Source organism: Zeugodacus cucurbitae, chromosome 6 (genome assembly GCF_028554725.1).
Source record: "Zeugodacus cucurbitae isolate PBARC_wt_2022May chromosome 6, idZeuCucr1.2, whole genome shotgun sequence".
Taxonomy (NCBI): domain Eukaryota; kingdom Metazoa; phylum Arthropoda; class Insecta; order Diptera; family Tephritidae; genus Zeugodacus; species Zeugodacus cucurbitae.
The window spans coordinates 13,157,558-13,301,736 of NC_071671.1; the positions used below are offsets into that span (position 1 = coordinate 13,157,558).

At 36.3% G+C, this 144,179-nt stretch overlaps 1 protein-coding gene across 1 annotated transcript; it reads right to left on the reverse strand.

The window, feature by feature from the left end:
- Nucleotides 1-3,713: 3,713 nt before the first annotated feature.
- On the reverse strand, nt 3,714-67,391 carry LOC105215132 (AF4/FMR2 family member lilli). The gene is made up of 7 exons (XM_054234313.1): nt 66,506-67,391; nt 62,366-62,623; nt 52,826-53,310; nt 32,586-32,688; nt 30,453-31,454; nt 21,935-22,346; nt 3,714-6,257 (listed from the first exon to the last, which is right to left on the reverse strand). Exons 1-7 carry the CDS (start codon nt 67,053-67,055, stop codon nt 5,444-5,446), a joined length of 3,624 nt encoding a protein of 1,207 aa, XP_054090288.1. The 5' UTR covers nt 67,056-67,391; the 3' UTR covers nt 3,714-5,443.
- Between the last annotated feature and the right edge of the window lie 76,788 nt (nt 67,392-144,179).

The following is a 144,179-nucleotide window of genomic DNA, read 5'->3' on the forward strand; positions in this document are numbered from 1 at the left end:
ACCACATAAAAACACCCCCCAATGAACAAGAAGAAACAGCCTCGGATGAGAGACCCCAATTTTGATGACGACCACTGCAAACGTTTAAAGGACTACGAATTAAGGGCATACACCTGGAATGTCCGAACCCTTAATTGGGATGGTGCCTCTGCCCAGCTGGTTGATGTCCTCGTAAGAGTAAAGGTTGACATCACCGCAATCCAAAAAATGCGATGGACGGGACAAGGACGGGAGAAGGTGGGTCCTTGTGACATCTACTACAGCGGTCATATAAAGGAGCGCAAATTCGGTGTGGGATTCGTGGTGGGAGAGAGACTCCGTCGCCGAGTCCTGGCATTCACCCGGGTGGATGAACGTCTAGCCACAATCCACATCAAGGTGAGGTTCTTCAACATATCGCTGATTTGCGCCCACGCCCCGACGGAAGAGAAGGACGAAGTGATCAAAGATACCTTCTATGAGCGCTGCCCCCGCCACGATGTCAAAATCGTGCTTGGCGATTTTAACGCTAGGGTGGGTAAAGAAGGTGTCTTTGGCACAACAGTCGGAAAATTCAGCATCCATGACGAAACATCACCAAACGGTCTGAGGCTGATCGACTTCGCCGGGGCCCGAAATATGGTCGTCTGTAGTACTAGATTCCAGCATAAGAAAATCCATCAAGCTACTTGGCTGTCCCCGGATCGAATCACTCGCAACCAGATCGATCATGTTGTGATAGATGGACGACATGTCTCCAGTGTTTTTGATGTGCGTACGCTTCGTGGTCCCAACATCGACTCGGACCACTATCTTGTAGCAGCTAAGATACTAACCCGCCTCTGTGTAGAAAAGCGCACACGTCAACAAACACAAGGAAGGTTCGATATCGAGAAGCTGCAATCACAACCGACAGCCGAACGATTTTCTACTCTACTTGCACTCCTGCTCTCTGAGAGCACTCATCAGCATCTCGGTATAAGGGAGCTGTGGGACGGCATATCAAACTCATTTCGTACAGCTGCAACCGAAACCATTGGTTTTGGAAAAGTCAGAAAAACAGCTGGTAGATGCACGAGACGAGACGCATTTGCAGACAAAAAAAGAAAGAGGCCGAAATGCGTAAGTATGAAGAGCTTGACAAGCTGGCCGACAGGGGTAATGCTCGAAAATTTTACGAAAAGATCCGGCGACTAACTGAAGGTTTCAAGACCGGAGCATCCTCATGTAGAGACCAAGGTAGTAATCTGGTAACCGATGTCCAGGGCATACTGGGATTATGGAGGGAACACTTCGCCGACCTGCTGAATGGCAGTGAAAGTACAACACCAGGAGTTGGCGAACCCGATTCCCCAATCGACGACGCTGGAGCAGATGCTCCATTGCCCGACCGTGAAGAAATTCGAATAGCAATTACCCGCTTGAAGAACAATAAGGCGGCGGGGCCGATGGATTACCGGCCGAGCTATTCAAATACGGCGGCGAAGAGCTGATAAGGTGCATGGATCAACTTCTTTGCAGAATATGGTCGGAAGAAAGCATGCCCGACTTTTGGAATCTCAGTGTACTCTGCCAATACACAAAAAGGGAGACCCCACAATTTGCGCCAATTACCGTGGGATAAGCCTCCTCAACATCGCGTTAAGGTTCTGTCGAGCGTATTGTGTGAAAGACTAAAGCCCACCGTCAACAGACTGATTGGACCTTATCAGTGTAGCTTTAGACCTGCAAAATAAACAACAGACCAAATATTCACCATCTCTTTGTCGACTTTAAAGCTGCTTTCGACAGCACGAAAAGGAGCTGCCTTTATGCCGCGATGTCTGAATTTGGTATCCCCGCAAAACTAATACGGCTGTGTAAGCTGACGTTGAGCAACACCAAAAGCTCCGTCAGGATCGGGAAGGACCTCTCCGAGCCGTTCGATACCAGACGAGGTTTCAGACAAGGTGACTCACTCTGGTGTGATTTCTTTAACCTGATGCTGGAGAAAATAATACGAGCTGCAGAGCTAAATAGAGAAGGTACAATCTTCTATAAGAGTGTACAGCTACTGGCGTACGCCGATGATATCGATATCATTGGAAACAACACCCGCGCCGTTAGTTCTGCTTTCCCCAGACTGGATAAGGAAGCGAAGCGTATGGATCTGGTGGTGAACGAGGACAAGACGAAATATCTCCTGTCGTCAAACAAACAGTCAGCGCATTCGCGTCTTGGTTCCCACGTCACTGTTGACAGTCATAACTTTGAAGTTGTAAATAATTTCGTCTAACTGGGAACCAGCATTAACAGCAATAACAATGTCAGCCTGCAAATCCAACGCAGAATCACTCTTGCCAACAGGTGTTACTATGGACTAAGTAGGCAATTGAAAAGTAAAGTCCTCTCTCGACGAACAAAAACCAAACTCTACAAGTCCCTCATCATTCCCGTACTACTTTACGGTGCAGAAGCGTGGACGATGTCAACACCCGATGAGACGTCACTAGGAGTTTTCGAGAGAAAGGTTTTGCGGAAGATTTATGGTCCCATAAACATTGGCAACCGCGAATACCGCAGACGATGGACCGATGAGCTGTATGTGTTATTCGACGACATAGACATAGTCCAGAGAATAAAAAAACAGCGGCTACGCTGGCTAGGTCATGTTGTTCGAATGGATGAAAGTGCTCCAGCTCCGAAAGTATTCGATGCAGTACCCGCTGGTGGAAGCCGAGGAAGAGGGAGACCCCCACTCCTATGGAAGGACCAGGTGGAGTGGGACCTGGCTTCGCTTGGTATAACCAATTGGCGCCAAACTGCCAGAAGGAGGGATACGTGGCGCGCTGTTTTGGACTCGGCTATAACCGCGTAAGCGGTGTCTACGCCAGTCAAGAAGAAGAAGAGTTTGATCACCTGGAAAGAATAATTTTGTCTATTTTATATAAGGTTCAGATACTTTACGACTTCTGGCTAAGATAAGATGATACAGAGATATTGTTATTGAGTTCTATGCAATCACACCATCTCTTTTGGGAAAAGCAAGTACTATTGAACAATATCACATAGTCTTGCCCTTATCACATTGTCAATGACCCTCTCCATTCTCTCCGGAAGATTTGGGAAAAATGTATAATCCTCCTTGCATAAGATTTTTGAGACTGTTGCTTCTGGAATTATAGGCTAGAATTTGGTTGCCTCAGAACATATTAATAAGAATTTCGGACTTATGACCACTACGACTGCGTTCTATGAAGATCAATCAGCCGTTCAATTTTTGATATTTGATTCCGTCGGGAATAATTCAATGTGTTAGTGAATCTACTATATTTGAAAGTTGAATAAAAGACCGAAATATTCATAACTCAAAATTGTGTTAATTGATTGTCTATAACAGCAGTAGAGTTCTGCTATAGGCTTATATATATAAGTTCGAAATTTGTTCCAAAATAGTCTCTATATATGTAAGGTCAACCAATTTGTTTTTGGTAACTCTTTCTAGAGCAATGATATACGACTACTGGACTACTGTAGAATGATGTATTTTTCTCGAGTTAAATCACGAACCGGTGAGCCCCCATTCTGAAGATCATACGTAGAAGCATACGAATTCGTTGTTGTTGAGAAAAATCACTTGTTTAATCAAGCTTCTAGGAAACGGTTGCTTTCAAACGACTTCACAACTGCAATAATTAAACCAAAAATTTGTTTTTTAAAAATTAATAATTTTATTTCATTATTTTTTACGCTTCGTATTTTTGGGTGGTATTACTATACAACGAAATTGTTTTTGTTTTATATATCAATACTATTATTATTGTTATTATATTAGTAATATTATTAACTTTACTTCTTAATTTATGCTATGTACTTTTCACTTGCGGCATTGTCATAATTATTGTATTTATTTAAATTTTTTTTATTAATAGACAATTGTTTCGTATTTGCTCTACAACTTTCTTTTACTTATACATATCTTATTGTGATATTTTATTCAATATTGCGCTTCTCTTAATAATACTTAGCTACATACACATTTATATATCTACATTTTTTTATTTATTAAATTTTTATTATTATGTACATATTAGATTTGGATTAAGTTTACGATTTGATTTAATACATATTTGTCTATATTTTTTGCATATTTTCTAAATGCTAACATCCACATATTTATTCATAGATTTAGCGCATTTGATAAATAATATATTTTATAAAATGAGGAAATTAAAGAAATTATAAATAAAATATAAATTGTAATCAACATTGTATAGTTACTGAGAAATAGATATGGTTCTTTATATACCATATAAAACCTGAAAAGCTGAAGCTGCAACCTCCTTACGTTAACCCCGACTCTCGTTTGAACGGCCAAGATAAGAGTAATTTTCATCTGCTATAAGACTGAGGAAAGTAGGCCTTCACAATCACATTCCAAATTCCAAGGAATGAAAGATTCATGAGAGGTCTGTCAAAATCAGTGCGAAAGTTTATTTAAAACGATCTTTGTAGAAATTGGAAACTTTTGAACAGTACGGAAAATAACTTTTAGAGCTTTATGTTAAATAAGTCTGGTAATTAAGTCTTAAGACAACCGTAAACTCTTGTCAAGGGATGATCGATTTGTCTTACCATATTTTCCATGCTAAAAATATACTCAGTTTCAGTATAGACCGTCGAGATTTATATTTAAGATTCTTCATTAACCGGTTAAAAGTAAATCTCGGATCACCTTTGTCAATGGGTGTTATCGCAGAAGCTGCTTATGAAACAGATTTTCCAATATTCGATATCTCGGTTACATTACATAGAGTTAGCGGAGTTTCACCATCGACGTTAACAGTATGACTGGAAGTCAAGATAATTCGACGAGGTTGGAACATAGGGAAATAGGCTAAATTTGATCAAAAATAAAGCTATTCTGCCTAATTCAGCAGTTTCAAAAATTGTTTTGTTTCGGATATAAAGCTTTAAATTAGTTACCAAAATGGTCCCCTGGAGCTGTGGACTGCCTTAAATAAATTTATTTTTCTAAATATTATAACCTCCATGGAGCTTAGTCAGCTTTCAATAACTACGAGGAAGCTTAGTTTTGTACAAAATTCCATATACTACACTTTTAGCAGAAAACTAAGAGACTTATGTCATATTCAGCTTTCTTTGCTAAGCTAACGGTATACCAGCATACATAGGTAAGACGCTTAACTAAAGCTTTATTTACACTTCATATTCGTATGCTTTCTTACAACAAAAATATTTACAGCGCTCAACTAAACACTAATTAACCGCTACTTAGCCTAAGTCTTTGTGAGAGTGACTAGATTATAATTTATACGCTTTCCCTGTTAATTTACCTACTACTTCGCATACTTGCTATCTTACTTTTATGTCTTTTTTTTGTTTTTCTTCCTCCGCTTACATTCTACAAAAACTGCGCCACCGCACTGGCGCTACTGCGACGAGCCAACAAGCGCCGCCACTATCAATCATTGGCCAACTTCAGTCGCACCGCAATCCGTTTGCACTTCCACATGAGCTGCGTCTCGAGTATGCTGAACGACATGGCAACCAAGACCAGGCCTAGCAGCAGATACGCGCAACAAGCGAAAAGCTGCACGTGCGGTCCGTGGAAAGTGCGCTCTGGCATGAAGTCGCCATAGCCGATGGTGGTCAGTGTGACAAAGCAGAAGTAGGCGCCATCCACAATAGACCAATTCTCCCAGAAGGCGAAAATCACAGTGCCCAAGCAAATGTAGCAGATGAGTATGAGCAGCACAATGCTGATGGGCACCTGTGCGCCGGCCTCCTCCACCTCAGCGTCGGCATTCGAGCCGGTCTCATCGTCCTCAGCCTCATCGGCGGTTGCGTCGGTATCACAGTAGGCGGAATGCTCCTCTGGCTTGGTGTTTTTGGTGCCTTTGTTGAGCTTTGTCAGTCGAAATTGTTCGCCAGCTGTCGCCTCACGTTGCATGTACGCCGCCTCCTTGTCCTCGTCGTCGGAAGTCTCGGTGGCTGTGTCGCCGTAACAGCTGTTCGACTTCCCACTTCGGTGGCTCGCTGCATGCATGTTGCAGCCGGCGCGTCGTGTTGCGGCATATGTGGTTGATTTACGTGCCGCTGCATTGCGTTGGAAGGTGTTTAGCGTGTGCCGGTGGAAGGAGGCTGCAGTGGCATTGAAGAGACTACGCGCGCCCCGCTGTTCTTCGTCTGTATTGCCAATGGTGCTGTGTGCATTGGTAGCGCCGCTGCTGCCAGAGATGAGTGGTACACGTGATGGCGTGCCGTGTGGGCAGTTGCTGCAAGATAGCAAGAGTGGGAGAACGGTTTATTAGTTTAGAGTTTTACAGTTAAACTTTTTTTTTTTAAATAAATCTGTGAGTTAATGTCTGCTTTCAGAACTTTCCTTAAGTATATAATGGATTTGAGGATACATAATAAATATAACGATTATTACATACATACATTTGAGGAAACTTTTTACCAACCCACTATATTAGACTCAGTCTTGTTTATTTATATGGGAACAAAGCAATGTTGTAAGCCGCTTAAGCCAATCCTCGGCTGTAATAGTGTTTTACAATCAACTATGCTTTAGCAAACTGTTTATTTTCGTAATCAGGCATATAACTGCATTAAATTTTTGCGGCGTATGTTCCGTTATTTTTAGTATGTTTTGATTTATTTTCACATAGCATTTAGAATATTCTGGAACTTTTATATATATATATATATATATTTGGCGTAGGAACTGCTTTAAGCGATTATAGCCGAACTGGAACTTTTAATAAATGTATATATTTATCAGAATTCACGAAAAATGGGAAATAAAGAGTTTAAAAGGGTTGCCACCTGTCTAAAAAATTATATTTCTTGAGCGTATACTACAAAAAAGAAGCGCGAACTGAAATAAGTTCAATAAATATACACTTCGAAATATTTTTTCATATAGAGTTGCCACCTGTTTTAAATTTTTTACACAAAACATAGTATAAGATGTGCAAATTACTGCAACAAAAGCATCGAACTGAAGAATTTCAATAAAATAACACCGCACAATATTTTTGGGAGGGTTGCCAGCTTTTTTAAAAATGTTTATTGTTGTTTTTTAAGTCGGGCGAATGATTTCTATATAAAGACATGTGTATGATATGAAAATTGTTCCTAAAACAAAAGCTTCAAATTAAATAACTTCAAGAAAATGATACTTCAAAATACTTTAGCGGAGGGTTGCCAGCTGTTGGTTTTTTTTACATAAGATAAGCGAATTGTTTTTGTATACATACATACAAGTGTAGGAATCAAATGAAATTATTTCAAGCAAATTATACTAGTAAATTTAACAGAAAAAATGTTGCCACCTGTTTTAAGATAAAATATCGTAATTAATGCTATATTCATATGTAGATATGATATTAAAGAAATTCAAAAAAGTTTACACTTGAAACAATTAAAAACAAAGTTGCCACCTGTTTAAAATCTTTATTCTATAAAATGAAAAAAATAAAATTCAGTTAAATATTTCAAAATGCATATGAAAACAAAAAATGAGAACAAGAAAGGTTGAAGATATATTTAGGTTAGTTATATATTTGAGTAGGGTTGCCAGATGATTCAAAAGAATACAACTAATTTTATAGGATGAAAGCATTAGTACTAAATGGAAAGTAAAACTAAAAAGGTTTATACAATAGCTTTATTATTTCATAAAGAGTAATAGAAAGTGAATCAGACAAGCCTTCCATAAGTGATACTACATTTTTAATGTCAGAAATCGAAACGAAATTGTTCGTCCATTTAAAATCTTCAACCTTTCATTGCCTCTTTGAGTCTATCTACAATTACTACAATTTATTTTCGTTATCTCCCCTACAAACATTCTCACACCGCCTTTTCTCTACCCAAACTAAAACCTTTCTGCTCGAATCCAACCATTTTCGACATTTTTCTTCTACAATAATACTCTGTCTCCTCTCCCTATCATTTAAACCCTTTCCCACTTACTATATTTGCATCTATTTTGTACGCCTTTTTTGCTTAAGCTGCCAACACTAATCACTTCATCCCTTTTTTACATATGTACACCCAATTGCTTTTTCATTTGTTTTATTGAGCATTCAATTCATCTTGTTTTTCATGCTCCTGCCACACGCTATGATCGAATCGTTGTGCTCAATTTAATATCTAAACAATCGCAAAACGAAATAGTCACTTACAGTCTGTCTCAAACCCTTTTGATGGTTTGCATTCGCAGTTGGTTGCCATGCCGACCACACATGGCGTATACGTGACATTTTGCTTAACCACACAAATGCCGTCTTACACCCTTCCATACGCACACACATACATATATACATACATACATACATGACAGCTTGCCATGGCCTTTGTTTAGTCTCACATTTTGCTTAGCACAGCAATTTGCATAGTTTTCGACTTTTGAGCTTGCTATACTGCCTTGTTGTTTGTGTGTTGGTGTGGTGGTGTTGAGTGCTATATTGACTTTTGAAATTGCTGCTTGTCATCGTCGCAGTTTTCGCTTATTTTCGGTATGATTTATGATGTTGAAAATCAAAATGTTATTATGATTGTTATTGTGACTGGCGTTTTGTGGTTGATAGCTTTATTTTGAAAGAAATTACAAGCGAAATAATAATGCAAGTTCGGCAGTTTTGGTCGGAGATTATGGATTTATTTGATAATAGAAATATTTAAAGAAGTATAGTTAGAAGAAAAATAAATATTTTTTTTTTTTAGAAAAATATACATTCAAGATTCATCTGCAGATCTAATGCTCAGTGAGGCTGGATCGATGAAGCATATTCAGTAAAATATTATCGGTAATTGCTTTTACAGGAAATCGGGAGTGCAAAGATGTGTTGAATACCCTCAACTTTGAAGTTCTGAAGAAAACTAAAAATTAGTGCGACCCACATTCTAAGCCTCAAAAAAATTTTCTAATCCCCAGCTTGATTCCTCCCGAGTCTCCTATTCGCTGATATCTATGATAATATCTTTCTTGTCTGTCTTTAAACCGGCGACTAACAGAAGGTTTCAAGACCGGAGCATTATCATGTAGGGACCGAGAAGGTAATCTGGTAACGGATGTCCAGAGCATACTGGGATTATGGAGGGAACACTTATCCGACATGCTGAATGGCAGTAAAAGTACAATACCAGGAGATGGAGAACCCGATTCCCCAATCGACGGCGATGGAGCAGATATTCCATTGCCCGACCATGAACAAATTCGAATAGCAATTACTGGCTTGGAGAACAACAAAGCGGCGGGGGCCGATAGATTACCGGCAGAACTATTCAAATACGGCGGCGAAGAACTGATAAGGTGCATGCATCAGCTTCTTTGCAGAATATGGTCGGAAGAAAGCATGCCTGACGATTGGAATCTCAGTGTGCTCTGCACAATACATAAAAAGGGAGATCCCACAATCTGTGCCAATTACCGTGGGATAAGCCTCCTCAACATTGCCTGCAAGGTGCTGTCGAGCGTATTGTGTAAAAACACTTTGTGACTAAAGCCCACCGTCAACGAATTGATTGGGCCTTATCAGTGTGGCTTTAGACCTGGAAAATCCACCATGGACCAGATATTCACCATGCGCCTAATCTTGGAAAAGACCCGAGAGAGAAGAATGGACACTCACCATCTTTTCATCGATTTTAAAGCTGATTTCGACAGCACGAAAAGGAGCTGCCTATACGCCGATGTCTGAATTTGGACATTGACATTGGACATCGAGCAACACCAAAAGCTCCGTCAGGATCGGGAAGGACCTCTCCAAGCCGTTCGATACCAAGCGAGTTTTCAGACAGGGTGACTCACTATTGTGCGACTTTTTCAATTTATTGCTTAAAAAAATAATGCGAGCTGCAGAGCTAAATAGAAAAAGTACAATCTTCTATAAGAGTTTATAGCTGCTGGCGTACGCCGATGATATTGATGTCATCGGAAGCAACAACCGCGCCGTTTGTTCTGCATTTTCCAGACTGGATAAGGAGGCGAAGTGAATGGGTCTGGAGGTGAATGAGGACAAGACGAAATATCTAATGTCATCAAACAAACAGTCGGCGCATTCGCGTCTTGGCTCACACGTCACTGTTGACAGTCATAATTTTTAAGTAGTAGATAGTTTCGTCTACTTGGGAACCAGCATCAACAACACGAACAATGTCAGCCTCGTAATCCAGCGCAGAATCAGTCTTGCCAACAGGTGCTACTTTGGACTGAGTAGGCAATTGAAAAGTAAAGTCCTCTCTCGACGAATCAAAATCAAACTCGACAAATCGCTCATTATTCCCGTCCTGATGTATGTCAAAGAAGCGTAGACGTTGTCATCGTCCGATGAAACGACTCTTGGTGTTTTCGGGAAAAAGGTTCTGCGCAAAATTTATGGTCGTCTTAACATTGGCAACGGCGAATACCGCAGACGATGGAACGATGAGTTGTACGATTTATACGACGACATTGGCATAGTTCAGTCAATAAAGAGACAACGGCTACGCTGGCTAGGTTATGTTGTACGAATGGATGAAAACACTCCAGCTCTGAAAGTGTTCGTTTCAGTACCCGCTGGTGGAAGCCGCGGAAGAGGACGAACTCCACTCCGATGGAAGGATCAAGTGGAAAGTTGGCGCCAAAAAACAAAAGAGAAATGAGAAATGAGTGACGCACTCTGGTGGATTAGGCTATAATCGCTTAAAGCGTTCCTACGCCAAATATATAAATATAATCCCAAAAAATCATGAAAACGTGAGCGTGGAATATTTGTTTCGTCTTGGCTTGAATTTCATTACCTCGGCAATTAAACTGGCTCTAGACATTAAAAATCACCCACTATTACACCAGTTGCTTTAGTCTATTTGTTAAATTCTATATTCGATCTGACTTGATAACCACTTTCCCCACCAGCACACAACGCTTTTGCCCCAATACCCAATTCTATTATTTCACAATTATTTTATCCAATTCCCAGTAAGAAACTTCATTACTTAAATGTATATAACTATGCAACACATGAACTAGAACGAAATAAATGAAAGAGCAAAGCAATTTTGTACACGAATTGCATTGCAAACAAATTCCATGAATAAAATCACTTTCCAAAGGGCAAACGATGATGCAAACAGCTGCCAAGAAAATATGTTTCATGTAGAAGCCATATAAAACAAGGCGAGCACACTTATAATGCTCCATGGGCAGACAAACAACGCTCATGTGCTTGTATATTTATGAGTTTATGCGGGAGAGCAGACGAGCAAATAAAGCAAAAATATGAGTGGCAAAGGAACATCAATAAATAAATCTTGAAAATGCTTGTATTTATTAAATTTTATTTCTTAGCAAACTTAGTTCAAATATATATTGTTGTGAGTGTTTGTTTGAATAGTTTGAAGCATGTTACTTATACACCATGTACTCTCTGTGCAGTTGTTGCCTACAACAGTTGTACATATAAAACAGGCGTATAAATATTGCTTGACCTTACAGTAGCTGAACTCTGACGTTGATTTGGCATGTACTAGTTGCCAGTGCGGGAGCGATTGAAGCATAAATATATAAACGGACGGAGCAAAACGTGACTGTGAAAGGAGTTCAGGAAATAGTTATATATGGATATGTGTATGGTATTATATATGGAAAGTGTATATATTTATTGTATTATGTAAAAAATTGACCACAAATACAGAACTATGTGTACGATTTATCAGAAAAAAATCTGTTCGAATCTCACTCGTTTCATTGGGAATTTAAAGAAGTCCTTCAACATACATTTAAGGTAGAAGACATAAATAAATATATATTTAAGGTCTTCAAATGCGGCACAATATGCTTTCAATTTTGAAGTAATCAAATATTTTCGTAATATTAGGTTGGCAAATATCTCCCTTCCGTTTTTTCTGTTAATTCAATGCTTTATAAAAAGTGTTACAGTGATCGGATTTAGTTCAAATATGCGCGGTTTTGTTCGATAATATGTTTCCATCTAGACGGCAACTACATAATACCCCCTCGTACAAGCCTTTCTCCTTATTTGCGAAGAACTCGGACATCCACTTTGCACAAGCCTCTTTTGAGAACATCATCATCAACGAAGTGTGTGCTTCAGACCTTTATTTTTTTCTATTTCTTTTTAGTTTATATGCTTTCGAAGTCTAAGCGAATTTCATTCATATCGTTTTTTAAATTTTTTACTTATTGTTATTATGTTGATAACTAATATGAAGAGGGTTTTATTTGGTAGAATAGAAATCATAACCACTATATGATTTTATTTTTTATTTGTTTTTATCAGCCTTTTCTTTTTATCCCAAAGATATATTATATATCAGAAAAAGACTGTAATACCATTCGGTACCTAAATTCTTTAAGTAAGTTAGATATGACTAAGATTTAACTCACTTGCTTATAAAAGTGTATAGTGAAACATAGCGTATATGTATGCATGCTTTCAAGTAACTGTTAACAAGAATTGTGGTAACCAAACCGCAGACGTGTCGATTTAAGTCATGCATTTTAAGCATAAAATGTCGTTTAGTGACAGCATCACTGTTACAAAAAAATATAAATTCGAAAGAACGACTACAGCTGAGCACGTGAAATATGTATTGGCTGCTACTTTTGTGCAGTGATTTCCCAAATTAACTTTATTTCACAAATTTCGTGGACTATATTCCAAAGATTTAGATTTAGAATTTTTTATTAGTGGTTGAGATGATAACAATTGCATACACAGACCCTTAAGTCACGATGTTGGCAGTCGTGCAAGTAGTTTTGACTGAAGAATATGAAATGATAAGACTACAATAGTAATACATTTACTTCTTTAGATGACTGATTTCCCTTCGCGAGAAGCAATTTATATTTATATTTATGTTGAAATCACAGTATCTCAGTGTTACTACCAGGTCAGTTCAGTTTGGTGTATTGTTCTAATGGAGAAAAAACTACGAATAAGATATGACGAGTTTGGAAATTAAGGCAGTCGTGGTTAGCTTATATTGGCTTAGGTTATTAATTGCTGGTCCGCAAACCAGAGCGCAGCTATTTAATTGGATGACTAAATTGGTGCTTCAACTTCTGTAAAAGCAGGACAGTATAGAAGGTGATGGTGAATTGATTCGGTACTAGAAATAATGATAAAAATCCGACAGCAATAAATAAATCTCGTTTAGGAAAAAATAACGAAGCCTACATATCCATATATACAGTGGTGTGAGGCTGCTTTTCTGCTAACGTATGTGGACTATTTTATAAAGTTAACGGAATTATGAATGAGTACGACTTCAAATGTATTTTGGAGGAAGTAAATTTTCCCCTATTCTGAGTGGGAAATGACATGGTGTTGCATCTTCGAACATTATAATGACCCAAATCACAAGGGTGAATATATATGGTAAATATGGTTTCAAGCAAACATTGTCAATGTTATGGACCCAATGCTATGGGTCCCAAATCTAAACTTTATAAAGAACTTGGTAGCTGGTTAACAAGCGCAAAGATATGACTAACATGCAATACTTTTTAATAGACTTTAAGAAGGCTGTCAATCAATTCCGATGAAAATCTTTTATAACTCAATTGTATCAATGCCGAGAAGGTGTGGTGAAGTGGTATAAAATCAATGGATTTGAAACAAAATATTAGTAAAACATATTTTTCACCTTTGATTCCAAAAAGTTGTATATGTTTTGTCCACATAATTTAAGAGTTGAAATCAAAATGGTAATTTTTTTTAGGAATGCCAATTTTATTGTTTGTAAATGTTAAATAATAGTAAAAATACCAAATTACAATAATTTCACGTTTAATCAACAGTGAGTAAAGTTGAATGGTGCGATATATATACTTTTTCTAAAATTGTGCTTTAGTTGCATATACAAAATATTAGATCTACAACTTTGCTTCCGCCGTTTTAAATAGATGTCTCTAGGGCCAAGCACTGGTCGATTAAATCGTTTTATATCGATCTTGGACGTTTACGTTCAACAATAACCCAACAAAATATTTGTAGAGATCTGTTTGCATCCCAAATTTATTCTCAACTGAAAATGTCACTTTTTGAGCCGAATTCACGACATTTGCGGGAAATTTTGCTTTTCTTTTTTAATTCCAAGAAAAGTGCGGCTGAGGCTCATCGAATGCTTTCGGATACGTACGGTGAGGCTATCCTAAGTGAAAGAACATGTCGCGAATGGTTTCAACGTTTTAAGAACTCGAAGACCGGCATGGTGGTGGAAGGGAAAGATTTTCGAAGGTGCTGAATTGGTTTGCTAAAGCCAAGTGAAACCATTACAGGAGATCGATACCTAACGCAATTGATGGGTTTGAGCCGAGCACTAAAATAAAAACGGCCACATACGAGGAAAGACACGATAAAGTCATTCTCCAGCATGACAATGCTCGGCCTCACGTCGCAAAGGTGGGCAAAAAATATTTGGTGACGCTGAAATGTGAGACCTTACCCCACCCACCGTATTCTCCAGACGTTGCTCCATCTGATTACCACTTGTTCCGATCGATGGCACACGGTCTAGCTAACGAGCACTTCAGTTCTTCAGAAGAAGTCAAAAATTGGATTGATACTTGGATCGACTCGAAAGATGAGGAGTTATTTCGTAACGGAATACGCATGCTGCCAGAAAGATGGTCAAAAGTAGTAGCTAGCGACGGCCAATATTTTGAATGACATTTTTGTAACCGTTTTTATACAATAAAGCCTTAAATTTACAAAAAAAAAACGGCGGAAGGAAAGTTGTAGACCTAATAATACCAAATAACAATACCAAATTTGTCTCCAAAATTTTTTATAGCCAATAATTCTTGTATCCGGATTCGCATTTTTTTATATAAAAAAATATATAACACATATGAAATAACAAAATTCGAATTCAATCACAACCCTCAAATGAATATTAATAATTCTTCGTCAATATTAAGATACAATACGAATATCAGCAAAATAAAAACAAAAATATTTATTTTGGCTTCAGTAATGCTTTAATTATTTGAGCTGTTGAATTTGAAGTGACCATTTTCTATTTATAAACACATCCATCACTGGCGAATTCCATTAAATAATACATGTAGCTGCTTTGCGCAGATGTCTCGTCATGATTTCTGCATTAACCACACTAATACCGATTATGTTAGTAGTTTATTCTATCATACCATATGTACTTGAGTACATATATTATGTATATGTATATATCTAACATAAACAATGAATCAACGTAGGCGCATTACATATGTGCGTAAATGAATACAATATGTACCAGCGTTAGTAAGCTGCTTTAATTAGAAACACTAAAAGTTACTCATACGCCATGGTAAAACTGGCGAATTGAACACCATAGAAATGATTTAAGTGGCATTAATTGAGAAATGCTGCGAATTTGAGCTAGTAAAAGCAAAAAACAAAATTGACAAAGAAAGAAACGTGGGAATAAGTAAATGAATGCAGAATAATAGAAAAGGCGAGTGTGTGTATGTATGTATACATAAAATAAATAATAATAACATATGTTGTAGGTATTTCAGCACGAGTGCGCGTCACTTACTCACATTCGTTGGCAAAAAATGCCTCCAATTTATTTGTCACTATATGTTAGCAACGATATGTAGCTTGTCACTTATGTTACTTACGATACTAGTGGAGTAACAATAACTCAGTCTTGTACGAAATACCACGTATGTAGCATTTCGCTACTTATGCCATTGTATTCTTCTTGTACTCACAATGAAATAACGGCAATAATACATGTGTTCGTTCAAATCGCTTTCATTGATACTTCATGCCTTTTGCTTTTCGGCTGTTGCTTTCCTAATTACTTATAGATTATTTTTGCTTTCGTACGAGTTCGCTTCAGTCACTTAGTCTTGGTTGGTTGGCAATGTCAGTAATTAATTGTAGCTTAAGTTCAAAGCAGGTCTATTAATTGTTGATTGTGTTCTTTTTCGTTATTATTTTGATGGAAATTGTGGTGAGCTTATATATAAAAAGAATTTGTTGTATTCGCTTAAAGCTGTTGAGAATTATTTTGGAAATAAATTAGTTTCATTAGCAAAAAAATGATAAGTGGCTTTAACTTAAAGAAAACTTTCTTGAAATAGAGAAAGAAGAAAAAAGAAAGCTTCACAAGTGGTGAGAGTGTGTGAGAAGTGAGTTTTTGAATTCTGTATGGTCTGTGAGCCTTTCTTCTGCCTTATAAATACATTTAAGTGATACCATACTGTTATTACAGAAATGAGGGTCGCAATGGAGCTGAGAAGGTTTCTCATTGATTTTTTTAAATTCTCGTAACAAAATTGTTAAAGAGAGTATTTACTCAACGAGTTAGATAAACGGTATGAATCGTTTACTTTACAATATATAAAGTAAACACTAGTGAAGATATCTGAACAGAACTTTGCAAAAATACTACATTTAAAAAGTGGCATCGCCCTTCTAAAAATCGTCGAAATCGGTCCATAAGTTTTCAAAACCCTATATATCGAATATGAGGACCTCAGTGCTTCTAACAAATTTTTTACGGAAATTATATTTAAGTCTCTCAGATATTTTGAAGAAATTCAAATTCTTATTTTATTGCCTCCGTGCCAAAAATGAGTGAAATCGGGTCATAACTTCCCCTAGCTCCCATGTATCAAATCTTAGGGTTTTCAAACATTCAATGGACTTTGCATCATATATATGCCGCATATGTGAGTCAAATTGTTTGTTATATTAATATAATTAAATAAATAAAATGTACGGGAACACCCGAACTTAGCCCTCCCTTACTTGTTTTAAACTTCGAAAAGTCGAAATACTATCTTAGTATGCTCTACTCATTTTCAATCCTGAGATAATGGAGAGCAATTTGATCTATACTTTGAGAGATACTACTGCGTTCAACAACAACAACAATCCTCTAACGATTATTCGTCGTGAAAAAACCTATGAAGATTTCGAGGTGTTTAAATATCTTCAAAATTAGTCAAATTATGTGACCCTCTATTTTCTACTATATAAAGGGTCTGGTAGCACCGTAGACAATATTTTATTGTATAAGTTTGAAATTAGATCTTAAACCAGATTCTTAGTCAAAGCAAAAGAAAAACTCTTTACGTTTAAGGTTTGTGTATTATATCTTTAAAGTATTTTACCCATAACTTTGACCCATCTGAATAGCTAAACCCTTTCCCTATACAAATCTAGCGCTAATAAAAAAATCTCATAAGCAAAATCTTTATTTACAATCTTTCCAATCAGTTTTATTATCCTTTTTAATAGACACACAGCAATTACTCAATTCCCCTCCCCTTCTGTCAATTAACCTCACTCCACTTGAGCAGCGTTACTTTATTGCCTTTTAATTAACTTCAACGCGCCGTCGAGTTGACACCTGTTAAACAAAAACAAAGAAACCCCATTTGATGTATCTCCAAATAAATATTATTGTGTGTTCCCTTTCGTCTACACCTCAGAACGCAGCGTAATTAAGGTCAACGCCATTAAAAGTGAGTGAGCAGTGGCGTCTCACTGGTTAATCACTTAATTCTACATTGTCTGCGCACTTCTTTGTACACCTGTCTTTTGCGCTTTAATGCCGTTCGTGCTTATTTCGTGTTGAAAATGTCTAGCACGAAAGGTTCAATAGTCCCCAAAAGCAGTCATTTGCTGGCATTTTACTCCTTCAGAGCAAAGCATGTTATTGTACTCCTTTGGGTACAGCTGTTTCATTGTTTCTTATTTTGTTTGCGATTCCAATGGCAAACCCATTTCAAATGTCGCGTCTGCCAGCAATCAGCAATTTGTACCAATCATGTCGAACATTAATCGACTAGACGGTTAGTTATTTCTACGTTCTTTTTCATGACTCACATGAAATTCTCTAGATTGAATTACTTTGCTTTGCTTTGTGAGAGTGCCGTTGAACATTGACAAATTGCTGGCAAAGGTTCGTTTGGCAGTGAGTAAGTGAGTATCAGGTGGAGTGGAAAGGTTAATTTCGTAAATTGTTGTTGTTATTTGAAGAAATCTGAGTACATTTACTCAGATGGTGATTTTATTATTTATACATTTTGTATCCAGATTATTTTTTGCTTCGCAGAAATCTTAACCCAATTTGAGAGCGAAATAATATAGGTTCAATAACATAGGTCCAAAAAAAAAATTGATAAAAGGTTCCTTTGACCAAATTTGGTGTATTATAGATATTTGGGGCCGCTGAAACCGAATCTGAGTCCGTTTTGCTCCATCACGTCAGGATTTTTTCCTAACCTTAAAATACATGTCGGATTTTACCTGACAGAAACAAATTTAAAAATATTAACTGATTTAGCTTAATTTTGGGATAGCGGGGTTTTTAGCGTCGCTGATCACATATTTAAAGTCAGATTTTCAAAATCAGATTCGGTTTCAGCGGCCACAAATACAAAAGGTCAAAGGAGCCTTTGATCGATTTTTTGTTTTGTGGACCTGTGTAATCTATGCTTGATAAATTTACTTTTAACTTTTTGTTAATGGCAGTTTGAATGTTTTAAATTTTTTTATCGAATTCAGCGCGATTCAGCTGCTTATACTTCAATTCAGCGCAATTCAGCTACTTATAGATCAATTCAGCGCACATTAAGCGCACCATTTACTACTTCTATGAACTTGTACTCAAATTTTATATGAAAATATTGTAGCTATGCTACTGTTTATTAAAACTAGGCTAAATCTAACTTTATTCACTTTCAAAATTTGGTTTATAAATCTCCTTTCAGTTGCTGAATATAGATATTGGATTCGATATTGTTTAGTAAGAGTTCACGAATCATTTTACGGATTGATTAAACATAATTTGGTTATTTTTCAGTAGCAACAATCCATGTATATTCATAATGTCAAATTCAGCGTCTTCGTAAACATATAGTCGAAATAAAAAGTCTTTCCGAAAAAGAAGTAAAAAGTAAAATATTTTCAAATGTTGAATGAAAGGATTAGAAGCTTTCTTCAACAAATTTATGCCTCGAAGGCATTTCCTTAGTAATGAAGTTATATATATATATATATATATATATATATATATATATATATATATATGGCGTAGGAACCGCTTTAAGCGATTATAGCCGAATCCACCAGAGCGCGCCACTCATTCCTCCTTTTTGCTTTTTGGCGCCAACTGGAAACACCAAGTGAAGCCAGGTCACTTTGCACTTGGTCTTTCCACCGGAGTGGAGGTCGTCCCCTTCCGCGGCTTCCTCCAGCGGGTACTGCATCGAATACTTTCAGAGCTGGAGTGTTTTCTTCCATCCGTACAACATGACCTAGCCAGCGTAGCCGCTGTCTTTTTATTCGCTGAACTATGTCAATGTCGTCGTATAAATCGTACAGCTCATCGTTCCATCGTCTGCGGTATTCGCCGTTGCCAATGTTTAGAGGACCATAAATCTTGCGCAAAACCTTTCTCTCGAAAACCCCAATAGTCGTCTCATCGGATGTTGTCATCGTCCACGCTTCAGCGCCATACATCAGGACGGGAATAATGAGCGACTTATAGAGTTTGATTTTGGTTCGTCGAGAGAGGACTTTACTTTTCAATTGCCTACTCAGTCCAAAGTAGCACCTGTTGGCAAGAGTGATTCTGCGTTGGATTTCAAGGCTGACATTGTTGGTGTTGTTAATGCTGGTTCCCAGATAAACGAAATTATCTACAACTTCAAAGTTATGACTGTCAACAGTGACGTGGGAGCCAAGACGCGAGTGCGCTGACTGTTTGTTTGATGACAGGAGATATTTCGTCTTGTCCTCATTCACCACCAGACCCATACGCTTCGCCTCTTTATCTAGTCTGGAAAACGCAGAACAAACGGCGCGGTTGTTGCTTCCGAAGTTATTCAGCATAATTTCCGCTACGTTCAGCAAACTAGTTTTTTAATAAATTGTACATTGATGATTTTTGTAAGTTATTCAATGCGGATTTTCTTTTATTCAGCTCTTAAAATTCCGCCAAAACCCTATTTGTATCACCCCTATTTATACACATTTATTTTTATAACATATTTCTTGAGAAACTACTATTGTTTTGTTTTTAAATAATGATTCAGCAGATATTCAGCACATTTAACAGCAGTTTTAAATATGTAATTAGTGTTCTATTTTATATAAAAATTTAATCTGCATACATTTTCGCTATTCAGCTAATTTTAATGTAGATTCTAAGTATTACTATTAACCTTTAAATTGAATTCAGCGTGGGGTTCTGTTTATTCAGCACTTTTCAATGAACCTGAATTGATTCTAAATAATAATAAGAAGCTCTCAAATAAATTCAGCTCGAGGTTATGTAAATTCAGCACAATTATATGGACCTGAATCGATTCTAAATATTTCTAAGAAGCTCTAAAATGAATTCAGCATGGATTTATGTTTATTCAGCACTTTTCTAATTTGCTCACATGTAATTCCTTTATTCAATTTTAGCTGTTGATGAAAAGTCTTCACTAGCAAAGAAAACATTCCTATAAAGACAGTAGAAAGCATTAAACAACCCACAGTTGGAATGCCACTTTATAAATCAAGTTGTCTGCTGAACAACGGACACGTACAACGTGGTAGCCGGAAGAGATTGTAAAAGGTAGCGAAATGCCGAAAATTCCAAGCAAAGCGCGCGGAATAACAGACCACAAAAAAAAAAAAAACAAAGTGCGGCAGTGAAAAGTGCAAAAAACTGCCGGAAAAAAGGAGCGCCGTTGACAAACACCACGCGGCCGGGTAAACATTCCACTACTGTCATTAAGACAAATAGGAAGAGCACATAGCTTACCAAACGGCATATCGAAGAAATATTTGCGCACTTACATACATACTTACATACACATAAGTACATATAATTTGTGGGATTAAATTTTACTTGGTTGCCGCTTCCACCTCTTTCGCTGTCCCTGTTGCTTTAGTTGCCAGACCAGCTGGAAAAAGGACAAGCATTTCAATTTGCATGGGCATTGAGCTCTGTGTATAGCCTGTATTCATATATTTATATATACATGAACTGCTGAATATTTCTGTTTGAGTATTGATGTGTTGTCATTTCATGTCGTTTACCCTGTGCGCTGTGTGATTTTGCTTGAGAATTCTCTCTCTTTTTGTTGGTGGTTAAAGGGCAGGACAATTTGCCGAAACAATTTGTTTACTTATTTAGCAGTTCCGTGAAACCTTTTTTTTAAGCTTTCAAGCATTCTTTCATGCTGGTGAATACTCGTATTGTGGTGTTGTGTTTTTTTTTTATTATATTCACAGCTATTTGTGGGCGTTACGTCACGTTAGTAGCTCCATTAAGAGTCATTGGCTTTGCGAAGGGTTCAATTAAATGAATATATATGAAAAGTCAAATGTAATTTACAGCTAAGCAGTGAAAGATGATAAGAAGAGAGATTCTAAAAAATACTTTAATTTAAAAATATGTCTAAAAACCCATGCTTTAATTCTTTAAAGTAATATATTATCCGTATAGTTTTCATTTTAGCGTAATTCAGCGCCTTACAATGTTATTCAGCGCAATTCAGCACTTTTCAATGTCATTCAGCTTTATTTAGCACATTGTCTTTAACTATTATTTATGACGTGTAAACAAAATCCAGACGAAATTTGCAGATGCAGTGGGTTGGCATGGATAGAACCATAGCACCGTTCCAAAAAATATTTTTTTATCAAAAATTGTGCCCTAAAAGAAACTAAACCAATATTTTAGCACTTTAAAGCAACATATTGACTGAGTTCACTGCACTTCTGCTCGATTCAGTGCAATTCAGCGCTTTTCAATGTCATTCAGCATCATTCAGCAAACTGTATTTTTTTTTCAAAATAAAATAAAGACAACACAAAATACGCAATGAAAAACGAAACACGCATTTTGAAATACATAACACATCGAATAAAATCGAATAAAAATAACAACAAATATAGCAATCAGATTTCCAGCTTACCCCAATCGTTGCTGTTCGTGCTCTTCCTCATCCTCCATTATATCGACAGTGGCATTCGAACCGACCATGGACGATGTGCCGGACATTAATGTGCCCATTTGTGTGTTGTTGGCTGTTGTTGCTGCTGCTGCAGTTGCTGTTGTTGTTGGTGGATTACCGCTACATGCCGCCGCTGTTGCTGTCAATCCAGCTGTCAACATTGCAATCGTTGTTGCATTCGATGTTGCTGTTGTTGTTGTGCCGGCATATATAGACGATTGTGTTGGTGTTGTTGTTGCATTGTTGCTACCACTACTCGAACCGCTTTGTTGTAATAATAAATCATGCCGGCAGGTTAAATCGCGCTCACCGGCTACTAATGTGCTGATCTCCGGTGGCAGCGGTTTTGTGAGGAATTTCGCTCGACGTATGCCTGGAATGAGACGAATCAAAATGGGAAATTGAAAGGTTTAGCGGCGCTGTTGTTGAAATTTACTTTCGTACAAAGGGCAAAAAAGAAAAATAATTACCATAAAAGAGATAAATTTGAAAATAGTTGTTGGTATGCCGTATTTTACAGCCCGAAATATTCAGCGGAATTGGTTTTGAAATAGTGCTTACGTATTCAGTGATTTTAAACAAATAAATGTTATTCAGCGCTATTCAGCACTATTCAGCAGTAATAAGCCCTTCGAATAGAGCTCTACGTGATTAGGAAAGTGTTCTAACACAGCTGAATTTTTTTGGACTATGAAAATATTTATTGTAACCTTATAAATTTTGGCCCAATCTGTGAGATCTATATATATATTATATATATGTAAATGTCTAATGTGGGATGGGGTCATATGTAGAAGTTCACGCGAGTGATGAAAGTTTCTGATTGCCATTTAATTGGGAGTGGCCAGGAACGATTCTTTTGCATATGACTCAAGCAGCTCACGACTTCCGGTTTTAGACCAAGTATCCCCTGGGTAGCTAACAGACATCCGTTTGGAGGCGAGCTAAAGTGAGAAGGCGAAGCCCGCTTCTGCGGTTGTGCGTAGGGCTTGAGACCCACCACATAAAAAAATCTCCCCAATGAAAACAAACACAGAGCCTCGGATGAGACACCGCCCTTTTGATGACGACCCCTGCAAACGTCCGGCTATAATCGCTTAAAGCGGTTTCTACGCCAAATATATAAATGTCTAAGTGATTTAGGATCTTTAGAATTGTGAAGTTATCGCTCTGATATTGTTTGCAACAGTTTTGAAAATAATTCACTGCCTTAGAAGCCAATTCAGCGCTATTCAGCAAAGTTTTCTTGTTATTTGGAATGATTTTGTAATTTTGAAATTGAAATAAATTCATTTATTGTATAATTAATATTTAGCCGAATTGCAAAACCAATTCTGTTTTATTTAAATATCGTCAAAATACAAGAGTAGTGTATTCTCAAGATATATGCAAGTTTAAAGGTGATTCAGCATAATTCAGCGCTAGTTTTATGCTTGAAACGATTTTCTAATGAACAATTCTAAACACTTTAGCACATTTGATAGTTATTCAGCGCATTTCAGTGCAATTCAGCGCCACTTGTATGCTTTAATGAGACAATATACGTATATATTAAATGATACTACTTATTTATAAATACTTCCAAACGTATTCTATTAAGAAAAATCTTCTTTAAATTATGAAAGTACTCCAAAATCAAAAATGTATAAATTTGCAGTGATTCAGCACAATTCAGCGATATGTTTATACTTGAAACGCTTTTTAACGAATAAGTCTAAACACTTGAGTACATTTGATGGTTATTCAGCGCAGTTCAGTTCCATTCAGCGCCATTTTTATGCTTTTATGAATGTTATTACTTATTCAGAAACACATTTAAGCATGTTATTTAAAAAAAAAAAATCTTCTTTAAATTATAAAAGTACTCCAAAATCAAAAATATATAAATTCCATGTGATTAAGCATAATTCAGCGCACATTTCCAAACTAGCTCTTAACAGTTCTACGACTTGCCGATTATATGTGTGCTTATGCACTGAATATATTATTCAGCACACGACTTTAATTGAAATAAATTCAATACTTAAGTACAAACATGCGCCTAAATTCTGCCTAGCCACGCATGCGACGCTGTACTCTACATTATACGCCCTTGAAACTCAATCGCGTTGACACTGTGTTGCTGCTCCACCCATCCACAAAGCAAATTAAGGAGGAAAACAATAAAGCATAGCGCCACGAGGCTCATTCATCTCGCACACGGACGTGCCACAACGCGTCATTGTCATCATCAATAAACCAAATGTGGCACACGTCTGGAGGGGCTATAATATTTGAGGCACATATGATATCCTAGAAGAGGCAGTAGAGTGTGTGTGTGTTTAACTTTTTATTGAATGTCAGCATTTTTTATTGCTTTCGATGTTATTTTTATTTTTTTTTCAGCCAAAGTCAAAGTGTTTATCACTTTAGTCATCTCGCTCTTACACATTTGCATCTGTTACTAAATGCTTTGGAAATACTTAAATTGCTTAATTCAACGCGATGTAGGTCTACACAGACACTCGGAAATTTAGGCACTGGTACAAGTCCAACCACTTATTTTCGTCAATCAGCTTTTCTGCTTCCCCAGCCTCCCGTCTCAGCTGTCACAATTTAAGCCCAAAATTAAATGAAGTGATTGATTACCGTATTTTAACGGCAAAGCCTGTTGTACAGCGGTTTACAACTGACTAAAGACTTGTACACTTCTAAGTGTTTGTTTACAGCTTGTTCTTTACAGTATCGTATTTCACCTGGCTGTGTTGGCTGTTGCTCTTTGCCTGTCTCTGTCAAGCTGTGTTTGAGTTTAGCAATTTACTCAAGTTGTGTGTTAAAGGGCGCCAATTTACGCTGTCACAGTGACATCGATTGTTAATTAAATCGATACAGTGCGTTTGAGGTTGATCGTACGCTGTAAATTTTTCAAAATGTCTGTTTTGTGTGTTCAATGAGCTGAATGCGACTGGAAGTCTATGTGCAGTACTTGCCTTTACTACAAGAACTCCAAGTTGTGCATTTAAACTTTATTCAGCGCGCTTTAAATGAATTCAGCACGCATAACAACTTATTCAGCAAGCATAGCGGACATTTTGTATCTTAAAGGGGTTTTATATAAAGTAGTATGAATAAGTTAAATGTAATTTTACTTTATTCAGCACAATTCAGCTCACAATTTATATTGTAAAGTATACCAATTTTATAAAATAACTTACTCTAATCAAATAAAATGCGCTGAATATAATTTAATTAGATTGTAAAGCACTGAATCTATAAAAGTAAAGCAAGTTAAAAATGAATTCAGCGCATTCGGCACATTATTTAAACCGATTAAATTCAGCTGAATATTTCAAAATCAAGTGGAAGTGGAGTTTTCAACAGATATATATTTCACACATTGTAAAAATCATCCACAAATCAATCGCTTAACTTCGTGAAGCCAAGCGCTATGAAATTACAAGCAGCTGACAGCGTGACAAGAAAACAGTTGCCGAAATTTACAACGAAAGGGAGGCAGCAAAAGCGCAGTGCAGGCTCAAGGCAGCTGAGTCAGCAACAGCTGGAAATAATGCTGTGAATTATGTCGCTTGGCTGAGCCGAATGCACAACATTAGCTATGCTGTCAACGCCTCTGCAACTAACAGCATTGCAATTCACCGCAAAGCGTAGTTGCCATATTGCAAGCTAACGATAACGGTGTACGTTGAATGCAATTAAAACGTTGCAACATCACGTAAGTGGCTCACAGCTGAATTGATGCTAATATGCGAACGCAAGTAAATGCCGTTATTAATTTGACGTGCTGAATAACAGCTTATAAACGTGTTTCGGAGCAATTAAATGAGTTACAAGTGTGGAAGCATATTACTAGTAAATTTCGCAAACTTTTCAGAACCTTTAATCTATAACTGTGGTTACTTTAGAGGAGATCTTTTCTAAAATTTTGTCGTAAATCTACAAGACTAGCGCTGAATAAAGTGTAGGTCTACAGTTCGAAGATCTATGCTTTTAATAAAAAAATTCCCTGTCACTAAAGACATATCAAAATGTTAACCCAGTGTCATGAATTCATCTCAGCTTGAACCTTCAGAGCAGTAAAGCCACTCTCATTATCGTAATTAGTATACTGAAAATCGATTTCTGGAAATGTTGGGTTTGTCGCAGAATCACTTCTGTCAACTTACTTTGGACTGATTAGGCAATTGAAAAGTACAGTCCTCTTTCGACGAACCGAAACCAAACTCTATAAGTCCCTCATTATTCCGGCCCTCATTTATGGTGCAGAAGCGTGGACGATCTCAACATCCGATGAGACGGCATTGGGAGTTTTTGAGAGCAAGATTGTACAAAGATGTTTGGTCCTTTAAACATTGTCAACGGCGAATACCGCAGACGATGAACTGTATGAACTCTGACGACAATAACATAGGTCATGTTGATCGAATGGACGAAAGCACTCCAGCTTTGGAAGTGTTCGATGCAGTACCCGCCGGTAAAAGCAGAGGAAGAAGAAGAACTCCACTCCGTTGAAAGGACCAGGTGGAAAGCGATTTGATTTCACTTGGCATTTCCAATTGGCGCTAAACAGCAAGAAAGAGAGATGAATCGTACGCTCTTATATATTCATAAGCGGTGCCTGCGCCAAATTTTTGTATTTGTCCAGTATAAAATAATATGAAGACAGAGGAACTCTGACATGATCGGCTGAAGTGAAAGTGGGATATGGAAGTATTTAATAATCATACCGTTCTGGGCCAGAATTGCTCTTAAGCTCTCGAAATGCCGAGCTCTCTCCTTTACTCTGAGCTTCGATCAGAACCTCGTTTTAGTTTGGATGGAGTTATTTTGAAGACTCTGGATTCAAAACCTATATAGTTTGGAGACGAAAACATGTTTAGGGTATTATGATAAACTGTTGTCTCAATGTGGAGTTATGAATACCATTCTCGTGTGAGAACCAAAAGTTTCTAAGTCGAACACCTGGTCTCAATAAACAGTTTATAATTCGATTTTTATTTTGGTTTAAGATGAGTTGGTGATTAGCCGTCTGCATCCGAGCCTGGACCGGGGCTGCCGGCTCCTCGCCGGTGCTAAGGTTATACCGCTTTTACACGGTCGTCAGAGCCTCGTTTGTATAGAAAAATCGAAGAATCGATCGAAAGGGAGGTTCACATTTGGGAGGGATATGATGTGTGGCGCATCACCAGCCCCATTAAACCCCCGATATATCTTCATACCTACTTTTAAAAAACTATTTTTTTATAGCCTCGCCTCGCCTCGCCTGCTGCCACCGAAACAAGCCAGTGTGAATATTTGGTGTGTGAATATTTTGCACAGTGACAACTTGGTAAATAGCTGCATCAGTGTTGTGGCCTAACTTTCACACAGCCAGTGGCCGGCAGATTTCAAACAAACAAATAACAATAACAACAACAACAATGTGTTTTTTCTGGTGTTTGCATAGCTGTCACCAAAGGAAGGTCGAGCTTAAATTTCAATTGCCACACAAGTGTGGCATGCAAAGTTTTTTTCACCATTCAGGAGAGTGAAGTGTCAAAATACAGTGTTGCAACGCCACCTATGAGTCTGGCCGCTTGCCAATGGCCCGCATTTGCACCCACTGCCACAAACCACTAATGAAAGTCAACTTGGAAAAGTTTGCTGTGCTCGCCACACCGCCAAGACCACCAGCCAATGGTGAGATGATGTTGCAGCAATGCATCAAGTTTGCGCTGTGGTTGCTGTTGTTATTATTATTGTTGTTGCTCTTAGGTTTTGCGTTGTGCAACTTTAAGTTGAAAGTAAAATGCAATTAAAGTGCAGCAATGTGGCAAGCTCCTGTTGCACACTCACATACACACATACACTCTATCTCACTCTCTCACACTCTCTCTCAAAAGAGGCTGCTTAAATGAGTTATTCAAGTGAACGGTTTAACTTTATGAGGCCGAGGCGTGTTTGCAATTTGGGAGCAAAATAATTTCACCATTTGCTTGTTGCTCTTGCATAGTTACCGTTAGCATACGAAATGTCTTCGGTTTTGTTTTTGTTTTTTTTTCTTTGTTGCGACTTTCTCTCGTTTGTTGTTGTTGCTTTATTTGCTTGTTCGGTTAGTTGGGTTGTCCTGCTTGGCTGCGTTTGGCACGTCAAAGTTTGTACTTGATTTAAAATGAGTGAAAGTTTCCTCAAGCAACGAAAGTGGATTTCCAGATTTAATGGTTGCGTCAAGTGGAGTAGATAGTAGCTGGCAAGTTGTTTCGGAAATTTAAGAAAGTTTATTAAAAGCACTACGAACTTGTGGGTGAAAGTTGTATAGAATTCGTGGTGGAGAGTTTCCGAACTTCAGCGCAGCTACCAAAGTCAATAAGAAAATAATTTGAAAAGTATTTGTTTGAATAAGAAGAAGAAAGGCTTTGCATCACATCGCGCAGAGTGTGTTTTCTTGAAGAAATGTCGTGCAGATACTACTCGGGCCTACTGAGCTTGCATACTGAAGAGCGTAATCTCATAGGAAAGTGTAGAATTATATGGAGAAAGCATGATGTTATTCCAGATATTATTATTCAAAGACGCTCTTTCGTCAAAGGGTATATTCTCGGGTAAAATATTAAAAGTCTGTCTGTTTCAGAAGTGTACATACATACTTATCTATATCTTGGCTCAGGTCATATATAATATTATCACCAAGATTTTAATAACAAACCAACACTTTTTGATATAGTGTTTAGTGATCTGTTCCTGCTTTTTTCCGTATCATTGCATTGACAATTCCTTTAAGATGCTTGTAGGCATATAGTTTTACACAAGGAATCATTGAAAAGAATCAAGGTTTGATACCAAAAACGAGAAGGAGAACAGACAATAACGCGAGAGAAATTGAACAAATATATATCTATAAACTATATCCCTCAATTATGGACTTTATTAGTGGCTCTCAGGTGAGGACACCCTCTAGACGTACCTGGAAAAGAGATTTAGTAAAAGAGGAGGATACTATCTCAATCTAGACCAACGGGTCCAAAATGGACTGCGGAGTAGGTACGGGTATATTCCAAGGATCTCGACATCTCTCCATCTCTGTCCGAGTAGGAAACTCAGCCATAATCTAGCAGAAGTACTAGGCATAGAGATGGGCAGTGGAGCTCTATGGGACAACTATGGGAGGATACCGAAATTAAATATATATACAAATACTCAGGCGGCATTGCTGGCTTTGACGTCGCTGGAGATTAATTCCAGCGTAGTCAACAACTGTAGAAAGGCTTTGAGCTCACTGGCAGAAAAGCTTCACCTAATAATTTGGGTCCCCGGACTGTAACATTTTCGCAAACGAAAACGCAGACAAGTTGGCAATATCAGGACCTCTCCAGACGAATCCGAGGCGAAGCAAATACCATGCTCAGCAGGAACTACCAAGAGAGAGCTATACACACATTTTGGACAAATTGCAGAACACAGATGGAAATCTATAACCAAATATAAAATACCAAAGCAGATATGAGCTCGGTATGAAAGAATAAAAAATACTGAGGACTTATTAAATAGATCAAGGAAAAGCATATACAGATTTACAGCCACCATTTGGAGAATATGCGTTGAAAATGGGTCTTTCTTGTAACGATATATGTCGTTCCTGCAAACTAGAAGGGTCCGCCTATATCACAAACTAGACACAGGATACTTGGAATTCATCAGTTATCGAACCTGGAATGGTTGTCCACGAAAAGCATAACGGATATAAGTAGTTTCACTGAGAGCAACAAATAGTTCGAGCGTAGAGATGAAAGAAACGTTATACCAGGATCATAAAGATCTTACAAGAGTGTAACAAAATGGCGCATCTAGCGCTATTTGTGCACAGGAAGGCTGCTCTCCTGCCCAACTACCGTTTAATCCCTTCTTTGAATGTGCCTCCTCTATTTCACTTGTAGCTAGAAAGAGGGATTAATTCTCAGTCTAACGGTAGCTGAGGCAGTGTACAGGTCTTTATAATATGTATACCAAAATAAATTTACTTTCGATATAGTTTTGAAAAACGTTTCCACTTATGTAAAAAAATTGAAGAAATTTAAATGATAATATTAAAAAAATTAAAATATTTTAGCGATAATTTTGATATGGGTTATCAACTGTTTAACTATAAAAAATTAATAAGGTGAAATAGTTACTTAAACTTGGGTATCAAACTAAGGTCGTTTGAGATTCCTTGAGTTTGAAAAGGTCTTGAGAAACGTTGCCACTTATCTAGAAACGTGTATTAAACCAGAAATAAAAGAAATCGAACTCAAATAATCACACACATGTCATATAATTTAAAAAAAAAATTTTAATCGAAGTAAGGAATAAAATCAATTTTTCAATTTAATTGAAATTCAAGGTTATGTTGAATTTCATTTTAGCTCCCAATCATGAGTTTCATTCATAAAAATAAAAAAATTAAATTTTTCCATTTTATACTCAAGCAAATTGCTTTTAAATCCTCAGCATTTCGCTTACTCACCGTGCACCGTTGCCGTTTGGTATGCCGGCGGTGGCGGCAGTGGCAGCACATCAGCCGCGCTGCCCATCAAGGTTGTTTGCTGTTGCGGTTGTTGGTGCTGCTGTTGTTGTTGTTGTTGCTTTCGCGTGGCATGCGTTAGCTGTATGGTGTGATATTTCACAATCGGCTGATTGCAAAGCAATTGCGTTGTGGCTGCCGAGCTGGTGCCCGATCCCAAGCCGGAGCCACTCATTGCTGTTGCATCATTGCTTGTTGTTGTTGCTGCAGATGCAACGGACGTATAGCCGGACTGTTGCTGTTGTTGTTGTTGTGGATGCGCTGCTGTGGCAATTGGAAAGTAAATTGTGGCCGTCGCCGTGCCTCCGGGCACGGACACATTCGCCGATTGATAACAATTGCCCGACATGCCGGTGGCGATGAGTGTGGCACCAACACCGATGCCAACATTGCCATTGCCGTCGGTTGTGCAATTATTGCTATTGCCATTCAGCGCTGAGGCGACGCCTGATGTGGCCGGTGTTGTTGTTGTTGTTTGAAAGCGCACCAATGCGCCGCTGGGCACGGCAACATATTGTTGTTGTTGTTGCTGCTGTGGTTTATGTTGGTGCGGTTGCAGTGTTGCGTATTGACGCAATGTTGGCAGTTGTTGTTGTTGTTGGCCTTGTTGTGTGGGCGATGTGCCGGCCGATACGATGTGGAATGTTTGCAAGGTATGTTGCTGCTGTTGTGGTTGTTGTTGTTGCTGCTGCTGATGTTGAAAATGTTGCGGTGATGGTGTGGCCGAGCGGCTATAAAGTTGCTGATATTGTTGTTGTATTGATTTTGACGCTGCCGTTGCTGTTGTTGCCATTAGCATAACATCCGGACGTTGTTGTTGGTGTTGTTGTTGTAGCTGTGGTTGCTGTTGCTGCTGTTGAAAGTAGTGCGCATTGATTTTCGCTCCCGTCAACATTTGATTTTGATTTAATTTCGCCGGTGAATTGTGCAGCAGCCGACAGGAGTCTAAAAGGATTGCGTAGAAGAGCAAATGCATATCTTTAGTGGAGTCACTTGATAGTGAGTGCGTAATAAGTGGGTGACAATGTGGAAAGAAAATATGGAGAAATTGATTTCAAATAATAAATAGAACAGTTTGGAAGAATATGGGGCATTTTAAGTGAGAATCGGAGTATGCCGAACACTCGGATATTTCCTTATTTTGTTACTTTAAATTTAATATTAAAAATAAATATTTATTAGTTTGTTTATTCTGTGCTGTCATATCGTGTATTCCCTTATAATGCAACTAATTAAAACACATTTACCAATAGATGGCGCTGAAGTCGAAATATTACCAAAAAAGTACTTATAGTCCGATTTCACTAAATTTGAGCTAAGCTTCTTACTAAGTAGCGCTAGTGTCAGCTTATCATAAAAATCGTTTCTATATTCCGATTCTTGTCATATCCGAGTTATAGAAAAAATGGGACTACACTTGATAGGATAGATAAGGTTGTGTGGCTGTTCCTCAGACTGTGTGGGGTCTTGATTTCAAAAAGGCGAAACAAAACAGACTGATATGATTACACTTTGTCTTCTTTAAGACAACTTCTACAGCTAGCATCCATTAACATTTAATTTAATTTAACAGCATGGAACACGATGGGGTAATGCCAGTTAAAACCCCTAAAACTAAGCGGAGATGAACTTCGATGAACTAGTGACTGACCAGCGCTTGTCCAGCTCAGCTGAGTCCAAACCGTCTAATAGTAAATCACAATTGGATAACGGTGCCCCTACTTGTTCCAATGCTATTTTGAATGAGACTGACGTGTCTTGCAGGTAAGATTTTACCAATTTCTAAACTCCACTGTGGCCAAGCAGCTCGACGCTTAAGTAGGGTGATGAATTTCCCATTTTTTATATTATCCTAATCCACTTCAATTCCTATTTTATAACGAGTTGCATGCACCGGATAGATTTTCCAAAATTTAATTTGTCCACTAATTTCTTAAATTTTCTATTTAATTCTTGTTCGTTCCAGTTTAATACATTCTGCCTCTGACTTCTTATATCGTACTTTTTACGAGATGGTAAGTGATTTGTGAGTGTATTTATGAGTTTATTATATGTAGTTTAAAAATAAGTACTTACCATCTCCAGAATCGCCCATAGTACCGCTATTGCTGTAGTCGTAACCACTGCTCAGATTTCTTTCCGTAATTAAAGCGTCGTATTTACAGTTTTTGCAGTCCAACTAAAATGAAGAAGAAGAAGAAGAAAAATTAACAAGTGGAATTTAAAACTTAACAGAAATTCAAATATAGAGTATATTGAGATATATTGAGATCTGGCAAATCTTTTAACACATTACCCATATCTTTCCGGAAGTGAAATTGAAAAAGGGTAAGATTCGAAGCTTGAAAAAATTAATCCAAATTAGAGTAGAATGGTTCAAGACACCTAAAATTATTGCAGCGAAATTAAAAACTCTATCCATGTGTAAAATTCCAAAAACCTAACAGATTGCGATGAGAATTCAAAAGCAACCCAGGTGATGGAGAAAACTTCGGAGACCAAACGAAGGAAATATGTATGTACACATGTGGAGCAGGAGTAATTATCCAAAATATGAACATTACTTTTCGCGCATATAATTTCCGGCAGTAATTACTACATTGTTCGTAATATGGTTTGTCTTAGTAAATATTTTTGAATTAAAATAAAAGACATTGCGATCGAAATTTCAAATAAAATCTTTAATATCCGATTCAGTTGTTATTGATACCCAAATTATGTAAAAAAAAATTATTTGAATACATCCGATAGATGGTGCTATGTAGCATCGTAAAAAACCTCTATACGTCTATTTTCACATGTATTAAGAATATTTATCATACTTTAATTATTAGGGTGTGCTATTACATTCTAATGTAGGATTTACATTATGTCAAATTAAATGCATTACATTGACAGAAATTTCTAACTTCGATAGTTTGTGTTTTCACTTATTGCCCTCCTTTTCCAATTTGACTGAAAACATAGTCAATTTCCGCAGTGGTAACATTTCATATACACTTGAGCGAAAGGCAAACAATTGAATTTTTCCATTGGATTACTAATTTAGTTCGAACCATATTATAGCCTTTTCGCACAGCAGTTAATTGATCAATTAACCAGTCTTTGCTGGATTAAAGCGTTGATTTAGATCGATTTACCATACACATTTTTCTACATTAATGTTTAATCGAATTAAAATCGAGTTGAAAATACAATGCATTAATTATATATGCGTTCTTGGTCTGAGAGTTGTTCGCGTTAGTCGACCGTAGATGTCGCTGCCGGTAATAAATAACCAGCTGATGAAACTTACCAACTTCTTATGAAAACCAAAAACAACAAGTAAGGAAGGGCTAAGTTCGGGTGTAACCGAACATTTTATACTCTCGCAATTTATTGATGTAATTTTATTTATATTAATAATACACAATTTGACCCACATATTCGTCATATATAGTGCATAAAGTCAATTGAAAGTTGGAAACCATAATATTAGGTTAGAAGCACCGACGCCCTCGTGTTCGATATATGAGGCCTTAAAAACCTATGGTCCGATTTCGGCGATTTTTAGAATGCCACACTATAAACATAGTATTTGTGCAAAATTCTGCACCGATATCTTCACTAGTACTTACTTTATATATTGTAAAGTAAGCGATTCAGATAGTCTTCAAAGTTCTGGTATATAGGAAGTAGGCGCGGTTGTAAAGCGATTTGGCCTATTTTCACAACATATCATTGGGATGTAAGGAAACTATTACAAACCAAGTTTCATTGAAATCGTTCGAGTAGTTCCTGAGATATGGTTTTGGACCCATACGTGGGCGACGCCATGCCCATTTCCATTTTGTAAAAAAATCTGAGTGTAGCTTCCATCTGCCATTCCTTATGTGAAATTTAGTGTTTCTGACGTTTTTCTTTAGTAAGTTAACCCACTTTTAATAATTTTCAACCTAACCTTTGTATGGAATGGGGGCGTGGTTATTATCCGATCTCTGTCATTTTTGAACTGTATAAGGAAATGACTAAAAAAAAACGACTGCAGAAAGTTTGGTTTATATAGCTCTATTGGTTTACGAGATATGTACAAAAAACCTATTTGGGGGCGGAGCCACGCCCACCTCCCCAAAAAAATTACATCCAAATATGCCCCCTCATAGTGCGATCCTTCATACCAAATTTTATTTCCATAGCTTTATTTATGGCTTAGTTATGGCACTTTATGTGTTTTCGGTTTTCGCCATTTTGTGGGCGTGGCAGTGGTCCGATTTTGCAAAGCAACCTTCCTAAGGTGCCAAGAAATAAGAGTGCCAAGTTTCATTAAGATATCTAATTCATTAAGATAATATAATAATTTTTACTCAAGTTACAGCTTGCACAGACGGACGGACGGACGGACAGACAGACCTTCGGATTTGAACTCCACTCTTCACCCTGATCACTTTGGTATATATAACCCTATATCTAACTCGTTTAGTTTAGGGTGTTACAAACAACCGTTATGTGAACAAAACTATAATACTCTCTTTAGCAACTTTTGTTGCGAGAGTATAAAAATATATAACAGCTGATCGGTTATCGAGTAGCCGACAGTGAGAAGAGAAAAAACTGGTTTCTCAATTAAAAATTTAATTGATCTATTAATTTGGCTGTGCGAAAAGGCTATTACATAAATTATCATACACATTATTTGACAATCAGTGTCATTATTTTCAATGCAATTGTCATTAAATTTGACAACAACCGCACACTATATAGAAGTTGCAGAACGAAGAATAGGGAAAATCCACTTAAATAAAAATATGAGTGCATTTCTATACATGCTGAAAAGCTGAAATAATTGAAATATTGTAACGTCAAATTTGAATGGCATAATGTTAAAATTATGGCACCATTTTTTTCTCTGTACAATTTTGATCAGCCTCTTAACACTGGAAACTAATATATCTACAGAATAGTTAATTAAACGAATGAAAGCTATTTTTTGTTGTAACTGTAATCATGAGTTAATTTGTCAATTTATACTTAATTATTCCATTTGTATGAATAGCGTGCATTAATTAACCCAAAACTATCAAAAGTTTCTAACACTTCATTAAAATTAAAAATTATTTCACTTATAACACTAATACTCCCAAAAAAGCGCTCAATTACATACATTTGTCTATCTAAAGTTTAACTAATATTATTCCTTAACTTCAAAGCACATTTCGGAGTTTAAATATATTCAATATTTCATTTAATTAAAACAAATTCCATTAAACCCTTGCTGTTTCCCCGAACACTTACTTGCATTCAGCAGTGGCATATTCACTTGCCAAATACAAATTCAAATATATGCAGCGCTGCCATTCACTTATCTCACATTCTCTACTATTCTCTATGCGCTGAGGCGAGTGTACGAGTATTTGTTGCCCCAACTAATCTCATTCACAAAATCCTTCACTAAATTTACTATCAAAGCATATTAAACGAGCGGAAGAGCAACGCGTGATAAAGTCGCACTAATCCTTTGAACAAAACCTCAGTGGCCACATGCAACACCTCACACACATTCGTACAAGCGCACTCTTGTGCTGACAAATTTATATACAAATGAACAGTTACAGTTGTCAGTTAAGCAATCAGTTTGCTTTCGCATTGAAAGGACTGTGGGGATTTTATTGGTGGCATTTGTTTCGATGTGTGGGTGCCTGTGTATGCGTGTGTGAAAATTGCTATCTAAATGACTTGGTGGTCCTGCTGTGTGGTGATAGGTGTATTGGACGGTTGGCGAATCCGAGCATATCTATGTATTCGGTATAAATAACGGGCTATTTATATCTCAAACTATAGAGTGTGGTTGTTGGAATCCTTTTGCTATTCGATTATCCAAGCTCCATATATAGTCATACATAGAAATCGATTTACATTCATATCTCCCATTTTTAGCTCTCCCATACACACACAAATATTTCTATGCATATCCTTTTTCGTATTTTTTCATCAACACTGCCCCACACAGTGTATTTCTCTTTTTTCCTTATTTTCAACGATTTGCGACTTTATTTTAACAGTCAATTAGTTGCTTGCAGCTTTTTGTGGCATGACACCCTTGCTTCATTGTCTATATGGCGAGTTGAAATTCGATTGGCTGACATTGAAGCTTAAAACTCCGCTGTGGAGAAAAGAACGAAGGCGTGAATGAAATTGTTGATGCCAAAGGATTTGAATTGTATGCTGTTTGGTGTACAAAAATTTGAAAATTGGTTTTGGTAACATGTATGCAGCTAATTACCGAAAAGATTAAACATGAAAACACAGAAGAAGAACAAAAGGGAAACAAGCGGTTTTCTGGATCAGTTCTTTTGTGTACTGTGGTATGTATGTATGTGATTGGCGTTGCAACCGTTTAGCCGGTTATAGCCGAATCGACGATAGTGCGCCACCTCTCTCTCTCCTTCGCAGTTCGGCGCCAGTTGGAGATCCCAAGTGTAACCAGGTCGCTCTCCACCTGGTCCCTCCAATGGAGTGGAGGCCTTCCCCTTCCTCGGCTTCCTCCGGCGGGTACTGCATCGAACACTTTCAGGGCTGGAGTGTTTTCGTCCATTCGGACAACATGACCTAGCCAGCGTAGCCGCTGTCTTTTTATTCGCTGAACTATGTCAATGTCGTCGAATAACACCTACAGTGTAATCGTTCCATCGTCTGCGGTATTCGCCGTTGCCAATGTTCTGAGGACCATAATTCTTGCGCAAAATTTTCCTCTCGAAAACTCCTAGTGTCGTCTCATCTGATGTTGACATCGTCCAAGGACATGCACCGTAAAGCAGGACGGGAATGATAAGCGACTTGTAGAGCTTGATTTTGGTTCGTCGAGAGAGGACTTTACTGTTCAATTGCCTACTCAGTCCAAAGTAGCACCTGTTGGCAAGAGTTATGTTTCGTCTTGTCCGCCTTCACTACCAAGACGACCTCCACTTCGTTGGAAAGATCAGGTGGAAAAGGACCCGGATTGTGCGCTGTTGTTAACTCGGCTATAAACTCGTAAGCGGTGCCTTCGCCAAATATTAGATAGAGAAATATCACCCTTCCGCCTTTTGGTCTTTGGAATTTCTCGGCTATGTATAAAGCGAAAAGGAAAAGGTTTCGACGAATCTGAGTGGGTGAAAACGACACCATGGATAAGACAGCCGGGGAAAGACCTGTAGCGACGAATACCGATCAAATCAGTTATCAGAGTTAGACCCGTATGTCACATCTCGTGACAACGTGTAGGAGCTGTGAGTTAGTCACCAAACCATTTCAAACCATCTGCAGAATGCTATGCCTATGGGTACCGCACGGAACGAACTCGACCCATTTTTGAACCGGATGGTGACTGGCGATGAAAATATCAAGCGAAAACGGTCGTATTCGAAGGTCGGTGAATCGTCCCAAACAGTAGCTAAGCCGGGATTGACGGCCAGGAAGATTTTGCATATATATTTGAATTTATTCAAAAGGACAAGATTTGGGTGAAATTTATGTATATTTTAATTCAACAATAATAACTGTTCTTTAAAAAATCATACTTGGCCTTCACAAACAGACATACATACAGAGGCTTTGCATTCTCTTGATTTTAATTCGATTAAGAAGAGATGCTGAGAAACGTTACAGCTAATATAATGTCGAGGAGATTATGGACCGGGCGAACCAACCTGTGCCTGGTAGTTACCACCCAACCGCTTAAAGGGAAGTCAAATTATTAGTTAAATCTTCCCCTTAAATTCAGTTAAATAATATAGAGTTATCACATTCATAAAAGTAATATTATTATATATTAAAAAAAATATATATCTATATCAGACAAACAAGTTTATAAATAAAGAAAATCAAATTGTCACTTACAAGCTCACCAGCACCTCTCCCCCAAAACAAGGTGTATGCATTGAAGCTTAACTGTAACAATATTTACAAATTCCAACAAACAACAAATCTTCAATAATGGCATGACAACAACCACACTTATGACGCCAACACCAACACACACACAGGTATTTGTCACACTAATTAACACCTTCAATATGTAGTAAAATTTGTGAAAACTTTTAATGCGTGCAAATTTGCAACGCTTAAAATTGACACAGAATTTACAAGGCGAAAGACAAGCAATTGACAAGAACTTACAGCAGTGATTGAGGGGATTGCGGGGGAGTGTGGGTGTAATTAAATTACTATGACAGCAGGCGTTGAAATAACCGGAAGTAAGCAGCTTAAGCAAGCAAGCTAAACTGTGCACAAGCTGCTAGTAAGACAACAAATCGCCTGTAGGCAACAACGTAGTAGTTTAGTGAGGTTGCGTATACGCCATGGCAGGTATACCTGAGTTGCCTGTGGAATTTGTTGGTTAGGAAAGTGTCACACTGCGGTTTGTGGCGCTGTGAAGCGGCAAATTATGCACGCAAATAAATGTGTTAAACAAATAGTTGTGATAATTTTGAAAAACTCGTTTGGATTATAAGAGAATTTGGTGGTTTTAGCACGAGACTTGTGCATAGCGGAAGGAGAGGAGGAAGCTGGAAGCGAAAGATGTTAAGCAGTGCAAATATATAACAAATTATAGAAATTCTTCTTAACTACTGATGTTAGTTTCTGGAAATATGTGACATAAGTAATGCCAGAGATTGTGTTAACCACACTGTTAACAAGCTTTTGCGGTTGCCTCACACATGAGATGAACACATGTCGCTTTTGTGTTTTATTTAACTTATTAGATTTTTGGTAGTAAGCTTGTTTGCGGTTATGTAAGCAGGGTTACTTAGTGAGCCAAGAAATAACTTTAATTAGAATTTTGTGTTAATTGTGTGTCGTTGTGATACTCACAGGAGCAATTGTCAAATGTTAAGGGGTGCTGACTGTACTCACTTGTATATACAGTGGTAGACATTCGTTTAAGCGCAGCATTATTTTTCATTTTACTTCATTCTCTCTCTTTTATCAATGACTTGCTTAAAACAAATTCTATGTTATATTGATTGCTAGGCTAACGGGAGATTGTTTGTAGTGCAAAAACCAAGGTTTGTTGTTGCTGTTATTTTTAATGCAATTTTTTTTAATAATATGATAAAAAAGAGGTAGACATTCGTTTAAGCGCACCTTGGCAAAGAAGGCGAACAAATTTTTTTGATTGGAAAAAACAACTGGATTGCTTCGTAAATTAAATAATTGGTATATTTAGGTTAATTAAACAGTAAAATTGTTTTATCATTATTTACATATTTAAGATTATATCACGAATCCAGGGGAATAATACCTCGGTGACACAAAACAGCTCAAATCAATATTTACCATAAGGAAGGTTATTGAAACCTGGAGATCGGGCACAAAATTGAAAGATCAGATGAGTCGTGAGCAATTTAAAAAAAAATTTCAAATTTTGGCGTGTAAAGTCCAACGAAGGGCAATGTAAAACTTAATATTCGCCAGATAAATCAAATTATAAATCAAACCACTAAACATTTTTTGAACTCCACATAAAATAAAAGATAATTTGGGTTTTCCAGTGACAACCAGGCTTATTTCTCACATTTTACATAACAGAAATTAGTTAAAATGGAAAAAATCGGTGTGTCTGGTTTAAGCTTCATCACAAACAAGTGCACTTAGACTTCACCCGGAAACCCATGCAGTGGACAACTGAGATGAATGATGTTGTGTTTTCCGATGAAAAGATATTAAATTTAGATGGTCCACACTTTTATAGTTGTTACTAACACAATTTTTCAAAAATTAAGTTTGGTGGTGACAGCGTTATGGTTTGGGAGGCATTTTAATCGAGAGGTAAAGAATAATTAAGCTTTATGTCGCTGAAAATGGACTCAAAACATAAACCGAAATGTTGGACCATGCTCACATTTAATTTTTGGATAAAAAAATGGATGCAGATACCATTTTTCAACAGGATAACGCTGCCATTCACGTTTTTAAGGAGTCTTTAAAATGGTTTGAGGAGCGCAATATTGCACTTATAAATTGCCCAGAGTGCAGTCCTGATTGGAATTCAGTGGAGAGCATTTGGAGGAACATATCGCACAATATTTCAATAACCTTCCTTATGGTAAATATTGATTTGAGCTGTTTTGTGTCACCGAGGTATTATTCCCCTGGATTCGTGATATAATATTAAATATGTAAATAATGATAAAACAATTTTACTGTTTAATTAACCTAAATATACCAATTATTTAATTTACGAAGCAATCCAGTTGTTTTTTCCAATCAAAAAAATTTTTTCTCCTTCTTTGCCAAGGTGCGCTTAAACGAATGTCAACCTCTTTTTTTATCATATTATTAAAAAAATTGCATTAAAAATAACAGCAACAACAAACCTTGGTTTTTGCACTACAAACAATCTCCCGTTAGCCTAGCAGTCAATATAACATAGAATTTGTTTTAAGCAAGTCATTGATAAAAGAGAGAGAATGAAGTAAAATGAAAAATAATGCTGCGCTTAAACGAATATCTACCACTGTATATTAAATAGGAAATGCTTTATATGAAAGGAAGTGATTTGGTGACTCTAAATACACTGTGGTAATAAAATTATTTAAACAAAATTTTGTGCTTTGGAAAACATTTTTTTGAAGTTATACTTCTTATACGAGTTCGGAAAAGTTGCGATAATTGTTGCGCAACAGCAACATTATGCATAAACATACATTTGTACGTACATGTTTATATGTCATTGAACAAACACACAAACTTACATTTGTATATGCGTGCAGGTAAGTTTGTCAATCACCAAATTTACATTATCCCAGTAAACAAACAGAAAAAAAATTATTATGGCATTGGAAGCAATGACAGGTCATGTCGCGCTTTGCGAGATGAAATGATAAAATTACGTCGAAATCCAATCACCGTTGTCAACTGCAGGTTCGCAAGCTTTTGCAGATATTATCGGAGAACCAGTAGAGTATAGCGAACAACCGGTACTCCTTGCGGGAGATTTCAATGTAAATTTCTCATTGCCAGAAGCTGAACCATTACTGGCATTCCTCAGAGAGAAATTTTCATTAGAAATGATCAATGGGAGAAATGATCCTACGACAAAAGGAGGTACGACTACTGATGCGGTATGCGCGAGAAATATAGATAAAATATTTGTAAGACATTTCATATCGTATTTTAGTTATCATAGTCCAATTGTAAATATTATAGATATCAATCCGTCAGAACCCAGAAATGATAATTGATTTGGACTTTGGTTTATAAAATGTGCATAATAAATTTATAAAATGTGAATTTAAGATAGTGTCCCTCGCTAGTTTTCTTTCATACAAAATGATATGCATTTCTTGGAATATCACTAAGAAGTATAACTTCATCCGCGGGTAGGGACTCCACGCACTCTTTTTATTTTTTTCAAAAACAAATTTTTTCGAAAATTTTACAGAATATTTTTTATACTTTTGTATTATTAAAACAAGTAAGGAAGGACTAAGTGCGGTTGTGACCGAACATTTAATTTTATTAATATAATACACAATTTGACCCACATATTCGTCATTTATTTTTGAAACCCTAATATTAGGTTTATGCGAGTTAGATAAGGTTATGAACCGATTTCACTCATTTTTGGCACTGAACATATTATTAGAAGACATATTATTAGGAGACATATTATTAGAAGAAATATATTCCCTCTGAATTTTTTCAAAATATCTGAAAGAAGCATTGAGGTCCTCCTTTGTTGCGAGAGTATAATAAAATTTTGTTTCGGAATCAAATTTCTTCAACTTTTGTCATAGGAAATTTAAAACAAAATTTTTATCATTTTTATTTTGTTTTGTATTACTTAAAAAAATATTTCTCTTAAATTCCAACAAAAATGCAACTCACCTTGCTGAGCACAGCATTTTATGTTTATTTTGTAATTCCAATTTTTTATACCATGCACTTGTGTAGTCTCGCGCACAAAAGTATGCTTCGCAGACAACTTGAGTGCTTGAAAAAGTCAAGTAAATATGCGCTAAATTGTTTTTTATTGTTTGCGCCACAAAATACTATTTTTTTCGAGGCATTTTGTTGCTGGAAATTTTCAAAATTTTTTATACGCACTTTTTGCTCGTGCTCCCTCATCATATTTCATTTTCCGGACGCACGCTTGCGCCACCACTTTTATAGCCTAAAGCGCTCAATATCCCGCAAGGCCTGACTACTTTAAATGCTCGCCTACAAACACACGCACACACTAATATATCACCAGTACATATTTGCAAGTGCAATATTTGCCATTGCCCGTTGGCGGTGGAAAGTTTTTCACGAGCAACAAGGCACAAAAAAATAAAAAAACAAAAATGCTTTAAAATTGAAAAAAAGCCGGAAAACTTTCGAAATTGCACTAAAATTGTTTAAAAATTGAAAATGAGTTCAAGTGGCGCTTTTAACGAGCTTCTAAGTGGGCGTGTTAGCATATGTTGCTCGCTTTACACCGTGGCATCTCCAAGTGGCGTAGGGCAACCAGGCACCCAGGCGCTCAAGTGCTAATAGTGGTAGGCCACTGCAGTGAAGTGCGACGAGTAGCAGCAGCAGCTACTGTATAATTTATATGCCAACACAACGGTGTGCCCTGTAAGTGTGTGTGTGTGTACGTTTGGCGTAAGTGCTTAAGTGAGTGAGGTGGCAAATTTTTGTGCGACTATTCTATTCGACAAAAGCCCTTAGTTAAATTCTTTAAATGTCGCAGCGTAGCTTAAGTTAATTCAGGCGTTTAAAATTTCGAAATTTCTCTTGTGCGCTTAATAGAGAACGAGTGTATGTAACTAGGGCCTTTTATACAGTGAATGAGTAAAATTGTTGCATACTTTTAGGTGTTTTAAGTGATAATTTTTTAGGTAAAATTATGAAGATTACATTTAATAGGCAGGAAAAGCACTACACGTAGCAATTGGGGTAGCACTGACATTAACTCCAGCCGACTACCCAAATATTACTCACCAAACAATCTTTCTAGAGAAAACCAAAATCAAGAAGAACAATCTCTCCATGCCTATCCTTAGCACTTTTTCGTTATGAAGAGCATTGAAATGCTTGAAGCCAATGCCATCCATCAGTGTTTTTAAGTAATAAAATATCCACGATCTTCATACAAAGTTCCAAATTTTTACTTTCTCGGAATCTTCATTCAAGAAAATATTTTTCCTCAAATAATGAAGTTCTATACCAATAATTATCATTATAATAATCAGAACAGCCTCACACGTGGAAACTTTCGTTCTTATATCCTGCTCAATTGCCCAAAAAACAGAACTTGAACTAATGACTTCCAAAGTGTTAAAAGTCCAAACAAAAGTCGATCAGGAACGCAAGAATCTTACAGTTGTAGAGAGTGGTATTATTTAAATAATTTTATATGCACTATTAGGAAGAAAATAAGCTTTATGATATATGCTTGAATCAACAATAGTTCTTCCTCTCCTTTTACTAAAAAATTGCTATAATTTTATCGGTAGAAATCATTGATTCGAAAGAGGTCTTAAATCAAACCGCTTAATACCTTGATATGCTGAAAAACTTTGAAATTGTGAAGAATTCGTAGCCTAAGAGAGATCCATACTAGATCCGAAAGTTCTGAAAAGGTTTGATCATGAATAATATGCCCTCCAAATAGTTCTAGAGGATCTTGAGTTGTTAATCGACTTAATCAGTATCAAAATCCGTTTTTCCTGACGCGGCACGAGGACACGATCTAAAAATGTTATTTCCAATGATCCTTATTATCACTCTTACAGTGGCTTATTAGGAAAATGTAGAAAGTGAAATCACGTCTAAATATTCTTCACGAATGACTGTATGAAGTAATATTGGTTTTTACTTTAAATTGAATTTTGGAGATATTGAAAATACTGTAGTAGTTCTGCACCGCTCGAGCGTGATATACATATAATTTATATCTTATATCTCTAACATCAGAAATCACAAACAGAAGCTTATTCCAACATTTTCTAACCTCTTCAGTCAGTAGTTCAAGCTCTGTAAAGCATTGTTAAGATGTTAGGATATACGGAGTTATTTGCAAATAAATCCATTGGGATTTGACAAATAAAATTACATTTTACATCAAAATAAAGGTTAGATATAAGAAAGATGTCTTCAGCATATCTGAACCAAAAGAACTATCCTTATAAGAACTTACAGTAAAAAATTTTAATTATAAAGAGATAATAGACTCTGAGAGGCATTCAACAAATCGCTATATAAAGCGGAAGAAAGTGATTGCAAATTTAGAGCAATCTGGACTTCGAGGAATATTCTTGATTTCTTGAAGGTGAGATAGGTCACTCACCTAGTAGTTAGTTTAGGTTAATCGGCTGATCTAATGGATCCTTTGTTATGCTCCGAACTCATAAATACGGATAGCACAGATCTTCAGGCGTCGATAAAGTGTGAAAGCGACATAGATCACCTATTAGTTTCAACTGCTCTTTATTTATCCATGAAATTTTTGGTATTTTGTTAATTCGAAAGCTACTACAAAAAAAGTACATTTTTTTTAATAATAACTTTATATATACTCTCTCACCAGCCAATTTTTCCTTCCCTCACCCAATTCTCCTTGCCGAACTCGAAGTATTCTCGCACCAAAGTAATTTTCCAACTTTTGACCACTACACATTTCTCTTCATTATTCGATTACTTAAAAGTTGGCTGAGTAGAATTTCTTGCACAATGCCGAACACCACATCCTTTTATATAATTTAAAGTGAAAATAGCCAACCATTCTATCAACTATAAATTGAAAACTAAAGGGCAGCAGCCGGCATTGAATCGAATTTGCGATAAAAGCGGCAAACAACAAAAGCAGGAAACAACGTTTAACTATAGAAATAATCGAATAGAAATTCTGCCAACTTGTGTGTGGTGTACATTTCCAAAGCAGGTCAACATATGTACAAGAGCAAGTGCAACATGTCCTTGCTGACAAGAAAATGTGTTATGAAGAAGTTTTCTAGAGCAAATGCACAAAAACATAGCACAGCGTGGCATAACATTGGCATCCACAAGCAAATTAAAGAAAAACTAATAGCAGAAAATTGTTGCCTGAAGGAAAGGCATGAGAGAGAGAGACGGAGAGAAAGAGCGGCAAATGCCAAAAGCAGCTAAGTCAGGCAAGAAGTTGTTGGGTTATGCTGTTGGTTACTGCCTGTTTATTGTTGTTTGTTGCGAACTTTTGTTTTTCTTGTGTTTTTTTGTTGCTCTTATAGAATTAATGTTGCCCTGCTTGTTTTTGCCGAAATATGTACGTAGAACTTTTCGTCTTACTTTCGACAGTTTCTTAACAAACATTTATTCGGTATTTTGTTTCGGAAGCGTTAGCTGTAAAAAATACCTGAGGGTTTTTGGTCACAACTCTTTCAAGTTGTATAAATTTTCTGTAATTTAGAAAGCATATTTTTTTTTGCTATTTGCTGGTTTTATTTCTCATCTCATTTTTAATTTGGAAGTTTAAAATAATTAATGTGTGTTTTTTCGGAAGTTTATTAGCTTGGGAAACTATGAAAACTAATGTTATTAATTATGGAATATGAAATTATAATTAGGAAGGAATTTTTAAAATCTCAAATGTTATTTTCTGGCCATAAAATATAAAAACAATAAGTCAAAGTATTAATAGGGGTGGTTATATTGTGGTCATAAGAATATTTCCATATTATTTATTGCAAATTTTTATCAAGTACAGTAAAACCTGCAAAATAGTACACTCTTATAATTTGGACACTCGCGTAACTTGGACAAAAAGTTCTGTACCAACATAATAGAGTAACATAGTAAATTCTGAACCGCAGGTGTCCAGCTTAGACAGGCTTTACTGTATAAAGATTTTGTGAGTCATAATATGTAAAGGTCATATCATTCCAACTCACTTAAATTCTTAAGGTCTTCAGGGTCACTGCATTTGCTTAATTCAAGTCTTCCTCAAATTTGTTGAAAAATAAGTAAACACATTATATCTTAGAGCTCTCACAGCATAAATTCTGGTTATCATTGTTAAACAATTCAGTTTAAGTTCCGAAGAAAATAAAACAACCCGTTTTGACGACACAACATTTTAAAGCTCTTTAATGAGTGCGTAAAGCTCACTATCTCGCACTTTAATTGAAAACTTTGGGTCGGTAAAAACGTTGTACCCTAATGAAAATCCATTGTTTCTATAACGCTCTGAGGAACTGTGGGTATTTTTTTGTATAGAACTATGTACTAGCCTCTAAGATCTACCCTACTCAAAAAAAATAGAGAAAGGAAAAACATTTAAATTATTGTGAGTTACGAATATTTATGAACATAAGTATTTGATCAGTCCATCATACAAGATTATAAAATATAATAATATACGGAAAACATTCTTCATTCATCCTTGAAAGACAGGAGTTTAATTAGAAAAGTTTAATTAGAAATATGATAGTCAGGACTAAAATTGTGCCTATTTAAATTAGGTATATTGTGCGATTGCTGTCCTCCTGCTAAGCTATTTTTAATTGTAAGTCTACAATTTTTATCAACTACCATATTTCTCTCTGTTGCATATCTCCATGTATGAATATCTTTATACCGAAATCCAAGAAATGCTGACCACTGACCCTCACCTTAAAGGGATTTACTAACCACTATATATATGTATATTAGTTCTTGTTACCCCCGCTAGGAGCATAGGTTCACTTTTGTGTCCTCGATTGACAGAGCCTCATTAGCGGTAACAGGGATCCCCAAGTCTTTACGGACAGTGGGTGAGGGAGTCGATTGCTTTTGAGTATTATTTAGTCGTCAAAATAGTGCCCCATTGGACCATAAAGCAATATCCCAACAAATGCAGAAACGTCCCAAAATTACTTCTGTTGAATGAAAATAGGAACCTTACGTTAAAGTAAACAAAACAGACCTGGATTTTAATTCTACTAAGCTCGGTTAACTCGGCTGTATTATTCAAAATTATTTGGGGAATTTTTTTTTCTGTCGCGACCACAACAACAGAATATAAAACAATGTTAGTGTTTGAAGCAGTTTCAAGTTTAGTAGACAACCTGACCTGAGTGGAATAAGAGCCGTACATGCCGCTTATTGAAATTTAAGAGGAATGACACAAAAACTCTTGTAGGGGTGTTAACGGGACCCTGTCTGAATGGTAAACACGCTAGCAGACTGGGGTTACCTTTTAATGATTACTGCAGGAGCTGCCAAGAAGATGAAGAGGAAGAAATTTGCTCATATCAAATTGTAATAACTTTTTCACTTTATTAAGGCCACAGGGTGGTTCAAAGGTAAATCTATAGTGTATACAATGGGCCTCCCAAAGGCATAGATGGGTCGTTTGACAACCACTTAACCTACCCTAGTGTTTCAAGCTCTCCCAATGGATCACCTCCATATCTTAGTAAATATTGGCATATTCGGTAATTGAATCTTTGAAATTAGTTAGCAATGCTACTCAAATAAACAAGAACTATTTACAACACAACTTGCCAAAACTTTTATATGGGTCTTCAATTCTAATATAGGATAGCCAAGACAGTCCGCCAAATAGGACCATAGTTCTGTTCCAAAGTCAATACTTTTCCCTAAAACTTTCTATAACTATAAAAGTACTCTTTTATGTATATATCCCAAGGTTTCTTATATTTCAAAGAAACATTTTACTCATAAGAGCACATAACAATAATTAATTTTAGTATATATCATTGAAACCACCAGTTAGTAGACTCCGTCAAAAAAAACATTTTAATTGCTGGACGTTAAGTAACAATTATATGCCATTAAGCTTTCAACAATTGGCTGTAAACAGCAGCAAGTCGAAATCGCCCAGCAATTATACAGGTATATAATTCAATTACAGTTAATTATAACTTGAGAAGAGTAGAGCTTGACAAGCTAACTCCGAGACAGAAGGAGAGAGATGGAGGGAGTGCAGTATGAAGACGGCGCTGACGGTTGAAATTTTGAGTTGAAGTTTTACGAGTTGCGAAATATTAGCACGCCATAAAACGCGAAGAAAGCCAACGGTATGGAGAGAAAGTCGCAAAACAGGTAAATGTTCGACACTAGAACAATGCCAAAGGAGTGTTAGTATGAGTAAATGTGTGTGTTTAGCGCTTGAGAAACGGCTGTCCACAAAAAATCACTGAAAATAACTCCATCAACCAGTGCCGTAAGGAGCTATAGCCATAGGTAGTCATAAGTAATAATTTGTGGCATGCCACATTTTTGCCGCATGCCAAGCATACACAAAAGGAAAAGTATCCCGTTTATATGGCGTATTGTTGCACTTGTTGCGGCCAGCACAGCCAACTGCCATAAGTAGTTGCGCAATTTGCGAACGCCACACGGTGCGCGCGTCAAGGTAATAAAATTACAATAAGAAATTGCAACTTGCCACACGGCGATGAAGGTAATAAGAGCACGCATGTGTGCCTGTGTGGTGTAAATATGGTGCAGCTCAACCGCTTAAGTGAGTGCAATATGTTAAGTGGCATAAACGGCATGAAATGCATATGGCTGTGTATGTGACAGGAATGCTGAACTTTCGCCTCTCAATTGAAGTTTAAGCTGCATATGCTTCCATACATACACATGTATCAAATTTCAGGTTCTACTTCAGAGTGTGGCATGGGTCTGTATGTGCGTGCCTGGCTTGCGTGGAATGTCCTATGTTTTGTGGCGAATGTAAATAGGCAATTAAAGTGGAACACATATTTTAAATTGTAGTGTCTACGCCCAGTGTAAAAATGTCATAATTATGCAGATGAAATGGTTAAACAAATAAAGGGCGTTTCAATGGCAGTTTCCTGTGTATTTAAGTGGTTTGAATTGTATATTTCTTGCATTAAATAATGTCTATGGAATTATCAGGGCCTTATTTTGACTAGCAGAAGATAGTTATGTAAATATAACGGTTGTTTATAACTGTATAAGGGAGTTAATTAGTCACAATTCCGAATCTACATACATATAGATTGTTCGAATAATAAGCTTAGATAGTAGCTCATGATTTTTCTTATACTCATATTTATATTTATACCCATATTCGTATTCATATTAATATTCATACTCAAATTCACATTCATATTCATTTCCATACTCATATTCATACTTATACTATTAATACTTCGATTCACTCATATTTATTTTGTTGCAGATTTATACATACTTATACTCATAATCATATTCAAACTCATACTCATTTTCATTTTTTGATTCACTCATAATATGATTCAAATCCAAACTCATACTCGTACTCATACAAATATTTATACGTGCATTTTTGTTTTTGTTTATATTTCTTGTTTAATCTTATTTTTTGAATTTCGGTAAATGTAGAATAAAAGGTTGATATGTTCCCGTTACTATGCATCGAAAATTCGTTCATACTTTTCTTGTTCGTTGTACCGTTATATTAAGAATGCATTTGTGAATTGGGTACTGCATAGTAAATATTTATATGTGCAAAATCAGTTTAGCTTGCTGATAGTGTCGCAGCAAAATCTTCTTTTCGTTAAAATTTGTTTGCAAACTTATTGTAGATGTATTGACTTAATGAATTATTAAAAATGTTATTACATTTATTTAACTTTAAGTCTAAAAGTCCTCGGGGTACTAGTTTATCAGCCGAGGAAAAAGGAGTAATCATAGGAATGCATGGAAGCGGCTCCAAAATGCGTCTAGACCAAAGCGACATCGAGAATGTTTATCAAAATTTCTTAAAAACCCCACTAATTATGGTATAGTGCGACGCAGCGGACGAAAAACAACATTGATGAGCGGTGCGCAAGGATGATTCGACGACTAGCAGTGGCGGAATTGATAAGCAGCGGTCAAATATGGACCTAGTTAAGACAAAAAATCGCAATAAATATAATTTATCCAATTATACATAAAAATCAGTTTCTCAAACACACTTCCATGGTACCTAAACCAACGCTAAAGAAAGTCACTATAAAGCACATTTGGCGTTTGCAAATAAATATCAATTCTGGGGCCTATGAGTGATAGAATATAGTCTTTTGTGACGAAAACAAATTAAATTTGGTCGGCCCAGGTCATTGCAATAAATATTGGAGAGATTCGCATCTGGAACGACGATCCTGCTACAAGCGATGTTTTGGAAGCGGTACCTTGGTCTCATAGGCTGCATTCAGGAAAGATATTTACATGCTTTATATCCACTCAAATGAATGCTAGTATTTATGTAGATCTCTTGGACAAGGAGTTGGTAAAATTTGCAGGTAATATTTATGGCCTGTAACAGGACATATCAGCAGGTTAACGTTTCAATCCACACGAAGAACATCTTTAGCGACCGGAAAATTCCGGTATTACAATGTGCACATTGAGTTTGAACCTACATCCTTTTGTGGATCTCTGGGGGATCCTCCTAGCTCCGGTTTTCCAAAACGGAAAGTAGTTTGAGACACTATGTCACCTTCAATTAGTCATAAGGCAAGAATTGCCAAATATTTACATAAGTATTCTTCAATCATTAGTTAATTCTATGATTAAGCGGCTTAATTTAGTTTTAAAATATAAGAACAATGCTACGGAATATTAAAATAAACATTTCTTTCAGTTAAACTTCAATGTATAGGATTTACTGGTAAAAATAGTAAAATGCACATATAAATATTTACTATTAGCCTAAACTTAAATTCTCTTTTATAGTTTAAAACAAATTGCAATTTGTTAATTTTTTGTTTTATATATCGTATATATTAACAATAACAAACCTGCATACCCAGAAATATTTTGTAATTTTGTAATCTTTTATTTTTTTTTCAAAAAGTTCATGCACATATAAATATTTGTATGAGGTATTCAAATTTATATTAACTTCTGTATTCATAATTTAAATCATATAAATTATATACGACTCTTTACATATCTATATATAATAATATACAAAGTATTTTCCGCGCCGCCTCTACGTGTACTTAATTGATTAGCATACTAATATTTGACTTGTAGACAACCCTTAATATCTACTCCTCCTTAAATACACAAATTTATGTTCTTACTCCAATAGGTTTATGCATAAATACTTACATACCCAAAAAAAAAATATTTCTGTCTGGCATTGGGGTGCGTGTTTCAGCATATTTTTCGCATCTAACATAAAAATTTGTTACTTGCCCCCCAACTGGCGCCGCCAACATTTCGCCATAATGCAAAATTAATAAACTCGATCGTAAACAAAAGGGCGAAAATGGAAAACAATAAGCCAACGGCAGACTTTATTGCCTATTATCATTGGATGTGCATACAAACATACATATTCATGTTCATATATATGGCATAGCAGACGCCTAGCATTCGTGTTTACATGCCGAAAATTAAGTAATTTTTCTCATCATTCCTTTATTATGTCCCACATTTCCTTTTCCTACTTTCATACGATTTTTTTTTGCACAATTTTCTTCTACACACTTCCTCAACAAAGCTCTTAATCAATCCCCCATTTTGCCTTCATACTCCCAAACGATCCCTTTGGGTCTCATTATGGCGATTTAACGATGTTATGAGACTCCGACACTGACTCATATCTTTACACACATATTCGGTAGTCATAACTCCCTGCTACTTGTCAGCCTCTAATCCACCCGATTACACCCTCCTTCTAATAACTTATTATATCTTTTTTATTCATTTCCTATTTTTTCTTGTTTTTGTTTTTGGTTTTTTTTTTTTTTGCTTATCCACTTGTCTTCTAATTTTCGCATTTCATTAATATGGCAATATTTGCCAGCGGCATTAAACACATAAATATTTGCCGCTGCCTCTGCTTGCTCCTCCTGCCATTCGGAAGTTAATGATTTTTTTCCTTTCTCTCATGCGACAACATTATTTATTCATTATCTTTTGTTTTTGTTCTCGTTTCCTTTTTTCTTTCTCGTTTCTATATTTTTTTTTTTTTTTTTTTTTTTTTTTTTTTTTTTTTTGATTTGTCGTTAGCGTCAACATATATTCATTATTTTTGCTTTTGTGGGTCTTCTGTATCGAAATGGGGCTTTTATACTAAGGAATTATTGATACGGAGGTTATAATTATATCTATGAGTAAGCATTTAATAATTCAAATTTAATAATGTAGACATTTTTATTAACCTTTCTGAGAATTAATGACGTGTGTATTCATTTTAAAGAGATATGGCAGAATTTAAAAAAATAGTTCCATAATTTCTCAGAACTGATACAACCACAAAGCTAATGACAGCATAATGCTTTAATTTTGTATAGTTTTTCGAGTAAACACATTATTTATATTTTTTTCTACCAAATCTAGTTTAACATTTTGAGTTTAACAAAAATATTTTCTTCCCCACTCACCTCTTGTCCCTTTTCCTGCTGACAACCGCTCAGTCCACGCTTCAGGAGCACATCATTGTCCAAACTGTCAGCACTGCAACGCCTCGCATATTTACTAGCGCCACCGCTCACGCCCATTGAACCAGCTGACGCCTCGAGCAAATGCCCACTCTTCTCGCCGGTCACTTGCAGGTGATGCGTTTGCTGTTGATAGAGATCATGCGGCGGCGGCTGTTTCTCCTTCTCACTGTGGCACTTCTCATGTTTGTGCTGCTGTTGCTGGTGCTGGTGGTGATGATTGTGATGGTGGCTGTGCTGATGATGTGTATGGTGGTGCTGATGACGCGTTAGCCGACAGCAGATACGCGCATAGGTACATTGTAACGCCTCCGCCAGCAGCGCACCCAAACTGGAGAGGCACATCAACATGAGCGGCACACCGATTAGGGCATACAGAATGGTGGCGATTTTACCAGCGGCAGTGCGTGGCGTTAAGCTGCCATGACCTAGTTGAAGTAGGGAGAGAGGGAGAGAGGGAAAATGTTAAACAGTTTGTGAGTGGAAATTGTTTAAGCTTCTGCAGTACTATTACTACGACTGATAGAAATAAAATACCTAGAAATTTGAAGATATAATTGAAATGGAAACAATGGAAAGCAGTGCGAGAGTCGAGATCTTAATAAGATCGTCTATAAAGTGATGTTCCGAATTGATGTTTTTCTGTTGAATTCTTCACGAACCTTATAATGGTGGCATTGAGGTCATAGTCCCGTTTATTCTACTGCCAAATTTACTAATCAAACCCCAAGAACAATAGAAGAGAGAATATTAAGAATATTGCAGAGAGCTGAGAGAAGGTGCTCTAAATCTTCAGCTGACTTCAACTTTGAGCTCTTCGGTAGAAATATTAAATCTGGGCACTACAGTAGTAATTACTGAGAAGAATCGTCTAGATTCATCGAGAGATTCTCAGGATCGGTTAGATCTCTATGAAGATCCGATAAGATCCTATCCATTAGAGAGAGAAAAATATGGATAACTTTTTCGAAGAGCATTTTTTCATGCTTTAAAAGTTTAGGAGATATCGTGTTCTGAATTTCGACTTGAATTTGGAGGCTGACATAGAACTAAAAAGACTTAATATTAGAAAAATTATTAAAATATATGTTAATAAGTTTCTGGATCTCTGTTCCTTCTTCACAGGATGCAAAATTGTATAAATATATAAATTTAGAGAAAGAAAAATAATTAGAAAATGTCATATAAGTTTTTAAACTCAAACAAATAAATATTTTTCAATAATAATAAATATCCTTAAACTTCAATACTTCGTTTTATTTTCTCTTTATTTTGATCTTATTTTTTCCGACATACATATATTTTCCTGCGCAGTATGCCACGATGTCATATTGTTTCGGTCTCTCTCGTAACCCTCCGGCTATCTCAGCTCAAGCAAACAATAAAATTAAACGCTTCCTTTCACACAGCAACAACAGCAAGGAAGTACAAACATTTACATTCTTGTAACACGAATCATATTTGGACCAAATCATCAAATAGCAATAAGTAGCCGAGAAGTACCAAACAGTGGAGTGGACACAAGCTGCCTTCGAAGCAAGAGCGGAAGCAAAGCAAAGCAGAAGCAAACATTTTATTGGAACCAGCTGCAGGCGCTGGCCAGCTGTTGGGGCAATAACCAGAACCAAAGTAGAGAGTATCTATGTCTTTGTGTGGGCAGGAAGTAATGGCTTAGTACCAGCAGGAAGTAAGTAGCTGTATTGGAAGTTGCGGTCAGCCACATTGAAGTCTCCTGTTTGCTCCATCGACGGCATTTTGTGGCACATTCATATTTATAACCACAATCTGGCATGCCTGCTAGTGTTTACTTCAATTGAAATACTCGACAAACAGCAGGCGTCAGGCAGTTCGATTGGGAATCAGTTTGAGTAAATGTTGTGGTCAATACTGTAGCAGTGGGTAGACGCTGTGCCATTAGGTTGAGATTGCTAGGCGATTAGGTTGAGATTGAGATTGAGCGAAGTACGCATATTGAAACAATTGCTTGTGGTTTCCATTAAAAATGCTGCTATTGCAATACTCGATTGCTGGTTGATATGTGAGGACCTGCTGAGCAGCATGAGCCTCAAGTCAGCAATGACTACAAAGTTTTATATATTTTTGTGCACAAATATCGGCTTATTTTAATATGTATGTTGTTAGCTGCCGGCGATTATTTGTGCTGGTGAATTGCTGATGAGTTATTGTGTTTGATTATCTATAAACCGAAATGAAGCTGAGGAAATTATGTATTGAGTTACAACGTTAAATTGTGTTTCATGGGTGGTACTAGTGGTGTTTGTTATTGATACTTTGTAATCTCACAGAGCGCTAGTGGACATTGAATTTAATCCACTAAGGAAAGAAGTCTGAAATATATCTTCAGTTCAATAATTGAAAATAAACCACTTAATATCTCAAACAACATATTTCCTCAGTAAAAATATAATGGATTACGATGTTGGTTATATTGGGAGTCGAACTAGGCCATCTCCTGCTATGGACAAAAAATTGCGATAATATATCAACTCGATTTTAATAAGATGTACAATATAATGCAATAAGCGAGGTATTTGATAAATAAATATTCGTAATAAAAATCATAATTATTATACATTAGTAAATAAACATGACGGAACCCTCAAAAAGTAAATTAACCGGTTCGCTCGTTACCTTCCCAAATTAAAAAAAAAAAATAATCTCGCGAGACTTCCCTAAATGTAAACAAACTTGACCGAACATTCCCCTCGATATATAAATTAACTTCTTTTCACGAAACCCTCAAAATTATATTGAACTTGAAATATACGAGTAAAGAAGTATGGATTTACGTGACTTTTCAAAATATAAATCAAATTGGCCTCATATGGCATATGGCCAAGGGTCATTGACCCCGACAAAAATGTAAACAAACCCTGACCAAAGGTCATTGACCCCGACCAAAATATAAACAAACACTGGCCAAACTTACTTATTAGAGAGTCTCGTGGCGAAAAGTTTGTCTACTTTCAAGTTTTGTTTACATTTTGAACGGTAACGAGAGGTACAGTTTGTTTATATTTTTATTCTTCTTCTTCTTGACTGGCGTAGACACCGCTTACGCGGTTATAGCCGAGTCCAAAACAGCGCGCCACGTATCCCTCCTTCTGGCAGTTTGGCGCCAATTGGTTATACCAAGCGAAGCCAGGTCCCTCTCCACCTGGTCGTTCCATCGGAGTGGAGGTCTCCCTCTTCCTCAGCTTCCACCAGCGGGTACAGCATCGAATACTTTCAGAGCTGGAGCACTTTCATTCATTCGAACAACATGACCTAGCCAGCGTAGCCGCTGTTTTTTTATTCGCTGGACTATGTCTATGTCGTCGAATAACACATACAGCTCATTGTTCCATCGTCTGCGGTATTCGCCGTTGCCAATGTTTAAGGGACCATAAATCTTCCGCAAAATCTTGCTCTCGAAAACTCCTAGTGCCGTCTCATCGGATGTTGACATCGTCCACGCTTCTGCACCGTAAAGTAGGACGGGAATGAAGAGGGACTTGTAGAGTTTGGTTTTTGTTCGTCGAGAGAGGACTTTACTTTTCCATTGCCTACGTAGTCCATAGTAGCACATGTTGGCAAGAGTGATTCTGCGTTGGATTTCCAGGCTGACATTGTTATTGCTGTTAATGATGGTTCCCAGGTAGACGAAATTATCTACAACTTTAAAGTTATGACTGTCAACAGTGACGTGGGAACCAAGACGCGAATGCGCTGACTGTTTGTTTGATGACAGGAGATATTTCGTCTTGTCCTCGTTCACCACCAGACCCATACGCTTCGCTTCCTTATCCAGTCATTTTTTTTTTATTACATTATTACTTACTGAGATGTCACGACTTTTAGAGGGGAGCCTGCTTTAGAGGCTTCAAAAATATTTTTTTTGCGTAAATCACTTCCTAAACTATCCAAGAATATGTCTCCAAAATTTCGGAACAAAATTCGGATTATTTCCGGAGATACAGACAAAATAGTGAGCAAGCGTCGAGCAGGTATAGGTTTGCGAGTGGCCGGACCGCCTGGAGCCAGCTTGCTCCACCCCTTGGTCTATTATGTATATTATAATGAAACAGAACAGCCCGACGAATCGAGCAATTTGCCGAAAACCAATTTTTTGAAGAGTCCGAAGAACAGTTATATGGAGCAGGAATCGCTGAACGAAAACTTTGAAGATTTCCATTTTTATGATTTTTTCAAATTGGCGGGCAAAATAGGAAAAAAAAGTAAACATATAGTGAATGAATGAAAAGTTTCATTTCAATCAGACATTTCTTTCCTTTCCAAAAAAATACTTGAAAATATAGATTTTTTGAAGCCTCTAAAGCAGGCTCCCCTCTTAAATTGTGAGAACTTACATTAGGTTAGGTTTGTTTATACTTTAAGGGGTTAAGTTGGCTTGCATTTATGGGTTAACGTGATGTCAGATAAAGTGTAGTATTTAAGTTTCTGGCATGAAGCCCGCAGTGTCGTCTTTCATATAAAAGTCCAGTATTTAAATCATATTTAATTGAATTAATTAATTAAAAATATCAGTGTTTTGTGTATCACTGTTCTGTCTGTTGGTGTGTTTATTGAACTTATAATTTAAATCCTCCACTAATTTCATTCAAAATAAGGTAAGCTTTTGCAAATCACTAGGTTGAAATATTTAAGTATCGATGTGATACTTGATTAATATTAGTGGCTCAACGAGGCTTCAACAAGCTTAGCAGTGGCTTACAATCTTTTGTTATTGTACGAAACTCGGCATTAACAGCGCCACCTGCTCGAGGAAGACTAAGGGTTAAATGGAATTAATTAATACTTTGTCTGTTTGATATCAGCTGTGCACGGTTTACTCAACTAATTAGATATTATTTAGTAAATTACGCTCTACTAAAGACATTATATTTTATTTTTGATCAGCGCAATTCAATAATATTAGAGAGATAAAGGTGTGAAGAAATTAAAATGAGCATTATAAACCAAAAAACCAAAATTGATCGCTATTGAAAAAGTTGATTAGTCTATTTAACAATTTTTTAAAGGTTACCGCGAAATAGATCCTTATTATTTTATTATTATCCATAAATAGTTGCTATCGATAAATATTATGTGTATATTTGATCTAATATTGATAGTTATCGATATTTTTCGATATTTTTCGTTTATTGGATGCGATTTCATATCCGTAAATAGGAAGTAAAGATATGGAGATTTGAAGAAACTATTTTTGTTTTTTGCCACAAAAAACCTACTGGACCGAATCAACGCCTGCGATATGTTGCTGAAACGGAACGAACTCGACCCATTTTTGAAGCGGATGGTGACTGGCGACGAAAAATGGATCACATACGACAATATCAAGCGAAAACGGTCGTGGTCGAAGGCCGATGAATCGTCCCAAACAGTGGCCAAGCCGGAATTTGCGTCCAAGAAGGTTTTGCTGTGTGTTTGGTGGGATTGGAATTGAATCATCCACTATGAGCTGCGCCCATTTGGCCAGACGATTATGGTGGTGTTCTACGAGAGTGGTATTATGAAGTTGCCGCCTAGATGGAAACAGATTATCGAACGAAACATTGAATAGAGAGCAAAAAAGCGTAAGGGATAATTTAACAATCTAATATTATTTTTAATTATATATTTATTATCGATAAATTAGCGATATCGATAAAAATCCTAGTCGTTCTAATAATACTTTTTTATATCCAATAATGGAAAGTAATATTAGGGCAATAGGGTTTTGAAGAGTTTTTAAACAACTATATTAAATATTATAATATAGATACATTTCTGATATCGATAATTATAAGCTTCGATTTTAGCAAGTATCGATAACTTTCCATTTTTTTAGCTTAAAAAGCTTGTTTTATAGAATTTATATTTTTTTAATGAAATTGTATGTACGGTTTTATATTTAACCTCGCTCCTGATCGCGAGTTTCTGATATCGCTAAGTTGTCCTAGTTACAGGTTCATTGGTCACACCTTACCACTCAACTAAACACAAATATAAGTTTGCAACTATATATGTATGTATTTATCTGAGTTAGTGCGTCTAAACAAACAAGCAAATAAAGCTGTGTGCACACGTTGAAGGTTACTGAGGTGAATGATGAGGCCAGTATGTTGTATTCATATAGTCACTTGATTTCGCTTGCTTGTCTGCGGTCAAAAGCACATGAATGCAAATAAATGCGCACACCTACATATGCTTTATAACATAAATGAATGCATTCAGCTGCACCTCTATACGCATACATACAGATACAATAGTAAATTTACATTTACACACACATGAATACAGAGTTGCATATGGGAATTGCCTCTGAATGGCAGCGCCTGTCGGCAAACACAACAAAAGACAAATGTTTATCTTCAATTATACTGCAATTCTGCAGTTGTGTACTGCGGGCTGAGGGAGGTCACTGTGGGTGCCACCGCATTGCCGCAAAATTCAACATGTTGGCGGCTATTCTCGGCAGCTGCGCTCCATTGCCACTCGTTGTGTAGATGGCAATTTATGCTTTAACCCTTCCATTACTGATTACTGTGGCGTGTATGGCATACATTGCATAACCTTGGCGCACTACAGCAAATAAAGCAACAACAGGGCACACATATGTAATATACGATATATGATATCCCTGAGTGTTGAAGAAAAAATGCGTTTACGCATAAAATCGCAGCTTGCAGTGTTCATGCAAAATGCCCTCTGGAGTTGCTACCTACATACAAACAAAATGGAAATATATGTATGTATGTGTGGTGTGAGCTTTTAGCTTCATGACTGTATTCAGTTATTTCTAGCTCCCCCTCTGGCTGTATTGCGGCCCTGTGGCAACTCTGCACTTTTTATGCAGGCTCTTATGTAAATATATTGGTTTATATATACGAGTACTTGTTATTGTTTTCATTTACTTTGTGGTATGCAGTAATTTAATCTTTGCTCTTTAATTTGTAAACGAGTCGATAAATCATTAAATGGCCCCGTAAACTGACCCTCTGAAGCAATAATGGCAGTACTTATCATCGGTATGTATAAATGGTGTTGTGGAAATATTGGGGGTCAAAGAAATTCAAATAAACATCTTTGAGCCATTGAAAAGTCCTGGAATTAATATGAAACGTCCACAAAAGGGATTGTCAAAATCGGTAAAATTTCTCTAACGATTTTCTGATTCAATGCTTATAAGAACTCAAGTAAACAATATAGACGATCATCCCAAATTTGTAAGGCTAAAGAGATTTCATTTAATATTGGAAAATGAATAATGTCTAAATGATACAAATTTAGTAGTCTTGAAGCCTTTTCGTACAGCCAAATTAATTGAATACATTAAGATTATAATTGAGAAACCAGGTTTTGCCTTTCGCACTGCCGGCTACTCGATTAATGATCAGCGGTTTATATATTTTTGTTTTTGCTTTTCATAAGAAGTTGGGAAGTTTCATCAGCTGCTTGGTATTTTATAAAAACCAAAACCAACCACCAAAACGATTTGTGTTATAACTGATGTTGTAAAATAAGTTTTTTCTTTCGTAATTTTAATTTTGATTGATTGCTCAATTAACTACTGTGCGAAAAGGCTATTAGGCTTTCAACTGCTATACTGTATATAACAACGTATTTAATAATCTCTCCTATCGAAGGGAAGTAACTGGGTCTACAGCAAAACAATAAAAAACTCATGAAGACAAATATTCATAGAACTGAAAACTAAGCTAAAAATTTACTAATTGTTCATATCACCAGACTAAAGTACGAGGTACAAAAACACTCGGTGATCTCTATATAACATAATGCAGTTTGGAATAGATTAAAAATTTTATCCAGCTAAGGACTGTTAAGCACGACAATATTATTCAAAAGTCGTTGGCAAACATATTATTGATCTCTGGGTTATCTCTTAAAGACCTTATATTTATACTCTTGCAACAAAGTTGCTAAGAGAGTATTATAGTTTTGTTCACATAACGGTTGTTTGTAACACCCAAAACTAAACGAGTTAGATATAGGGTTAAATATACCAAAGTGATCAGGGTGAAGAGTGCAGTTCAAATCCGCATATCTGTCTGTCCGTCCGTCCGTCCGTCCGTCAGACGTCTGTGCAAGCTGTAACTTGAGTAAAAATTAAGTTATCTTGATGAAACTTGGCACACTTATTTCTTGGCACCATACGAAGGTTGCTTTCGAAGATGGGCAAAATCGAACCACTGCCATAAATTAAGCTATGGAAATGAAAAAAATGGTACAAAGGATCGCATTTGAAGGGGCATATTTGAATGTAATTTTTTTGCAGAATTTAGCGTGGCCCCGCCTCCTACGAAGCTTTTTGTACATATCTCGTAACCACGCCCACCTCCCATACAAAGGTTATGTTGAAAACTACTAAAAATGCTTTAATTCAGTAAAGGAAAACATGAGAAACCTTAAGTTTTATTATAAAAAAGGTACAGAAGGGCTCCACCCAAATTGATATACAAAAGTTTACCCTTAAGGGTCAAAACCAATATCTCCGAAACTACTCCACCAATATTAATGAAATTTGGTTTGTAATATTTTGCATCCCAATGATATGTTGTACATATGTAGGCCAAATCGGTTCATAAAAATGCTTATTTCCTATATACCAGAACTTTGAAGTCGACCTGAATAGTTTAATTTACAATAAAGTAAGCATTAGTGAAGATATCGGAACAGAACTTTGCATAAATACTGCATTTATAGTGTGACAGCCCCTTTCTAAAAATCGTCGAAATCGGACCATAGGTTTTCAAGGCCCCATATATTGAACATGAGGTCTTCGGTGCTTCTAACCTAATATTAGGGTTTCCAACTGTCAATGGACTTTATACCGACTTTATATATGACGAATATGTGGGGAAAATTTCCTATTATATAATATTAAATAAATAAATTGCGAGTATAAAATGTTCGGTCACAACCGAACTTAACCTTTCCTTACTTGTTTTCGTATTGATTTGGTCAGTTATAGTTTGTTCATCTGCATAAAACATTGATCGAACGTAATGGAACAAAATATTCACTAACAGACCTAGTTCTTGATATAACCTGTATCACCTGTACAGTAACAAAGCTGGTTGTTAAGAAGCCTAGAGAGAGATTTATCAGAATAAGTCAAAAATTATATTGTAGTTTGCAAAAGTAGGTATACTGAATGAAGATCTCAAACACAAATACATATATTTTGACAGTTGATGTGACATTTAACCTTCTAGGAAACTCTAAACTTCTAAAAATACATTGTATTTAATTATACAGCAATAATTTAAGGGTACATTTGTTACTAAATGATAAAATTAATAATATTTTATGGTTTTAATAAACTCAAAGGTCTTATCAATGACGGGACTTATTTCAAATTAATATAATTCTGAAGCCTATGAGACTAATCAATATAGAGTATGTATCTAGAGGAATTTTTGTTGAGAAGAAGAAAACATATAGTATTTTCTGACTTACCAATTGTCGTTATCACAGTGACTGAGTAGAGCAGCGCCTCGCCGAAACTCCAATGTGTTGGCGCCAACATGGCGTCTGTGGACGCATCGAAAGTGCTGCCATAGCGCCGCAACGCTGTTGAACTGCCGCCAAACATACCGATGCTGTAACTACTGTTATTCGTATGACGTGTGGCTGCCACAATCGAATCTTCAAAGCGACGCAACTGTTCGTGTACCAACGTGGACCAATTGCGCTCGTACAAGACGTTGAGTTTTTCTGTAAATAAAGAAAATATTCAAATTAAATATTTATTCTGATATAATTCGTAAAGGAAGTTACGAAGAGATATAAAAATTTACACATATTTGAGAAACTAATTTTTTTTTTAAGGAGAGAGCGCGATATGAATCATTAGAACTCCCCATTCCAACAAAAATTTGTGTATTTATTTTTTTCTAACATTTATACTTTAATCCTTACTAATTTACCCTTAACACCCTTTATTCTTGCACGCATGCCTGCACACATTCCCCGATGCATTACTTCATATCTGCATAAATGGTTCCCAACATGGCATGTGCACGAGTGTACCACAAATTGCATAATTGCTTGAGCACCGCTGAGTAGTTTCACCTGTTCATATATCCATGCAAACAGTGTGTGTATATTAATTACACAACCGATCTTAGTGGACTCGGCTCAAGTGCGATTTGGAGGCCTCAGTGGCATACTCGTAATAGGAGTGCTGTTTAGAATGGCATAATTTAGTTGTGCATAACATGCACATTCTGCATGTCCTTTTTGCTGGCCTTGTGGCGGCATTCGCATGTCCTTCTGCGTACTTGCTTGCTCGTTTGGTTGTCCAAAGCAGTTGACGGCATCTTAATTTACATATGACAACAATGTCCTGCAACTTGCTTACAAATGCATATTTACATGCTGACATATGTAAGTAAGTACATATGTCGAAGGATTTGTAAACAATAAGAGCGTTTTCAGCAAGTCGATGATGTACTTCACATACTCGTATAATGCAGTGATGACAAACAGCACATAGTTTAAATACATATATATGAACTCATATTACCATAAGAGCTAGTTGTTTGGCGAATAATTAGATGAACAGGCCTTTAAGTGATTTCGTATTACAATAGGACATACACATCTTCACTCAAGTTAACCTTCTATAACTTTGGTCGAAATAATATTGAGAAACCTTGAAATCTGTGAACTCATTTCAAGAGCACCATGGAATCCTTGATGCCTAACTTTTCATATGGTTTTCAGAAAATATATTTGAATCATACCATAAGCATTTTGAATAAGTGCCATCGTCTGTAATGGAGGTTATTTTCAAATTTCCATCAACTAATCAATTCTACCCAATTTCCTGGTTGATTATCGTATTAAATTGATTTAGTTAATTCTTTTCAAAACCCTAAAATCTTCAAATTTTCGCTTTAATTAAAAAAGATTAGTTGGGTTCATCATACCAGCATGGATCCATTTCACGTAGTTTAGGTCCATATCCAATTAAGCTTAGCTAAATACGCTCGTTAAAATTTTCTGAAGATTCCTCACAATCTAGCGGATGTTCGAGTATATGTTACAAAGTCAACCAGAGGGTCAAAACTTCATATAAGATGTAGAGGGAAAGAGATCGATTCATTTTATTTTTATTTTTTTTTTTTGAGATCAGAGAGTGTTGTGATAATGGTAATATACTCGTCTTATGTTAATAGATATCTTCCTTACTAACCGATATGATTTACCCAACTAAGATATGTTCCGGTATTATCTAGAAGATGGAGTCAGAAATCCTTGTATTTAATATATGGGGATTAATATTGGGAGCGATTTCATTAGAGAACACGATTTTATTCTGTTTAAGATAGCGAACATATTGACCGATTTATAGAAAATAAAGCCCACCACATTCTTATTCATAGTACATCAGGTTCAGGAACGGATAAAAATGTAGATGATAGCTTTCTATCCACAATTAATGAAATCCGCCTAACAATGTTAGGGATTTCGTGGAACTAAAAAATTCTAAAATTCACGTCAGGCGGAGGCATCCTAAACGATGACTACTACTCAGGGAACATTTGAAAGCACCTCATTCTGGTATCGTAAAGGGCCATAACTGGTCTATGCGTGGCCGGCAGGCCTACCAGGACAACCTAACCTAACACTACTGCAGCTACAGATTCGGGAGTAACTTATCATTGTGAGCAGAGACTGTCTACGTCTCCGAAGAGAGGGTTCTTGAGCTCCGATGTTGTTGAGATTGATTTTGGTGAAAGTGATATACTATGGATCTCTAATCATTGAAAAGACACACAAAGAAAAGAACTGCTCTAGTAGTTGATCGAAGTTTTTATTCCTCAATGAGTATGAAGGTTACTGTTCTTAATTAGATACAGAAGTATTTCATACAAATTATGTGCCAAAAAGTCATAAATTTCACTAAATATTATCCAGTAAACTTAAAACCACGGGTTGAAATTTTCAAATAATTTCTAGTTTATTTTATGCACACTTTAAATGTATTTAAATATTTTAGTAAGTAATTTTTTTTTAATTGAAACAATATAACTCCCAGCACAAGCTTGCCAACTACATTAACATTTAATTTGTCGTAATTTATTTAATGTAATTTGAATTTATGCAGTTTCACCACGATAGTGTGCAACGACGTTGGTAAAATGTGTTAAGGTACGTTGTATGTGAGCCATTGATTGCGGATTCACTTTGTATTTAACATTGGAAATGATAATTTTAAGGATGAAGTGCTAACATTTTATCTTAAAACATGAAATCTGGCCTCGAAATCATTATGCTGGTGAAATAATATTTAGTTGTAGTGCAGAAAATTCAACAAACATTAGTGTACTGAATGAAAGTTGGGCCCAAATCCGTCTGGTTTTTGTAGTACATTTTGTAGTATGCTCATTCAATTGGACGAAATTACAAAATTTGTGGCAAATGCAGCATTTGCGGTTTTAGAGAAATATTTAGTGCCACACCACAGTTACCGCTACATAGCAGTATACAAAATACATATATATACACAAATTTTAATGTTTCAATTGCAAATTAGTTAATTTAATGACATAATGGCTCTTGGGTAAACCAAAATTTCGGTAATTTATTAAGTGTAGTTGGTCTGCTGGATTTAAATTTAAAAAAGCCACTAAGTGGTATGCCATACTAAAGTTACAATTTTAGTAAATTAATTTATGTGATTCGTGGAATTTGTAAGCCGTGGCTAGAAGTAAAATAGGAACTTTAATTTTCTCTCTAAAGTTTGAAGCACTTTTGATCGAATTTGAGTTCACTTCAATAGACTTTATTTTGTTCAACGCAAAAAAGGTGCCCAGTATTATTTATATCAGATCCGATAAAGCCCTAAAATTTTCTTGGTATTAGTGTTCTATAAATGGTGTTATAGTACAAATAGCGAGATTATCACTATCGATATGTATGGACCAGGATTTATATCTAGTCTTCTCTGATTGTACTCCTTATTTCGACCAGATTCATCATTGCGTTTGCGAGATAGTTGGGTCCACGTAATTGAAAATTGTTTTTATAACTAAACACATTTTGGACTTTGTTAAAGTGGAACAACACTAACTCAGGAGAAAGAAGTAAATTGGGGAATGAATACTGAAGTATCTGATTGATTAACCAAAAATTCTACGAAGCCATAAATAAATGTATATAAGTCAATTTGATCCATAAGTGGGCGTGGCTCCGAACTTTACTAATTTTTTTCTTCAATCTGATAAACTAATAAAGCTTAAATTTCATGGTAATGATGGTACAGAAGAGCTGCACTAAAGTTGGTGTACTAAATTTTTAATGGGCGTGGCTACGCCCACTTATGGATCAAAAACTTCTCGACCAATTCAATGAAATTCGGTTCATAATATTTTCATTTTAGATTTTTTTTAATATTTAGACTCAAAATATGCTTGTTGAAATTTAGGTTCATTAAATATTCAAGAAAATCGCTATAGCGGTAAAAAATAGAAGTATGTTGATGACAATTGTTATCAGATTTTTATTGAGTCGTATATTTTGAACTAAGTGTCATAAGAAAGGCAACCCATTTGAAAGTTCTCTAATTATAATATTTCTAATTCCACTCACCCGTTATAATCCACAGTTCGCGCAGACACTCCTCTCGACTCTTCGCAATCGCCGCCGAGGTATTAATGTCCTGTGGCGCCTCAAGTAGTGGAAATATACAAGCCCCCAGCATGGAGTAGCCAACAACCAGCGCCACCAAACCGGGCGGTGAGAATAGTACTTTCAGCAAGAAACCGAAACAGCTGCCAAAGATGGAGCTATCGTCCGCACCGTTGCCAAATTCGCCACCAGCGGTGGTGATCAACTGATATTGTGGTTGTTGTTGTGCAACTGTTGTGCTGCTATTGTAGTTATAGTGTGTTGTTGGTTTACTATATATTTGCTGTTGTTGTTGCTGATGATAAAGTTGATTGTGATAGAGTTGTTGGTGTTGTAATTTCACCGCTGCGGCTGCTGCTGCTCCTGGTGTTGCTGTTGTTGTTGCTGAGGTGGAGTGCTTATATTGTAGTTGCTCACTGTTTGTTGTTGTTGTTTGTTTGGTTGTTTCTGTTGTCGACGCTGTGTTTGCTGTTGTCTTCGTTGCGTTTCGCGCTCTTTCAACGTCCGACATTTTAATTGCAATAACAGACGTGTTTGTTGCATTTGTTGTACGCACCGCCGTCGTCGCCGCCACGGGAACATTTATGCTGGTTAAACGTGGTGCGGCGGGCGAACGATGCGTTTTGGGTTAGTTTTTTTTATCTTTCTTTAAAGTTTTAGGAAGTTCTTATGTGTCTTTATTATTCATTTTGCAGTTTTAAAACTAGGTTAGGTTCATCATATAAACTTCTTTGCCAAGCAGTCCGAAGGTTAAACAATTTTTATACTTTAAAAAGGTTATATTTTATATTTACAGTAGATGCATTTAATATACGTTTCATTCAGCGTCATGTGGTTAAGTTTATATTATAAATCAGTTACTTCACTATTTAATAAAAAACGTACAGAGCAATTCTCAAAATATAATCAATAGGTAGCGTCACCCGTCTTCGAATTACTTCTGTGAACTGCGCTCTCTTATAAAATATCTATATATGAGTGGAAAAGTTAGTCAAGCAGTTGGATACTTCATTAAAGTTTTTTAATAATTTCTTTTCTATCTTTAGAAAACTATGCTAATTCATGACATTTTTACCAGAAGTTTGGTCGAATCGTAGCTCTTCAAATCTTGACAAACCGAAGACGGTGATTATATATCTGTTAATTCATGAAAGTTTTCGCTATATGTCACTCTGGATTATTTGGATAACCGAAAGTAGCTATAAATACATTCATACAACTCATACAAATATAAGTCTGGGGATGGAAAAAGTAATCAGATCCTTATACAGTCGTAGTATATGATATGTAACTGATGTGTTTTTGGTGGCAGCAAAAGCATATATTTTTCAAGGAACTAATACTGGAAGAAATTATTGAAGTGACATATTTCCAATACCAACCCGACCTCTATTAGAAGAATCAAGTATTCAGAGTGCTTGGAAGTACAAGGTCCGAGCGGCAGAGCGTTTTTCTCAAAATGGTGTTTTCAAAGTCGGTGACCAACATTACTCAAAACGGCTAGACCGATTAGTCTCAAATTTTAACACGTCCTTTTTTCGTAATTAATGGAAGATTTTTTCTCTCCGATAAATATTTTTTTTTTTATAAACAATTTAAGGCCGAAATTTCGGTGAAGAATCGATTTTTTTTTTTTTTGAGAAACCGCCATTTTGTCAAAAAATTTTATTTTGCTTAATCCTTCGATTAATTACTAGATTTAACATTATTTTAACGAAATCTGTTTGGTTTATTAATTTCAAATGATCCAGTTCCGAGATATAGTGGTCACCGCAAAACGTCTTTTTTGAGAGGAGCTCCTGGAGATCGGCTGTAGCTCTTTTTCAAATAAATATTTTTACTAGTACTAAGTCTTAAAATACAGTTAAAAGATACCATAATATGTGTATACATTTTTGGATCAATAAATTAAAAAGTTTTCTCAGAAAAAAATCTGGAAAATTCACTTTTTTTCGGCCGTCTAACTGTATTTAAACCCTTAATAAATGGTGTTTACACGATATACCAAGAATGCCACCGTAAAGGGTTGTCATGTGATATTCAACCATATTTTTCGTATTGAAAAGTAGCACTTGACTAGAATTTACAAGGTCATAATGATTTTATTGTTTTTTCGGTTTTATGAAATTTTTATGAGAAGTGTTGCCACCCATTTGAAATTTTTAAGCTTAAAAATTATATAATTAGAATAGCAAAATACCACGATATTCAGGTAGAAAATGTTTTAGAATGCTGATTGATAAAATTGTGTGTTTGAGATGGGTTGCCACTTGTCTGAAAATTATATATCGAATGTAATGTACGCTATAGTTGTAAAATTTTTACAAAAATTTGTTTTAAATACTTTTGGAAGAGTTGCCATATGTCTGCAACACACTTTTAAAATAATTGAAATAAATATAACAAAAAGTGTGTAACCGATAAATTACTTTTATAGAAATTTGCGTCTTTGATTATTTCTAAGGTGGCAGCCACCTGTTTGAAAATATTTTGTTATTTGGTAAATTAAACTTATTAATTTTGGGCATCAAACTAAACAGATTTAAAAAATATGTCGATTGAAAATATTTTATTCAGTCAATATTTTAATTGATATCACTTTTAGATGATTATTCACTCATTCACTTTCTCTATATCTCTCTCTGTCACTCGATTCACGTTCCACTCGGTCCCCCACCAACTTCAGCACGCACACGTGTGACTTCAGCTGTCTCAGCTGTCGCTCTTCACGACGCGCTAATGTCGTTTTAGCCACCCGGAAGTGTTTATGTCCACACTTCGCTTAATTTCCCCAACACCTACACAACCGCAACAACACAATTGAGCACTCAGGCGCCAGCGCCGCGTTTCGCTTATCTCGCCGCTATTTTTATAATTTTTACACTTTTGTTGTTTTTATTTTGGGTCATTGTTGTCTTTGGGTGTCTGCTACTGACTTGACATTGTTGGCAAAGTGCCAACAGCATTGTACCGCCCACCCCAATGCACACACTTCCGCAACGCTGTCACTACAACAACGTCACTCAACGTAAACTCATACACCAACACCAATTTCTTTCACATTTCACGCATAGGGGTGTCCGTGTGTTCGTATCTGAATATGTGTGTGTTTGCAATAATGTGTGTCGTCGGCATTGTCTTTTGGTGATTATTTTGTTGCTATTGTATTTGTATTGCAAGTAATTGTTGTTGCAGGCATTGTGCACGTGCTGCCTCACAGCAGTTAACGGTAATCTTTGTTGCAATACTATTTGCTGTTGTTGTTTTTGCATTTTTTTATTTTTCGCCTGGCATCAGCAACTTCTGTTTAATTACACTTTAATGCCGTTCATGCCGTCCATCCGTCTACGGTGCTCAGCCATCGCTCGCAGCGTGTGCACCGGCGTCATCGCCATCGTCGTCGCCATCGCCGTCTGCCGTCAACACTTCCTGTTGTCAATGTTGCACGTAATCTGTTGTGTTGACTTACTCGCCGCCTTCAACGAGTTGCTGATGTCTTGCTGCTGTTGTTGTGTGGCTTACTTTTGTTAGTCTGCTGTTATTGTTGTTGTCAGTAGTGACTTTCCTGCTTCGCTTCCTGTCTGTTGAATTCTTTACTATTCGTTTCTCTCGCTAGTTTTTCTTTACCGTTATTGCAACATTGTTTTCAGCTGCGTCGCCGCTTTCCTTCCCTTCTCATTCATTGCATGCTTTCCAATTTGTCCTTACACTTCTCATCGCCCGTTTGCTTCCTCAAATGTTTTCAGCAACTATTTGCGCCTGCAATGAGAGAGCAACAACATAATATGTATATATTAAGCATTTGTTGCAACATTTACAAAAGTTTTGGTGTACAATTTCGCAATTGCTGCTACTTAAAATACTGTATAATTTATACAAAGAAAAAAATAACAACAACAACAATAATTTAAGTTATTTTAATTAAAACAAGCTGAGTAGCCTGAAGGAATGGCTTAATTGCCAAATGTTAGCAAACAATGCGAAGAAATTGAAAAATATACAAAGGAACAACCGATGTGGCTCTCTTGGAGAATTCTGGAAATGTCATAACAGTATTATTGTAATTCTACAGTTTCCTTTTCCTTTTCTTAAACTACTAGCGCGTTTCAATAGTAGCGTGGTGGAATGAATTCAAAGCCCTCGAGGAGAATTTTTCGGCGTTGGTCAAGTTTGAACAGGACTGGAAATGTCGATTCTAAATTTAGTGTTATCGCTAGGGACTGGTTGTTGTTGTTATAACGATTACCTAGACCCTGAAATTCAAGGGCTTTCACAAAGCTTTGGGGCTTCTAGAAAGCTTTTTGGTGATTTTAACTCAACATGCCTAGATTATGAAGAACTTTCGAAAAGTACCAAAGGATTTTTCATATAACAGCAGAAATAAAAAAAAGCAATTCCATTTTTCAAAATCAAAGCCATCAAATAAAGCTTTAAGAGCAATAATTCATTTGATATTTCAATATTGCGAAAAAGTTGGATTTTTGAGGCGAAAAGGCTTTTAAGATCGGTCCTTGCTCTATCGAAGTTACAACTATTCTGAATGTTGTAACAACGCCCATAAAACATGTTCGGATAAATTTCATAACAGTGGGCGGAAAATACCTACACTTCTATTAAGGAGGTATTCTGGTCTAGGATTTTGAAAAAATCCATTTTGTTTGCATTTTTTGAAAGTTTACTGTTTTTGAGGAGCTTGGAATGTTCTACTGAAATTTGGTATATATCTTCTTTATACAATGCTCTATCGTGTCTGCCTTGGATTTCCAAAAATGTTAAATTGAGGTATTTTTAAAAAATTCGAAAAGGTCGAAAAAATCGGGTAAACTTTTTTTTTTCAAGTCGACGCCATTTTGTTATTTTTTTTTTGAAAATGGTCAACCCTATAACGACATCCTGACTAATGACGAATCTTCTTGTTTTTTGTGTTTTAGATCTCTGCAAGGGTTGAAATCACGTCCAGGACGCACCGTTTTTTTTGAAGAACCCACTCCACCGGCTTCTCGACGAATTTTTGGTATTGTTTTTCTTGCAATTTTTTTAATATTATTAAAATGTCAATAAGAAACATATAAAAAAAATTGATAGTGAAAATGTTTTTCATTTTTTTATCATAGTTTAAAAAATGCCTAAGATTCATGCATCTAGACAAGAATACCCCCTTAAAAATGTACCCCGTTAAATTATTTATTTTAGAAACGACTTTATTTCATGTGTTTGAATTTGCATTATACTTCATATCTAGACGTTGTAACCAATGGCAGGCTAAGAATTTGTTGAAAGGAGTAATTACTGTGATATTGGTATAAGTCTGGAGTAACTGCAATAATCCGATGTCGATTTGTAAAGTCCAAGAAAATAAATAGTCGAACGACCCAGTCTTTGACAAAAAAATCGCAAAAACTTTAAAAGCTGAAATTCAAAAGTACATACGGACAGTTGTGAGAGAACTTTAATAAATAAATTTCATTCCAGATGTTTGGAGATCTTAACACCAATTGCCTTAAGATCAAAAAAGTCAAATGCCAATTGAGCAGATTGATGAGAACAATGAAGACATAGTTGAGAAAATATCATTCCAACTTATACCCTCAATTTAGCAAGATCCGCACAACTTAATTATTACACAACTTCGAGAAATGATTGCTATATTGCTGATTCTGTAAGAGTTAATACCTATGTATATATACAGATATGGATTTGCATCACTGCATTTTTAATTTCATTTATCGCGTCCCCACAGACTTCCACTGATAGCGCCAATGCCGCCTTCTACATAATTATATATTTTTTACACTAACAATCGCTGCAAATTGTGTTAAACGCAAACGATAGTGAGCCAAGGCAATTATGAGCTTCGTTGGGCAACAAACCAAGCAACTAACCGACTATTTAACTGACAGAGAGACAGACAGACAGACACTTTGACAAACTGCATACAAAATACGTGAAAAAGAAGAAGAAGAGTGTTGAAATGGTAAAGCAGAAGACACCATTGCCACAGTGAAGAGAGGTGTCAAGGAAAGATTGTAAAAATTATATTTTATGCACACAGTCTTCAATGAGGATTAAAATTTTACCGCCAGCAGCATTCATACACGCAGAGAGAAGAAGATGAGTGGATGGTGCAGAAAGTGTGTAATGACGGAAATTAAAAATAAAAGTTCGTTAAAATAGTGTGGCCAGAAACTCATAACTTTTTTTATGAATTCCTCATTAAATGTGCGGATAACTGTCGGATGGGATCACTCCCACTGCTTTTCTTCACTCTTCTTCATTTAAGTGTCAACTAAAGGGCGTAGACTGTAGGCAAAGATAACACAATTTATATATATACAGTTATATTGAGTGTGAAGCTTATAGCCAGAGAATAAAAAATATCAGCGCTGCACCAATAACGGTTGATGATGACTGGCAGGCTGGTGGTACTTTGTTGCAGCGCAATCGGCTGGGCAGCGCGCGGGTCATGTCACATCAAGTGAATGTAATTAAACTGCCCTGTTATTGTCGCTTTGAAAATTTTCCATAATTACAAAAACACAATCAGTGGCTGGCTGGCTGGACCGGACCGGACCGTTAGTCAACAAAAGCAGAGTAAAAGTTTAATGAGAGCGCATACAAAAAAAGGAGGGAGTGGTGGCGAAGGATTAAAAGTGGCGCTCGGTTTTATTAAAAATCACTGTTGATGGTCATAATGTAATTAAAATTTAATTTAAAAGAAATATGAAAAATTTAGTTCGCAGCTAATATTGTTAATTGCGTTTTGAGTTTGTGAGTAATTTTAATAGAAACTGTAGTGGCTTATTAAAAATAAAGATAATGTTAAACGCTTTAAGTAAAATTATTGAAGTTTTAAAGTGTTAACTGATGCTCTTAAAGTGCTGGATATTGTTTATGAGATTTTTGCAGCTTCAAAGAGACCATAAGTCAACCAGAGGCCACATTGAAAACAAATTCTACAAAAGAGGTCAACCCAACTTGATCACATTAAGGTTACACAAATTTACAAAACGCTCTAATTAAAGACTTGCGAGCAAGAAAATTTACCCAATCAAATTGAAAATATAAGTCAACACAATTAACTTTGACAATTACTGAGCTTTACCCACCGAACGACAATTAACCGCTAAATTTTCTGCTTCGACGCGGTAATTCGATATGCTTATGCCTTTAGGCGCGCAAACAGCAATCTAATTGTTTGCTCTTTCAACGAAGGCGAGAAGTGAAGCACAAGCAACTCATTCGCCAGTTTAGCGGTAAACAGCGACCATGGCCGAAGTATGCAGGTCAACATGGTATGGATGCGTATTCGATATAGCGTTGGGATGAGTGAGATATTGTAGAAGATGGTGGTAACTTGGAGAAGGTGTTGAAAGTGCAGAAGAAGCTGAATATTGTTGGTTACTACAATAGTATGTTTCAAACTGAAGATAGATGGACTGATGAAATTTAGTAAATGACTACAGAAGTAAGGATATGCTTAAAACGTATGCTGTGTGGTTTTTCGATATGAGCTTTTAATTATCTTCGGAGGAATATAAATTAATATGGACTTCAAAGAAATTGTAGCGCATAAATGACCAAATCAGGACCAAGCGCGACTTCGGATCAATCTGCGACTTGATGCGGCTTCTAGTGATTGAGACTCCGATTGGAATAAATGTATCTTATAAAGACCATAACTGCAATCACAATTTGTTAGGGTTTAGAACCAAATATTATTTGAAAGGGTTCGTAAAGCACGTCAGATAGTTCACTGTTGCATAAATGTAAAGTTCCATAAGCTTCAAGAGTAATTATTATTTCAAATAGCATAAGAGCAGTTTTCGCAAAAAGGAGACTTTAGAATTATACCACTGAACAATATTGGTTATGATGACAAGCCAAAAATGTAGGGGGCCGTCTTTGAAGTGGATTTCCTGCCTCGGCTATATATAAAAACGGTTTTATATTTTTTAGGCGATATACGAAGTTTTAGTTTTGTCGAGAGAGAGTTTCTGACTAAATTGTTTACTAGTTTCTAAAAAGATCTTGTGATTCCACATTGTTTCTAGGATAGCCTTCAAAGATATGAAAACCAAAAGGGCGGCAATAAAAAATAATTAATATTAATATTGTAGAAGTGACAGTTCTCGGTCGCTTATAAATCAAATTATATTTCGACTACATACACATTATAGTGAACCGTGACATATTAGCCAAATAATAGCGAGATCACTGTATGACACACCTCTTGCTTTTTATACAATAAGGGCTTCCTTTTTCCCCAAGCGCTGAGTTTTTATAGTTTAATCCCAATAATAGTTCATACAATAGGTTATGTTAGGTTAGTATGTAGTCACGTATAGACCGGTTTTGGTCCTTAGGGATACCAGATGGAGTGCCACTAAGTAGCCTATAAGGAGTAGTCATCTAGATGCCAGCGCTTAAAGCGAATTATAAAAAGTTATTTGGCCTCTCATCAAATGATTGATTCATTGAATCAGTGCAGGACAAACGCATAAGAATATGTAACCATGCTCCCACAGTTCCTTCTAACGAACACTAGTAGGAATTTCGTGCATTTCCTATCTACCACCCAGTGGAAGTGAAGTTTTTTGTCAATAATGCTAAACGAGGTTATTGCAGTTTAACTGTCTACGTAGACGTTAACTTTAGAGTAACCGGGTGGTCCATTGGAAGTTGGCTCAGACACTTTCGAAATAGCAAACATCTCTGTTTGAAATATACTCCCGTGATCCTTAAGCTTAAAAGACTGCCCTATGCTTAACTCCAGACTGTATATCCCCGCACCAACTAGGTACTCAATTCTCGATTTTCAATTCTAAGTTTTATGTTATGCGTGTAGCTACACGGCCTTTACACCAGTTCCAAGTTTACCCTATATCTCCCTTCCCAGTTAAAAAGTGGTATCAAGTAACCGGTGCCTGTAAGACTGCTTTTACTCACCAGGCGCCCGAAGTCCGAGGTATGTTAGTTGTCGTCCCGCTGATTTTGCAGAATTGATTTCGACAAATGGATCTATAGATCTGTAAATGACAGGTTTAGTATGAATTAAAAAACTGGGATGGTTCCTTAAGCTCTCTTTATCGACCACAGTCTGTTTTATGTATTGTGTAACCATCACGTTAATGAGAAATATCTCGGTATATTTTATGAGAACTTTAAATCATGAAAACTAATCATTATTCCAGTTCGTTTAAAACGACAAACTATAATATTTTTAATGAAGTAAATTCCTACAAATTAGCAAAATCATGACCCACAATCGTTTTACTACAAAAAGGACATGTCCACTTCAATTAATCTCTCCACTTTTCGTAAGGACTATTAGTGCTTTGCACACATCGGCTAACATTAAAACGCAATGTTTGCATTCCAGTGGAATTGCGAGCAAATCCACACACACACACCCGCCTGATTTTTTCGACTACTTTGTACAATCATTATGCGCCTTAACAATGCATACACTGCTTCTCTACTTATTGCCCTGCCTTCATTGTGTGCCGCCTTTGTTTGCGCAACACCATTGTCTAAGTATTATGTACCAATACATGCTTTGTTGTGTTAATATCCTTAATGTGGGTAAGGCACGACAGAGCAGTGAATATGCGGCGATAGGAAGCAGGCATTGTTTGGCGGGGGAGAAGGGAGGCAAAAAAGAAAACAAACAAAAAAGAAGAGCCTGCTTGCATACGTTGCTAATACACTTAAATTTTATGGCACACATTGTGCATACAAAACAACAATGCGCCATAAATGTTTGGCATTTTTGCTTATTTTTCTGCTTTATCCCCAGCATTAGCACTTGCGCACCGCACACACAAGCACTCAACGCTTACTTCCGCCATCATCATCGACGTCAGCTGCCATGCATACATATTTAGTTTATCCGCTGATCCGCTGTTGGCAGCGCCGTTCTGCGTCAATTTTGGCAATGACAATGCGCCGCCATGGCGTATACGTAACCAACTCATATCAGTGCGCCATTGATTTGATTTCTTTTCAATACTTCCACTTCGCTGCCGACTAATGGCGTTTCGTCACAAATACAGGGATACATATTTATATATATACACGAATACATACATATATGAACGCATTACACACACACACACAACAATTCCATCAAATTCTATGTCACTTCTGCTTTGCTGATTTCCGTTCTATTCAATTTTATTTCAGCACGCATTTCTATCATCGGCTTAGAAAGCTGACATCTCCGGCTGCTATTTCGCTATCACATTGCGCGCATTACATTCTTTCATTAAGCCCCCCTCTCTCTCTCTCTCTCTCTCTCTCTCTCTCACTGACAATATTAATTGTTTTAATGACTAAATCCATTGGGACTGATTAAGTTCTTTTGGTTTTTGGTGACTGCTGCTTGTTGGTTCATGGTAAATGGTAAATGGTGATTACAAGATTTCCTTCCATCAATTGACTGATCAGTCCAATGCGCAAAAATTGTAATCGGATGCTACTAATCGTTTTGTCTTTCATATGAAAGGATTTAGTGCAATTGACTGTGCGAAAAGAAATGTCATAAAAATTTTGCGATTTTTTGTTTGTTGTTTTTGTAATAGTTGAGTTTGATAACGTTGTACGGAAATTCGTAGAATTTTCATAAATATAAAAGCTACGAACTCAATATGAAGCTAAAGGATAACTTATGAAGAGTTGAGAGAATGGTCAGGGTGTTGTTTTGGAACAGATGAAGAGAAAATGTAAGGAAAGACCCGCTGATTGCGATGCGAAAAGTACTTAAGTTACGGATGCTGCATTAAAAAAAAAGTAAAAAAAAAGAAAATCATTATATTAAGTTGGCAAATATCTGTCTTCCGGCATTTTCCCTTTGGAATTTCGCGGTTATATATAAAGCGGTACAGGACTCGTATCTGGCAATATTATACATCTTTGAGAGGTCCTAACCTACAAAACGACTATGCATGATTAGTTGGGATTTTGCGTTCGCTAACGCCGAAATTCGCGGTTTTTTAAAGTTTTCCTTCGTTAAAGGCAAATCCCTAGAGAAACGTTCCGTGAGATTAATGGTGTTTTGGGGGATGGTACTCTATCACTTTGAACTGCGGAGGAATGGTTTCGACGATTCAGAGGGAGTGAAAACGACACCATGGATAAGCCAGACGGCGGAAGACCTGTGACGACGAATACCGATCAAATCATGAATAACATCGAGTGCATGTGTTGAATTCTCCGCCAATAAGGAGATGGGCTTCTACGAGGACGGTATTATGAAGTTGCCGTCTAGATGGAAACAGATTATCGAACGAAACGGTGCATATTTGAACTAAATCCCGTCACTGTAACACTTTTATGAACACTATAGGAGTTCAAAACATATTATGTACCGAATTTTATTGAAATCGGTCAAGTAATTTCTGAGATATGGTTTCTGTCCCATGAAAGGGCGTTGCCACGGACGGACGAACGATGGACGAAAGGATGGACGAACAGACAAACATCCGGATTTCTCGTCTCGTCCTCCTGATTATTTTGATATATATAACCCTTTCTCTCTCTGAGCAAGTTTTGTTGCGAGAGTATTAAAGAGCATATCGTACTCTGTCGGAATCAATATTTTACTAAAAATCTATATTTTCTAATGCAGCAATTGAGGAAATATTACAAATTTAGTTTATAACTGATTTCAATAAGCTTCAAAGTTAAACTATTAACTAATTGCACAATTAGTCTTTAATTGTTTAATTAATATTAAATTGACTCGAATGTAATATGCAATTTCCCATGCAATCCTGTGCTAATGAAAAGATAATTAATTAAAAAAAAAAAAAACTAATATTAAACTCTCTTCATTCTAAACTTTAATGTGCTTAAAATCTCTTTAATATAAGTAGAAGCTATAAATAGAAAACTCATTCAGCATAATACCGGACAATGTCGACCAATACTTATACATAAATCATGCTCATTTAGCCCAGCCTTCAGAAATTAACGCTGGCAACATCTTAATCACCAAACCGGAAATTGCATGTTTACTAATTATAACTTTGGCGTGCTTTCAAATACGCCTTTTTTCAATTTGGCATTTTTTGTGGAATGCTTTGCATGCTACTTTACTTAATTTTTTATTTCAAGAATTATGCGTATATTTCCCTTTATTCTTTTACTCTTTCTTCACTGTTTCTGTTTCAATAACTTTAATTATCTGAAGCTTTTGAGCTCACCTTAGAGTTAGCTTGCAATTTTTAAGCTTTTTAACTAAATTTCACTTTGCCGTCAAATACGCATTTTAATTTCGCCTTAACTCGCTAATTTATGCTCGTCAATCCTAACGATGCACGCAACTATATTTTAATGTCTTTCACTTTTGTCGTCTACACACAAATCCTTTTCAAGCTTCTACCTAACCAAATATTTATAATTTTGTACTACATATAATGCTTTAGCTTGCTCTTGGCTTACTATCATTTAATGTCGTTTTTTCTCCGCCAGCAACATCCTGATTTCACTTCTCCTTTTGTGCATTTTCTATAGGTTCCCCATAATGGGTAACCTCAAACAGCCCGCAAAACTTTTATTCACATTCATATTCTCAGGAGTACAGCCAGCCACTTCTTTTTCGTCATGATTGTCTCTTCTTATGGTTTTATTTTCATATTTTCCGCCCACTGCATTTTACGGCCACAGCGCTTCACCTTACTCTTCACTTTACCCTTCACTTTACCCTTCTCTTCACTCCTTCTTTCGTATACATTCTGTATGCCGCTCAGCATCCCGTCCGTTTTGCTGGCACTTACTTTGTGCGCACTATTCTTCCTTTAACTCTCTGCGGATGTTGTAAATTTATTTGTTTATGCCCCAAGGTGTTGCACCTTAACCTTTCATCTTCTTTGCATTCATCCTCTTTCGTATAGTTTTTATTTTCACTTTTTTACTTTTTTCCATAATGTTGACTTTCTTAAGCGCTTTTGATCATTTGTTTACACCTTTCATATATTTTATTATATTTTTTTTTTTACTTTCGTTCTTCTGCTTCTGGTGGTCTTTATGGTGCTTATGGTTTCTTCTGGGCACACACACACTTGTTTTGAAGTATTAGGAAGGACAGCTGACTGTGTTTTTTAAAGTTAGAAAGAATAGCTGTTTAAGAACTTTAAAGTGAAACAAATTAGTTGAGATCTGTTTATATTGCGATGAAGAAGAGACCTTCTGAATGAATTGAAAAAGAACTAGAAAAACTAGAGACTATTATTTTAAGAGATTCGATATCTAATCGATCTGAGATCTGAGAAGTAATATTTATAGAAGTAAAATTAAGGTAAGAAAATTTGCTTAATTTAGGAAATTAATTTGAACATGACTTAAGACTAAGCTGAATCGTCTTACAGATTACTCAGCCAAACAAAAACTAAAATCGAATCATGATCTGGGGGTCGTACTATGTGTGCCTTATGTTTTTGGCTGAGAAGTAATATTTATAGAAGTAAAATTAAGGTAAGAAAATTTGCTTAATTTAGGAAATTAATTTGAACATGACTTAAGACTAAGTTGAATCGTCTTACAGATTACTCAGCCAAAAAAAAACTAAAATCGAATCATGACCTGGGGGTCGTACTATGTGTGCCTTATGTTTTTGGGGTCGCTGAATCTGAATCCGAGATCCATTTAATTAATTAATAGAGGCTCAGACTTTTTTCAACCGCTAGGACAGAGTGAGAGCTTTTAATAGTTTAGAATATATAGGCCTAGAATCTATAAAATAAAATAAAAATGGCTTACGGCATAGGCGAAGGGAATTTTTTAATAACTGAATAATTAACTGAATAATCAGTGAAAAAATTCAAAATATATAAAGTAAAAGCTCGGTACGGTTACGAGGCTGATCGTCGACCAAAGCACACGAAGTATCAAAGAGTATGCGGGCTAGTGCACTGGCTTTCAGATTTTGGGTGTATATCTTGTCTTCATCTGTTGAATGTAAAGTCACGAAGTTTAGTCAAGACAACGGTTTCTTATATCTTCTAAAGACTTGCGCTGCAAACTCAAAACAACCAAACAATACTTCCCCTCTTCCATATATGCTTCTAAAAACATGAGATATACGAGTACATAGTGCCAATATATACCTGCTACCAACTAGTATCTGCCTTGTACCCTAGTTAATGACATTTTATGCGCTCTTTTCTACAACTTTTTTCCACTACAATCCCTAGAAACTCCATCCATGTCTTCATTTCTGCTAAAAACTGCTAAATTAACTACTTTTGTAAACTCTTTTCTTTCGCCAAGGCAACACCTTTGCGCTTTTTGTTGCTTTTTTCAACCGCTAGGACAGAGTGAGAGCTTTTAATAGTTTAGAATATATAGGCCTAGAATCTATAAAATAAAATAAAAATGGCTTACGGCATAGGCGAAGGGAATTTTTTAATAACTGAATAATTAACTGAATAATCAGTGAAAAAATTCAAAATATATAAAGTAAAAGCTCGGTACGGTTACGAGGCTGATCGTCGACCAAAGCACACGAAGTATCAAAGAGTATGCGGGCTAGTGCACTGGCTTTCAGATTTTGGGTGTATATCTTGTCTTCATCTGTTGAATGTAAAGTCACGAAGTTTAGTCAAGACAACGGTTTCTTATATCTTCTAAAGACTTGCGCTGCAAACTCAAAACAACCAAACAATACTTCCCCTCTTCCATATATGCTTCTAAAAACATGAGATATACGAGTACATAGTGCCAATATATACCTGCTACCAACTAGTATCTGCCTTGTACCCTAGTTAATGACATTTTATGCGCTCTTTTCTACAACTTTTTTCCACTACAATCCATAGAAACTCCATCCATGTCTTCATTTCTGCTAAAAACTGCTAAATTAACTACTTTTGTAACCTCTTTTCTTTCGCCAAGGCAACACCTTTATAGCCATTTATATTAACAGCTCTCGCTTGGTCGCGCCTTTCCTGTCGTGTCATGTAATTAAGAGCGTCGTCAAGTAGCCGAACTTCCGTTGTCGTGTATTTAAAATGAAATAAAAAGCAAGTGTTTTCTTGATTACATTTTCTTTGCCAGTTCTACAACGCATTATCCCACTTTTAGCTCAGTTTAATTGCTTCAAGTGCATTCAGCGCATTTAACGAGCTAACAGCAACACCAGCAACAACAATGCTTCACACCTTAATGAGCCAACCGCCGCTGTCGTCTCGTGTCAGTTGGAATAAAGCAAAAGGTTAGTTTATAGTGTGAGTGTGTGGGGCAGAGAGGGAGTGGCTTTATTGCGCTTTTTGTTGCTTGTTTAAAACTTTATGTTGCCATCGCCAAAGCATTCATGCACTTTTCATAGTTCACCAAGTTTTCTTATCTTCTGGTTTGCTGCATTTAACTCTGCTCGCCTTTTTTGTTGTTTCATTGTGCTCTTTTGGTTTCTTCTACATGCCCGCTCGTTAGCAGCGCGCACTAAGTAGCGTGTGCAGTTCTTCTGAATGCTGGAAGTTTGGGAATTTCAGCTTTGTTTTGAATTATTCTGACAGAGTTAATTTAATTTCGTGGGTGTCCAGCGCAAGCGGATGTCCTGGAGCATAGTTCATTTGTGCGATTTTGCTCGCCAGCGGCTTCTCTTGGTATTTAATACAGGCTTTTCTGCTTGCTGCTTGATACAAGTATTTCTGCGATAGTTTCAACTTTTCGCTGGTTTTGCATACTTCTTGCCACAAATATTACTTACTGTACTTGCCTTCTCTATTCATTAGAGCAGTCATTACGTCGCTAAATGCACTGCACTCTTAGCCTTATTGCTGCAGCCACCCTCTCTCACTCTCTAATACTCTCAATTGGTGCATAATTACCTAGTGCTAAGCAATACAAAGTTGCCTGCACACACTATTAAATTTGTGTTGTTACACATAAATGTCGTGGCTTTGTGAACATAATTTCCTCTAAAGTTTTTTTTTGCTTTAAAATTTCTCCTCACACTCCTTTTCATATCCTCTCACATTTAGTGTAGAAAATTATGCTTTTGCGCTCCTGTTCTGTTTTACTGCTTAAATGCAAGTTATTACCTATCCTTCCTTTATCCTGCCTTTAATCCTGCCTCATAAGTTCTCGCTGTTTTTCAACTTTTTAAATTTTATCGCTTATTTTCACACTCAACTCTCGCATTCACTGCGTTTTAATCCTTTACTGCCTTCATTGCGTTTAATTCATAATAAACAAGTAAGGAAGGGCTAAGTTCGGGTGTAACCGAACATTTTATACTCTCGCAATTTATTTATTTAACTTAATTAATATTATATAATACACAATTTGACCTACATATTCGTCATATATATTGTATAAAGTCCATTGAAAGTTGGAAACCATAATATTAGGTTAGAAGCACCGAGGTCCTCATGTTGTATATATGGGACCTTAAAAACATATGGTCCGATTTTGGCGATTTTTAGAACGGGGCTGCCACACTATAGACGTAGTATTTTTGCAAAGTTGTGCACCGATATCTTCACTAGTGCTTACTTTATATATTGTAAAGTAAACGATTCAGATCGTCTTCAAAGTTCTGGTATATAGGAATTAGGCGTGGTTGTGAAGCGATTTGGCTAGTTTTCACAACATATTATTGGGAGGTAACGAAACTATTACAAACCAAGTTTCATTGAAATCGGTCGAGTAGCTCCTGAGATATAGTTTTTGACACATAAGTGGGCGACGCCACGCCCATTTTCCATTTTGTAAAAAAAAAATCTGAGTGCATCTGCCGTTTCTTATGTGAAATTTAGTGTTTCTGACGTTTTTCGTTAGTGAGTTAACCCACTTTTAGTAATTTTCAACCTAACCTTTGTATGGGAGGTGGGCGTGGTTATTATCCGATTTAACTATTTTCAAGGTGTGTGGTGGGGTACGTAAGAGAATCGACTGCAGAAAGTTTGGTTTATATAGCTTCATTGGTTTGCGAGATATATACAAATAACCGATTTGGGGGCGGGGCCACGCCCACTTCCCTAAAAAATTACATCCAAATATGTCCCTTCCTAGTGCGATCCTTTTTTCGAAATTTTACTGTTATAACTTTATTTATGGCTTAGTTATGACACTTTATGTGTTTTTGGTTTTCGCCATTTTGTGGGCGTGGCAGTGGTCCGATATCTCAATTTTTACTCAAGTTATCGCTTGCACGGACGGACGGATGGACAGACGGACAGACATCCGGATTTCAACTCCACTCGTCATCCTGACCATTTATATATATATAAAACCCCATATCTAACTCTTTTATTTCTTGGTGACACAAACAACCGTTATGTGAACAAAACTATTATACTCTGTGCAACAGGTTGCGAGAGTATAAAAATATTTTTATATAGAGTCTTTCCTCTCTTTTTACTACGTACATAAAAAGTTTAAATTGCAACTAGTTATATCGTCGTGATTTAAGGAATTAAAGGAGGAGAGAGAGAAATAGTAACTATGGGTGTTGTTATGAGTGAGGATTAGTTACTGCACAGATTGCGACAAAACGTATAGAGCTGCAATAAAGAACGAGAAGAGAAGGATTCTTTGTCTCTCTCAGACATTTAACGATCATTTTATACTTTACGACGTACTCATGACACTTTACCATTTCTTTTCACAGTAGTCCTGAATACATTTTAAATGAAGGTAAAAGGCACCATGAATTTTTTTTTTATTCGTTTCTAGGGCTCTTCTGAATAAGTTTTATGCAAAAACTAAAATCATCCCCTGAGCAGTTTTTAAAAAAAAGCGATTTTTGAGAAAAAAAATCTAAACTTCCAAAAATTAGATTAAAAAAACATATTTCTTTGCATTTAGCACATGCAAACATATATAATAAATATATATACTTATAATGTATGTATATATATATATATATAAATTAACACACTTAAAAAAAACACAGGTTATAATCAAGGTGAATAAATATTGTAAGGATCACGCTAGAACTCATTCGGAAAATCAAGAGGAAAAATGCTTATTTTGTTTAAAAAAGAAAAAAGACATGAGAAGAGTTCAAAACATTGAATTAATAGTTCAATGCAGCATTGCAAATCCTGGTATTCCAAACGTTGTTTGCAGTGCTCGTAAAGTCGTTGTTTATCGTTCAACCAAAAACCCGAATAGCGAAAATTGTTTAATATAATGCAGAAAATGATATTATACTTTCATAGAAACGGCGAAAGCCATGAAAGATTTGTGTAAATTCGCCTAAAGAGCCCACTAATGCCAATCAACAACAAATATCAGTCGAAGAAATGTCTAAAATAGGATTGAAATATTCATTATCTTTGAATAAAATCCGTGATCTTGCCTGCGATCTACGTTTTGCTACTAAAAATCGAAAATTAATTGAAACCGGTTTAACGGAAAAGTTGATATCTGTTAATCATATTATTGATTCATACTTTGAAGTTCGTGAGTGTAATTTTGTAAGTATTAAAAAGGGATAAATGAAAGTAAACATTCAGAATTTAGTTTTTTGTCATAACTTGAAGGGATTGGTTGACCATGTGAAAGGATTGAGACAATGTGAAGAAAATGTTACTTTAAAGTTTGGTGTTGATGGCGGAGGAGGTTTCCTCAAAATGTGTTTGTCAATACAATATATCAGTGAAAATGATGAGACTAATAAACCCAAACGTCGAAAATATCAAGAAGCCATTGATTCTAACAATTTCAAAGATTCTGGAGTAAAAAAAATTATTTTTGCTTGGAATAGCTGAATGCTGCGATGAAAATTATGATGAATGAATTTATATCTAAATTCATATCTAAATACTTTATTATACAATCGTACTACTTTATTTATAATATTATTATACATTTTCATTTTATTTTAATTAATTTCAATTAAGATTAATTACTTAAATTTGGATTTCTTTTTCTCAAAAATCGATTTTTTTGAAAAACTTCTAAGGGGATGATTTAATTTTTTGAATAAAACTTATTTAGAAGAGTCCTAGAAACGAATAAAAAAAGAAAATTAATGGTGGCTTTTACCTTCATTTAAAATGTATTCAGGACTACCGTGTTTTAGTACTTTCGACCTTTATAAAGTGAGTTACTTGCGGAGTCTTAATTTTACATATAACAGATTCTGAGAAGTCGTCTCTCATCAGCGTTTCGGCGATATACTTAAAGAAATGGTGGCATTTCAGAGAGAAGTGGTGATTGCCAATTGAATAAGAAACATTATTTCTTTGACCTCAAATTTCCTTAAGACTATTTATTGTAAATATTACGTAAATCTCCTTGTTCCTTGAAAGAACACTCGTTACAGTAAAAAAATAGTGATTGATAACAAAAAGTTTAATGATATAGTAGAACCAAGGAACTTCTAATTATTACAAAACTAAAAGATAAAAACTAGGCCTATAAACTCTCAACACTCAAAGCATAAACTGAATTGTAATCAATAAGGGCCTAATACAATTAACTTTGGAGTGTCTACTAATTAATAGTGAATCCTATCATTAGTTTGTTTTTTAACATAAAATTACATTGAAATACCTAACTTTCTTCGTCGCTCAATCGTTCATTGAAAATTAATTATATAAATTAATTATTAATCACTGTAATCAGCTTAGTGCATTTCTGTGTGTTCTTCCGGCAATTTGTGTTTAATTAGTGTCAACAGTGTGAAATCTACATATGAATACATTGAATTATCAATTATTCATTTATATATCGAATATTTAATTGATGTCCTTGAAGGACTACACAACAAAGGCTTACAACGAAATTCACACAAATTTATGTACATATGTGCACTTAACCATTTTGTAATCGTTAATTATATATGTCATTTATGTTAAGTCCTAATTACAATTATAGATTCGTATTTAATTAGTTTAATACAATTAGATATTTGCTATTATGCTCAATATTTATTTAAATAAAATTAATTGTCATCTTGAATTTGTAACTTTTCTACTCACTAATAGCCCTTTCGCACAACCAAATTAATTTAAAACATTAAGTTTATAATTGAGAAACCAGTTTTGGCCTACTTTATAAACGATCAGCTGTTATACCTTTTTTTTTTTTGCTGTTCATAAGAAGTTTCTAAGTTTCATCAGCTGCTTGGTATTTTATCTATAATCACAACAAAATTTCCAGCGTAGACGACTTCCCGTAAAGTTGCATTCCAGTTACAACTCGATTTGTATTCGATTAAAAAGTGTTGTAGTAAAATAAGATTTTTTATTTGTATGGTAAATCGATTTAAATTAAATTTATAAAAATTATTATTATAATATAAATTTTTTAATCGAGCAAACGTCGGTTAATTGATCCATTAACTCCTGTGAAATGGCTATAAGTTTCCGTTCTGCTTTTAAAAAATGGAGATATATGTTCATTAGCTTAATTTTAATAAATTTGAAATTTAATAAAAGTTGATAGTTAAATATCTTCCAACAAGTTTACCCATGACAATTTCTTATATTTAGTATTGATATCCTGTACTTCTCAACCAATTTAACTGTTCCAATTGAATTGCAATTTCAATTATAAATCTCACAACAGCAATTGCTGCAACAATAATTATTTTTAAAGAAACCAATATTATTAACAATGGAAACCAATCATTGCGTGAATTAAGCAGCGGCGCCTCTGAATCTGTTGTTGCCAGCGAGTAATTATCGCCTTAAAGCAATTGTGCGCATGAAAGCGGTGGGCTGCCGTATCACTGAAAAGCTAAAGTGATTATAATGCATGAAACAGTGGGACAAATTTATGCCAGAGAGATTTTTAAAGTATAACGAAATAATCCAAATTTCATATGAAGGAACTATGTATACCCCAGATCTGTAATAGAGAGCAAACGACGGATATAGAAATTAAAAGTAGCTTTATTATTAGTCTCTTCGTAGAATATACTCGCACAAAAACCAAATAATTTAGACAAGCGGCATTAGGTGCTTTGACCTTCTGGATTCACTTCAGTTAGGTACTATAATTCAACTCAACTATTTATTGGACATATTGAAGGACATAAATGGTTATGGATTGTCAATTCCAAATATTAATTCTCTTTTGTTTTCGGTGAAAAAAAATTATGGAAATCAGTAGATTATTTCGGTTTACTTTATTTGAAATTATTTCTTCCAACTAGGTGGCAACTGTTAGAAATTAATCAATCTTTATTGGTATGTTAAAATTTTAAATTATTTTCTGACAACTCCTAAGCCTTTCTAGAGGTATCGAAAGTGAAATTATAATGGCGTTCAATAGTTCAATAGTGCCGCAAGATATCTTCCCATTTTTCTGCAATTTCATCCCACCGTCCATAAGCCATTAACCATTTAAGGATGTCAGAAGATAATTTGCTATTATGCTGCTTAACGGTAAATAACTTGCAAAACAGAAATTAATTACTCTGCGATTGTATTTCCATGAAAGGTAATTAAAGTGGATAAGTAAAAATTTATGTGCTGATATGTTGAAAGAGTAAACAAACTACGAGAGTGGCATACCGCAGAGCAAAGTTGGAGAGCAAGTAAATTATGGGTGATTATGTAGTGAAATGTTACACACATGTGTTCATATGCGCATATGTGGACTGTATGTAAGGAGACTAACGTTGTCTTATATTGTCTGAATATTTTTACGGCATTAAAGCAACAGGTGTTTCCAGTCTGTTTTATGTAAATTTAATGTTTGAAAATTTGAAAAAATTAAAATTAAAGAAAGAAAATTAAGATAAGTTCTATTCTTGTTTTTAGTCCTGGATATAATTTTTTTTCTAAGTTGAGATTAAGTGAGGTTTTATTCTTTGTCAAGTCTTTGTTAGTCTTTCATTTAATTGATTTTGGATTTATACCACTCGTTGCTCGGTTCGCACTTCACCAAAGGTTTGGGGAATCGAAAGCAGCTTTGATATTCTTTGTATAATTGATATGCTAGTATTTTGGATTTGTTTCTGTTGTTTTTCGTTTTTCCGTTCTTTGAAGTTTAAGTAATAAACCGCTTGCTATTCGATCTCTTCTTCATTATACCAATTATATTTTAGTTGGACATGTTTAAGAAATTGAACACACCTTCTATTAATCTTTTATCAAGGCGTACACCACAATCTTTGAGATATTCACTTCGGCCGGTTTTGGAGATTTATACCAGTTGTTTGTTCGATTAGATATTTTATAAAATTTTGGGAATTGAAAATATGTTCCATATAATTATATAATAAAGTAATACCGCATCTGTTTTTATTATACCAGTTTTTGTTTTATACCAGTTGTTTATACAATAGAGACTCGACTAGTTTAGGCCAAGTTAAAATTTATCCTCTTATAATCTCTCTCCATTTATTTATACCAGTTTTTTTTTCGATTCCCGTCTCAAGCTTTGGTGACTTGGATAGCAATAAGTGGCTCGATGTCTGTTGATACAAAACAATAACAACGTGCGCTTGCCCTTGAGCCCTTCTTTACTTGTTATTATACTAGTCTATTTATTTTATACCAGTTCTTTATACGATTTGCAACCCAACCAGTTTAGAGCAATTTAAAATTTATTCCTTTAGGTCCTATAATGTCACATAACCTTTTAATTTTTTATACCAGCCTATTAAATTTATACCACTTGCATATTTTCAATTTCTTTCCCAAGGTTTTGGTGCCTTTAAGAGCAATATGTGGGCCAATGTCTGCATATACACTTGAATTCATTTACGTGGAATGCATTGATATCCACAGTGATAATGACCAACACGATGAGCGCCACAGGCAGAATATGCCAGCACTCAATGTGCAGTCAACTGCAACAAAAAGTGAAATGAGAAATAATTAAAAGGTGCACATAAACACACACACGCTATCTCACCACTGCACTATCTACATATATTTGAGGCATATCAACGTAAACGCTTGCCCTCAAGCGCGAGGTAGATATTTGCTTGCAACAAATTGAGGCATCATAATAGCAAACTGTCGAACAGCTGGCAAACAAACTGATGTTGCTGCTCATTATCGCAAACGCAATGCCATCAGCCGCATGCCATAAAGACATACCAGCGTCGAGTGTGACAAAACAACAACAACAACAACAACGTGCGCTTGGCCCTGACACACTTGAGCTCAGAGTGCGGTTGAATGCGAGGAAAATCATATTCAAAAGCTTGTTGCTGTTTGTTGTTGTCATTTCACCATTTTGTAATTGTAGTTGCACTCTTTTAATATTTTCAATGCTTTTCGCTTTTTTAACTTTCCCCCTCTCCCTCATGCAATTTGCTGCACTCGCTTATCGCCTTATTTGCATCTGGCCACCAGATGGCCATTGAGTGAGCGCTTGAACAGCTCAATGGCTGCATGAAGCTGGTACACGGCCAACACTGGATGGGCGTATAAAAATGCATAATATATATATGTATATATCGAAGTGCAAATGTAAAGATGCAAACATAAAGTGAAATAAAGAAGAGTCAAATTGCAATCTGCTTTCACCATATGCCGTAAGCCAACATTGTCGCAATGGCTGTGGCGTTACAAACGTTCGGTCACGAGGCCAGCGCAGTGATACCGCAACAACAATAATATTGTGATTTTAAATACCCATCTCATTGGCTTTTCCCTATTGTTGTGCGCTTTTTATTGTCTTGTTTTCCCTCGTTTATTTGCATTTTAAATTTGCATTACCGCGACATTGTCATTGAGACCAGAAAGCAAGCAGCAACATCAAAGGCACGGATTGTTCATTTAATGTTTAATGAACTGGAACAATATACATATTACAGATATTTACAGAGAAATAAATGTATACAAAGGTTAAAATAAATATAAAGAGGACATTTGGGCAGGTTGTTCTGAGCTTTTGTCGCAAAAGAGATTATATCAGAGAAAGGACTCAATTGACCTTTCTGTAGATATTTTTTTAATCGGAATTATATTTGAATAGAGGAAACACGGGTCTTTTGTTATGCTAAAAAATCCTATCTATGATTCAAAGGAACCTTATGTATCGACGAAGAACTTTGACGCTTGAGTAGATCGATTCCAGTCATGGTAGGTAGGTACAGTGGATGTCTGATTGAAACTATTTTGAAACAACTGGTAATGGGATTCCTTTCACGCTATCATGTCCTCTCTGAACCACTCTGTGGCCTTGATAAATCCTATCAATTCGAAAAGCTTCACGTGTTCAATTTCCGAGACGTATTTAAGGAAACCGTGACCAAAAGTTGCCACTCTTTTCCTGTACAATGTCTTGTTGTAGCTTATAAGATGTGCTACAGTCTTTTTCTTTCATTGTTAGGTATCCCAAAAAAACTGGCCCGTCTTTAAATCAGACAGTGACCTGTAAGCACTCCTTCTAGTGTTATTATATCATTCGCCCAGATCACAGACAAAGGTCGGCACGTTTCAACTCCCCTTTTTCCAACACAGATCTAACAATTGTCCATCAAACATTTGTTTGCCTTACCGTGTAAGACCCATAAATCAGTTTCGAGTTAAAACTCTCACAATTGCGATGAAATGAACTTTACTGAGAACAACCTCGCAGCCGCACAAAACTAGTTCTTAGCCAGTGCTCACCTTGGTATTTCGATATGTTCTGTCCCCCATAGCCGTATCACAAAGCAGTTTAACGTAATTTATAATAAGGTCAAACACTTCTTGGATCGGTCTTAAGGGACAATCATAGAGGTTATTAACAATATTGAAGTGAACTTTCTTGTGGCTGCACTCCAAAGCAGTATATCCTATCCTTACCTTATTTAGTCGAAATTACGGAGAACTTCAGAGTGTCCATGCTGTCATTTCGTTAGATATCTTATTTATAAACTCTTGCAGCCACTGGGTATTGCAACGTTGAATCACAGTGTTCTGACTCATAGAGGTTATTTAGAACATTCATATATGAAACAGTAGTTTCAGGGCGTCAAGCCTTTTGTCACCTAAGGCAAACGGATCAATACAAGACCCCACCAACATGGTCTATAAACAATTTCTGTCAGATTATCTTCTGGGACTTCCTTTCATTTATTGTCTTAGCTGTTTTGAAACGCTGGAACTTGCTAATCCCTATATCTAAGTCGGTTATAGTAGCATATAGATAATTTCGAACCTGGGAACCAGCTTCAACAACAGGAACAATGTCAGCCTCGAATTTCAGCGCGGAATCACTCTTGCCAACAGGTGCTACTTTGGACTGAGTAGGCAATTAAAAGTCCTCTCTCGACGAACCAAAATCAAACTCTACAAGTCGCTTATCATTCCTGTCCTGCCTTATGGTGCAGAAGCTTGGACGATGTCAAGATCAGAGTTTTCGAGAGGAAGGTTTTGCGCAAGATTTATGGTCCTCAGAACATTGGCAACGGCGAATACTATAGACGATGGAACGATGAGCTGTACGAGTTATACGACGACATTGACATAGTTCAGCGAATAAAAAGACAGCGGCTACGCTGGTTAGGTCATGTTGTCCGAATGGATGAAAACATTCCGGCTTTGAAAGTGTTCGATGCAGTACCCGCCGGAGGAAATAGAGGAAGGGGAAGGGCTCCACTCCTTTCGAGGGACCAGGTGGAGAGCAACCTGTTTACACTTGGGATCTCCAACTGAACTGCTAAGGAAAGAGAGAAGTGGCGCACTATGATCGATTCGGCTATAACCGGCTAAACGGTTGCGACGCCAATCACATACATACATATTAGCATATAAATTTCTCAGCTGAATGTATTTACTACAAAGGATATTTAAAAGACATGTTTTAAGTGTTTGTCAGCATCACAGAATAAATTCTTGGTTGGTACTCATTGTAGAGTTCACACTCGAATTAAGTGGATCTGAATAATTTCAATTTAAATAAATTTGGATAATCTCAAAATGATAAGCTTTTTTCAATCCATTGAAACTTATTCTACCAGTATTGGTGAATACTTTATGGAACATCTTCTAAGTTCCATCGTTCGCTAAAATCAATAAAAGCAACTATACTCTCACCCATGACTTCAATAATAATAACAACAGCAGTATACTCCAGAGACCATTCTCAAGTTTAAATCATTTACGATGGTAAGAGAAATATATTGAGAGATATCCGTGAGTTCCCTCAAAAGCTTGTACGAAAGTTTCACAAACATTTTTATTGAAAAAGTTGCGTGCCACGTGGTAAACACATGCGTGCGCCGAAAATTGTAAACACAACAATAAATAAATATTTGCTTGAAGGTCCACAAATTCCAGCTAAAGTGAAATTTATACAAAATTTAATGATACAAGCGAAAAGTAGAGAAAAGTTTGCAAGTTTAGCTAGAAGTACACACACACACCCCCCTACAAGCGCGCCCTCTATGTAGGAGTAAGTATGTTAATGCGGACCACGAAAAAAAATGCCAAGCACGTGCGTTGTGAGCTGTGGAAACAGAGCAGACGCTTGTTAACACATACTCATTTATAATTAGTGATATGCGCCTACAATACGCTACATGACATAACGGTACACACATCTATACATTGCAGAGTTTTGTGGGCATATTTAATGTCGGCGCATGTAAAAAGTTGTGGTGAAACCGCCACTTACACAATTAAATGCGAGTAACAATGATAGCTGGGTAATGACATGAACTTGCTTATTAAATACGGTTTACCGGTTTGTTAATTAAATTCCAGCCCAACATACAAAAATGTATGCAAACATATTTATTTTCAACTGTTAACCAATATAAATGGCGTACATTTAAAGCTCAGTATGCTGGCATTCATGAAAAATGGAGCCAAAACATTTATATATCAGCATCCCTGTGGTTCTTCACTACAACAGAAGAACAACTGAACAAAAGTTCGCAACTAAAGATATACAATTTGCTTTCATGCTCTCATTCATTTGACGAAAGCAATTATCACAAATTGTTGTGTCAAATTTAATGACATTCGTAGTCAAAGTCTTTCATTGTTAAAACAATCTCTGACCACAATTAAATTTAAATCAAAGTGGAAGTCAACATGATGAAAATATTTAAATTATTTAAAATTTCTTTGATGTATTGTAAGAGCCAACCATTGAAATTGTATTATTGCCAATTTAATGTCATAGAATTTGGCATAATATAATCCTATTACATGATACGATATGACCATAAATCTATCGAATGAATAAATTAAATAACTATTTGTCAACCCGGCGTACTTAAATTTGACATAATGAACGGAGATATCATTGAAAATGTCCTATTGTCAAATTGGTGTCATTAAATTTGGCATAGCGAATATATATAATGGAATCATAGAAGTTCTTTCATTGTTAATTTGCCGTCATATAATGTGACAAAATTAATATAAACAAGTAAGGAAGGGCTAAGTTCGGGTTGAACCGAACATTTTATACTCTCGCAACTTATTTATTTAACTTTATTTATATTATATAATACACAATTTGACCCACATATTCGTCATATATATTGAATAAAGTCCATTGAAAGTTAGAAACCATAATAATAGGTTAGAAGCACCGAGGTCCTCGTGTTCGATATATGTGGCCTTAAAAACCTATGGTTCGATTTCGGCGATTTTTAGAATGGGGCTGCCACACTATAAACATAGTATTTGTGCAAAGTTCTGCACCGATATCTTCACTAGTGCTTACTTTATATATTGTAAAGTAAACGATTCAGATATAGCAAGTAGGCGTGGTGAAGCGATTTGGCCTATTTTCACAACATATCATTGGGATGAGATATGGTTTTTGACCCATAAGTGGGCGACGCCACGCCCATTTTCCATTTTCTAAAAAAAATCTGAGTTAAGCTTTCATCTGCCATTTCTTATGTGAAATTAAGTGTTTCTGACGTTTTTCGTTAGTGAGTTAACCCATTTTTAGTAATTTTCAACCTAACTTTTGTATGGGAGGTGGGCGTGGTTATGATCTGATTTCTTTCATTTTTGGACTGTATTAGGAAGTGGCTAAAAAAAATGACTGCAGAAAGTTTGGTTTATATAGCTCTATTGGTTTGCGAGATATGTACAAAAAACTTAGTAGGGGGCGGGGCCACGCCCACTTCCCCAAAAAAATTACATCCAAATATGCCACTTCATAGTGCGAACCTTCATACCAAATTTTATTTCCATAGCTTTATTTATGGCTTAGTTATGGCACTTTATGTGTTTTCGGTTTTCGCCATTTTGTGGGTGTGGCTGTGGTCCGATTTTGCTCATTTTCGAAGGCAACCTTCCTATGGTGCCAAGAAATAAGTGTGCCAAGTTTCATCAAGATATCTTAATTTTTACTCAAGTTACAGCTTGCACAGACGGACGGACGGACAGACAGGCATTCGGATTTGAACTCCACTCTTCACCCTGATCACTTTGGTATATATAACCCTATATCTAACTCGTTTAGTTTTGGGTGTTACAAACAACCGTTATGTGAACAAAACTATAATACTCTCTTTAGCAACATTTGTTGCGAGAGTATAAATATCATTGGATGTTATAGTCAAATTAATGTCATTAAATTTGACATAGTGACAAATTCGCCTAAGTAATGTCGTTCTCATGTAATAAATATTCCAAAAACACATAAACATATATCGAACAGGATTTTATTAAAGTTACATCGACATCAGCTCCCTCTATACTCTATTTATAGCCCCAAAAATTAAATTTAATTTGATCATTATAAAGCCTGTAAAAGCCTAAAATTAAAATTATATTACTATCAGTTTAGCGTCGAGGACTTGTCATACTAATTAATTCCTATGTATGTATTATAAAGCTAACGAATGAATACTCAAAATAATAAACAAACATTTGCCCAACCGGCGTCGTCATTAAATAAACTCAGTTATTATTCAAATTGAACTATTGTCAAATTGGTGTCATTAAATTTGGCATAGTGAATATATATAATGGAATCATGAAAGTTCTTTCATTGTTAATTTGGCATCATATAATGTGACATACTTAATACAAATATCATTGGATGTTATTGTCAAATTATTGTCATTGAATTTGACATAGTGAAAGCATTGTCTAAGTATATCAGTCACATGTAAAAAATATCCCCAAAACACATAGACATGTAGATAGCAGAATTTTAGAGCTATAACGACATCAGCTTCATCTATCCTCTGCATATATCAGCTATATTTAATAAATATAAAATATAAAGCCTAACTAAAGCACTGTGTTTTATCTATCATGTATCTAACTATCAATCAATAACATAAATAACCTTTAAAGAAATACGAAAATCAAACTGTCTGACAATTCATTGTATTACACATATATTTTAACAGCTCTCTAGTGCTTCATCAATTAGTCCATAATATTTCCATTCTCTGACAAGTTCCGTTTATTCTCAATTGAATTTCATTCCAAATAATCCGATTTAATTTATAACCAAGCAAATACTCTCATGCAAACCAGTCACGCATTCCATGTTAGATTTGTGTCTGACACAGCAATAAACTCGTCGTTCGCAATACACTTTACTTCTCTAACTCTTTATTTCTGTGCTTTTTTTTGTTGCCTGTTTTTGTCTCTTCTTGATTTTGTTTCGGTTGATGATTGCATGTTGACGTGCTCTCATCACATTTCAACACGTCGCCATTTGTAAATAATATCAGAGAAATGAGAGAAAGGTTTGCAAAAAAACAAAAAACAATCATGTTTGGTTGTGAATGGATGACTTCAAACTGTGATGTGATGGGCATAATTTATATATTCGTGGTATCAGTTTCTAACTTTAGTAGGCTTCGAATATGTCTTTTCTATAGATAAGGAATGTTTTGAAATATTTTGGATATGGTGCAAACCTCTTTGAGAGTTCAAGTATTTCTAAAAAGTTTGTAAGAGAATTACGTTGGTGATAAGTCTCGGAACACCTCTGATCAAATTTCACACCGTGATAATGTTCGGCAGAGTTTAGAATATTCTACTAATCTTCTTGAGCCTTAGTTCAAGGCACCTATGGTCAAGATGATCGAAGTGGAGTGCAAATCTATTAGACTCTAATTTACTTGATATAAAATTTCAATCAGAAAATCGTTAATCGATTAATACATGTCTCGCCCAAACGAAGACTTATACTAGTATATAATTTTGTCCTAAAACTGAAAACGTGATAATTCCCGATAGATGGCACTGTAGTCAAATTAGCTATATTTCAAAGGGTACAGAGTATGCTTGAGTAATTTTTATAAATGCTGACGACTTGAAAAACCTTGGTTAACGAAAGATCCGTTCCCTTACAAGTTACGCTGACCCGGCTGTCGTGTGAATTAGGGCTTTGATATGAAACAACAATTGATTCGTTCGCTGATATCTCGATGGAAGCCTTTTCATTTCACCCAGAAACGAAAAAATTGTGATAAGGAAGGTAAGGTTAAGTACTACAGCTTGTTCCCAGTTTCTCGAGACATAACATTCCCTTCAAGAGAGTAGTCTCTGACGTCATTTGAACCAAATTTTGATGAACCTAAAATTTAAAGAATCTATATATAGTTCAAATTACTCACATTTATGTACTCTCGTACTTTTATATACATATATGTATGTATGTATATACACTTATATATATAACATGCTCTTCACTTTAATTGGCCATTCCTGCCGCTGTCATTGTGATGCCAACCCAGCTATCTTACCCTACCCCTCCAATCGTTTACCATACAATTTTCCAATTCACATGTTATCACAACCTTTATTTCGTACTTTTTTTCACATACACACAGTTATTGTTGTTGTTTCCAACTCCTCATACCAACGCCACTTCAACCTCCACACACGTTTGTTATGCAGTGTTGATTTTGTGGAGATTACGCCTTTTCCTTCCGTCTTTTTGCGCATTCATCGCTTGTTCTTCATCCGCATAGCGTTAAACTCGGCGCACTGCCGCAGCCTCAGCCTCAGCTGCAGTGCTAGGCTCATGTGCTTGTGTATGTGTGTGTGTGTTTGTGTATTACTATTCAAAATGTGTGCACACGTTTGTTTGCAGTTTGCGGTTCTGCTGGTTTGCCGCTTACGTTTTTGCGGTAGATTTCAAAAAGTGTCACTTAAGTCGGAAGGAATGTCACGTAAGTGTCAGCAAAAGCCCAACATTACATACATTTCGAAGATGTGACATGGCATGCCACATCACACGCTGTGTGCTATAAATGCTAAACATTTGCTGTGCGCTGTCAGTCGGTGTGCAAAAAGCGTGAATATTAGAAACAGTAATCGAGTTAGTTGGATGAATTTTTTTTTGGGGTGGGTGGAGAGAAAAATGCCTTAAAGTGAAATTAAAATGAAATTGCATACTATTGCGAATTCTTGCTTTAAATTTTCGTTATAAAATACAAGTCTTTTGAGAGTAAAATGTAAAAATAATAATTCTCTAAAATTTGTTAAAATTGTTATGGACTGAAGATCACTTATACGCCATGGTGAACTCAAAATTTCTCATTTTTCACTATGGATTAATACTGCAATATTCTGCAGAAAAATTATGAAAAAATATAATATTAGTCCTGCTTGCAAGTATATTTGAGCTTACAACTCCTATAAACTCCTATAAGGATTGCGCCCATTCTCAAATCTTCATATCAGGATATCAAGAAATATTATCTACCAAATTTTCTTGCAATCGAGCTAGTGGTTTTAAAATATTTTTAACATAGTAGTAGGCGGTTCCAGGCCAATTGTATACCAATTTGTGTTTGGTTTGACTTTCACGTACTCTATTCTATATAATATTTAATGCTTCTGACGTGTTTCGTTATTGAGTTAATGTACTTTTAGTAGAATTCAGTATAAATTTTGTTTAAGGGTGGGCGTGGTTGTTATCCAATTTCACCCATTTCCATGACAAATAATATCCTTTAAAATAGTATACACCATTTTGTGGGAATTTTCTGATTTCACCTATCTGTAATACCAACCCTTCCATGGTACCAGAGAACATTTTATACTCTTGCAATTAATTTATTTAACTTCATTTATATTATATAATACACAATTTGACCCACATATTCGTCATATATATTGTATAAAGTCCATTGAAAGTTGGAAACCCTAATATTAGGTTAGAAGCACCGAGGTCCTCGTGTTCGATATACGGGGCCTTAAAAACCTATGGTCCGATTTTTAGAATGGGGCTGCCACATTATTAACAAAGTATTTGTGCAAAGTTCTGCACCGATATCTTCACTAGTACTTACTTTATATATTGTAAAGTAAACGATTCAGATCGTCTTCAAAGTTCTGGTATATAGGAAGTAGGCGCGGTTGTGAAGCGATTTGGCCTGTTTTCACAACATATCATTGGGATGTAAGGAAACTATTACAAACCAAGTTTCATTGAAATCGGTCGTGTAGTTCCTGAGATATGCTTTTTGACCCATAAGTGGGTGACGCCACGCCCATTTTCCATTTTGTAAAAAATCTGAGTGCAGCTTCCATCTGCCATATCTTATGTGAAATTTAGTGTTTCTGGCGTTTTTTGTTAGTGAGTTAACCCACTTTTAGTAATTTTCAACCTAACCTTTGTATGGGAGGTGGGCGTGGTTATTATCCGATTTCTTTCATTTTTGGACTGTATAAGGAAATGGCTAAAAGAAACGACTGCAGAGAGTGTGGTTTATATAGCTTTATTTGTTTGCGAATTATATACAAAAAACATTTACAAAAACATACATTTGGGGGCGGGGTCACGCCCACTTTTCAAAAACAATTACATCCAAATGTGCCCCTCCCTAATGTGATCCTATGCTCCAAATTTTATTTTCATAACTTCATTTATGGCTTAGTTATGACACTGTATAGGTTTTCGGTTTCCGCCATTTTGTGGGCGTGGCAGTGGACCGATTTTGCCCATTTTCAGGGTGCCTAGGAATATGTGTTCCAAGTTTCATTAAGATATCTTATTTTTTACTCAAGTTATCGCTTGCACGGACAGACGGACAGACAGACAGACGGACAGACGGACAGACGGACAGACTGACAGACGGACGGACAGACATCCGGATTTCAAATCCACTCGTCATCCTGATCATTTATATATATATAACCCCATATCTAACTCTTTTATTTCTTGGTGACACAAATTACCGTTATGTGAACAAAACTATTATACTCTGTGCAACATGTTGCGAGAGTATAAAAAAAAACATATAATTTTTGGAATAATTCTAAATTTCATAGACGTTATTTTGACAAAAAGGTTAAGGGTTAAGTACGTTACAGGAATAGCAACTGATCCTGGTGCTAGGACTTTCAGCGGGCCTCCAGGCAACAGAATTTCCTCCGTGCGAATTGAAGGACATACCGATCTGTGCCTATGTGATCGGTCGACAGAGACTCGTGAGCGGTAACAGTGGTCACCAAGTCTTTGCGGACAGTGGGTGAGATTGTCACTTGAAAAAGAGAGGTTTTATATTTACTTCACTCCCCCATAAGATGCACACTCTATTATTAACCCTTAATTATGAAAGTGTCTTTAACACTACCCTTAACTACCTACTCATGTATGCCTTTAATTGTTGTATGATTGATGATTTTCGAATGAGTTCCCTAAGATTTCCTTTAAAATTATATATGTGTCATATATTTTTAACATTTTCATACTAAATTCTATAAATATCATTTTGACATAAAGGGTTTAATTAGAGTTTCAGAATTATAGCCTTTTCGCACAGTCAAAGTAATTTACTACATTAAGATTATAATTAAGTATTACCTTTCGCACAGCCTATTTGATTAAGGATCAGCTGTTATAAATTTTTTTTGCTGCTCATAAGAATTTGGTAAGATTAATCAGCTTATTGCTGTTTTATAAATAAACATAATCTAATTTACAGCGTGGGCTTTAACCTGCAGAGTTGCATACCAGTTTCAACTCGATTTGTATTCGATTAAAAATTAATGGAGTAAAATATGATTTCCTTTTGTATTGTAAATCTATCTAAATAAGTGCAATGGCAAAGACCAGTTAACAGATCAATTAACTACTGTGCGAAAAGGCAGCAACAACGTTATCTAATTAATCATCATATCGATGCTCCATCTCTATTTCTGTCTTTAACCATTTCTCGAAAAATTATGCATCAATACAAAACTTTGGTTCAGTAAGGAAAAATATTGTCTAACTTTGTGTTAGGAAAAGTTTAAGTTTATGCGTATGAAATATCTTCAATATAAATAATTGCAAATCTTACCTATAAAATCAATAAATGATGATGATGCGATTATTTCGAATATAACGAGATTTAGTTTGAAGTGTGACTTGTCATTTCCGTTTTAATAGTTGCTGTTAATCGGTGCTAAAAGGATTGAAGATAGAAGAGACAATTTTTATTGTACGAAATTTCAATATTGTAGAATAAAATATTTTTGCTCGTGGTCACATTTAATGTATTAGTTTTGTGTTTACCTATCATTTCAGCATTTATTCATATTTGTCATTCAATAAACTCAAGTGCCGCTAAGGCAGACGGCAATAATAAAATGCTGGCAACGCTGAAAATGCATTTCACTTGCATAAAAAATGCAGAAGTTTTACTATCAAGCATAAAAGCTACAAAAAAGGGAAATCTTTGCAAAATTGCATTACCACAGCACAACAGCGGCATTCGTGCACGCCGTGAAACTCACTTAAAAATGCTAAATCACCGAAAAATGAAATGAAATAATAGAAAAGTCAATTTTATTAGAAACGATGAGCATACGTTTTGCGAAATTGCTAAGTGAGAGCTGAAACAAACGCTTGCAGATATTCTTTATCCTAGCACCTGTGTGTGTGTAGAAGCAGAGCCATAGAAGAAAACGTGACTAGGTGAAATGATATAAAAAAGGATAATGCAAAAAAGTAATAAAAAAATCAAATGAAAATCCTGGTGAAAAAGCAAATAGTGAAAATCCACGAAAAAAAAGCAACCAAACCGGTGCATTAAAATAAAATGGAATATTAAAATGCAGCGCAAATCTACATAAATGCCGTGTGTTCTAGCTATTTTTTGCCACCGCCAAAATAAAAATGCATTTCGCCATATAAATTTACATATGACTGTATTTGCATTGGTGCCAATGCTGCTTTGAGAGCCGCCAGGATCATAGCGGCATTACTTTTATTGCCGCAGTGGAAATGCCGTAAGCTGCAGCCTGAGTGCAAGCGCACACATTCGAGTAAATATATACCACCCAGACAACCAACTGAGTTCATAAAAGTGTGCGTTTACCATTGCTTTGCACCCGCTCTGTGTGGCAGATATCAATAAAGATTAGCGCTTACAAGCGCGTGAAGTGCATATAGCAGTTAGTGATAGCAAACAAACAAAAGCGAAATTCACGATTTGTTACAGCATTTGCGCTTAAATCACATTCAAATCACGCATACAGCTATTTAATTAGCATATAAAATACTAAGTGAAGCGCAAAGTGCTAACCTCAATGGCACAAACACGTAACTGCTGCATATTTTGCTATTCAGCTTATTTTGGCACGTATTTCGTATGAATTTCACTAATTCAGCTGGAGAATATGTGATTCAGCGCGGATTTAAAAAGGTGCAGAAGCTATGTTCGGGCAAAATGCTTGCGTATATTGCAATTCAGCGCTTATTCAGCGCATTTTTTGTGTAAGCATACTAATTTGACTATTATTATTTATATGCTTTAATTGAAATATTGTTTTATAAAACGTTAGTGTTTGGTGAAATTTTTTTTCCAGCTAACAAGAAAAAGCTTTAATTTATCTTAGAATAATATAATCACAATTCAGCACGTATTCAGCAGAGAAAAAAATTTAGTAGCAATACAAAGTTTGATAGCATATTTAGCTTAGTTTTTGTGAATTAAATTTTTTTATTGCTATTCAGCACATAATTGTTTTTGTTTCTATTGTTATTCAGCAGATATTTGGCCCTCAATAAATTGATTTTTTTAATACTTAAGTAAATGAAGCTCAGTTTAAAACATTTAATTTATTCAGCGCTGGTTGAGTTGGCTGAATTGCTGATGACAATATATAGTAATCTAAGATATTTCCTTTCTATCTATTTTTATTTCGCTATTTTAATACTCTCGCAACAAAGTTGCTAAAGAGAGTATAATAGTTTTAACCACATAAGGGTTGTTTGTAACACCAAAAACTAAACAAGTTAGGTATAGAGTTATATACCAAAGTGATCAGGGTGAAGAGTAGATTTGAAATCCGGATGTCTGTCTGTCCGTCCGTCCATCCGTCTGTACAAGCTGTAACTTGAGTAAAAATTAAGATATTTTGATAAAACTTGGTACACAAATTCCTTGGCACCATGAGACAATAAATGGGCGAAATCGGACCACTACCACGCTTACATAAAGGGCCATAACTTAGCCACAAATAAAACTATAAAAGAAAAATTTGGTACAAAGGATCTCACTATGAAGGGGTATATTTGGATGTAATATTTGAAGTAGGCGTGACCCCGCCTCCTACTTTTTGTACATATCTCGTAAGACCTACAAGAGCTATATCAACCAAACTTTCTAGAGTCGTTTCTCTTAGGTACTCCCTTATACAGTCCGAAAATGGAGGAAATCGGATTATAACCACACCTACGTTCCATACAAAGGTTATGTTGAAAACTACTACAAATCCTTTAATTCAGTAAAGAAAACCACCAGAAACCTTAGATTCCATTGTAAAGATGGTACGGTATACAAAATTTTAAATAGGCGTGTTTCCGCAAACTTATGGGTCAAAAACCGTATCTCCGAAACTACTCGACCAATTTCAATGAAATTCAATTCATAATATTTTCCTTGCATCCCAATGATATGTTGTGAAAATAGGTCGAATTGGTTCACAACCACGCCTACTTCATATATATCAGAACTTTGAAGACGATCTAAATCGTTTACTTTAGTTATATAAAGTAAGCACTAGTGAACACATAATTTTTCTATTCCTGACTTTCATACAAAATTATAAACACTCAGCGCCAATTCAGCCAGTTACACACTCATTCAGCACACATTAAAACCACACATAGATCATGGAGGGCACACAATTAGTCGAAAACAACGCATTTGAGTGACACCATGCCAATTCAGCGCATATTCAGCTAGCTATTTTGCCTACCACTCTACAGCGCTTATTCGTAGAACGCCCATTTTAACAGCACTACAACTCAGAGTTGTCGCTACTTTGCGCTCATTATTATTTATCACGTCAATGCGGTTTCCGCAAATGACGTTGTCAGCAGCAATTCGCAAATAGGCATATAATGAGTTTCTAGTGCAAACTCGCGCATAGTGGAGTGTGAGTGCTTTGCTTTGGTGTTGTTGCTGTCAACAATTTGCCGATTGTTTGGCATTTAATGCAAATTTTCGCACATTGCATGCATTAGCGTGCGCATTTGCACTTGTTAATTGGGTATGTTGTATGGCTGAATGTCTGCATGTGTGTAGTGAAGAGCAGTGCGTAAGCTTACAATTGCACTTTGCTGCTCTTTTCTGCATTTGTTGGCCGTAATTTGCCATATGGCACTACTTATCGCTATAATTGTGTGTAAGTATACCAACATTCGCAATACCATAACAACACAACTGGCCTTGTCCTTAAATTGTGCCAATTATCCTGTGCTGACATTATATGTAAGTGGGACATGGCGTATACGTAACATTCTCAAACAATGTTATTTCTCTATAGAAATATGTATATGTATTTGAATGTGTATGTATGTATGTACTCTTATATAGCAGCTGTATATTACTCTGCACGCTTCCGTTGTTCTGCTCACGCTCAGCAAGCACCATCTCTGGCAATTTGCTTGTGTCACTTTATAACTCTCAGACAAATTTTTAGCCATTAATAACTGTCAATTATTGTTAGTTGTTTGTTATTGTTGTTTTTCATGTTGTTGTCTTTCACCTTTTACTCCTCGGATTGTTACGTCAATTATTTCTATACATGCAAGCGATTTTACTCGTCAATTAATTATATTGTTGTTCGAGCTTCTGCCATGGTGTTAATTATGTTATATAACTAATTGCATTCTTACATTATTTAATTATTAAATAATTGCATTTTCAACATTTTTTATTAATTTTAAATTGTGTTGTAAACAATATAAATGAGAAAATGATTACACAACTACTTAAGAACTTTTAATTGATTGATTTAAATTGTATAGAAAATGTGCAGAGAGGCCGCCGAAGGAATGGATTGGCTATCCGTTGAGTAGAAACAAGGTCCTAGTGAAAAACAATGATACAGAAGGCGGTTCGCTTAAGACCAAATCACGATTACATTTTTTATATGCAATTATTTATTATAGCCTTTTCACACAAGAGATAATTGATCAATTAAGTGGCCTTTGCTCAATTAAAGCGCCGATTTAGATCGGTTTACCCTACTAAAAAAGGAACATTTTATTTTACTACATTAATTTTTAATCGAATACAAATCGAGTAGAAGCTTGAATGCAACTCTTCGCGTTGTTGTCTACTCTGTAAATTTGGCTGTGTTTTTTGATAAAATAGCAATCATTTGATGAAACTGACAAATTTCTTATAACCAGCAAACAAATATATATTAAAATTAAGTATAACGGCTACTCGATTAACGAAAGACGGTGCAAAAAGCAAAAACTGGTTTCTCAATTATAATCTTAATTTATTTCATTAATTTGGCTGTGCGAAAAAGTTATTACGAGCCATAATATAACCCATCAGAAGCTATGAACAAAATGTAGTTCATATTTGAGTATAAATTCACCGTATGATATAACACATGCTGACTATAAATGTATTCGTTAAATGTAAAAAAATATTTAGATAACAATTTAATTAATACTCGGAGAACATATTAATCACATGAAGTATACTTTCAATTCAGTGCAATATGTCAAATTTTATGACAGTAAAATGACAAAATTTCAACTTCAATGACAGTGAAACTGTAGGAAAATTATTCAAATGAGGAAGTGGTGACGATGTTAAAAACGATATGCTTAAATTTTACTTTTAGATAGCTTAATGAATTGAAATTACTACTTAATCGGTTTGACAACGGCTGTCAAACTGTAAATGAAGCATACTGCAGAAAGTTGACCTTTGGAAACAAGTGTTAGTGCTTTAAATTAATATTTGTTATAAAAATTTAAAAATATATTCCATAAAAAAGTAGAGAAACTGTCATAATTAAGACAGTGTCAATAAAATAAACAAACATCTGATAAAGATGTGAAGAGTATTTCTTACTGAAAGTAGTAGACCATTAAAAGTCCATTTCTTGAAAGCTTGCCTGAATATATAGGTAAGCTTAATGAAGAGTCAAGACACGTATTCATTGAATATATTATATTTTACTAGGGTGATAGGTGAAGTGTTGTGGGATATAATTTTCGTAATCCAAATAAATAGGCAACAGGAAGAATCAATAATATTTATTTACTTTTATATACGTTTTAATATACAATATTAGCTCCGAGCGCCAGTATTTTTCTAACTTCACAAGTATGGCGAATGTTTATTATCATTCGAAAGTACGTTCTTTGTCATTTCTTTTTTTTAAGTTTATCTCTTTAAAATGTTGGATGCGGCTACGTCTCAGATGGTCCATCCATTGAGATCAATTTTCGATAACTCGTTCGACCATTTCGACTCGTAACTGGCGAATGACAAGCGTGATGTTTTGCTACCTAGGCCAGAATCGAGGCATATCCCCACAGAAAAATTTCTAACGGTATGATATCACACGATCTTGGTGGTCAATCGACCGGTCCAAAATGTGAAATTTTCTGTTCACTGAAGTGTTATCTCAGTAAATCTACTGATTAATGCAATGTGTGGGAAGGGGCGCCGTCTTGTTGAAACCAAATGTCGCCGAGATCACGAGCCTAAATTTCAGGCATTCGTAATAAAGTTAAACAATTTGTAAACGTGATCACGAGTGATCTATCAAAAAGGTATTGAAAAGATTACCTCTACTTGTATAACCTTTTACAAGACTGTCAGTAGTTCCTCTTGATCCAATAAATTACAACTACTGGTATTATCTCAAAGAATTTTTTTTATTTTTCCAAAAACATTAAATTAAAATTTACTATTTAAGTAAGTAGCCTTCAAGCATATGGTGGTCATATTTGTAACCAAAAAGATCATTTTTGCCAACAAATTTATTTGCTTTGAGCTCTCTATATTCAAAATAGCTTCAAAAAGCTTTTAGGCAAATTCCTTCGCAGCGTTCTGTCGAAAATTCACTAAAAATGATTTTATGATTCTATTGCCAAATAATAACTTAAAAGTTAACCAACTTTCCAACACTCCACTAACGAAACTACCAATCATCACTTATTTATGCAACAACCAGCATTTGCTGTCAAAGTTTAAAGTTTTGCTTTTGAAAATTTGCGAGCTGACAAAACAATGTCAGCTTTGGAGAAACAATAAAATTTTTAGTGAGTGCCAACAAACTGTTGAATGTGGCATAAATAGACGACACAAATGGTATGCCACCGAAAAGCACACAATTTCACCACACCCAGTCGGCAAAGCAACACAAATAAAATAGACAACAAAAATGCTGACACAGGCGGGTATCCCTTCCGCCCACTGTTGGTTAGGCGAGGCAAGTCAGCAACTGTCGCATTGCAATGCAAATTAAATGCAGCAGCTTCCATAGCATTCACAAATAACAGATAATAATGCAACAAGAACAAATGTAAACAATAGCAACAACAACGAAATGGAAGCGTGTAAACAAGTGCTGCAACAAAAGCAACAACAATAAACATTTTTGGAATGCAAATATATGCAAAAATTACTGGGAAAAGCCACACTGTTTGTTGAAGCCTGTTGCAAGTGAAATTCCTGCCACACAGTGAACTTGCAACAAACAAATTCCTAACCGCTGAGCGCTGCTCCCCAACGACGGGTTGGATCATTAGTAGGTATTTGTAGCATTTGTAGTTGTTATTGTTATTTTTATTTGTTGCTTGTTGTTGTTATTTATTACTGTCTTACAGGCGTGCCAGACACAGCTATCAGTGTAAGAAGGCAGCAATTTGGTTGCCTTACCGCCATCAACAACGGCGGGCCTGAGTCTCAGCATCATTTCTCAAGGCGCCATTAAAAATCGTAGAGTATAGATATGTATCTAGATACATACAAACCACTCAGCGTCGCTCTCACGACTCGGAATTGTTATGCAAATTGATAAAATTTCCGTCAAAGCAGGAAGTTGTTAAGGAAGCTCCGCAAGAAGTCACATAAAGGATAAAGCAAATGAAAATACGAAATAAACTTTAGAAACATGTAAAAAGAAAAGCAAGTGCAAAACTCAAATTTTCTACAAAAAATATTTTTTTAGACAACAATTTTTTCCCCACAATGAATTGGTTATGCCTTGACAGCTGTGCAATAGAAAAGTTGTCAAAGTTGTGTGATATTTGGCGAAATGAATTTAACACTTTCGAGTAGTTTTTGAAAGCCTTTATTACTTTTTAATGCGCGCCGCCATTAGCTAGCCAGTCAAAGAGTTGTTGCTACAGCAAAGTTTTACGAAAGAGTTTGCTAAAATAATAACAAAAATAAACTAGATACATTTTGGTGGTTTTTGAAACAGTTTAAATAATTTATAGTGGTTATGAGACACGTTCAAACTTTATTTCAAACTCAAAACAGAAATGTGTTAATACATATATAGAGTGAACTGGAAAATTAACATTGAGAAAATAATAAATAAGGCCTATATGGTTTATTATACCAGCAAGAGAATAATCGCCAGGTATTGAGGCCTAAAACCGAATGTAGTCATGTGGAAGTTGAGCGGAATACTGAAGCCTTAAAGTCGTGCCCAATGGATGCGCTCATCGTAGTCCTGAATCAGCTGCCTATAGACGTTAACATTAGGAAAATAGCAGCGTTTTCTGCTATAAGATTAAACGAGCAAGGAGGATGGACAGCGAAATCCTGAACCAGCTTTCTTCAATACCACATAAAACAGAACCAATCTCCCAATACCAACGGATCTAAAATGGATTGCAAGATCCCATGATCTTGACATCTCATTATCTTTCCGTCTACGTGAACATATACACAGACAGTCCGGCGGCATTGTTAGCATTGTCGTCGCGAAAGATTAATTCGAGCGCAGTCAGCAACTGCAGGAAGGCTATGAGCTCTCTGGCAGAAAAACTTCAGCTGTCCATAATATGGGTTGCTGGCCATAGAAATGAAAAGGACCTCGTCCTCGGGGCTTTGGGGATGGTACTATATCACTTCGAACTGCGCAGAAATGGTTTCGACTATTCAGAGCTGGTGAAAACGACACCATGGATAAGCCAGCCGGCGGAAGACCTGTGACAACGAATACCTATCAAATTATGGAACATCGAGTTAGACCGGCATGTGGTATCTCGTGACATCGCCCAGGAGAGTTAGTCACCAAACCATTTTAAACCATCTACAGAAGGCTGGATACACAAAAAAGCTTGATGTTTGGGTGCCGCATGATTTGACACAAAAAAAACTTCTGGACCGAATCAACGCCTGCGATATGCTGCCATTTTTGAAGCGGCTGGTGACGGGCGACGGACGACGGAAAATAGATCACATACGTCAATATCAAGCGAAAACGGTTGTGGTCGAAGGCCGGTGAATCGTCCCAAACAGTGGTCATGCCGGGATTGACAGCCAGGAAGGTTTTGCTGTGTGTTTGGTGGGATTGGAAGGGAATCATCCACCATGAGCTGCTTCCATTTGGCCAGACGCTTAATTCTACCATCTACTACGAACAACTGGACCGCTTGAAGCAGGCAATCGACCAGAAGTGTCCAGAATTGGCAAACAGGAAGCGTGTAGTGTTTCACCAGGATAACGCGATGGGAGGTTTTATCGCATCCACCATATAGCCCGAACATAGCGCCAAGTGATTACCACCTGTGCCTGTCCATGGCGAACGCCCTTGGTGGTGAAAAGTTGAACTCAAAAGAGGCTTGTGAAAAGTGGCTATCCGAGTTCTTCGCAAATAAGGAGGGGGCTTCTACGAGAGGGGTATTATTATATCGAACCAAACGGCGAATATTTGAACATATTCCGACGCTTTTTATAAAGCACTAGCTGTTACCCTGTGCGCTTCGCCACACCTAAATCGATTAAAACTCTTAAGGGTTTTTACTTTGTGTTTTATTTATTGTTGTAAATTTGTTACTTATTTATAAAACATATTGGTATACAACATTTTTGGTTTTTCCACCTGGCGTGTAAATGAATAAGCACCTTGGTGTTCCCACTCTCGAGCATGTGACGAATAATTGGCCGTAGGAGAAGCACGGTTCTTCCAAATTGACGCCGCACACTTGAAACGTTTGCCCTTGCGATTTGTTGATGGTCATCGCAAAGGCAAGACATACTGGGAACTGCAAGCGCTTAAATTCATACGGCATGTCCGTTGGAATCATGGGAATGCGTGGTAAGAGTACAACTTCACCTGCTGCCTTGTGCCATTACACAAAGTTGGTGGCTTCAGATTTCGTAGAAGTATAAAGGGTGAGCCGACCAGGGGTATCCAAAGAATTCAAGAATTCAGTTGACTAATTGACTACTTCATCTTGATTCAAAACGCTATCAATCGATGTATATGTTGTAGCCTCTCCTGGCAGTTTTTCTTGAATGGCAAAATTGATTGCGTTGACGTGTACATTTTTCGGTGCCAATATTGCGCGTTCACTTAAATAATCATGGCGTTGATAGTCTTGAACAATATTCGGAAATACACTTTCAATCAATTCTTCTTTCGATTGTAAAAGTGTACAAAAGTTGTTCGGCAATCTGATCAAATCGGTATCATCGATTGGTATTTTGCCTTAGCCAATGTCCAACAACTGCTTCGAAAACGCCGCTGCGGATCGATCGATTTGCAATTAGACTCGCATGTTGACGGTAAGAGTCAGCCTTTGAACATGTCTCCACAAAACTGACGATTTTAAACATGCGTTTATTTCGTCGGCAGGAGTTGATCGAGGAATGACTGGCAAAGTTTGCCGAAAATCGCCGGATAATAAGTCTAATGATCCGCCAAAAAGTTGTTGCTTTTGGCGTAAATCTTGCATTGTTCTATTGAATGCTTCTAATGACGTTTTGTTAGCCATTAGGCACTCATCCCATAGAACTATTCCAGCTCCTCGCAAAACTTTTGCCATTGCTGAATTCCTCGATATGTTGCACGTTGGTGTTTCAACGACTTGGATGTTCAACGGTAATTTCAAAGCAGAATGTGCTGTTCGGCCGCCATCAAGTAGAGTAGCAGCGATGCCTGACGAAGCAATTGCCAGCGCAATTTTCTGTTGTGACCGTACATTAGCAAGAATCAAAGAGATAAGAAACGTTTTCCCTGTACCACCGGGCGCATCCAGAAAGTAGAATCCACTTGCGTTATTGTCAACCGCTCGTATAATCTTATCATAAGCATTTTTCTGCTGAATATTCAATTTGGTAATGTTAGCTTGTATGAAAGCACGCAATTCATTGCAATCGTATTGTTGTTCACGTTGAAGCTCATGGTCAACCATATCAATCGCTGAACGATTGGGCGCAGTTATGCCAAATTGCGCTAATGCCTTATTCGCAATTGTAAGACACAGATCTTCAACCAATATCAAAGCATCATGATACATTTGTAATGCATATAGCAAGTCTGCGTCCGATGCTCGATTACGCGAGCAAAATTAATAAGTCCTCGGTCATGCAGTCTTTGTACTTATTCCACAGTTCTTGCGGATTTGACGGAAGGCTTGTAGATATTATTATGGCGACTAGTACGCGTATTTGTATGAAGTGCGTTGTCCCAATGCATATCATCTTCTAACAAAGCAATCACTGACATGCTTCACGATACGTCGCACACAACTGACCGTCAACAGTTTTCAAATCATCAAATGATCTTGGTCCGCGCACGTTGACTAATAGCAGACGCAAATAGAAACATTCGGCGTTGTTCGGATGGACGGTGTAAATGCGTCCCATTGCATCGGTTTTACAGACATTTGGATAACCGTCAACACGCTCCCCTTGCTTTCGTCGTTGAAATGTTTGATGATGGATTCCAAGTGAAATATTGTGGTATTTCGGAATATAGCAATGTTCTTGCAAATTCATCGTTTTCACACAACTCGAAAAAGGTAGTTAGTGTTGTCCCCGGTGGTCGTGCTGTGTCTGCAGTGAAATAAACGTGTTGCCCATTTTTGAGATGAACTGCCAAATGAAGGCATTTGACAGGACTGCCAATAATGCGGCAAAACATTATTTCATGAGAATTTGTATAAGCGGGATATATCATTTTTTTTTTTTTTGCAAAACGTGCACAAAACGTGATACACACATTAAATTTCTTATGTGCACCCTCCAAACAGACCCCAATCAGCCCTGAAAATTTCATTGAAATCGGGCAAGCCGTCTAGGAGGAGTATACGAACAGGAAGTTTTGCCACTTAATTTTATATATATAGATTGAATAAAGAGCAAAAAAGCGGAAGCGACAAAATAATATTATAGTATGTTTAATAGTTTAAGTGTAATATTACACCGAAATCCAAAAATAATAAGAAGTCATATATATACATATGTACATATTGAGAATATTTAAAAGAAACGTCTGATTTACATGATTAGAAGTGTTTTACGCTGGATATACAACGAATTTCCATATTCCTTAACTAATTTTCCAATAACTTTAAAATAAATATTTAGCTCTATTCTGTTGTTTATCTTGGGATAATTGCATAAGAATGCAGACCATACTAAATTAAATTTGTATACATACGTACGATAAGTATGCATGGCAAGTTTGAACACTACATGGAGGAAAAGTAGGAAATACGCGAAAGAGAAAATAAAAGTTACCAGCTACAAGGTATACAACAAGAAAGAAAAGATAATAATTTCAAGAGCAATAAGGATAAATAAGTGGTTGCCGCTACCAACTGCTACACAACAACACAGTGCACCGCTTGTGGCACTTACAAATTCCTGCATTTGACACACACATTTGCCAGGTTGTTGAACAAAATACCATACTTGTAGATTTTACATATGGTAGAGCTTTCATAAACTCTCATACTACATCAGGCATGTAAACGGAAGACGAGCAGAAGAATTTGTAGTTGTTGTAGCATCCACACTTAGACTTGTATAAATATTTAGTATAAGTGCACGCATATTTACCTACAAATACTCAAATATGCCAATAAGAAGACACGACTACAGCAAAGTAGCATCAAACAATACAATATCACAAGTAGTCACAACAACAATAAAAACAAATATTACAAAGTGTACGTATTTTAGTAGCAATAAATTTTAAGTTGGCTTGTAGAGGTACACACATATGAGTATATACATATACTTGGCTTTACATGTCTGCCGAAAATTCAGAGAATGTTGAGCAGCAAGTAGCGCGTAAGAGGTATGTTGAAGGAAAATGCCTTGCGAAGAAGTTTCAGTTGCTACTGAAACATTTAAGAGAAATGTTTTTGCTTTATTTTGATATGTATGTACAATAGAGCTTTTCTATAGAAAGGAAGAATAAAAGCGAATGCTGACATTTGTCACTGAAAATAGGTGCGTTCCTATCTTAGACTCGATCCATATGATCTCCAATATATTATATAACAATATATAATATCTACCCAAGTCAAAAAAATAATTATCACTTTAGATATAACTATAATAAGTCTCACCTTAGGACAATATTTTAATATTTGGAAGAAAAAAATCCATTCAAGCCGCCAGATTTAAGGAACATGATTCGTCAGAAAATGTTTTGAGACTTTTTCAAACTATTTTTAGCGTTTAGCACATTTCATTATGCTCTTTTACCTACTTTTAACGAAGGTTAGGCAAACTTTTTGTCGTTGAAATTCTCAAATCTTTGACTAAATAGAACTATTTCTCTCTTCCACTATCTTCCACTATTTCGTTTGAGTCATATATCATAAGTCTTAAGTGTGTAGAAAAATTTACGTTTACATTCAAATTGTTTTCAAGTACAGATTTTGTGATTCGGAAAAAATCTGAACTGAATTATGGTGGATCCATATTTCGATTACATATACTGCTTAGGAGACTGGATTTTATGTCGGGTAGAGCCTTTATTTCGCACGAGAGTTTAAGTTTTTCTATATGTCAATCCCAGTTAGTTAATGCTGTCATGTGTGTGTTCAATTACTTGTTGCTATTAATTATTAAATACAAGCAAATTTGTTACATTGAGTACCTTAAATAACGAACATCGGTGATTTGTAAATACTCAGTTTAATGAACAACATGAAGAAAGAGAACAAATCAAATAACACCGAAAAAGAATTAAAAATAAAACTTGAAAAAATTCAAAAAAATAGTGCAAATTGAAAAAATTTTGAATTTTACAAAAAAGCTTAAAATTATTGATCAGCACCAAATAGAAGTTTTTTAACAAATAATTAATAAAACATTTTATTAAACTGCAATTTACGGATATTTAACTCATTTTTATTGGAAAACATGCCTCTAAGTGAGTACTCGAATTAACGAAAAATTCCATGTACCGAACAGGCCTGACAATTAATGTGTTCGATATTTCGGAAAACTACTGTATAATAAATAGCAGACCCGGCCACACGTTTTTGTGGCTAAGGTATACATTAAATTAAGTTGGTCCAATCTTGGCTTCGGCGACGATATTGATTACTCGAGGTTGATTTATGTTACGCAGCATGATGACAACTCACACTACTTTTAATTGCAAAGTGAGTGGTGATAGTACAGGCAATTTTAAATAGTTTGGAATAATTGACTATGTCATCCTGGTTTGTAGCTGTGTCAACTCTCCTGGACCGATATTCTAAATTGTCGCATTAAGATCATCGATATCTTTGTTTTTTTACCACCAATATAGGTCATTCAATCAGTCATTTATGGTTATCATATTGAGGTTTCATGTCAGGAAAACTTCCCTTTCGAGTCAATGAAGTGACAGAAATCTGTTGGAAATGCTATTAATCCATCGAGGTGTCAACTGCCGACTGCTTCTACAATCGCAATTTGATATGTTAGTTTTTAATTGGCGATTATTTATGTGTCGCCACAAATTAAATGATTTTAGGCGTGCGATTAGCCCGTCAGTAATAGTTGATCCAGGAATAATTGGAAGAGTCTGGCGTAAATCACCTGCTAACAGAATCCTGGCTCCACCAAAAACGTTCATAGACAATGAAGATCTTTTAAAGTCCTGTGCAGGACCTCCAGCGACTTCTTGAATATTTGGAAAATCTTCGTTATAGCGCTATTTTTGACGATTTTGCCGACTGCTGTTTCGTTCATTTGCAATTTAGGAGCAATTTCAAGGCCGAATGTGCCGTTTGTTTGCCTACTAACAGGTGCCAAGTTGCCCCTATACCCGTTAACCTTGGTGGTGAAAATGAGTGAAATTGGTTCTGGAATTACATCAGCCCTCATATACTATATACGATGATTTTCTATTGGACTTCATGCGGAATATATAGGCCAAATTGTGTGTTATCTTAATAAAATTACATCAATAAATTGCGTGAGTATAAAATGTTCGGTTGGACCCGAACTTAGCATTTCCTTATTTTTTAAAAATGGTTTGGGGTATCGACACAACCTTATACAGTTGAACTATAACCTTCAAAATATTATTTTTTTGTTTTCTCTTTTTATATTTTTCTTCTCAACTCGAATAAAATTCTCTTATTATTATCTTCCTCGCAATTTTTCCATATTTACTCACTTTCTAATCGTTTTCTGGCTTTCCACGAATATTTCAAGACTAAAATTAGCCAGATCGGTTTGGACGTTCTCGTTTTTTTGCGGCACAAACGAACAGCAATTCATTTTTATATTATATTATTATCAAGCAACATTTTTTTTTAATTCCGCACAGGACCATTCAGTAGGGAATCGACCGAGCGAGTGATCTTAACCCCCTCCCGTACCACCGTGCCCGAGTGACGCCTACAACTCAACATACAACGCATAGTTAGCCGCCGAGCGGCTTTTCAAAATTTTTAACTCGTGATATCTTTTGAACGGAATGTCAGAATCTAATAATTCAAAAAGTTATATAAAGGCTTTGAAGCGATCTTAAATAATAAATCATTTATTTCGATAAGGATTAATACTAAGGTATAAATAAAGAGCCTTTTAAAGTAGTGGCATTTTAATTAATTTTTTTATATAAAATCGCTTATTGTGACAAAACGTTTTTTGGAGATAATGATAGGTTCTACAAAATTGTAGTACATCACTTTGTTATATCTTCAATCGTTTTCGCAGCATTCGCGATTAATGAAAGTTTTTTGGTATTTTTTTTACATTATCGGAGTTTTGGTAAGGAACCCTATTTTTTTTTAACTAAATATAGCCTATATCACTCAGGGATAGTATAGCTTTCCAACGGTGAGAGAATTTTTCAAAGCGGTTCAGTTTTGGAGCCTATTCGAGACAAACAAACAAAAAAACAAACCTTTCCTCTTTATAATATTAGTATAGATGATAGATTAGGTTATTGAAAGGAGTCTCATGTATCACTATAAAGCTATGGAAAGCCATGATGATATCACAAATCACAAATCAATTTAAGAACTTTGTTCTTGGTGAGTCTGCATGCCAACACTTACGAATAGTTTTAGTAAAAATTCAGAAATTATTATTGAAAAGAAAGGAAAGAAGCAGTGATGATCGAAAACTGTAAGGTTTTGTCATATAAGGTTAGTCCTGGTGGAACACTACACCCTTCCTGGACGGTTCTGGTAGATCTCCTGCTTCAAGCGGTGCTGTAGTTCGCAGTAGATGGTATAATTAATCGTCTGGTAATGTGAGAGCAGCTTATAGGGGATGATTCCCTTCCAATCCCACCAGCAAACCTTCCTGGCCGTCAATCCCGGCTTGGCCACTGTTTGGGACGATTCACCGGCCTTCGAACACGACCGTTTTCGATGGTATTGTCGTATGTGATCCATTTTTCGTCACCAGTCTTCATCCGCTTCAAAAATGGGTCGAGTTCGTTCCGTTTCAGCAGCATATCGCAGGCGTTGATTCAGTCCAGAAGTTTTTTTGTCAAATCATGCGGCTCCCAAACATCAAGCTTTTTGGTGCTAATCATGCATAGCGTCGTTATGTAGGTTATGTCAAGACCTTGCCACATACGAGCTACAGAGCTTTCAAAAGACAAAAAGGGGGAAGGGACAACCTAATATTTCTCAGAAATATACGAACACACTGTCATACACTATCTCTCAAAGCTCCGACTACAATAATATTCATCCGCATAAAACAGTTTTCTATTTAATTGCGTTTACACTCTGAATTTGCTTTAACAAAATGTTTGCTTTTGTGCTTTTTCACTTTTTTTCATTATTTTTTCGGTTTTTTAATTTTTTTCCTCGTACAGCTTTTTGTTTGTTTATTCTTTTCTCCATTCAATTGAGGTGCATACGAGTATGTGTGTTAGTGTATTTTTTTATGTGTTTAATCTAATAGCAAAACATTTAAATCAACAAAAATGAAATAGTTTCAAATTTAATTAAAACATAAATATAAAGCTTTCTGGGAGAATCGAAGCAAATACATTTACAAATGGCTAGTTGGTGCAGCTCTCAAAAACAGATACAGGCTGGTGGATAAAGTGCAGCAATTAACCCGTTGTTGTTCAGTGAGGAAGTGCAATGCATAACTGGTTTATAACTAGTTACATTTAGACCAATTGTAGTAACAAGGGTTTCCACGAGTGAAGAGTTTACGTAAGCAAACGATATTTAAATTTCCCTTGAGGAATCCCAAAAATTATTCGAAGGAATGCTTTGATCATCCGCTTCCAAATAATTCGAATGATATAGAGGAATTTTCGAAGGTCGCTCAGTGCAGTTTCAAACCTCAATAATTCTGAATTGTAATGAGTATCAAGCGGGAAGTAACACCTTTTTTGAAAACAGGGCATTCATAGTTTTTAAGACCTTAGCCGGGAAAATTAATTTGGAACAAACATCTTTCAACAAATATTCATCAATACTTTTTTATATGTAGTACTGCTCCTAAAATATTAAATGGTGACCTGTAATACGAACTAGTCTATTATCCCAGCCATGTATACATCCACTACTCTCTTTGTATATTTACATTTGTATGGAAAAGTGCACACAAATTGCTGTGCAAGCAAACACACGGTGGAACGTGTCGATTGGCCTGTGGCTAATTTGAGTTTCCTCTATTCAGTGCACATGTATTTACATTCGAAAGTGAATCCCTTTTGCCATATCATACATATGCAGCTATATATTTACAAATATATGTGTATTACATAAGCACCTGCAAAGCATGGAAAAGCATATCCACAGTTTCATAGTGAACATTTAGTGCATAAACTTCGCCAATTACAGTCTGTATATGTACTTTTTGTGCTTTTTATGCAGCAAATGGTATTCTATGAACTCGTAAATTGAAACTGCAAACCGCAGTCACAAAGCATTTCGTTTGTTGCGTGACTAACTTTCACTTTTTGAAAATTTTTTTCAGTATAAATTTAATTTAATATTTATGAAATTGTGTGGTTATTTTTTAATTGAAAATTTAGCTAGAATCTGAATTCTCTTATTTATCAAGAATAAAATATAAATATGAGTCATTTTACTTTATTACTTTCTCTCTCTTACAGGTCAATTTAGATATTTCCTTAGTTTCCACAAATAAGTTCCAAAATTTTTACTTATTTTAGGATGAGCTTCCTTCACAATTGTTAAGGTTCTTTATCCGCGAAATCTCACAAGCACATTCGGAAGAACGTTGCTTATAACAGAAATGTATGCGAGGTTTTAATCGTTCTCTCATTTGGCTATCAGATGTTTTTCAGTACCCACTTAGTTAACCGAGAATAACCCGTCACAGTAAATACAAGCTGTTTTACACAAAGCTTCTTAAATTTCTGAAAGACACCGGATTAGTAATTGCGACCCCGAAAACCCCGGAAATTCAAGCGCTTTCCCTGTATTTTTCAAAAATATTATACAACAAGTAATCAAAGGCTAAGTTCGGGTGCAACCGAACATTTTATACTCTTGCATTTTATTTGACTCACATATTCGGCATATACATACATATATAGTATAAAGTCCATTGATTGTTTGAAACCCCTAATATTAGGTATATGGGAGCTAGTGGGAGTTATGACCCGATTTTAACCATTTCTGGTACAGAGACACACTATTAGAAGAAAAAGATTTCCTCTGAATTAAATTAAGATATCTGAGAGATTTACCGACATTTTCGGTGAAAAATTACCATAAGACACGGAGTTCTTCAATTTCTTTATCCGTGGCATTGAAAAGTTATAGTCCAATTTCGACAATTTTTTCACAGATCATATACTCTATGGGCGCTAGAGTATTTGTTCAAAGTTTTATTTCGCTATCTTCATTGGTTCCTTATGTATATAATATAAAGTGAAGGAATCAGATGGAATTCAAAATTGAGTTATATGGGAAGTTGTCATTGTTGTGAACCGATTCCATTTTCCACACGTGTCATCAGGGTGTCAAGAAAATATTAATATACAGAATTTCATTCGAATCGGTCGAGCAGTTCCTGAGATATAGTTTTTGACCCATAAGTGGGCGACGCCACGCCCATTTTCCATTTTGTAAAAAAATCTGAGTGCAGCTTCCATCTGCTATTTCTTCTGTAAAATTTAGTGTTTCTGACATGTTTCGTTAGTGAGTTAACGCACTTTTAGTAATTTTCAACCTAACCTTTGTATGGGAGGTGGGCGTGCTTATTATCCGATTTCAACTATTTTCATGGAACCTACCTATGGTGGTAGGGTACGTAAGAGAACTGACTGCAGAAAGTTTGGTTTATATAGCTTTATTGGTTTGCGAGTTATATACAAATAACCGATTTGGGGGCGGGGCCACGCCCACTTCCCCAAAAAAATTACATCTAAATATGGGCCTTCCTAGTGCGATCTTTCGTACCTTACTTACTTACTCACTTTTATAACTTTATTTATAGCTTAGTTACGACACTTTATGTGTTTTTGGTTTTCGCTATTTTGTGGGCGTAGCAGTGGTCCGATTTCGCCCATTTTCAATACCAACCGTCTCATGGTGCCAAGGAATATGTGTACAAAATTTCCATTTTTACTCAAGTTATCACTTGCATAGACGGACGGACAGACATCCGGATTTCAAATATACTCGTCACCCTGATCACTTTGGTATATAAAGGGTGATTTTTTAAGAGCTTGATAACTTTTTTTAAAAAAAAAAAAAATCTCATCGGTTCTTTATTTGAAACGTTAGATTGGTTCATGACATTTACTTTTTGAAGATAATTTCATTTAAATGTTGACCGCGGCTGCGTCTTAGGTGGTCCATTCGGAAAGTCCAATTTTGGGCAACTTTTTCGAGCATTTCGGCCGGAATAGCCCGAATTTCTTCGGAAATGTTGTCTTCCAAAGCTGGAATAGTTGCTGGCTTATTTCTGTAGACTTTAGACTTGACGTAGCCCCACAAAAAATAGTCTAAAGGCGTTAAATCGCATGATCTTGGTGGCCAACTTACGGGTCCATTTCTTGAGATGAATTGTTCTCCGAAGTTTTCCCTCAAAATGGCCATAGAATCGCGAGCTGTGTGGCATGTAGCGCCATCTTGTTGAAACCACATGTCAACCAAGTTCAGTTCTTCCATTTTTGGCAACAAAAAGTTTGTTAGCATCGAACGATAGCGATCGCCATTCACCGTAACGTTGCGTCCAACAGCATCTTTGAAAAAATACGGTCCAATGATTCCACCAGCGTACAAACCACACCAAACAGTGCATTTTTCGGGATGCATGGGCAGTTCTTGAACGGCTTCTGGTTGCTCTTCACCCCAAATGCGGCAATTTTGCTTATTTACGTAGCCATTCAACCAGAAATGAGCCTCATCGCTGAACAAAATTTGTCGATAAAAAAGCGGATTTTCTGCCAACTTTTCTAGGGCCCATTCACTGAAAATTCGACGTTGTGGCAGATCGTTCGGCTTCAGTTCTTGCACGAGCTGTATTTTATACGGTTTTACACCAAGATCTTTGCGTAAAATCTTCCATGTGGTCGAATAACACAAACCCAATTGCTGCGAACGGCGACGAATCGACATTTCACGGTCTTCAGCCACACTCTCAGAAACAGACGCAATATTCTCTTCTGTACGCACTGTACGCATTCGTGTGGTTGGTTTAATGTCCAATAAAGTAAACTGAGTGCGAAACTTGGTCACAATCGCATTAATTGTTTGCTCACTTGGTCGATTATGTAGACCATAAATCGGACGTAAAGCGCGAAACACATTTCGAACCGAACACTGATTTTGGTAATAAAATTCAATGATTTGCAAGCGTTGCTCGTTAGTAAGTCTATTCATGATGAAATGTCAAAGCATACTGAGCATCTTTCTCTTTGACACCATGTCTGAAATCCCACGTGATCTGTCAAATACTAATGCATGAAAATCCTAACCTCAAAAAAATCACCCGTTATGACTCTGTATCTAACTCTTTTAGTTTTAGGTGTTACAAACAACAAAATGTGAACAAAACTATAATACTCTGTTTGCAACTTTGCTGCGAGAGTATAAAAAATATATATTATATCCGCCATTTTTAATTTTAAAAAACCGTCACCGGATTCGTAATCTGTGAACCTGGACCTCGGATTCGGATTCAGCGACCCTAAAACATGTAGTATCCATAGTCAGATCCCCAGGCCATAAATTTATTTTTTTTTGTGGGGTTGTGTAATTATTAGAATTTTTTTTATTATTAGAAAATATTTTAAGAGAACTAACCGAATGTTAGAGTCAAGTATTTAGACCAATTAGTATCCAAAAAGAATAAAAACCAAAGACTGATTACATCCATACATTGGTATTAATTTATAATTGTAACATTTCAGGTTTTGAGACTCTAGACACACCCAAACAAAAAAAACACGATTACTTAATTTGACAGCAGCAAATCTCTTAGCAATCGTATCTTTACTCTTATCCTTTATGTCTGACATATTTCGTATGTTTTTCAAGCTCACTATCATTAATTATGTTACCGATTTTCCACAACTTTGCCACAATCATCCATCAACTACCTAACTTGATGATGTTTTTTCACAACCCAGCAGCTGCTTAAGCCGAGAAAATCATTGATGGGAAACCGCATAAGCAGCCAAGCAAATCTGTTAGACTTAACGGACCCGAACCGCAAGCAAAACAACGAAATATATTAACATGTTAAAAAAAAGTAACTCCAACAACAACAATAATGCGTATTGAGCGCTCTTTAACAACTTTACAGGCACTTCAAATGCCAATTTACCTATTCCGCTTGTCTTAACACAAAGCGATAACACGAGCACGCGCCTAAATGTATGCTACAAACAGATGCTATAAGTTAACGCTTAAATGTATGCTACAAACCTCTAATATAAATAAGCTCCTAAATGTATGCTACGTAAATTTCGAAAATCGTTCCTCGCTATGCTTAATCTCTTTTACTTTTTACCGCTACAAAACATCAATTTTTCATGCAACGGCTTTGCTGTTTAATAAATCAAATAATACCATTTAGCAAAGCGCGCTTCAAGTGGGTATTCAAGGTATGAATGAGGAGTTAGGAGCTGCAGCAGGTTATAAGCATTTGTTTTGGCAAATGGAAGTCACGCAGTCACAGCTTGCGCATTTCAGGCCACTTTTGTCTCGGATTGTGGATGGCTACAGATTCCTTTGTGTCAAAATGGCTCTACAAAGGTGACAAACATTTTGAAATTAGCGGGTAAATGTAGATAGCATGAGTAAGGTGGCTGAAGTGTCCTGAAAACTAGGCGAATAGTATTTTAAGCGCTTCCCTTCAATACAAATATTAAATTCGGCTTTTGAATTCTTAAAAGGGTTTCGTATTCACTCCACTTGCTCGTACTCACACATATCTATAAATCACAAATCGCAGATTTTCCGTTCCATACTCACTAACAATTACCATTTAAGTCACCTTCGGGCTGGAAAACTTTAATAATAGTTTACGGCGTTAAATTTAGTATTTTCTAATTGTCGCTCATACGCCGTGATGTTCCTTCCCCATACTTCATTACACAAAAGTTATTGCTATATGCTTGTGTGTTAGTGTGCGCAGCAGACGTCGATTTCACGCTGAATGCTTTTATGCCACTCATACCAGCTGCGCGAGTGCGCACCAAAATTTATGGCCGACTTGGAAATGATAAATGGTCTGTGGCCAATTGAAAAGCTTCACGGCGAAAATTTGAAGATTCATTGGTGGAATTCGTATGGTATGCTGTACGTGGGTTAAGTGTAGGGGTAAAATGTGGAGCGGAAATAATTAAATTATGCTTCATTAAAATTTAATATAATTTGAAATGAAATTTTGAATACAGATTAGGTGATCTCAAATGCCTCTAAAATGTACAAAAACAACAGATTGGCAAGTTATAGAAAATATAAATATAATATTTCAATGCTTCTATTAAAGTATAGGTACCCTAACGATATTTTGTTTAAGGGCTATTTATTTATGATGCTCTAAGTCTATCTGACGGTTTTTTATATGAAGAGCTTATTTGAAATTCGTATTTCATATTGTTTCGGAATGCTTGAAAATATATCTTAAGTCTTTAGAAGATGTCTCTGAAATGAGCAAAGTAAAGGACGCAAAATATAATTGCCAAATGGTGACTGGAGCATACTAATTCGATGAAATGTTGCTATGAAGTTGCTCGTATGTAATTTTCCAAACTAGACTGGACTTACATAGAAATTATGTAATATAAACAAACTTTGCGTTTTTATTGTTTCACTCAGAGTCATAACCCCGTCACATTTCCAACCTTTTTAAAACCGATAACATAGGGTGCATAGGAAAATGCACACTTCTGGGGAAAGTAGGAAATAATCTTATAAAAAACAAAATATATTTTCAAGCCTAAACACTTAAAAAATCAACCCTTCTTCAAACAATATGTGAAATTGGGTTAAAAATATATAAAATGACAGTGTTAGTCAAAAAATTAAAAATAGTTGCCATGGAAAATTTTCAACAAAGCAAAAAAGTATAATTTGTGCTTGTCAAGTTGTGGGGTAGGAAATGCCAACGTCTTTCATTCGGACATCTTTTCTCGATTATATAAAAATTCATGTCAAATTATTGTCATTAACTTTGACATAGTGAAAATCACACCTAGTACCTATTAGCCCATATAATAAATGTGAAGTACTTAGTACATATACACACTAATAAATACGATTGTAATGGGTTTCTTCTATTTTATTTCTCTTTCATTCTATCTACCAAACATATTTAAAGGAACATTTTATTTCATATCGTCAAATGATGTCAACGCATTTAGAAACAAGTTAGCAAACACTGTGAAATTAAAAGTTGTGGTTCTCTATCCATTGGTTAAGAAATATATAAATACAGTTGCAAATTTTATATTTTGGTTAATTTTGTCAATTTGGTGTTGATTTTTTTCTATTGTCAAATTGTCATCATTAAATACGATAGTGTTACTATCAAAGATGTCTCCTTTCCTTCATGAAAATAGGGTAATACCAACGCACCAATTCGGGTTTCGTGCACAACATGGCACTGTAGAGCAAGTAAATAGAATAACTAACGAAATTAGGAAGGCATTCGAACATAGAGAGTACTGTTCTGCTATATTTCTAGATGTGGCTCAGGCGTTTGATAAAGTGTGGCATGAAGGACTTTTGTATAAGATTAAAAAAATTTTACCTTTCCAATTGCATAAAACCTTGGAGTCCTATTTAAAAAATAGAAAATTTGCTGTAAAAGTAGGTGATTTTATATCTAATGAACGTTCAATAAGGGCTGGAGTACCACAGGGCAGTGTTTTAGGCCCAACTCTATACATCATATATACAGCTGATCTTCCAACTGCTAATAATGTTTTGACATCAACTTTTGCGGATGACACAGCTTTAGTGAGTCGTAACAAATGCCCCATTATAGCATCAAGAATATTGGCGAACCACTTAAGTTCTGTCGAAGAATGGCTAGCAAACTGGCGTATAAATGTGAATGAACAAAAGTGCAAGCACGTTACATTTTCTCTAAGACCAAAAATGTGTCCGGCAGTAAAAATGAACAATATTTTGGTGCCCCAAGCGAATGAAGTTACCTATCTTGGTATTCACCTAGATAGAAGGCTTACGTGGAGAAAACATATATCTAGTAAAATAACGTGCATGAAGATAAGAGCTGCAAATTTAAATTGGCTTTTAAATAAAAACTCTAAACTTAGCTTAGACAACAAAGTGCTTTTATACAATGCGGTTATAAAGCCGATTTGGATGTATGGCATTCAACTGTGGGGTACGATCTGTGCAACTAATATTGATATAATACAAAGGTTCCAATCGAAAATGCTTAGATCAATCACGTGCTCACCATGGTACATGCGCAATGAAAATATCCATAAAGATCTTGGTATCCCTATGGTAAAGAAAGAAGTAGAGGATAGCAGATTGAAATATATATCTAAACTCCGAGATCACCCAAACCCATTGGCTAATGCTTTAGTACATTCCTGCGATCAAACACGCCTAAAAAGAAGGGATATGCCTGCGTACTAAAGAGCAACGCTTCACCAATACAGCTCAATCACTTGGTTGAGCTTGTCTAGCTTTTAAATAGATTTAAGATTTTATAACTTGTTGTTAGGCTTAAAAACAAGCAGATTCAATAAATAAGGAAATATTGAAAAAAAAAAAAAAAATACGATATAACTAAATCAACACCTTATAACATTTTCGCACAGCTAAATAAATTTAGTACATTATGATTATAATTGAGAGACCTGTTTTTGCCTTTCGCACAGCCGGCTACTCGATTAACGATCAACTGTTAAACATTTTTATTTTCATATTCGTAAGAAGTTGGTAACTTACATCAGCTGATTGCTATTTCATCAATAACACAGCCAAATTTCCAGCGTTGTCAACTTCCCGCAGAGTTTCATTCCAGTTCCAACTCAATTTGAATTCGATTTAAAACTGATGTTGTAAAATAAGATATTTATTTTATATAGCAAATCGATATTAGTCAACGCTCTCATCGAGCTAAGGCCAGTTAATTGATTAATTAACCCCTGTGCGAAAAGGCTATTAACCTGTAAGTCCATCACGCTATTTTATAAAGGCGAAATACGTAATATTATTATTTAGAAACACTGATAAATAGATCCCAATGCCATCTAACGAACAAATTTGGTACCGTTGAGAAATTGAACTCTGTGATTTTTGCGTACCAAATGGTTGGTTAAAATAAATTGTATACCATTACGAAATAAGAATATGTGATGTTTGGCTACCAAATGGTTGGAATAACACAGGACACAGTTATTTTGCTCTTGTCAAATTAGTGTCATTAAATTTGACATATTGCAAACTGGGCACTAATAGATATGGAATAAATACACTATAATATTCGGGAAGCAATTACCCGCTTGAAGAACAACAAAGCGGTGGGAGCCGATGGCCAAGCTATTCAAATACGGCGACAAAGAACTGATAAGGTGCATGCATCAGCTTCTTTGCAAAATATGGTCGGACGAAAGCATGCCTGACGATTGGAATCTAAGTGTACTCTGCCCAATCCACAAAAAGAGAGACCTCATAATCTGGGCCAATTACCCTGGGATAAGCCTCCTTAACATCGCATATAAGGTCCTTTCGAGCGTACTGTGTGAAAGACTGAAGCCCACCGTCAACAAACCGATTGGATCAATGTGGCTTTAGACCTGGAAAATCAACAACTGACCAGATATTCACCATGCGCCAAATCTTGGAGAATACCCGTGAAAAGAGGATCGACACACAACATCTATTTGTCGATTTTAAAGCTGCTTTTGACAACATGAAAAGGAGTTGCCTCTATGCTGCTATGTCTGAATTTGGCATCCCTGCAAAATTAATACGGCTGTGTAAGCTGACGTTGAGCAATACCAAAAGCTCCGTCAGGATCGGGAAGGACCTCTCCGAGCCGTTTGATACCAAACGAGGTTTCAGACAGGGTGACTCACTATCGTGTGACTTCTTTAACCTGATGCTGGGAATTCGAACTGCAGAGCTAAACAGAGAAGGTACAATCTTTTATAAGAGTGTACAGCTACTGGCGTACGCCGATGATATTGATATCATCGGAAGCAACAACCGAGCCGTTAGTTCTGCTTTTTCCAGACTGGATATGGCAGCGAAGTGTATGGGTCTGGTGGCGAACGAGGATACGACGAAATATCTCCTCACATCAAACAAACAGACAGCGCATTCGTTTCTTGGCTCCCACGTCACTGTTGACGGTCATAACTTTGAAGTTGTAGAGACTTTCATCTATCTGGGAACCAGCATTAACACTAATAACAATGTCAGTCAGTAAAGTCCTCTCTCGAAGAACTAGAATCAAACTCTACAAGTCCCTCATTATTCCCGTCCTGCTTTATGGTGCAGAAGCGTGACCGATGTCAACATCCGATGATACGGCGCTAGGAGTTTTCGAGAGGAAAGTTCTGCGCAAGATTTATGGTCCTCAGAACATTGGCAACGGCGAATACCGCAGTCGATGGAACGATGAGCTGTACGATTTATACGACGCCATTGACATAGTTCAACGAATAATAAGACAGCGGCTACGCTGGCTAGGTCATGTAGTCCGAATGGACGCAAATGCTACAGCTCTGAAAGTGTTCGATGCTATACCCTCTGGTGGAAGCCGAGGTAGAGGAAGACATCCACTCCTTTGGAAGGACCAGGCGGAGAAGGACCTGGCTTCACTTGGCAACACCAATTTACGCCAAACTGAAAAAAGAAGAAACGAATGGCGCGCTGTTGTGGACTTGGGTAAGCGGTGTCTACGCCAGTCAAGAAGAAGATATTCGAACAACTTGATTAATGATTGTTAAAAATGATTTGAGAGGATTATCGAACAAAGCATCTTCTGCTCGAAAAGTGTTGGTACCCAATCTTAAATCTCATGTGACTGATAAGAGAAATTTGTTAGCTCACTCTCTAAGAGAGAGGGTCACTCTCTAGAGTAAAGATATTATAAGCTTAGCTTACAATCGATTGTTTTAGTTTATTATTTCACTCTTGGAAATTCTGTCTGTAGAATAATGTCATAACTCAAACCTGTAAAAAGGAAAAAAAAATTAAGTCAGTTAAAAAACGTCAAAACGTATAAACTTTTTGTGTTTTGACATTTACTGGCGTAAAAAATGACATACTTTATATATATAAAATAAGCAAATTTAATGGTCCGTGCATAAAATCTAAATTAAATGGAAATTAATTAAATCGCAAATTATTAGTGTAGATGGGCGTGAAAATTAAAACCCAATTATAGGCGTGCATACAAAATATCAATTTCCAGCCAATTATATGTCAAACATTTTCATAATTTATGCGCACATGAAAAATTACAACCGTATGCAAGCGTGAGTGTGTGTGTGGCAGTGTATTGCAAGTGTTTCCACACAAAAGCGAATGAATTTTATTAGTTTAGCAGGCATTAGCACACATTACGTTCATTAAAAAGTCATCAAGCGCGCTTCAAGCCTGAATTAATGAAAAATAACGGCACTTAATTGCATAAAAAGCCACGCAAATAATTCAATTGGCCGCTGGCAAAAAGTGTTTACGCAATAAAACAATTATTTAAAATGCATTTATTTGGCGTTAATTGAGAAATTATCAGCAAACACGCTGCGGTGGCAAATTAATTGGAAGCTGTTTTTGTGCATTCAACTCTTTTGTTCGAAATGATATAATAAAATAGTTATAAATGCCGCATAAATATCTACCATATAAAGTAAATACTTTTGTGGCAAGTGGACAAATTTAATATTAGCTTATCGCATGGCAATTAATTGACCGCTAATTTAGATTGCGCTAGAGTGAGCGCATAACAACGACAACAATAACAGCGCATACAAATACTGCAGTGGGCAATAATTGTTGCTAAAAGCGAAAATAATTGCTGTGACAACAACAACGCCAACCAACAAACCTGTGTTTAAGCGCATAAAGCGCAACAATTTAATTGAAAAGTCAATCACAGCAGTAGCCAGCAGTTTGGACCAGCAGAAATCTGGCGGTGGCGGTCAGATAAATGCACATTAGGGTGATTGCTGTAAATTATGGTTGAGCTAAACATTTAAGTAATGTCACTAGAAAGCTACGAATTCTGCGCCGACCTTTACTATTTTTTTGAAAACGGTTCTAAAACAAAGTCGAGTCAGGGTCACGCGTACACTCGAAGCCTGTAGATCACCTCTGTAACATACATTACTCGGCTGGATATTGGACCATGCATATATCTTTAGGAATTGAATCAGTTTTCTTCTTTATATAAAGTCGAGATCCTTCGTTTTCTAAAACCGTTTATATATAATTATCTCACCAGGAAGACTCACTCTATATATAGAAATGAATTTCTCTAACTAAAGAATGTAAGAAGGCTACTAACTCACTTAGCACGTAAATTTCTTAAATCGTGTGACCTTGATCTCTCTTAAAAGCTGATATGGTTACATATTTTACACCTGGATAGGATACCATTTCCATCTAAAATCGAAGAAGTTGGTTGTAATAACCGCTCCTCGACAGACAATACCTTCGAGTGTATTTTTTATCCAAAATGTTCTTACAAAATCATTAGTATAAGCAGCAAGGCATACGACTTAGTTAAAAGAATTTAATTGCTTCTCAACTCTCTATTTTTTATTTACGCTCTGCGACGCTTTGATTTCGACCAATTCGAAAATTTGAGATATAATATTAAGAGAGAAGAATATGTGAGATATACGAACATATACCGTGACTTCAGAAAATTATCAGGAAGTGTGAGAGAGAGAAAATTATAGAAAGAACGAGCTTTAAAAAAGAAAGGGAGAGAATGGGATAGGTAGAGATATGTTGAAAGAAATAGTAATATACAGACAGATAGAGATTGCTAGAAGAGTGAGAGAACGAGAGAAAAAGAGATGTAACGGAAAATTATAAGGAATATAAATTATAAGAAATAAAGGGTGATTTTTTAAGAGCTTGATAACTTTTTTTAAAAAAAAAACGCATAAAAAAAAAAACAAACACAAAATCTCATCGGTTCTTTATTTGAAACGTTAGATTGGTTCATGACATTTACTTTTTGAAGATAATTTCATTTAAATGTTGACCGCGGCTGCGTCTTAGGTGGTCCATTCGGAAAGTCCAATTTTGGGCAACTTTTTCGAGCATTTCGGCCGGAATAGCCCGAATTTCTTCGGAAATGTTGTCTTCCAAAGCTGGAATAGTTGCTGGCTTATTTCTGTAGACTTTAGACTTGACGTAGCCCCACAAAAAATAGTCTAAAGGCGTTAAATCGCATGATCTTGGTGGCCAACTTACGGGTCCATTTCTTGAGATGAATTGTTCTCCGAAGTTTTCCCTCAAAATGGCCATAGAATCGCGAGCTGTGTGGCATGTAGCGCCATCTTGTTGAAACTACATGTCAACCAAGTTCAGTTCTTCCATTTTTGGCAACAAAAAGTTTGTTAGCATCGAACGATAGCGATCGCCATTCACCGTAACGTTGCGTCCAACAGCATCTTTGAAAAAATACGGTCCAATGATTCCACCAGCGTACAAACCACACCAAACAGTGCATTTTTCGGGATGCATGGGCAGTTCTTGAACGGCTTCTGGTTGCTCTTCACCCCAAATGCGGCAATTTTGCTTATTTACGTAGCCATTCAACCAGAAATGAGCCTCATCGCTGAACAAAATTTGTCGATAAACACATTTCGAACCGAACACTGATTTTGGTAATAAAATTCAATGATTTGCAAGCGTTGCTCGTTAGTAAGTCTATTCATGATGAAATGTCAAAGCATACTGAGCATCTTTCTCTTTGACACCATGTCTGAAATCCCACGTGATCTGTCAAATACTAATGCATGAAAATCCTAACCTCAAAAAAATCACCCGTTATATAGATATGCATTGCTTAAAAAAGTAAGAGAAAGGGATAGGTAGAGATATGTAGAAAGAAAGAGTAATAGGCAGAAAGAGAGAGATTGCTAGCAGAGTGAGAGAGCGAGAAAAAACAATATGTAAAATTGTTCCTTAACAGTCTTTAGTGTTTCCTACTATCTAAATGTTATGGTTAGCATAAATACTCAATCGCAATACTCTTTGTGTTGTTGGTATCGTGTAGGTCCTAGTTACGTAAACAGAAAGAGAGGAAGAGCTAAAGCTATTGAGGGAACCGAGTGTATACCTCCGCTCTCTATATATAATTTTAATAATAATTTTTGCTGAGATTATTGTTGGGAGTTAGTTAGTATCTCTGCTGTTAAGATTTATACCATTTCTTCCAGGGACATAGTATCATTTTTATTTAATTTTTCGCTCACAAGAAACTGGACGTATGTCACACAAAGGGTTCACAAAACTAAAAAAATATGATAAGAATGATTCAAGTTATTTATTTAATAACTTTTTATTTCATTTTTGATTCTTTGCCTCGCCTTTACATCGATTCGCAATCCCTCAACACAACCTCAAATATTCTTCCTTTAAATTTTACGTGCCAAAACTCCCTTAATTGAAATACCAAAATCTTAATATAAGCGCTGATATTAAAACCAACTAAGACCACCTTAATATGCGCGCCGCAAATGCAGCTTCCACTGAGCTAAGCGTCCCCAAGTTGCATACGCACATCTAACTGCAATGAAAGCCAACGCGCTGCGTTTTACGAAAAGCGCTCATGCGCCACTTGTGGTCAGCGCTGTGTAGCGCAGTTATAAGTGCTTTTCGGCCAATAGTGCGTCGTCGCTAAGGATACGCATACGAACACACACTTAGACATAGGAGTCACATCATATGCATTTTAACATACACTTATGCGCTTTGTAACTCGATGACCAAAATAGCAGCAACAACAACAATAAGTACAGGAGTTACAGCATGAAAAGTAGCTGACAGCATAGTCGTTAACCACAGCAAAGCCACATGGCTTGGCGGGTATCGCATGTCATGTGGCGCGCCGCAACGCAATTGCCGCGCTGATGGCTTCACAACGCACTGCTGCGCAACAATACAAACACACAAACTGATGTCTGTGTATGTATGCGTTTTATGAAAGTATATTCTCTGTGTGTGCTTTTCGCATTCACAACATTTTCGGCTGCCCTTTAACACTTGGCATTCGCCCTGATATGGATGTATGCATATGTGTTGGCTCCTAATTAAAGCTTTGCTCTGCTCTGTATATATGTACGTATGTATTTTGGTGAAAATTCAAAATTTTCATGACTTTCAGCAGCCAAAAAAGACTCAATTTCCAGCCATGTCTGTCGCTCACCCCCACTTTGCAGCCGCCTTCCGCATTACCAGCTACCCAATTAGCGTTAATTGTTTTACACGCGTTTTTGACTCCAACAAACACTTAGCTACAACAACAAGTACCCGCATTTACATTTACACACGCAGAGACATGCATATGTTTGTTTATTAATTCGAGTGCGAAACGCGCAGCCATTCACTGCCGCACCACAGTCACACACACACATTCACAGACGCTCAATGCATTTGGTCAATAAAATTTAGCGCTTGAAATTGTGTTAGGATCACTGATTTGCTCTAATTGAATTTTGTGGCATATCTGTGTAGCTGAATGGGCTTAGCTCAGATTACAAAAACTTTCGCACACAAAATGTAATTTTCGCAGTTTGATTTTCGAAAATACCGGTGAGCGTTTTGGCTCGATGGGATTTGGCGGCAGTAATTGAGTATTTGAAATTATACTCGAAATTTTTCGAAATCATATGGTTCACAGTTTTAAGTTCTATACCATTGACTGTATGTGGGAGGCATGGGAGCTTAGAATTTTTGTAGATTTTCTGTTTTTGAGTTCGAAACCTCGTTTCGTATCGAATATCTCGTAGAGGTCCTTCCCGATCCTCACGAAGCTTTTGGTGTTGCTCAACGTCAACTCACACAGCCGTATTAGTTTTGCGGGAATCCAAATTCAGACATCGCGGCATAAATGCAGCTCCTTTTCGTGCTGTCGAAAGCAGCTTTAAAATCGACGAAAAGGTGGTGCGTGTCGATCCTCTTTTCACGGGTCTTCTCCAAGATTTGGTGCATGGTGAATATCTGGTGAGTTGTGGATTTTCCAGGTCGAAAGCCACACTGATAAAGTTTGTTGACGGTGGCCTTTAGTCTACTTCACTTAGTGTATCAAAAAAGGTACACTTTCTTATAAAAGTATCGAAGTACACTAATCTGCAAGTCTTCATCAATCTTTTTAATAGCATTCCCACATCATTGTCTCATCAATCCTATAATACATATTAGGTTGGCAAATATCTCCCCTCCGTTTTCTCTCTTCAATGCTTTATAAAAAGTGTTACAGTGATCGGATTTATATACATACAAATATGCCTCGTTTTGTTCGATAATTTCCATCTAGAAGACAACTTCACAATACCCCATCGTAGAAGCCCCCCTCGTTATTTGCAAAGAACACGGACAGCCACTTTTCACAAGCCTTTGCACCACCTAGGGTCAATTTTAAACAATTGACAATCCTCCTCAAAAAATATATTTTTAACTGTTTGCTATCCTTAATTTCTTCAGCTTAGAAAATGTCTTTGTTTTTTATATTTTTTGTTGTTTCAAAATTAAAAAAAAGAAAACATTTGGTAATTTCACACAGTAATAGTTGGTTGTACAACCACATTAAAGTCTAAACTATTACCTGAAACTTCTTGACAACCATGATTAGGATCTCTTGCATTCCCGGATAGAGGTAACTATTGTATAAATGTGTTTCAATACTGCCTTTACTATCCTCGAGATTATAAAGAAAGTCAAAGCAATTCTTCAAAATTTACATTTTCATCCTTTCGCAACACCTTACGATCAAGGAATTCAGTTAGACAAATTTTCTAGCGTCTTTTATAATATGATATTTTTCACATATAACATTTTCTTGCATTTGAAATATATGCTCACACCTCATAGATTATGACGCTCCACACCTGAAATAGCTACAGTATCGTTCAAGACATTTTTGATTTACATAAAAACATGAACATATTTAAGGCCAATTAAATAAAAGTAGAACTGAGAAAAAAATTGGAAACCCATCTATGCAATGTTTCATGTTGAAAAGCCTTCTGAAAATTATTTGCGCTTTTCTGGAATTTTATTTTTGAGCGGAATTGCCACCTTAAACAATTAAACTAAGCAAAATGTGTACCAAGAGTAATTCTCTTGATGAAGACTTCCAGACGGTCATCCCGAAGAACTTCAACTTAAGCATATTTGGAAAGAGAGTTTTTTTTAAATTATTTTTATATGTTCACCTCATCCAAAAACGTAAAGCATCAAAAAATACCAATTAGTAAGGATTTCGTCAGCTTATAATTTATGGTAAATTGCCTGCTTGAAATGCCGAAGCATAATTTCCACTAAAAACGGGAAACATTACTGAGGCAAAGATCAAAAGCGCAGGTTCAGAAGTAGACACATTAAGACACAGAGACACAAAAGTTAACAATAAGAACAACAACCAGAGCAGCGCGTCACTAATGCGAGTAGAGTATTACTTATGCCCACCAAAAGTATCGCATTACTCATACGCACAGTGGACCCATAGCGACAACCCAACTGAAGACAGCGGAGCAACAAGAAAAGGCAGGTGGTAACCTAAGTACATAAGTGAGGCATTGCTGTGCCAACGGCATAATGAAAGAGCACACGCAGCTAACGACTGAGCAGACAACTAGGCTGAATGAAGCTGACTGAGGCAGGCGCGAGCCGACTGGCAGTAAACTGACAACCTCAGCAACCACAATGGAATTCTCTCGAGATTTGCGCCGCCGTGTAGCAGGAAGGTGAAACGGTAGCAGAGAGTAAGTGGAAGGAAGTGTGGGTGTGGAAAAGAATGATGAGATCAACGCAAAATGACAGCGAAACAATGCGGAAGCGCCTAACAAGGTTGCCATGCTGCATGCGCCAAAAACAGCAACAATTACAGCCGCACGACACGCGCAAGCGGCATCGCTACGCGTGTGTACGGGGAGTTGGGAGCTTGTACAGTTGCGAGGTGAAATGATGATATGTCAGCTGTCAGATGTCGCTTGCGTCACGCTGTGCGTGTGTCAGGGGAACGCTGTGTGAGAGCGCCTTTTGCAGTCGCCTATGATTATTGTTGAGGCTTCGATTGTGAAGAAGCAGAAAATTTCTTTCGGCACTTTGTGTGGTGAAACGAAGTGGCGTGTGATTTTGTGTTTCTCTTCTTTTTTGCTCTTCCTGTTCTTCTATTTTTCTATTTATTTATTTATTTTTTTTCGGCACATGTCTTCATGTTATTTACAGCAATTTCGTTAAGCTTCATTGGCAAACGTGTTTCCTTTGTACTAATGAGTTCTGACACAGTTTCGCTTGATACCTGCAAATGGTTGAGAATGACAGTGAATGTTGAGTTTAATGCACAACTCAGCAGGTAGCATTCTAAACTAAGGTACAGTGGTATCGAAGAGAATAGAAATATGTAAAGATATATTATTTTTATTTGGAATGAGGAATAAAGAAACACAAAAGTATTTTTTTATTTAAAAATTGCCCAAGTTCACTATGGGGGTAATGATAATAGTATATATAGTATAGGTCAAGTTATTCGAAAAAGGTTACGAGTTTAAACTTGTCTTCTATATTATTATTTTATATATTAATGAGAACTTGTTTAACTATATTTAAATTTTCAAATACAGAAAAATCTAGACCAAAAAATATTAACCTTAATTTTAAACAAATCAGAAATAAGTTTAAAAGCCTACTTTTTAACGTATTCTTATTCTATATTCAGCATTTTATTTATAACTAATTAATTTGAGACTTGAAGTAAGTAATCACTGCCCCTACACTATTCTAAACCATTCCCAACTAAACATAAACGCCTAATTCTCATTATTTGCACGTTATATCTTCAACTGCCTTCTTTACTCACATTCAATTTTCTACGCCCCGACACAAACCCAGCGCTCCCAAAGGTATACTACACAATCTGCTTACAACTATAAACAGCTGTTGTTGTGACAACGCAAAGCTCCTGCTGATATGTCTGCTATTAATGTTTTATTGTTTGCCTGCCATCTTGCGCTGCTACGCCGAGTCGCTTGACGTTCCCTGTTAACCGCCAACGCCAAAAATTAATTTGATTTATGAGAGCAAGCAGACGTTAATAGTTTATTAAATGTATGCCACGAACTTTGATGGGAAACTTTAAAAATTTCATTAACCGCCTAAAGGTAGGCAAAACTTATTTGAAGTAACATATGTTACTTTAATACAAGTCGATCGCTGTTGTGTAATAACTTTAAGCTAATTTGGACAAAGCTGGTCTACTTGTCTCTGATGACTTGTCGAAGGAAAAAACAAGTTCAACAATTTGGTGGAAGTTCAATATTTCAACAGCACTAAGCTAAAACTACATCTGAGTCGCAGATAGCAAAGGGTGGATCAGGCTACTTTTTAGATGTACACTAACAATATTTTTCTTTTCGTTGATTACCAAAAGAGGTCGTCATAAGAGAACATATTTAAGAAATGATTTAAAACTTATTGAAATCTTGATAATTGATACTAAAAGAGAATATATTTAGAGGACATGAATCCTAATCATATCAGCTTTTCGTACTGTCAAATTAAGTCGAGTAATATTACTGTGTCTTATTTAATTTTCGACTCGATTAAAATGCGATTAAAAATTAATGTAAAGAAATTAGATTTTTTATTTTGAAATTTTGTATGGTAAATGGATCTAAATCAGCTTTAATCGAGCAAAGGCCGTTTAATTGATCAATTAGCTCCACTGCGATAAGGCTATAATGGAGTCTTCATTGGTTCTTTATGACTCAACTTTCCTCTATTTCTACTTCATCCACATATTATTCTATTATTTCTCATAAAACTATTAAATACTTGTTATATTTGCCTGCAATTTAATATTCAAATTCTACAAAGTTTTCCTAAAGTCAACAGACACATATTTTATCGCCATAAATTTCAAGTTTTCGCATTAAATTCCATCTTCTTGTGAATAAATCCTTAAAGCAAATGTGCTCATTAGCAAACACAACAAAAAAAAAATAGAAACCAACAGTAAATCAAGTTAAAACGAAAGACATGGCACGAGGAAGGCGAACTAGTGAAATATGCGGTAATGCGCTCCAAAAAGTAGGCAACAATTTAATTATTCAACCTGCAAGGACACGAAAGTAGCATAAATTAAAGCGCGCGCCGCGAGGCAGCATAAACACAATTGGCGAAGGTGACGAACATGACGACGACGCTGAAGAGCAGAGCATATTTTATTTCTAATAAGCAAATTACTTCAGGTGCCCAAGGAGAGGCGCTGGCTGCGGTCGAAGTGGATTAGTCTGAGGGCAGAGGCACTCGCGGCGCTGAACAGCTGTTTTGTCAAGAAAAAAATTGCAAAAAAATAGATAAGAGAAAACTCAAAGAAGGCAAAAGAAAAATGCGCAGATAAGCAAACGATGAAGTTGCCACTTGGCAGTGTGTGCTTTGTGTGCCACATAATGAGTGCTAAAAGACGCGGCAGATTTTGTGAAAGAATACACCAAAGTCGTTGGAGAAAAAACGGAAACGCCACCAAACGACAAGCAAATCAAAATGAGCCTCATCAAAAAGTCAAAAGCCATTGTAAATAACTGCTGCTGCTTAGTCAGCTATGGCAAGTGATAGAATAACTGCGGCTAGTGGCAGTGGCAGTGGCAGTGGTGGAGACAATAAAAGAAACTCTCGTGGAAAAATGCTTATTGTTGGCACTTACTTACTAATATTCCGTCTAAATGGTAACCCAAATATGGCGACGTAAACAAATGTTGAGCCATTAGTGGTGAGCCGTAGGGAAGTGAGGTGATGGTGGCGGTGAAAATGCGAAAATAGGAAAGAAACAAGTAAAGAAGCAGCAAATAAAGTAAAACAAAAATAAAGTAAAACAAGAAGAAAAAGAAAAGTAAAACAAAAGTTTGCATGAACTCACGTGGCCGCGCTTACTTACGCATTTATACATACAGACAACCTCTGAGCTGTGGTGAATACACGTGGGGTACACAGGTACTCAGACTACGCATATAAATGAAAAAAGGTATATATACGAATCTTGAAAAGGCAGAAGTAAGGCTAATAAGGCTGAATTGGTATAAAAAATATTAAACTCTGAAGGTCAAAGGTTAAAGGTTAAATATTTAATGTAAACTTCTAAAAATCTGATAAAGCTTTGATAGGAAATTGTAAAATATTAAAAAAAAATAATAATGAAAATTTATTGTTTCTTTAACTAAAATGCTATCATGAATATCATGAAGCTAGGAATTATTAAGTATATTATATCACACGCTCTGGAAGCAAAGGAATACGCTCTTATAACCTTCTTGGACATAGAAGGCGCTTTTTACAACATCCAACCCAAGGCCATAATCAGCACTCTTAAAGATCTGAATTTCTCGGAATCACTCATGAAACTAATAGTATATATGCTTCTGATCTGAATCTGGATCTGGACCTTATGCAAACAAGGTTATATGAGATAAATTGGTGGGCAAAATCCTGTGGATTCAGTGTATCAGTGGAGTTCTCAGAACAACGCCAAACCAGGCAAAAGATGTTATTTGGTATTTACTGCCAATAGATTTATTCTGTAAGCAGCAGGCGGTGGAATCGGCACTTAGACTGAGAGAAACTTCACTACTGCAAAACTGCAATAGGGGACATTCTAGTATACTCAGCAAGTTCCCATTTCTATCCAATTTTACGGACTTTCGCAATCCTATAGAAATGAATGTAAACTCGGACCTACACATATCCTTCCCCTCTAGAGAGGACAAAGATTCAGAGATAAGTATCTACACAGACGGTTCAAAACTAGACAAACGAGTAGGAGGTGGGTAATTTTCAGAAAAACTAGATACCCGAATCGCCTTCCGGCTACCGGATCATTGCAGTGTTTTCCAAAATCCAAGATTCCAGACCACTGCAATTAAAGAAAGCCTTCTCGTTGTGCCAAAAATATTGTTAACGACTAGACAAATATTCACATTCTCGGAAAGTCAAGCGGCTTTAAAATCACTAAAGTCTCATAGAATATCATCAAAGATAGTGAAAGAATGCTTGGTTTTAATATTGACAATGACATCATATTTCACGATACACTTGCAATGGGTCCCAGGACATAGCGACATTCCTGGAAACTGCAGATGAACTAGCCAGATTGAGCACCACACTCTAGTTGGATGCTAATAAAGATGGAATTGATATACCTCTGACAACGTGCAGATATTTAATCGATAAACATACAGTAGATACGGCTGAATCACAATGGAAACAATCAACGAATTACTGCGTCAGCAGACAAACGTGGCCTGAGTGGAATGAGCAGTTTTCGCTTATTGAAATTTAAGAGGAATGAAACAAGAACACTTTTAGGGTTGTTAACGGGGCACTGTCTGATTAGGAGACACGCCAGCAGAGTGGAGATACCTTTCAATGATTATTGCAGAAGCTGCCAAGAAGAAGAAACGACTACACACCTTCTATGTGTATTTAAACAATGAAACTTGGGACACATATTCCTTAGCACCCTGAAGAGGTTGGTATTGAAAATTAGCAAAATAGGATATTGGCACGTCCACAAAATGGCAAAAACCGGAAACATATAAAGTGTCATAACTAAGCCATAAAAAAAATTATGAAAGTCAAAATTGGTACAAAGGATCGCACTAGGGAGAGGCATATTTGGATGTAATTTTTTACATATCTCGCAAGCCAATAAAGCTATATAAACCAAACTTTCTGCATTCCGATTCCCTTATATACTCCATCACACACCATGAAAATAGCTGAAATCGGATAATAACCACGCCCACCTACCATACAAAGGTTATGTTGAAAATCACTAAAAGTGAGTTAACTCACTTACAAAAAACGTCAGAAATACTAAATTTTACAGAAGAAATAACAGAAAGAAACTGCACTCAGATTTTTTTACAAAATGGTAAATGGGCGTGGCATCGCCCACTTATGGGTCAAAAACCATATCTCAGGAACTACTCCACCGATTCCAATTAAATACGGTATATACTATTTTCTTGACACCCTGATAACACGGATAAAAAATGGGCGAAATCGGTTCAAAAGCACGCCTACTTCCCATATAACTCAATTTTGAATTCCTTCTGATTCGTTTCGACTTTATAATATATACATTAGGAACTAAAGAAGATAGCGGAATAAAACTTTACACAAGTACCGTATATCATGTGGGTTCACTTGTGGAAAAATTGTCAAAATCGGACTATGACTGGATATACCATAGATATCGAACATGAAGAACTCAGTGCCTAGGGGTAATTTTTCACCAAAAATTTCGGTAAATCTCTTAGATATTTTAATGATGTACCAAAAATGGTTAAAATCGGGTCATAAATTCCCCTGGATTCCACATACATAATTATAGGTTTTTCAAATATACGGTGGGTTTTATAAATCGGTTAATAAGCGATATATCTTAGCAAAATAAAGTGAGCGTATAATCTTCGATATATTGTATCTTTGTGGGGAAAATGAGTGAAATCGCTTCAGGAATTACCTTAGTCCCTATATACTATTTATAATGATTTTCATTATTCTATTGGACTTTAGGCCGAATATAGGTATCAAATTGTATTGTCTCTATATAATTGCATCAATAAAATGCGAGAGTTTAAAATGTTCGGTTGCATCCGAACTTAGCCTTTCCTTACTTGTTAAAACTACAAATAAACAATTAAATTTATTCGTACCAATTTAAAGTATATTTAAACATATTAAATAATTTGTGAAATATTAATATTTGTATGGGTTGTCACTAGTTCAAAAATTTTACAGATAGTACTAAAGGATCAGATCGGACCACAGAAACTGTTGAAGTATTATCAACATAGAAAAAGGGGTAATGCAATCGTCAACAGATTTCCAAGATACACACGGTAAATTGAAATCGCCTAGAACAATTATGTAAACAGTATTCTTAGCAATTGGAAAAACATTATTTATTAAAGAAGCATGCTGCGTATATACAGATAAGTCCTATTGAGGCGGAATATAAGATAAAGTTAGATAAATAGAACATTTATTTATACAAATTCGTATGCACTTAAATTCAATAAAGTCCGCATGAAGAACTTCTACTTCTTCAGATGGAATTGAAGAATGCACAGCAAATAGTACACAAGCACCAGGTGGCCAAAATGATTCATCAAGTAGCAATTGAAAATTAACAGCTGAAACGCCAATCTTGAAAGAAGATATGTTTCTTACGTATTTAAAGTTAAATTTTCTGACATCAATATCAATATCGTTAATTTTTAATTTCGACGAGATGTAAAACTTTATATCTTCGATTGTGGGATTGTGGTATCCGAAGCGAATCTCGAAACGAAAATTGATTTTCGTTGAGGTATTACTACCAAATTTTTTGCCACAAACTCAGAGTTAATAGGAGGCGGATCCTGATTAGTTTTCCGCTTAGGGTTATCGTTAATTATTTTCGGAGGATTAAGCACTTTTGAAGAGGAAGGCTTCTCTCCTTGAGTGCAAGGAGATGAGAGATTAATAAGGTCTAATTTCACCAGTGATATACTTTTTACGGACAAAGTGGCAGGTTCTTCATTAGACGGACGTTTACGTTTTGATGAAGGCTTAGCATTATCATCATGATCATTTAGGCATTTAAATGATTGAAACAACACTTCATAATGCTTAAATTTTTCTGTAAGGTTTTGAAGTTCTCGACCGATTTCTTTAAAATTATTGCGCGCCTGTTTAAAAACTTTAAATAATTCAATATCTGTCGGTCTGCACTTTAAGCACGACCAGCGCAGACCCTTTCCATCGAGAATAGAATCTAAGATTCTACCTGCCAATCCAGCACATTTAAGATGGGCAAGCCCGTCACAAAGCCAACAAGAAACAAAACGATCAGAATCGTCTTTAATAGTACAATTCGGAAAATTGCAAGTCATTATGAAAAAATTTAAATTGAAGGAAAAAACAAAATAGTAAATAATAATAAAAATTAAAATATGATATAATAGTAAATAGAAAAACAAAGATAGTTATACTGAATTAGCCGAGATCACAACCAATATAATAGTAAGCAGTTTGAGAAGCACTGAGCCACTTAAAAATAACACGCAAACAGCTGTGAGCAAAAATGAAAGAAAAAAAGACGAATCAAAAGAAAAAGAGCAAATTAAAACAAAAACAATATGCAATCGCACAATCAATTGCAAAGTAGGAAATAAAATTGATAATTGATAACAACAACAAATGATTTAAAAGACTCGGCACCAGAATTTAAGAAAATAGTTAAAATACAATTAAAATTTAAATGTAACACAAAAGCAAATTAGCACAAATACTTAGCTTTAGATTACACTTATTAAAAGTAAACTTTCTTTACTTATATTAATAAATTTAAGCACAAATTCAAGAACCGAGAAAAAATTAAACTTCACAATTTAATTAATAAGCATATATACAATATTAATATTGAATTAAATAACGTGTAACATGTATGTATGTATGTGATTGGCGTTGCAACCGTTTAGCCGGTTATAGCCGAATCGACGATAGTGCGCCACCTCTCTCTCTCCTTCGCAGTTCGGCGCCAGTTGGAGATCCCAAGTGTAACCAGGTCGCTCTCCACCTGGTCCCTCCAACGGAGTGGAGGCCTTCCCCTTCCTCGGCTTCCTCCGGCGGGTACTGCATCGAACACTTTCAGGGCTGGAGTGTTTTCGTCCATTCGGACAACATGACCTAGCCAGCGTAGCCGCTGTCTTTTTATTCGCTGAACTATGTCAATGTCGTCGTATAACTCGTACAGCTCATCGTTCCATCGTCTGCGGTATTCGCCGTTGCCAATGTTCTGAGGACCATAAATCTTGCGCAAAATTTTCCTCTCGAAAACTCCTAGTGTCGTCTCATCTGATGTTGACATCGTCCAAGCTTCTGCACCGGACGGGAATGATAAGCGACTTGTAGAGCTTGATTTTGGTTCGTCGAGAGAGGACTTTACTGTTCAATTGCCTACTCAGTCCAAAGTAGCACCTGTTGGCAAGAGTTATTCTGCGCTGGATTTCGAGGCTGACATTGTTCGTGTTGTTGATGCTGGTTCCCAGGTATACGAAATTATCTACGACCTCGAAGTTATGACTGTCAACAGTGACGTGGGAGCCAAGACGCGAATGCGCCGACTGTTTGTTTGATGACAGGAGATATTTCGTCTTGTCCTCATTCACCTCCAGACCCATTCGCTTCGCCTCCTTATCCATGCGGGAAAAAGCAGAACAAACGGCGCGGTTGTTGCTTCCGATGATATCAATATCATCGGCGTACGCCAGGAGCTGTACACTCTTGTAGAAGATTGTACCTTCTCGGTTTAGCTCTGCAGCTCTTATAATTTTTTCCAGCATCAGGTTAAAGAAGTCGCACGATAGTGAGTCACCTTGTCTGAAACCTCGTTTGGTATCGAACGGCTCGGAGAGGTCCTTCCCAATCATGACGGAGCTTTTGGTGTTGCTCAACATCAATTTACACAGCCGTATTAGTTTTGCGGGGATACCAAATTCAGACATCGCGGCGTAAAGGCAACTCCTTTTCGTGCTGTCGAAAGCAGCTTTAAAATCGACAAAAAGGTGGTGTGTGTCGATCCTCTTTTCACGGGTCTTCTCCAAGATTTTGCGCATGGTGAATATCTGGTCAGTTGTCGATTTTCCAGGTCTAAAGCCACACTGATAGGTCCAATCAGTTCGTTGACGGTGGGTTTTAGTCTTTCACACAGTACGCTCGATAGAACCTTGTATGCGATATTTAGGAGGCGGTAATTGGCGCAGATTGTGGGATCTCCCTTTTTATGGATTGGGCAGAGCACACTGAGATTCCAATCGTCAGGCATGCTTTCTTCCGACCATATTCTGCAAAGAAGCTGATGCATGCACCTTATCAGTTCTTCGCCGCCGTATTTGAATAGTTCTGCCGGTAATCTATCGGCCCCCGCTGCTTTGTTGTTCTTCAAGCGGGTAATTGCTATTCGAATTTCTTCATGGTCGGGTAATGGAACATCTGTTCCATCGTCATCGATTGGGGGATCAGGTTCGCCATCTCCTGGTTTGTACTCTCACTGCCATTCAGCAGGTCGGAGAAGTGTTCCCTCCATAATCCCAGTATGCCCTGGACATCGGTTACCAGATTACCACCTTGGTCTCTACATGAGGCTGCTCCGGTCTTGAAACCTTCGTTAAGTCGCTTCATTTTTTCGTAAAATTTTCGAACATTACCTCTGTCTGCCAGCTCCTCAAGCTCTTCGTACTCACGCATTTCGGCCTCTTTCTTTTTTTGTCTGCAGATGCGTCTCGCTTCCCTCTTCAGCTCTCGGTATCTATCCCATCCCGCACGTGTTGTGGTCGTTTGCAACGTTGCGAGGTAGGCAGTCTGTTTTCTCTCCGCTGCGAGACGGCACTCCTCATCGTACCAGCTTGTTTTTTGTCGTTGCCGAAAACCAATTGTTTCG

Excerpts from the sequence above, each read along its gene's own strand:
- LOC105215132 (XM_054234313.1), bottom strand. The coding sequence starts at position 67,055 with ATGTCGGACGTTGAAAGAGCGCGAAACGCAACGAAGACAACAGCAAAC. Across the intron at positions 62,624-66,505 it reads CGAACTGTGGATTATAACGG|AAAAACTCAACGTCTTGTAC; the intron begins GTGAGTGGAATT and ends CTTTATTTACAG. Across the intron at positions 6,258-21,934 it reads CACGAACAGCAACGATTGGG|CAACTGCCCACACGGCACGC; the intron begins GTAAGCTGGAAA and ends GCTATCTTGCAG.